Source organism: Lampetra fluviatilis, chromosome 10, assembly GCF_964198595.1.
Source record: "Lampetra fluviatilis chromosome 10, kcLamFluv1.1, whole genome shotgun sequence".
NCBI lineage: Eukaryota > Metazoa > Chordata > Hyperoartia > Petromyzontiformes > Petromyzontidae > Lampetra > Lampetra fluviatilis.
In genome coordinates, this window is record NC_136284.1 from 10,277,191 (window position 1) to 10,421,369 (window position 144,179).

General features: G+C 49.2%; 3 protein-coding genes across 4 annotated transcripts; 2 read left to right on the forward strand and 1 right to left on the reverse strand.

Moving 5' to 3' along the window:
- Positions 1-26,653: 26,653 nt before the first annotated feature.
- Positions 26,654-45,672, reverse strand: LOC144934561 (GTP-binding protein Rheb-like). The gene is made up of 8 exons (XM_078860485.1): positions 45,134-45,672; positions 39,581-39,652; positions 39,302-39,369; positions 37,797-37,879; positions 36,281-36,337; positions 35,152-35,199; positions 34,931-35,012; positions 26,654-33,367 (listed from the first exon to the last, which is right to left on the reverse strand). The coding sequence occupies exons 1-8, from the start codon at positions 45,336-45,338 to the stop codon at positions 33,275-33,277; spliced, it is 708 nt and encodes a 235-aa protein (XP_078716611.1). The 5' UTR covers positions 45,339-45,672; the 3' UTR covers positions 26,654-33,274.
- A 2,006-nt stretch (positions 45,673-47,678) lies between these two features.
- Positions 47,679-85,004, forward strand: LOC144934562 (actin-related protein 3). 2 transcript variants are annotated; one of them, XM_078860487.1, is made up of 13 exons: positions 47,679-47,755; positions 47,996-48,051; positions 56,340-56,395; positions 57,629-57,753; positions 59,232-59,342; positions 62,987-63,082; positions 64,163-64,270; positions 65,465-65,608; positions 66,674-66,847; positions 70,894-70,986; positions 74,872-74,997; positions 79,607-79,690; positions 80,865-85,004. In XM_078860487.1, exons 2-13 carry the CDS (start codon positions 48,008-48,010, stop codon positions 80,958-80,960), a joined length of 1,257 nt encoding a protein of 418 aa, XP_078716613.1. In that variant the 5' UTR covers positions 47,679-47,755; positions 47,996-48,007; the 3' UTR covers positions 80,961-85,004. The 2 variants fall into 2 exon arrangements, with proteins under 2 accessions (XP_078716613.1, XP_078716614.1); XM_078860488.1 differs by having other exon boundaries at positions 47,679-47,744.
- Positions 85,005-111,495: 26,491 nt separating this feature from the next.
- LOC144934563 (5-hydroxytryptamine receptor 5A-like) lies at positions 111,496-125,777 on the forward strand. Its single transcript, XM_078860489.1, has 4 exons — positions 111,496-112,491; positions 113,576-113,740; positions 122,049-122,240; positions 125,600-125,777. The coding sequence occupies exons 1-4, from the start codon at positions 111,757-111,759 to the stop codon at positions 125,762-125,764; spliced, it is 1,257 nt and encodes a 418-aa protein (XP_078716615.1). The 5' UTR covers positions 111,496-111,756; the 3' UTR covers positions 125,765-125,777.
- Positions 125,778-144,179: the final 18,402 nt, after the last annotated feature.

Below are 144,179 nucleotides of genomic sequence, written 5' to 3' on the forward strand. Positions count from 1 at the left end.
CACAGACCTGCGGGCGGGGGGTAGGCGAGGGCGGGCGGGCGGGTCATGGAAGGTCACGGAGGGTCACGGAGAGGGGGTCACCAAGGTGGTGGTTGTTGTTATGGTGGTGGTGGTAGTTGGGAGGTTCGTGGGGGTGGTTGGGGATAGTGGTGGTGGTGGTGATGATGACGGTGGTGGTAGCTGTAGTTGTGAGCGTAGTGGAGGTGTTCATAATTACCCGAGCACAGCTTAGTTTCGCACTGCCACTGCTGGTTTATGCAGACACTGTGGAGACACGGGGCGGGATTGAACAAAAAGACGACAAATAAATGTCACGGACATGGCTAGAGTGGTGACATAGCGCTTCGTGCTACCCGCGCACAACTGGATGTGGTGTGCCGCGCGCGGACAGCGCAGGCGGGACGACGCCCTCACCACAAGTTGCACTCGACCTTCATGCTCTCGCCCTCGCCGTAGCTCATGCCGCCGTGGTAGCAGGGGCACTCCTGGGGCAGCACGCAGGCTCCCGTCGCCGCGTCCCACACCGTCGTGTTGTCGCACTGGCAGCCGCCGGCGCAGCGACCCGCCGAGGGCTGGGGCGTGTTGCGCGTCCGCGGCAGGTGCATGTTGTCGCAGGTGAGCGGCTCGGGGTCCTTGCAGCTCACGTACTCCTGGTGGGGGCCGCACAGGTCCTTGGTGCCGCAGTCGTTGGTGGTGCACAGCCACTTGCCGCGGTAGCACTCGCTGGGGGGTTGGGGTCAAGGAGGGGAGGGGGAGCGGGGGAGGGGGAGCGGGGGGGTTTGGTTGGGAGAGGATTGAGAGAGTCGCAGAGTGATGTATTGCTCAAAGCTCACAGCCACATCTTGCTATGAATTGTTTATTTTGTAACCGTGTATAATTGTTCATATCGATATTTAATGATGCGATGGCACTTTGGGTGGCAGAATTTTTTTAGTGGTGGTGGTATTGATGGGTATTGCTTTGGTATTGTTTGGTTGTATATATGACAATTGGTTGGTATCGGTGCTGGTGGTGGCGGTGATATTGGTGGGCATTGGCTGGCAAAGGTGGCTTTATCGGTGGCTATCACTTCGGAGTAGCCGTGACGGCGAGTCGTGAAGGGCAGCGGCTAGCGGGAGACATCAGTGGCGACAACAACATTCGGTGCCCGGGCATCCCTCGTCGTCCGCGACCGCGCGCACCAGATGTTGCAGTCCTGCATGCGCGCCTCTCCGCTGACGTAGTAGATGCCCTCCCACACGCAGGGGCAGTCCTCGGGCGGCACGCAGCGGCCCTCGTAGTCGAGCACGGAGCCCGGCGGGCAGCTGCAGCCCTGGACGCACTGCTCCGAGCAGTCGACACGAGCCGACAGCTCCAGCGCCAGCGAGCCGCACGACGCGTCGCACGCGCTCCCGCACTCCAGGTACTGCATCCCCATGGGGCACAGCGCCACTGCGCGGCGGGGAGGGCGGTGGGGAGAGGTGTGTGGGGGGGAGGGCAGCCGAGAGGGGCACGGGGTGGGGAGGCCGAGAGGAGTGTGAACCATCGCGCGAACTGCGGTCAACCTCGCGAGCGGCGGCTTTTGGGTGCTGCCCGTCGGTCACAGACGCCGGTCGCCTCATCGCACGCTTTAAGATGCGCTTCCGCGGCCGTCTGGAACGCTCTTCCTTTCGATATTAGGAAGCCTCTGTGCACTTTAAAATCATCTAGATTGAAAACGAATTTCTTTAGAACTGATTTTTGTATGTCGCTTGTTGTCCTTCGCCCTCACTATCCGATTCGCACGGTTGGCTGTGTACGGTGAGAAAAAGGTTCAACATACGAGGGGGGGGGGTAAAGCGAAGGAAGACATGGGGGGGGGCGTATCCAATCGGAGTGTGCATGTGCTTGGTGCGCCGTGTGTGTGTGGTGCGTTGCGTTGCCGTGCGAGCAGAGGGTGTGCTTTCAATCGAGGGTTACGAAAGGGCTCGAGGAGTAGGAGGAGGAGAGGGTCTGTCTCGTACCGCACTCGGGCACCGCGTCTCTCCACCCCGCGATCGCCACCCCGGCGCGCACGCACGCCAGCGAGTAGTCGGCCAGCGAGTCGCACTCGGGCCACGTGAGGTCGGTGGAGCAGAGGGTGTTCATGCACGAGTCGTAGTACGTGTGGTGGCTCACGACCTCGTGACACTCTGCACGCATCACGCATCACACACACAAAGACAAAGATCCCCCGTATAGGATTAATAATATCGGGGCAAGTTTTGTTAGCGAGTAGCACCTATGCAGGCCGGAACAGCACGCGAGGGGGTGGGTGGCCAGGCCCACGCCCGGCTGCATTTTTCTCCCCAGTGGCGATGTTTACACATCGCAACAGTTACTCATTTGAGGCTGAGTCGACCCAGGAGAGGCCCGGAACCGGTTCAGATAATCGTCACCGGTGTGTTGGCCGTGAGCGAGAATCTAATTCGGTTCATAGACGGGCTCGTAGCGCAGCGCGCTAACCGCTACACCACCGCCCCCCTAACACACGCTCACACACACACACACCCCCTCTCACGCTCACACACGCATTCCCACCTCGCGCACACACACACACCCCCTCTCACGCTCACACACGCATTCCCACACTCGCGCACACACACACACAGACACACGTGGGTGTGACTCACGTGAGAAGGGTGCCTGCAGCAGAAGACCGCACACGCTCTGGGCGCGCAGACGCCGGTACTGGTTGATCTCGCACGGGTCGACCACCTCCACGGCGGCGCTGGCGCACGTGGCCAGCGCCTTCCACTTGTTGGCGAAGGCCCCTGGCGCGCTCTCGACGTCTCCGAGCGGCGTGCGGAAGTCGTTGAGCTGGTGGTTGTCGAAGTTGCCGCACAGCCCCTCCATGCTGCCCATGAGCGCCGGGTGAGCGGTCACGTACACGCGGTTGCGGCCGTCGAAGAGCAGTGTGAGGCCGTTTAGAAGGGTCAGCTGCGACAGGGTGGCGACCGGAGGTTAGGGCGCTGCTCGTGGTGCTGGTGGTGGTGAGTGTGTCGAAGGTTCCTCTGGCAGGAGGCCACGGAACAGACCCAGGTGCCGTGGGTTGTCCGACTGAGATGATTGGCAGATGCACCAAAGGCGGCCATGGCTGGGTGCTCGCTAACAGCATTTGCTCCAACATTCTGCTCAGGCTATACGGAGGATATTTGGTGAGTTTGGTGGTGGTGATGGTGGTAGTGGTTATAATCATGTTGATGTGGTCATAGTAATGATGGTAATTGCGGTGGTGGTTGTGGTCTTGATCATGAGCGTGATTGCAGTTGTTGGTGGTGATAATAATAGTGGTTGTGCTGTTTGTCAACCATGATGATGGGGGTAGTGGTGGAAATAATGATGGTGGCGCTGATGTTACGGTGATGGTAATGCTAATGGTGACAAAAATAATGATTCTAATGCTGCTGAATGTGGTTTTGATAATACTGTTGGCATTGGCGTGTCATGATGATGATGCTGATGACCATGTTCATTGTGGTGGTGGTGATAATGATGGTGCTACTAATGCTGCTGTTACTTATTAGGCTCGTCCAGGGGTCGGCAACCAAAATAACAAGAAGATAATTTTTGATTCGAATTCGGTAAAAAAAACTCAATATTTCAATAGCCGCAATGCGAATAACGCCACGAATCAGTCCTTAAACAGCCGCGTTCGCCTCCAAAGCCGCCCCTGGACTGGTCGATGTTGCTGCTGCTGCTACAGGGCTGTGTGCCCGACGACAGCCGCTTGACAATGTGTGGAGGAATACGCGAGGGAGAGAGGGGAGCAGCGGTTCCGCGGGGCGGATAAGCGGAGCGTGCTGTGAGAGCGTGGGGGGGAGGAGGGGGGGGAGGTACACCCACCTTGACGAACTCCTGTGACACCCGCTCCACCTGGAAGCCCTGCCCCGCGTACGGGAGCCTCTCCTCGCTGTTGCTGACAAGCAGCTGCCCTGCCTCACCCAGCCGAGCGCTCTCTCCACTCACGGTCAAGATCACAGCCCTGGATGGGGCGCGGGAGGGAGGGCGGAGGAGGGGGGGTCCATTGCATTCATTTCACCAGAGCCCATGCCAAAGCTTCGCTCTGCCAATTGCAGCATTGGGTGTTGGCTTCGCACTTCCAATTAGCACGTTTGACTACGTACGTTGCGAAAGAAATTCAACATTAAATTTTTAAACTATTATTTTTGTTTGGGTCTTTCGGTAAAGTCACATAGATAGGTTGAAAGAAAATAACAAAAAACTACGACGTTTCGATCACAACAGGAAACGTCTTAGTTTTTTGTTATTTTATTTCAACCTATCTACATGACTTTACCAAAAAACCCGAATAATATGAATTCCTTGAGTCACGAAAGCTTTAAGTCAAGATGCATGTTTCATTTTACCAGATAAGACTCACTGAGCTAGAAAGCTCGTTATTTCAGAAGCGACCTGGCCACATATGACAGCTCGACAAAGAGGCGCATCGTTGAAGTATAAAGCAGCCAAAACATTCTAAACGCGTGTTTCTAAATGTGGAGGGAAAACCTGGAGGACCTGGAGAAAAATCCACGCGACCAGGGGAAGGCGTCACGTTCAAGATCGAATTCACGACATCCTGCGTACCAGGCGAGGTAGGTAACATCTCGCCACCAGTGGCAGCCCAATTCTGTCTCGCGCCTCTCACCTGCTGAAGCCGCCCTGGTTGCAGTCCTTGGTGAGCTGCACGTCAATCTGGTAGGAGAGCGACGTCGAGCAGCTGCTGACGCCACGCACCAGCGTGTACTGGCACTCGCCTTCGAACTCGTACGTGCGCCCGTCGAACGTCGTGTACGACACCTCGCCGATAACGGCGCACGTGGCTGAGAGCGCAAAGACAAAGCATCCCATTGGAACCTCATTTTGCCAGTAAAAAATATGATAATTGTTTTTTTACCCTTCTAGCTGGCAACAAAAAAAAGTGTAAGTTGTGTTGCCAGATAGAAGGGTAAAAACCAATTATCACAAAGCATCCCGTCGTGTCGCCTTTTACAAACTGTTGGGGCAAGTGCCGTTAGCGAGCAACGATATCACACGAGGGGGTGGGTGGCCAGCATCACGCCCGGCTGCCTTTGTCTCCCCAGTGGCGATATTCACACACCGCACTAGTTACTGGGCCTATAGGAGGCCCATGATTGGTTCGAATAAGTGTCACTGGTGTCGACCCTGAGTGGGAATTTAACTGTGGTCGCTGGGTTTGTAACGCAGCGTGCAAACTGCTACTTTACTGCGGAGAGTACACACACACGTGTGCCCACATTTACATACACGTACGTGCACCAACGTGTACACGTATGTGATGTAAATACATTCAGGTTCGCGCGCACATGTACACGTTCACATACAGAGATGCAGACACATACACATACGTATACACACACATCTTTATACGCTACGTGTACACCTCGATATGCACACACGTACTCATACTTACACGACACATACACTTGCAACAACGCGCATGCGTGCACACGCATATGCCCGCACACGTATGCACCGACACGATGGCCTTCCCAACCTACTTTCTGAACTGCATCTTACAGGTTCCATCTCGTTCTCTGTAGGCGGTTGTGGCTCAATCTGTGCGTGAGCCACCTACCCCACCGCTAAGCCACTAGGTTAGTGAGCTAGTTCCAATCACAGTCAGCATGTTGAAGTTCGTGTGGTATTTATGTAAATTATTATAATTGTAGTTATTATTCGGAGGCCAGACTCACCGTCACATTGGTTTTGTGAGCATGTCCATTTCCCGTACTGGCAGATGCTGCAAATACAACAAACAGTCGGGATCAGAGACAACACAGCCGGGCCCTGCGTACGCTGTGCAGTAGCATGTCGTGGAGCTAAGCAATCTGTGCAGAATTTACAGTATATAAGCAGGCATTAATGTGTTTGTCGAACAAAAGTGCGAGCGGGAAATCGTCACTGAGTCTCAAGACTCGTTTTTGCGAGGGTCCCACATTTGGTGAACTTGTACCATTACATCCATGGGTGTTGTTTTGCCCGTGCAAGAATACCGGAGCACCCAGAGAGAGGATAACACAACGAATACCCGCCACAGAAGGGTTCGTGAACCAACTTGCTGCGCTGTCGTCTGCTTCTTGACCACCTCGCAGCTCAGCGGGGTAAGGGAATTCAAATTTTCTACGTGATCGCCCACCGCGCTTCGGTGAGGCTGGAATGGGGGTTTGTAGCAGCCATGCTTGTTTACAAATGCACTGAGCGCTGTCCACGGTACTGATCCCTCCCAGCTCGACACTGCGCTGTCCCTGGTACTGATTCTACTTCATGGCTCCCAATCACCCACTCGGGTCAAACACGCGGCAACGTTGCCTAACCAACAACTGTCGGTCGGACTGAAGATTCTGGCTCTGATACATTGTATCATTAGAAAACAGGAATTCAACGTTTCCGCTTCCGACCTTTAGAGGCAGTAATAGCAGCAGCAGCTGCAGCAGCAGCGTTTCAATGTCAGTGTCTATTGCAATGACAGCTGCGGTGGTAGCGGTATCAGAAATCCGTGGTATTAGCAACGATGGTAGGAACAGCGGCATCAATAATCGCGAGCAACAGGAATAGCAGCCGTGGTGGTATTACGTCCACAATAGAGACGCGATATCATCAGCAGCCATATCAATTATAGCGACCGCAATAGTAGCAGTGGTATGATTACCAATCACTCTGCCAATCAGCAGCGCTAGTAATATCAGCAGTCACATCAAAAATGTATTATAAGTCATCATTGGCCACCATGGTCAATCAGCTGCTCGATGAAGACTTTTCAAAGGTCACTATTATTAGTATCGGTAGCAACAGCAGGAGTGGCATTAATAGCAACAGTCGTATCGATTCAAACATGTGGCAAATAGCGTCAGTGGCTGTGGTAGCAGCCCTGGTACCAGGTGTTGCAGTCCTGCTGGATGCGCGTGCCGGGCGTGAACTCGCGGCGGATGTAGAGGCACGGGCACTCCTCGCGCTTGAGGCAAGTGCCGTTGTGCAGGTAGGTGCCCTCGGGGCAGTGACAGCCGTCGATGCAGAGGTCGTCTTCGCAGTCGTACGTGGCGTCGAAGCAGGTCTTGGGGCACGACGAGCCGCAGCTGTTGTACACCATGCCGCACGGGCACTGGATGGCTGCGTGTGTGGCACGCGCACACGAGGGAGGACGGAGGCTTGATCGAGCGAGAGATTTCAGGTGTGTCTTTGCGCGTGTGTGTGTGTCTTTGTGTGCGCGCGCTGGTGTCGTTGTGTGTGAATGTGTTATTCGTAGGTGCTACTCGCTGACAACGAGAGTCCGTTAAAGTCTCTACCGGGGGGGAGGGAGGGGGGGTATTTGTGAATGTGTTTGTTGCGCGCGCGTGTTTGTGTGCGTGAATGTTTATTTACGTGTACGCGTGCGTGTCAGTGTGTGCCTGTGTATGTGTGTTTGGCAATATGTCTGAACGCGTATTCTCGTGAGTACGCGTGTGTGGGTTTATGTGTGTGTGTCTTTGTACGTGTGTGCTATTGGCCACTCAACCCCCTCGTGTGCTCGCTAACAGCACTTGCTCCTACAATCTGTTGAGGCTATACGGGGGATCTTTGTGTTTGTGGGTGCGTGTGTATGGGGTGAGTAGGATTCTCCCCGGCCCATAGTGGCGCTGTAGTAGGAACCCTGCAGCAATGCAGCCAGGACGCGAACCATGTCCCTAACTCGAACCATGTCCCTAACTCGAACCATGTGCCTAACTCGAACCATATCCCTAACTCGAACCATGTCCCTAACTCGAACCATGTCCCTAACTCGAACCCACCGAGGCGAAATACACCTGCTCAGGAAAACAGTGCTGTGGCCTCACTTAACACCTCACGCCATCGCTCTCATTCTCCTTATCCACGCCCTTTACAGCACACCTCTGGGTCATCCAATGCCTTGATCAATCCACCGCCGGATGAAGGCCTCCCCAAACCGTCACCTTCTGTTACACGACGACGACTCTGCGATGTAACCTATGGATCCAGTAGCGTAACTGGCGTGGGGGCAGGGGATGTCTCGCACACCCCTCACCCCCCCCCCCCCCACCGATGGCCAAAGCTACGAGTTGGGGCCCCTTGACAACCGCCGCGAGATATGTTTTCAACAGCAGTGTAAAAGAACCGATTGCCGTACCCCCTGAGCCGATAATGTGGCCACGACGCGGCTGTATAATGGTTCCCGAACCCGTCAACGGTTGGCGGCAGCGTCGTGTTCCCACTTATGAGGGAGATGATTGGAGCGGCCGCTGTGGGCTCGTTGCGGCGGGCAGATGTGTCGGGGGGGGGGGGGGTGGTGAGGGTGCGGGGAGTAACTCACGGCAGCGCTGAGCGGAGCGCCACTCCACGCTGATCCCGTGCCGCGAGCACTCGCGGAAATACGCGGCCATCGAGTCGCACACGAAGGACGCGTCTCCTCCGGCGCGGCAAATGTCCTCGGCGCACGCGTCGTAGAAGGGGATAGGGTCCACCACCTGCCGGAGGCAAACGGTCCCCGTCATGTAGGCCACGCGTAGAGCCGGCTAAGGGGGGCAAAGTTGTCGAACGCCGAGTCCCGATCGGAGTGCGTCACTTTGACTCGCTGGACACTGTGGCCCCCAAAAAAATGTTGACGTTGCGACTCAGGCGATTGTATCGAGGTGAAATGTTGATAGCGGTTGATGAACCGACGTTCGTGTCGGTGCCGCGTCGATACGAGGTGGGGGGTGGTCAGAACCCATGTCCGGACGATTTTCTCGACCCACACATTTGAATCGGTTGTTTCGGCACTGATGTTAACCGTGGTGGGGAACGGAACTGAGCTGAGACTCATGATAACACAAAGACAAAGATCCCTCAGTATAGCCTTAACAGACTGTTTTGGTAAGTGCTGTTAGCGAGCACCTATGAAAGCCGGAACGATACACGAGGGGGTGGGTGGCCAGCACCACGCCCGACCGCCTTTGTCTCCCCAGTGGTAATGTTAACACACCGCACCAGGTACTCATTTGAGGCTGAGTCGACCTAGGGGAGGCCCAGGAACGGTTCAGATAATCGTTACTGGTGTCGGCCGTGAGCGGGAGTCGAACCCGGGTTGCCGGGTTCACAGCGTAGCACGCTAACCACAACACTACCGCTCCCCACATGATAAAACAACCACGCACACACAACCACGCACACACACGCACACACACACACGCACACACCTCTCGGAGGGCCCTGAGCACGAGCCGCAAGGGTCAATTCTCACCAACTAAACTGTCACCTCCATCTATACCACCACCACCACCACCACCATCAACCACCGCGGTGAGAATGAGTGAGCCTCGTTACGTCTTTGCAGGCCGTGTTGAGCAGATCTTTGCAGGCGAGCAGCGCGGACAGGGACGTAGGGTTGAACCCAGACAGCGTGTGCTGGAAGTCGCAGAAATCTGCCTGGCTCGGGTAAGCGCTCAGGGCTGGTGGGGAGACACAAGCACACGGGTCACCGACTCAGACAATCATTTGTATATAACTATAACAGCACAGGTGTGTACACGTACAGCCCTATTGTCAATTCACTGCTGGGTCAAGGCCTCGCCACACCATATTTGACCACACTTCACTACGCAAGTCGGTGCAGCGACCGTAGACGTTGGTGCATAGTACAGTACAACCATTGAACCTGCTGCACTGCCCTCTGCTCACAATTAACCCCGGCAGCAGCCTCCAACAGCTGTTTCATTCATATTCAGAATATTGGATTTTTACTGGAGGAATCCGATGAGCTATGAAGCGCTTTTTTTCTACAGATGTCCATTAGGGGCGGGGACGGGGAGCGGCGCGTGACCGGGTACGGGTGACGAACCGTTCACGCGGAACGTGGCGGCGAAAGTGATCGCCACGCTGGTGAGCTGCCCGGTTATGGAGGTGAAGTCATTGCTGCAGTCGCGGTCGAAGGTTCCCAGTAACCCGTAGGTCATGCCCAGCATCGTCTCCGAAATCTGAAGGGACACATCAACAGCATCAACAGCAGCACTTTCACCATCAGCAGCATCTTGAACAACAACATCAACAGCAGCAGTTTCACCATTAGCAGCAGCAGCAGCAACATCATGAACAACAGCGTCAGCAAGATCTGAATAATAATCCACATCAGCGCCACGAGTAACGTCTCCAGCAGTGGCAGTAGCAACAGCTCCACTATCGCGCCGCATGCGTGTACGGCTCCTTTTAGGAAGAATCCCCCAGGGATGAATCCCCCCCACCGCCGCCCCCCACTCACGATGGATTTAACAATCTATTATATCGCCCACCCCCCAATACACACACAGTGGCTTAACGTGCGAGGAAGGCACCTGGACGAACACGGAGTCGGCGCCGTCCCAGCGCAAGGTGAATCCCAGGCCGGACTTGAGGAGGATGTAGGAGGCGGACTGCTCGATGACCACGCCGTAGGTGATGACGGGCAGCTTGAGTCGCTCCCCCTGGGCGAAGGCGGCGGGGCCGTCCGAGTCGCGGCGCAGCTCGATGCGCACTTCCTCCATGAGGACGGTGAGGGAGCGCTCGCACGCAGGGGCGCCAGATAGCCCGCACTCCGGGTTCCTGGGCGGGGGGGGGGCGGCGATGATCGTCGTCGGTGAGTGCGTGTTGTTGTTGTTGTTGTCAGCAGTGGGAGTAAAGATTTAGCGGCAGCAGCGGCGGCGGTGGCAGGAGCAGGATGATCGACGGTAACTTCATTGGACAATGCCAAAGCCAACTTCATTTGCAGCGTCGTCGTTAGCAGCAGCAGCCAGCTGACGATATTGATGATGATGATTATCATCATCGAAAGTAGCAGCAGCAAGATCAGCGGCAGCAGTAGCAGGATCATGATAATTATAATAATTTGTACGGCGCATTTTATCTGTAGATCCCAATGCGCCACCGTGTATGGAAAGCAGAGAATAAACCGAACCTGCAGGGGTTAACGGCCAGAACTAGAGAGGAAAGGCTAATTTAAAGAGGTGAGCTTTTCAGCAGCAGCAGTGCCATCGAAGACATGAGCAGCATGATGATGATGATTATCTAAATCGTTATAATAATCGAAATTATCAGCAGCAACGTCATTATCATTGTCGCCTCTTCTACCACCATCGCTATTATCATCATCATCATTACTGTCAAAACAAATCCCTTCAATATAAAGCGCAGATGGCTGCGCAATTGGAATACAAATCACGACTACGATGGTGATGATGATGAAGAAGAGGAAGACTCGGGAGAAGGCCGAGAGGATTTACATGTCGTTGTTGACGTAGATGTGGAAGGTGTGGTCTTGCATGTCTCCCACAAGGAGGTACGAGCCCAGGCCGCGGAATCTGTAGATCTTCCCGTCAAAGGTGCGGTAGTGGGTCTGACCCCACGCCATGCCGTATCCCATCTCCTGCGAGGCCACTTTGCCGACTGGACAACACGTGCGTGCGCACATTAAAATATACAGCAGTGCACGCGCCTTGCTCCCACCCTACATTTACAGCTCTGAAAATCCGCTGCCGGATCAAGGGCTCGTCGTGCCCTGTCGGTCATGCGGCTTGATTGGCCATACTTCACCACGCCGCTCAGTGGGGAGGGGAGGCGTTTGGTGTAGGGGCACCAAGAGGCTGGTTCAGATTGTCACTCACCACTGATGTTAGCCGTGGCTGGAAATCGAACTCAGGTTTGCCGGGCTTTGCAAGTGCAGCGAGATAACCACTGCACCACCGGCTCCTCCTTGAACAACCAATATTGATGGTCGTCATCAACAGTGCCGTGAAAATCCGCCACGCGTCACTCCCACGGAGAGATTCCAACCCAATCGACCATCCGTGAGCCGAACCTGTTGTTTCACGGCCATCTCCTGGCCACCGCGTGTAGGCACATGACGTGCACCACGTACATGACGTGCACCACGTACATGACGTGCACACGTACATGACGTGCACCACGTACATGACGTGCACACGTACATGACGTGCACCACGTACATGACGTGCACCACGTACATGACGTGCACACGTACATGACGTGCAACACGTACATGACGTGCACCACGTACATGACGTGCACACGTACATGACGTGCACCACGTACATGACGTGCACACGTACATGACGTACACACGTACATGACGTGCAACACGTACAGGACGTGCAACACGTACATGACGTGCAACACGTACAGGACGTGCACCACGTACATGACGTGCAACACGTACATGACGTGCACACGTACATGACGTGCACACGTACATGACGTGCACCACGTACATGACGTGCACACGTACATGACGTGCACCACGTACATGACGTGCACACGTACATGACGTGCAACACGTACATGACGTGCAACACGTACATGACGTGCAACACGTACATGACGTGCACACGTACATGACGTGCAACACGTACAGGACGCGCACCACGTACATGACGTGCAACACGTACATGACGTGCAACACGTCCCTTTTGTCTAAGCACTGCTGGGATGAGGCCGTTCCTCGTGCCGTGCGGATCGTGGAGATCATTGTTTTTTTTTATCATACTTCCCCGAGCTCGTCCGTGCGAATTGGCAAAGACGGAGCGCCCCGTGACAGCCTCTTGTTACGCACTGTGGCCGCTCATCCGAGCGCAAGTCCAGGCACAACCCTGTTCATGTGTATTGGGTCGTGGAGATGCACACACACCTGGGCTGAACACGCCGGTCGTGTATCCCAGAATCCCGTCCGTTAGGGGCAGCGACACCTCTGTACTCACACACACGAGGAACAGAAGATGACATTGGTTAGATATGTTATGTGAATGTGTATATATACAATTCATATTCAATCGTTGTCAATCCTCTACTGGATGATGGCGTTCTGCTGCTATTGCTGCTGCCGCTTCTGCTCCTGACGATGATGACACTGCTGCTGGTGGCAATGGTAGTCGTGATGATGATGCCACTGTTGTTGTTTGTGGTGGTGGTGGTGGTGATGATGGTGATGACAGTGTTGTCGCTGCTGCTGCTGTTGCCGTTGCTGCTGCTGATTCTGGTGCTACTAATGCCGCAGATAACGTTGACGCCCTTCCTCTTGCTACCCTTAGGATGGTGGTGATGATGATGATGATTATATTTCTGCGACTGACAGCTACAGCATCAATCGACAACATTCCATAAAAACCACACAAAACAAGCAAACACAAACAACAGCAGCACCAAGCAGCAACAGACTCCCCCCACCCCACAACTCACGCAATGCGTCCCGACCTGAGTTCAACTCCCTTCATCAAACCCCCACCACCACCCCCCACCCAGCGTCCTCACCGCCCAGCCCAGCCACTCACCGACGCACTTGGGCACCGTTTCGGTGGGTGACCACTTCCCATCCAGGCACTTGTACGCGTCTGGCACTGGCTCGACGAACGTGTACCCGTCCGAACAGCTCGCCTGACAGGTCATCAAGCCCTCGTCGCTTTGGCTGCACAGAAGTTCGCCATTGGCCGGCGGGGCGAGGTCTGGGCAGGTGGGCCGACCGGTCACGCAGTCCGGGAAGGCGTTGACCACCGGGCTGGAGGGCAGGCTCGGGAACCAGTGGCCCGTGGACAGCTCGCACACGTAGGCCTGCGGGCCCGCGAGCCGGTAGCCGGCCTGGCAGGCGAGCGAGCACACGCGGAACCCGCCCGCATCGGAACATTGCGCGCTGCCGAAGGCGGGCTGGCTGGTCACCACGCACTTGAGGCTCTCTGCACGGTGGCGGGGAGGGGGGGTGAGAGAGTTGGGTTGGGTGGGGGGGGGGAATTGAACGGGGGGTTATTTTGTGTAGCCATTTGAGAACTCAAGATGTAAGGATGTAAGGATGAGTCTATTTTGCGAGATTGGCCCGGGGAAGCGCGGTGGGGAGGGTGGCATTAGTAGATGGCAACGATCGATGCTCTGAATGATCCCAATTGAGTACATTTTGGGGGGGAGAAATTTTCGAAATTGCCACATTTGGACCATCACCGTGAAGATCGTGACGGTAGCAAATACTTGTCAATAAATCCATGATGATGATGATGATGATTTGTAAACGTCGGTAATTTAGCTGCCCGTCAATAGGCGTCACAACCAAGCCACCGGTTCTGCGCGCTCTCCAAGTCGGGATAAGGAGCTCTCAATAAGCCTCGCATTTTGGGAAATAGACAAGACACGCGGTGCATTGCCTTTACCCCACGTGTTCCACTTTGGGTGTCGAAAATCACGTACGATGACAATCATCTTCACAGCACACAAACCAATAGCTTTTTTTTTGAAGGTGGGGGGGGGGGGGTCGTTGAGGTGGAGGGACCAGAGCCTTGGGGAGTGGTGGTAGTGGTGGTGGTGGGGGGAACTGACGCACCCTCGCAGCGGAGTCCGCTGTAGTAAGGGGGGCACGAGCACGTGTCCGGAGCCACGCACACGCCGCCGTTGAGGCAGCCCGTGCTGTTCGCGAAGCACAGCGCTGCGTGGGCACAGAGAGAGGGGGCGCGGTGAGGCATCGCGGAGGGGTTTCGAGAAATAATAAAATAACAAAAATATAACATAATAAAATAATAATAATTTTTTCATTATGTTTTATTTGTATTATTTTAGAAATAATGAAATAAGAAAAATAAAACATAATATAATAATATATTATTATTTTATTATGTTTTATTTTATTATTTTATCATTTCCCTTCTACGTGACTTTACCGAAAGAACCAAGAAGATGAATCCCTGCAGTCACGGAAGCTTTAAATCGATATTTTGGGTTTCGAGAAGTCAAGGCGAGCAGAGGTGAAAGACGTCTCTCATTTGCCAGAGTGACCTGGGTCACCAACACGAGAGGGGGGGGGGGGGTGATGGGGAGGTACATCGAGGAGGAGGAGGCTGATGGGATATCTAGGAGGGGAAATGCTATGCCATGAATTAAAGCCTTCGTTACGGCAGGAATTCATATTCTACGTCATTTGATGCTTCGATTTCACGCGAACGTCTCTTGTGTTATAAGAATATGTTTGACTCTTTCTGGCAACAAAACAGTTGTGTTAAGATGTTAAAACACCAAACTGAAACCCTTTGGCAAGGAATCACGTCTTCATTAACTACATATACTTGTGGTGGACATGCAAACAAACAAAAAGCATGCTCTGATAGTATTTTGATAGTGGCAAGGGAGGTCCCATGACGTCTCTTGTGTTGAGAGGTTGATTTATTGTGGCAGATGAGCCGGGATTAAGCGCGTTGTCGGCTGTTGTACGACTCATCGTGTGAACAGTTCATCTACATCATTAGACCTCCTTTGCCAGTACCAAAATATAATAATAGGGTTTTCCCCCTTTTTTTTTGGTGGACCAATCAGTTTCAAGAACAATGCATATATATATTATCATAGTGTGTTTTTTTTTGCATTTTGACTGCAAGTAGTGTGGTTAATGCAGACATGAATCCTTCTAAAAATGTTTCAGTTTTGTTGCCAGAAAAAAGGGGAAAACCCTATATTATTATTATTATCGTGTGAGCAGTTCTTTCACCATTTAAGTCAGTAACCCAGACCAATGCGGAGCCCTCTCGGACTACCATCTGTGCGGACATCTGCAAGTATCTCGAGGCCACGGCGAGGGCTGGTGACGGCGGCGAGCAGGGACGGGGGAGGGGGGGGGTGATGTGGGCGGGGGGGGTCATCCAGCAGTGGATAGATCACGGTGACTCACGAAAGCAGTCGGGGACGCTGTCCGTGGGACTCCACAGCCCGAGGGAGTTGGAGCACGCGAAGTTGATCTGCTTGTTGCCTCCCGAGAACGCGAAGCCAGGGTCACAGGAGGCCGTGCACTCGCTACACACAACACGCACACACACGGGAGAGAGAGGTGCTGTTAGCGAGCACCTAGTAAGGACATATATAGCGTATGTACAATGTGTGTGTGTGTTGCGGTAGCGAAACGGTCAGCGCACTGCGCTACGAACGAAAGGCAATGCTGGCCACCCACTCCCTCGTTGTGCCGTTCTGGCCTTCATAGGTGCTCGTTAACAGCACTTGCCCCAAACGTTCGTTAAGGCTATACGGAGGATCTTTGTATTTGTTTTTATACTGAATATCAATGGATCGGAAGTGTGTCGATTAGCCCGCTGCGCTATCAACCCGTCGAACCGAGTTCGATTCCCACTCACGGCCAACACCGGTGACGGTTATCTGAACCCGGGCCTCCCCTAGGTCGACTCAGTGTTAACTGCGCCGTGCGTTATCTGCCCCGTGTATAACGCACGTCCATGTCTGGATGATGTCGCAGTGGATGGAGCCATTCACTGGTGGAGGAAGACGCGAACATTTCGTTGCATCTGCACAAAGACATACACACATGCACAATTACATACCCACATCCACGCACGCACGCATGCATATATACAAACAAGCTATATCTCTGTTTGCTTTAATCAGAAATTGAATTAATTCAAATTAAATTGAAAAGCCAAGTATAACATCATGGCTTTGATGTGCAGTCATTGGTGAGCGGGCTGAGGCCACCAACTAGCCACCCTTGGGAACCCGGTTTAAATTTCGATTTAAAGCTTTCGTGACTGCAGGGATTCATCTTCTTGGTTCTTTCGGTAAAGTCACGTAGAATGGAAATAATAAAATAAAAAATAAAAAACATAATAAAGTAATATGATAATAAAATAATATAATAACCTGCTTTAATCACGCGCTGCTCAAAACTCGGATTCGAACCCAGGTTTTCGTCATTAGCGGCTCAAATTCTCTGTTCCCCCTTAGCCACCCGGCAACCTCGTTTGCCGTATTCCTTGATCGCGCGTGTTTCCTCGTGTGTGTGTACGGTAACTGCGCGCAGTCAAATCTCTCGCGGGTTGTGCGGAACCTATAGATTATTAGTATCCTTCCCCACACCACAGACCGATTATCAGGTTCGGCTACGTACGGTGCGAGAAAGGTTCCACAAACATTCATAATCGGTTCTCACCCAGTATCAGTCCAATGTCGCTCAAGGCTGCGGAGACACAACAAACGACTTTAAACATCGCGTGCATTGATGTTTTTACGAATCGGAGAACTTTACTTAGAAAGCGTAACGAGTTTTCCACCGTGCAATTTTTATTAAATACTTTGTTTTAGATCGTTATCAAAGTAGCGGCCTCTAGCTTCTGAAACACGGGTGTCGCGTGAACGCATGACACACAACATGCCGCAATTAAAACGAATCGATAATATATGCATTATAAGAGTGTGTTTTTGTTTGCATTTTGACCACAAGTTTTGTGGTTAATGCACCACATGATTCCTCGTAAAAAGGTTTCAGTTTTGTTGTTAGAAAAAAGGGGAAACCCCGTATTATTATATTTTTGGTACTGGCAAAGGAGGTCTAATGATGTAGATGCTCACCCCGAGCCCTCATTACTTTGATAGTGCATTGTCTTTGAGCTGTACGCCTTTTGGCGTCCTCTGGTCTAGCACCAATTGAGACGAGGCTCAAAAGAAAGCCGGCTCTGGTGTGGACCAATCAGTTTCAAGTACAATGCATATATTATCAGAGTGTGTTTTTTGTTTGCATTTTGACCACAACTTTTGTGGTTAATGCACCACATGATTCCTCGTAAAAAGGTTTCAGTTTTGTTGCCAGAAAAAAGGGGAAACCCCTATTATTATATTTTGGTACTGACAAAGGAAGTCTAATGATGGTGAGCATGTCTGTTTGCATGTTACACCACAAGCATGTGTGGTTAATGCTGACATATTTCCTTGCAAAAAGGTTTCTATTTGGTGTCTGAACGTCTTAACACCCGCTGTTTTCTTAATAAAAAGGGTAAAACTTATGCTCATCCTTTTTTTAAAGCACTGCTCTGTTGAGTATAATTAATCAGATGCTTACCATTGTTACTTGGCGCGACAACCGACTTGACGGACCTGCAACACAAACCACAACCACCGCCACCACTCCCACATTAGTCGCGTGCGAGGGCAATTCGTCAGCATCGTGACCTATGGCCGACATGTGCGTGTTCACATGGCTCTGGGATGAGGAGGAGGAGGGGATCGGATGATACCTACGGCACAGAACAGGGAGAGAACAAAACAAACTCCACGGAGAAAGGCGCCAGAGTTTGGAATCGAACCCGGGAACTTTCCTGCTGTGAGGTACGAGGGTTACCACTGCGCTACCCTGCCACCAACGGTATTAGCGAGGTATGTAACAACACGAGGTAGACATATATAACAGGTGTGCAAGCGCACAAGCTTTTAGACAGGTACATACAGCGCGTGACGATTTACACAGGGGCTGTAAGGGTGTCAGACAGGCGTGCAAAACACGAGCAGTCTACTCTGGCGTGTAACTGGTGTCTAACTCGTGTCTGTTACTCTGGTGTGTTATTGCATGCGACATTATTGACGGGTGTGTCAGCACGCACAATTAAGCAGGTGGAGCATTTGAACTATTTGGGTCGCATGATTATAGTACGGTGCATGGAAGGTGCATCACAGCGATAGACAGAACAATTGCACAGTTAAAATATGCATTTCAGAAAATGTGATCTCTATATATATAAAAAAAGGAAAATAACGATGACAACGGGAATATGCAGGTCTGCTCTCCTTCATGGAGGCGAAAGCTGTTAGTTTATGGGTCTCTATGTGAGTCTATGTCTCTATATGTGAGTATCTGGGTCTGTGTGAGTCTGCGTGTCTCTATGTTAGTCTATGCTGCTCTATGTGACTGTGTCTGTAGGAGAGCTGGATAATTACAAAGATCCTACAGAGCAAATTAGAATGAACAGAAATGTGGTCTATAAGAAACATGTTAAAAATTGGCGTGGGGAGAAACGATGAGAAACAGAAATGTATTATGAATATCAGTACGGCAACACAAACAATCCCAAGAATAAGAATAATTTGAGAAAACCAAGTAACATCTATTGGACATGTAAAATATAAAAAGAAAATACACTGAATGCTATGTTTCGACTGGGACAATTATAGGTGCCACAGAAGCCAGCGAAGACGGCGAATTAAGTTTCACAAGCCATTCGAGCAATTGGATGCATCTGGAAGGGGCTCTTTAACGCACGGTTCTTGAGTAAATACCATGGACAGCGCTACATGGACGGAATGCCACGATCACCGACGTCGTAGACTGGACATCTGTGAGAAAGATCTTTAGAGCTCATCAGATTCTGCCAATATAAATTCCTATTATGATGTGACAAGAAACCCACGGCTCACAGAGAGAGAGAGAGCGAGCGAGAGAAACTCGCACAGAGTAAGCAGACACGGTAGCAAGCAGGCGGTGTGAACGATACGTCTCGGAATGTCACAGGTGTCTTAACGAGCGCGTGAGCGATGGGACAGGTGGGTCAGTTGTCAAGGTCACCTGCTGCAGAGCAGGACCGCGGCGAGGGCTGCGAGACACGATGCGGGCAGGCCGGGCTGCATGTTGGCTGCGGAGATGAAAATCACTCTCCCTGGGACTCTCACGGACACACTCGGACACCCTGGAACCGACGCACGCGCTCCTCAAACTCCAGCGAAGAAATTCTTGCTGCGAATTCTCAGGAACAATCGGGGAGCTGCAAGTCCCCGTACAAGGACCGTGGCTTCCCTAATCTACCACAGTCACTGCGTGGGCCCCTTTTATTCGCCTCGGCGGCATCGATCCGACAGCCGGATCGGTGCGGCTCCTCTCGCAGTCCTCCAGAGAGTCGAGAGGGGGGCAGTGCTCGTGGTCGAGATGAACAAAGGTTCAAGTTTAAGGCTCATCCTCACCCGCGACGAGAGCTGGCGAGAGAGAGGGTGGAGAGAGGGTGGAGAGAGTGGCTTGTCACCTGACCTCGGACCTCCGTGTTTGCACGGTGACACAAGAGTCTAACTACATCCGTCCATCTTTGTTTGTCTTCGACTCAGCAGCCCAAAGTCATTGCCACGCGAACACTCTGGAGCCGCTGGCAAACAGATCAATGGGGGGCCCAGCCCGCAGCCCCGCCATCGCTGCATCCTGGTGCGCGCGAGGTGATGGCTGATGTGTTGAGAGGAGGAGGTGGTGGTGATGAGGTGGGGCGAGATGAGTGGTGGCACAACAAACACGTCCTACGGGACAAACAATACGCAGCCATGGGGAGGGCAGATGCCGACTGCGAACAGAGAGATCGTGACGTTCGTCAACGGCAAGACGGCTGACGTTTCGGGCAATGGTCCTAATGCAGAGCGTGGTGCGTACACGTGTTGTGTGTGATTATAACGTTCGCCACAGCGGGAGCCTATTACTATGGGCGTTTTCATACAAAGACAAAGATCCCCCATAAAGCCTTTAACAGACTGTTGGGAGAAGGTGGTGTTAGCGAGCACCTATTAAGGCCGGTTTGACACGGGGGGGGGGGGGGGTGGGTAGTGTGGCCAGCAACACGTCCGACCGCGTTTGTCTCCCTCGTGATGACCTTTGTCACACACGCCGTGTCGGAAAGTATGTTTTTGTAAAGGAGGCCCCCGGGACAGCCCCAGGTATCTGAAATTTATTTTGCACTTATCACGATTGTGATGTGCAACTTCGCCTTGGCTTACTGCTTTCTGCTGTTCAGTTTTGTGCTTCTGTTGCTTTGTGTTACGGAACGCGTTTGAACTCAACCTTGTTATTTGACCCGTGACGCCCCGACTAAAAAGGACCACGTGTCAGGCTGCCTTAACGGATTGTTTTCGATCTCTATCACGACGACGAAGTGCCATCGATGTTAGCCGTAGTCGGGAATCGAACTCAGGTGGCCGCGGTTCGGAGCGGAGTGCGCACACGAATCACAGCGCCGTCTATCCGCTTATTGCGAACGCGCACAAGCACACGAAGACAAAGATCCCCCGTGTAGCCTCAACAGACTTTGGGGGGCAAGTGCTGTAAGCGAGCAGCTATGATGGACGGCACGGCACACGAGAGCGCAGGTGGCCAGCTCCACGCCCGGACGCCTTTGTCTCCCTGTTGACGATGTTTACACACCGCACCAGGTACTCATTTGAGGCTGAGTCGACCGAAGGAAGGCCCAGGACCGGTTCAGATAATTAATCGTCGCTGGTTTTGGCCGTCAGCGGAAATCTAACTCGGGTCTCCGGGATCATAGCGCAGCACGCTAGCCGCACAAACACACACACAGGCGCATGCACACACATACACATATACAGACAAAGATCCCCCGTATAGCCTCGAACAGGCTTTTGGGGCAACTTCCATACACACACATACATAACCTAGTTAAATATTTTATGTAGCGAATAGACACAGATAAATTGACAAGTCAGTCTGCACGTGCGATACGGCCTTCTTGAGTCACGTACTACTGTGCATACACATCGTCACAATTGTAATAACGCTACGCACTCGTTGGGCGGGGAGTGCCTATTCTCCCATCTTACACTCATCAGCTGGATTTACATTGATAAGGGGTATAGGGAATTCCCGCCCACCAATATTTTGTCAGTTATGCCACCTAATCACGTACTATATGCCCATTATTCTTTCTTACTTTCCTGGGGAGTAATAAATCATGCTTATTAGAGGTTTTAATTGTAACGTAATGTGATGCCATATTTTTGTTATATATATACACAGATTGCATTTAATTATATTTCATATGCAGATAACCATTGTGATGCATAGACTATCGTAAAATGAGCGATAAATCTCGATTGGCAATGATGATGTTGATGTTGATGAAGCTGCTGCTGCTGTGATGGTAGTGGGTCCACAAGCACAAGTGACAACACCAAACTTAACAGGTTCGTCAATAACACTGTGGCCTTACATTATATATATATCGTAGGCGACGCTTAGGGAAATAAATCAGGCCCATTGCCTAAAACGTCGCCTCTGATATATATTTTTTCATTTCAAAGTTCACTGTGTTATTGACGAATGTGTTGCGTTCTTGTATTAAATTGTAATGCTATTTTAGAAGGGTTAACGTATGGCACAATTGTAATCCTCACTTTGCTTACTTGATTTACCACGACAACAAACATAACGATGGCCACAATTATCCAATCTGGCCCCGAGAAATTACGAAGCGGAGGTTTTATTCAAACCACGGTGCGATGTCAGCGTCGAGTCCTGGCATTGTTATACACACCGAGACATCCGTGATCACGCCCAAGTGCGTTTCCTTCCGTCGTGTGTCACGCAAAGGGCGAGAGTGAACGCAGCGCCGCTTCGTGTTACCCGTGATCTGCGTACACGATGCTCCTGCAATGCGCTTCATTAAACTGTAGTATGAACCCAGCGTGGTGAAGTATGGTCAAACAAACCCCACCGCGTGGCGATGGTTTTTTTCCGCAGCAGTTGATTAATCATGGGCTGCAAGTAACTACAACATCAACGATAATGACAATTCCAATAATTATTACATCCAGCAGTCAATTGTATTAACTAACTATTGGATGCGGGCCTTCCCACGCCGTGTCGTGAATGAGGGGATATTCGACCATACTTCACCACGCTGGTCAGTGCGGGTTGAGCGAAAGCAGGCGGAGAGTAACACGTGGACGTGCGCTGTCGCCTCAGCGGGGGCAACACAAACACTCGAGGATGTATTTTTCGATTTAAAGCTTTCGTGACTGCAGGGATTCACCTTTTTGGTTCTTTCGGTAAAGTCACGTAGAAGGGAAGTAATAAAATAATAAAAATAAAACATAATAAAATAATTCTCACGACGTTTCGGCCACAACGCAAGCAGCCGTCCTCAAGTGAAGAATGAAATGAATGCATTTCTTCACCTGAGGACGGCTGCTTGCGTTGTGGCCGAAACGTCGTGAGAATTATTTTATTATGTTTAATTTTTTTTTAATTGTATTACTTCCCTTCTACGTGACTTTACCGAAAGAACCAAGAACTCGAGAATGTGTTAGCCCCAAATCCAGAGTCCACGAGAGGCAAGGATCCAATCCCACAGTCTCATCAGTCCGTCCTTCACTCGACAACGGCAGCCGATTTGCTTGTGTCGGCCATGTAAAAGATTACGGACACACGGAACACACATTACACGTCTTTATGATTATTATATTAGTACAGTTGGAATACTATGATTGCTGCTGTGTTCGCCTATTGAGCTCCGCGTTTTGTATGCACGAGGTAGACTGTATAAATGTGTGTATTTATAATTGCCTCGAACTAAGACAATTCTTCCGTCTATTTGATTCAAGCAAGCTTGACGCCGCCGATGAGACACTGAAGGTCGAAACCCGTCTATAGAGTGCGCTGGTATGGAGCCAGTGCTGCTGATAGGATGCACTTCCAGAAGGCCGTGTGCGGCAAATGTGTAGTATGAAAAAATAACATTTTATTTGTTTCATGTAAAGAGATAACATTTGGGCAGGAAGCGTTGTGTGTTTGTTCTCCCGGAGCGAAGCGTTGTAAGCGATTGAAGAAGCAGTTGTCAGTGATGCTGGTTTAGAGATACCAATCTAATATCTTTCGATTTATTCAGACGCTGTCTTTCCGACAGACCTGTTCTTCACCTGAGGACGGCTGCTTGCGTTGTGGCCGAAACGTCGTGAGAATTGTATTTTATTATGTGTTATATTTATTATTGTATTATTTCCCTTCTACGTGACTTTACCGAAAGAACCAAGCAGATTAATCTAATGTGTCGAACAGCTCCGTTTCTGCTCTATCGCCCTGCACCGCGCGTCCGTCTACACTGGGAGCATCAATGAGTGGCGCTTTGCCAATCACCGTGCGCTTTATCGCCCATCGCGTAGCGTTACTAACTTTGTATTTCTACGTCTCCAGCCATTCGTCCAATCCACTGCTGGATGGAGGCCTTCCCGCGCCGTGTCGGTCGGTCATGCGGGTTGCCAGAGGCGTGGACTCGAGTCATGTGACTTGGACTCGAGTCAGACTCGAGTCATGAATTTGATGACTTGCGACTCGACTTGGACTTGCATAACAATGACTTTGTCCCACCTATGAGATGTGGACTCGAGTCATGTGACTTGGACTCGAGTCAGACTCGAGTCATGAATTTGATGACTTGCGACTCGACTTGGACTTGCATAACAATGACTTTGTCCCACCTCTGCGGGTTGCAAAGCCATACTTCACCCAGCTGGTCAGTGCCGGTTAGTGAAGGACCGGTCGAGAAGAAGTCACTCGCCACTGTTGTTAGCCGTGGCCGGGGGTAGAACTCAGGGAACCGGGGTCTAAAGCGCAGTGCGCTATGAATGATTGCCCTATTAGGCTCCCAGGCACTAAAACTCGTCTCCCAATTAATAACACCTAATTTGTAAAACTATATTTGAAGTACATTTTAGTCTACGTATAGTGTGGGTGGACGTGTGGGGAGCGGTAGTGTAGCGGTTAGCGCGCTGCGCTACGAACCTGGCGACCCGAATTCGATTCCCGCTCACGGCCACCACCAGTGACGATCTACTGAACCGGTCATGGGCCTCCTCTAGGTCGACTCAGTCTCAAATGAGTACCTGCTGCGGTGCGTAACAACATCGCCACTGGGGAGACAAAGGCGGTGCTGGCCACCCACCCCCTCGTTGTGCCGTTCTGGCCTTCATAGGTGCTCGCTAACAGCACTTGCCCCAAAAGTCTGTTAAGGCTATACGGGGGATCTTTGTATTTGTTTTTATACTGCATATCAATGGAGCGGCAATGTGTCGATTAGCGCGCTGCGCTACGAACCCGTCGAGCCGAGATCGATTCCCGCTCACAGCCAACACCAGTGACAATTATCTGAACCTGTCCCGGGCCTCCCCTAGGTCAACTCAGCCCCAAATGAGTACTGCACATGGTGTGGTGTGTGAAACATCGCCACTGGGGAGACGACAGCGGTCGGGCGTTGTTGCTCGCCACTCACCCCCTCGTGCACCGTTCGGGCTTTCTTCATAGGTGGTGTTTCCTAACAGCACTTGTCCCAAAAAGTCTGTGAAGGCTACACGGGGGATCTGTATCTTTGTATTTCAGTCACCCCGTGGCGGGACTTTCTATTGGGTTTAGCGTCACACTCCACGGTGAATCGCTCGGTTCAATGCAGAACTCTGTCGGCTCACCCCTTCCCCTCCGAGTGAAACCAATGGACTTAATGAGACAATTTATTTCCACGAATGTTTATCGTAAACGAAAAACAAAATAATAATCATGATTACATTTATATAGCGCTTTTCATCAAGGATTTCAAAGCGCTGTACAGGACACAGCAGCAGCAGACAATCGGCAAAAATCCAATAGTATAAATACATTTTAAACAATAATTTACTAAATTAACTAAAAATGTAATTAAGCGGAAGCGTATAATATACTATACGGATTCCATTGTACTACAACGAAATGATAACTTCCTCGTGCTTCTCGAACATCTTCTAAATGTTACACATCGACCACTCGCGATCACCTTCGGTGTGTATCGATGTGTCTGTGTGTGTGCCAGTCACAGACATTGCCTGTTTGACTATCGCTTATCGTTAGGTGACGCGTGATCACTCAGAATAGTTCGTTAAAATATACAGCACGAAGTTGTTGTATGTATATTCGTCATGTGTGTACCGTGTCAAACGTGTAGTTTCATTACTGTTATATTCACTATGTTAAAGTTTGATGAATAAATTCACATGTGTTTGCCGAGAGAGGGAACATCGTATGTTTGAACCAACAACACAGCTCTTGGATTAAATTATCTTGATTCGTACACTATTATTCGATATGTACGTGTATGTTCATCTTCTTTCTACGTAGCGAACACAGCTAAACGGAGGTGCAGGGGAAGGACAACAAACTAAATACGAAAAGCAGATATAATTAACAATGTAAAAAATACCGCATATAATTGTCACGGATATAAATCTCGTCTATCGAGTTCAAACTTTCCTTTTGATTCAACTGTCGTAGATTCTACTATACACATGGCATGCAAAACACAACCTAAGTCATTTAGTGACACTGCTGTGATGGCAGTGGTGCACAAATAACAACAATCACAACACATTGTCAATACCAGTGGACTGATAAATAAAAATAAAATACTAGACGACGTTTCGGGCAATGACCCTTCTTCGTCGTCGCGCGCACAGGCCAGAGACACAAATTTGATAAGAGTTGGAGACTGCACTTTTACACCATGGGACTTTCTGAGAATAGAAATTCAAATTTGCATTTTTTTGTAATTAGCATATGAAGTTACCTATTTAGTAGTTACCGAGTAACAGATAAACTATAGCATGTTTGGCGAGTATCAATACGGAATCCACAGTGTGTGTGTCTTCAGTTTCCGTGATGCACGTGCAGTCATCCCCATTCCACCAATAGATGAGTCTCCCCACGCCACGTCGGTCATGGGGATTTTGTAACCATACTTCACCACGTTGGTCAATGCGGTTTGTTAGGGGGGAGCAGGACCGATTCTGATATCGGCGTTAGCCGTGGGTCTAACTCGGTGTGCCGGGTTCATGGCGCAGCGCGTTTACCACAACACCACGTCCTCCCACCACTCGATGCACGTGTGTATCGGAAGTGAGTACCTGTTGCGGTGTGTTAACATCGCCACGAGGGAGACAAAGGCGGCCGGGCGTGGTGCTGGCCACCCCACCCCCTTGTGTTCCTTCATAGGTACTCGGCAATAGCACTTGTCGAGGCTATACGGGTGGTCTTTGTCTTTGTATGTATATAACAAAAAATGGCGCGACACTTTTATTTGTGACTACTTTTATTTAGAGGTACAGTACAACAACAATACAACATACGGCACCACACACCTCTTCCCCTTCACACGTGGAAACAAAACGTAGCTGAACAGTAATTCAAGGGATAATTCGAGACGGAATCATCGACAGGTAAACCACCCAAATGGTGTGGTGAGCTCACACTCAGCACCAGAGGCTTACAAAATAGAATTTGTTGCGAGAAGAAAAAACCCAAAACCCGCACGGAACACAAACATCGAGTAAACCCGTTCTCTGCATGAGATAAACAAGTATTTAAGGCGTTGCATTGTTAAGGACACAGTTTCAGTTAAAAGGCTTACGCATTGTTCGTGTTTAGTATGCGTGTGCAAGGTAAAAGCGCAGCCCTGCAAATGTTCGCTTGCGCCCATGCTTACCGGAAGGGCCTCCAATTAATTTCGGAAGTGAGAGGACTTACACTTTACCCCCCACCCCCACCTCCCGATGACCCAGTTACTGGACGCTGCTTGACAACAAAAAGTCCACGTTGTTGCAACTCCATCGCATGGAAATGTAATCGGCTGACTTCTGGATTGCAACTCCAGTGGGCAGTTAACACCGTAAAGGTTGTGCCGACATCGCCGTGATCTCAAAGAACATAACTATTTTTACAGACTGCTTTTTTGTTCAGCAGCGGGCAATTGTTCCAGAACAGCCAGTCGACAGATGCGTGCGAGGTAACAGCAGCGCGCCCTATTGCACACACACAGCAGGTCCCTCGGCACTGCTGCCATAGCGTTACGGTTCAAAAACGACAAGTTACAGCCACTACACCATATCATGCATCAGTGTTCGTCATTGCAAGGCCCGCACGCCACTGGCGGCCCCAACACACGAATGTGACAGCAGCATCATCATCGTGCTGTTGCTGCTGTCAAACCACAATGGTTTCAAATGTGGGGGCCCTCGCACTGATGATGTCTTATCGGCGAAAGGGCCTCCACCGCCTCCGTCCTCTGAAAATTAGCGAAAAACACCGGCATACACAAAACACACACACTTCAGTGCAACCGTTTTGACAACACGCTTTATTACTATCACATGTATATTATACCACATCCTCCCGATTATAAGACGCACCCGTTCCCTCTGTATTTTAAAAGGCAAAATTAGAAGAGAGGTGGCCACACATCTTAGAATACTATTTGGCGTGTGCCCGTGATCAAGATTTGTGATGCCCTTCATGACATCGGGGTGGGGAGGGGGGGGCGTTGCGGGCACGTCTTAATTTCCGGAGCTTTTTACAATTCGGAGAATGTGGTATATATATAGCTTTAAAAAAGATTGATGAAAATGGTTTTAGAAGTGACATTTCCAAATTACTACCTTCCCTTTGGGCGAGCTGTAACTTGCACACTTAGAAATTAATGAGTTTGAACCCGATATAGGATGCAGCCTTGAAACACTTGACAGTGTTCAAGTCCGTGGACAGGTTTTTGAAGACACGTGCAAGTAAGAATGTTACTCGACTCACAAAATATAACTTGTGAAACCATTATCATCATTAGCAGCCATGCCCGACCCACTGCTGGGTGAAGGGATCAACATTTCTTGTACATCATCATGTTACACGTGTGTCTCCGAAGACATCAATCGTCATGCAACCATGTCGCTTGAATTCAAGGATGCATCATACGTTCGGTTAACATTGGGCTTAACATGCACGGCTTGGTCATTTCGGTTTCACTAAACCCCTTCATCTTCACTCGTAACACGCTTCACCCCTGTTGAGACGAGAAAGCATTACGAGTGTTGATCAAGATTCACTTCGAGACCCTGGACAGAACGGGACAGGTGCATTTCTTTGGCGGACCCTAGATTACACACACACACGTGCAGTTTTTTCCTTCTTTCAAATTATTCATTTCACCATCGTCCACGCACGACGCGAGAGAAGCGAAATGTCCGAGACGGAGACACGAATGCGCATTGGTAGCAAGAACCCTGCGCCAGCCCGAACACCGACGCGTCTCGTCTCTACCCCCCCCACCTCAATTGTATGGGGGGGGTTGGAGGACTCTATAGGCTGGGTTATAGTGTTAGACCGCACGGATTCAAACAACACCAAGGCATAACAGCCACGTGCGGTGTCGTCACAGGAAGTAGTGACACATTCACGTTTGGACGAAACGGCCAAAAAAAGAACAAACGGGACGAGTCAGCCCTGGCGATGTACACTCGTTGGTGGTAAACGACGTCAACGATGGGTCACGTTGCCGGCGGGAATCGTGACAAAACACGACATTCAGCAACCACGCGAGAATCGGACCCCTCCCCACCCGCGCCGCCAAAAAAAAATCCGAGACGACCAAATTTCACCAACGAAATGAGGAAGTGTGCGGACGTTCGGTCACGGATTACGCATCGGATCCAATTTAAATTCAATCGGTTTTAGGGCACAGTGGCGCCTTGCGAATAATTTCTCTTTTCCGCGCGTCACCGTGCGATCCGGTTTCATGCAAACCGTTTTGACAAAACAGTTTTGTGAAATACCCACAGCGCTGGTTGCGAGACACAGACTGGTTTCAGTCAAATCGGTTGCACGATACCGGTTGCATTTCTGCGGCGTCTCATAGAATTTGAAGCGTTCTGCGAAATGAATTGAACTCTAAAAGAGCAGTCAAATCCACTACACTGGAACTTTTTTTTTATAGGCGACTAAATCACGCATACGTCTTTCATCTGAAATGTATGCAAATAATACGGTAACATAAAAACGTATCCCGCAACAAGCATTGCTTTAAAAGGAAAAGTATACAGGCAACGTTTCGGGCAATGGCCCTTCTTCATAGCACGTTGGCTAATATAAGGCGGCGTTAGACGAATGTTAAGTTGTTTTGTTGTGCGCTTGTGCCAGCAGTGTTAACTAATAATTTGGTCATACGAGTTGCGAAACTGGTTAACTTTTAAAATCGCTTACAATTTTAAAAGATCGAAGAGAAACTGATTTACCCTGTTTTTTTTTTTACAGTTTAGTCACATTGGTTGCACCCAAGGCGGTTTATTTCCATCGCGTAAACCAGGGTCCTAAGAACCAAACCCACGTCTCTCCACAGAAGACGTATCCCGGGCAAACCTTCACGCTAAATCCTTTAAATACAAAACCAAAGACACAGAAAAAATATATAAAATAAACCACATTTGTGCTTTGATAGGCTGCTTGTTTTTCCCCTTTCTTCTATAGAATAAGGAAATAAGGCAAGTCCTTACCAAGGGTTGTCATCGACTAACAGTTAAATTCAAGCATTTATTGTCATACGAATTGCACTGCGTGCAGAGGCGCAACTATTCATCGAGGAAATGACAGCGGCCACTGGTGTCTGCGGGGAGGTCACGTCAGTTTCATGCACAACGCACAGGGTAAAAAATATAAGATTATTACGCGCACGACAAGGCCAAGGATCGATACCCAAGCGATGCATGGTTACGCCTCTCCGTGCGTTGGCGATTTAAATGACATTCCACGCAACACGTGACTTAAGAGATGCCCTCTAGGGGGCATATTTCAAGCACTAGAGGTACAAAACTCACCTCCGTTATCCTCTGCTCCCTCATCTACGAGCGACCCTCATAACTTACCAGTGTCCCATGCACATGCTAACGGACACTCACTGCACAGTCCCATCGTGAAAATACTCCGGGTTTTTTGAGATATGCGTAAACCAAGTAATAATTTTTTAGTTTTTTTCACCATTTCTTTACAAAAAAAAATGTGTACCTCTGCAAGGTTGTGTTTTATTTTAATACATAAAGCTTAACGTTCTCACATTACGTAAACTAATCCATGCAAATTATAACATAATACCACACGTGTTTGCACAGATCAAAGAATGGCAGATGGCCAAGAATGCATTTTTTTTGTCTTAAATCTTTTGTATTTCCCAGCCAATCAAAATGTGCACTTAAAAAAAAATGGTCACAGGTGACTTTGGGAGACCTTTCATCCCCGTTTAGTCCTGGACAAGTCAAGTCGGCAATCAGAGGGTCCTTCAAGTTGCGAACGGACGTCATTAATCAAACAAACGGAGGCAACTAACGCTACGCATTGTAACAAAAAACAAACGTGAAACTATTCTAAAACTACACTGTCAAACCCTTCACAATTTGGCCCCCCAAACACAAACAAAAAAATACACGCGCAAAAAAAACGAACCTTAACTAATACGTCAAAATACACGTAATAACATTCGGTGGCAAGCAGCAATTATTATAAGTCTCTGGGTTCATGGTCCCATCCCCAAATCCACACAGGTTAAATCACATGCCTCCCAGCCCACCTTGCGCGCGCTCCGTCAAACGTGGAACGTCGCATTTTCCCCAAACCTGTCCTCGCGGGCCACCACAAAACGCACCGTGCCCACCCCGTTCCCCCTTGAAATTCAGCGCTGTACACGCACCTGACGTTCACCAAACATGTTGCACGCACGACCCCGGCATCGGTTCACCCCTACGGCAACAGCGCCAATACCAGGGACTCGTGTGCGCGCACACATACACACGCGCTGGACAGCGATGTCAAATTTCCATCGCGTCACGTGCGGCTTGTTTTGCAATCGCCAGGCGCGTGCAGTCGACGACTTTATCTGCGCTTAACCGAAGGACTGGTGCACACGTGGACAATGCACGCCGTCGTGGGTCGCGGGACAAAGTTTGCGAAACCCTGGGAGGGGAGGGGGAGGGGAGGGGGAGGGGATGGCAAGGGAAAGCCAAAGTGATCCCTGCACCGTCCCGTCGCCAGGGGGGGGCATGTGGATTCTCCTGGCGTGGCCCTGCTGGGAAAGGAGACCGCAGAGTCTTATTTACCTCGTTTCAGCTGCAGGGGAGCAGCAACCCGAACTACCGAACTACCGTCTACAAGGGAGCGACCCGTACAGGCACCACCACACAACGCAGGGCGGGGGGTCCTAACTAACAAACGGTGGGGGCGCGAGTCAAGGAGAAACGGTACTTCAACCGAAGTGTAAACTTTGATTCTTAGAGGACGTGTCCATCGCCTTGTTCCTGAAGGTCCACGTGACATGGGGATTTTATGACAAACTTTGCCACACCGTTTCCTGTTGTTACAAACATGTAGTTGCCAAAACAATGGCAAAAACTGACTACCGAAATCTTGCGGGAAACTGGAAAAGAAAGTTCCAGTCCGTTTGCAGAGGATGCACTCGATTACGCAAGGGTGTGTTACTCGGTAGAATAATCATAGTGAATACACTTTAATTAACAAAAGGGTGTTTTCATTGGCTAGACATAATTGCGACTTGGAACCTTTCCTGTGCCGCCACCACCACCAATCCAAGTTACCAGTGCCCCGTGGAAAATGGGCTGCAGGTGACACATCATGGCGACATTCGCACAAAAATTCATGGTGGCAATTGCTGCCCTTAAAGCGTCCTCGGTGTCATCACGACCTTCAAGCAGTGACGCTGTGGGCACCAGTGGGAATGAATCTACTTAAACTCAAGATTCAATCACATTGATTCAATTAGTCTGCTGAACAGTTTTGAGAGGCAGCACTTGTGCCTGGAGAAATGAAATGTATTTTGACGTGAACCACAGAATAGATCAAGTAGCAGCTTGCAGTTGTGGTTGCATGGGGTTAAAATCTCGAAACATCCCCCCCCCCAACAAGGTATTTCAGATGTAGCCAGGTTTCTCCTTAACTGGTTTCCCAAACAAACATTCAAAAAAGAAAAATGAGGTCACAAGTTGTGGAGATATAAAGGCAGGTGGAGGGCTGGAGGCTGTTGGTGAGATGTCTTACAAACAGGAGGGGGGCGGCGGGGGGTGCGAGAGTAACAGTCTCTGCCCAATCATAACACATCAGCTGTGCGAGACCAACTAGGACATCACTGCCCATCCTATGTAAGAGTCCTCACCAAGAGCCGTTACACCCAGAGCCATCCTGAACGTTCATGGCAACAGACACGCTGCTGCTGTGCGCGTGTAGAATAACACGCGAGTGTTGATCCAGCATCACGACTGGTAAACCAGCGGTTTTTGTCTTAGTGTACGCCGACATCCAGCACACACGCACACACCACACACTCGCGCGTGCACGCACACACGGACCCAGTCGGCTGGTTTTGATTCAGTCTCACACACACACACACACAGACCGCGTGTGCGGTTTTGACCTGCCATACGAGGTGGCAATGGTCAAGGAACTTGTCTGTAAAACGCAACGCCTGTATAACAGTGTTCACTGCGAGCAGTGAAAGTAGGCCTTCCATAGAGGAGCAGAGCCACCGGCTAAGCAATCCATGACCGATTGATGATCCTTGTAATGTGAAACTGGGGTGGCGGGGGGAGTAGAAGTGGGGGGGTGGGGGGGGAGACAAAAGGTGAGCATGGGGAAGTTCGCAATTGCCTCTGCAATTCAAGCGAACCCAATTGTGAGTGGATAGTCGTGAGCCAGTGGTCAAGTGGTGGTTGGAGTGTGCGGCCGGGTGGATGTGCGACCGGGTGAATTGGCGGCCGGGTTGATGTGCGACCGGGTGAATTGGCGGCCAGATGAATGGGCGGTCGGGTGGATGAACAGCCGGGCGGAGGGACGGCCGGGCGGAGGGACGGCCGGGCGGGCATCCACGCGCAAACCTGCGCCTAACTACATCACGCAGCAAGAGAACTTGGAGCGCATGCAGTTTTTGTCTATTCTCTCCATCTCCAGTACGATCTGGCGGAACACCTCTTGCACGGCCTGAAAACACACGCACAGCACAACACAGGTTTCTCCAGTTAATTCTCTGTTCCAGCCATGGTTAACATCAGTGGAAAATGATGCAGCATCACCTGGTCCTGCCCAACCCTGCCCAGCTCACCCAGCTAACCGGCACTTCTCAGACCCTGCTTTGACAATCCTGGCGAAGTAAGGTCAAACAACTCCCCCCTCAAGCCACTCCATGTTAAACTGTGGGGAGACCATACAGCAGCAGATTGACGAAGGGACTGTGAATAAGCCAAGTGTTCAGTTAAAATTGATTGGAAATATCAATACGATAGAGATAGGTGTGTACGCCCTTCACACAAAATACATTGCCCGATAATTGCATTTAGGATGCGGTTAAATAAAGCCGAGGTGGGGAAAAAGCCACGTGATCAATTTCAGCCAAACGCAGACAGCAAAACGCGTGTGAAAAGTGGTCAACTTGCAGCACAAGACATCGTTTGCGGCCACGCGAAAACGAACAAACCCACACAACGGGGGAAGCTTCTCAACATTTGGATTCGAGTTGTACCTCCTAGTTCTTCAGTAGAAAGATACCGACGCATGGTAACTCGTGTTGACCATTACTGCCTCAGTGGTTAATGGTTATTAATCATTCTGCACACTGCTCGTCGAACCCAGGTGGGGTGTGCATAGGTTGGGGGGGGGCACTCCATGTGCCCTCTTGCAAATGAGGGGAATGTTTACAAAGCTTATTTTGCTGGGAGCCCTTCCTCTCGACCCCCTGCCGAGCGTAAATTCCTGCATACTCCCTGCTGCTTAGTCAAGAAGTGTCCACACACATCCCCCATGACCACACACATCCCCCCCTCCCCCATCAGCACCAAATCCCCCCCCATCACGACACACACCCCCTCCCCTCCATCACGACACCCACCCCGTTCCCCCCCATCACGACATCCACCCCCTCCCTCCCATCACGACATCCACCCCCCCCTTCTCCCCCATCACGACATCCATCTTGACCATCCACCCCCTCCCACGTAACCAGCCTCAGGAGACTAAAACATAACCACAATCACCCCCCCCCCCCCACTAAAACGAGGGACAAGACACTTCCCCCACCCACGCAAAACTGCCAGAAGGAAATCCCTACCAAGGGAAGAAACAGCTGTGTGTGTGTATATGTATGTAGAACTTCTTTCGCACTGCACGTAGCCAACCGTGCTCATCGGAGGTGTGGTTCACGTCGTCTCTCTGGGGAGATTGCAAAAACAAATACGTGGACTAGAAGGTGGTTTAACGACGAATGTGGTGATGGCCCTGGAGGGTGGTGGACGTATGCCGAAAGCGTGGAGGAGTTTGGAGAATGCGGAGGCGTGGGAAGGGATTAGGACGTATGGGGGAGAAGGTAGAGCGAGTTTGGAGGGGTGGTGGTGGTGGGGGGAAGGGAGAGTTGTAGGGTATTCGTGGTGGTGGGGGGTGAAGGGAGAGTTGTAGGGGGGGGTGGTGGGGGGACGAGAGAGTTGTAGGTGGATGGTGGAGGCGGAGAGCGAGGTGCTGGAGGAGATGAAGGCAAGCGGTGGGTGAACAGACCTCATTCTCCTTGGCGGTGGACTCGATGAAAGCCGCATGCCAGGAGTTGGCCAGCTTCTTCCCTTCCTCGTAGCTTATCACTCTGTTGGCAGGAAGGTGACAAAACAGGCACGCCTCTGTAAAATCCACTCACGCCCGCAACAACATTTCCAGCAATGCGCACATTGTATCCATGAGCACCGAAGACAAACAAACACACACACACGAGGGGTATTCCTCACCGGTCCATGCTCAAGTCTTTCTTATTTCCAACCAGGAGCATTGGAACGCTGTAAAACAATAAGACAGATGTGTAACAAAGCAAAGCATGACTCTCGTGCAACTTTCCATCGGCATTTTCATCGAGTAATGCTTTCGTGAACGATCATCTTACGAGTAATACTGCACGAGAAAGTTGATTACACAAGAATGTGAACACCGGATCAGTCCTCCCAACATACCCCTGAATGTCACGTGACATCACCATACCACACGTATAAGCAAATAATGGAAAAATCTATTAAATGGTCACAATGACATATTTTGCCATCTATAAAAAAAAATCGCCTGTTGTGCGTAATATTGTTACTAACTCGATTTGTTTCCACACTGCACGCATTTTTCTGTCCCGAGCTTCACGTATTTTAAGGAAACCGTTGGGGTGAGTTAACTCCTCTTCTTACGTGGTTGGCCATTAAAATGTTTATTTACGGCAGAACCCAAATCACCCAGAACACGAGAGCTTGTGACAACAGCGAAATTCGAGGCTTGTTTTTACAAAACACGGTTCAATCAAACATCTCGTTGGGTGTGCTTCCCGGTGACAGTTACAAGCAAGTCAACAGGCTGGGTGTCTCATCGCTGCGCATATATGGCTGTTGACCAAGAACATTTAGATTATTGTAATATGAAGACAAACTATTTGCCCTAGACAAATTGGGAGAGGAAAGCTAATTTGATGGCGATTAAAATAAAAATGCTGATAAGTTAGGCTAATCCCTGAACATCACAAAAGGATAACAGTTACCCTAAAGAGACAATTCACTAATAATTTGGAATCACAAACAATATTTAGCAGAAGGGGGTAACGCGGTCGAGAGTACACAACAAATATTTAAATGCACCACTTAAGACAAAAAGTGGACGTATTACATGAAGCATAGACTACGTTAATCACAATTCTTAGGAGACATCAGCGGGCAGCGTGCGACTGAACTGTGTGACCACATCCTGTACCATCACCAAGTATTCGTGTGGGGGTCAGTGGTGGAGGTTAAGGGGGGAACCCTGTGATAATTCCCCATGCGTGACAGAGCGCACCGTGAGTGTGGGGGGAGGGGACGGGGCGACTGGCAATTTCGTACGACTTACCGCACTCTCCCAATAATGTCCTTCAGCTTGTCATGGATCGATTGGATCACCTGAAAGCTGTGGATAGAGGACAGAGTTGGCGTTACCTCGCGAGAGGTGCAACAACAAGTGCTGCATCCGCCCGCATGACGACGATGATGAAACGGCTCCTGGAAACCCTCTCTCGTGCTATGGCGCGCGAGAGGGTTTGGAATAAACGGAGCACGCCGCTGGCATCTTTACCAATGGTCACGCAGAGTCGACTTGTTAATTATTATTTTCTGTTCAAGGCACTATGAATTAAAAAAAAGAATGCCCTTCCTTCCGCGGGATCCCACAAGTGCTGGAAGTCACCGACTGACCCCAAAAGATGGCTTTCTCATGGTGTCACCCCAAAATGTTTCATTTTAAAGCCTTCGACTTTATATCGGGTAGAATGGAATCCCTTAAAGTGAAGTGTACCTGGACTGACGAACATTACTAATCGTTATTCACCACACTCGTTCCTTTAAACATATTGTACAATTTTTCATCGCTCAGCTGATATGCGATAAACTAAAAATAAATATTAAACCTGCGAGACTTATTGTTGCCCACTAGAATTTATAATCGTGTAAATACGATTCCGTGCTAATGATTGCATGCCTACCAAAAGCCTGGCATCGTCTCAACGCAGCTGCATCTCAAGACGCTCATGACCAAAGCAAAAATGGCCTTGGGCTGGAGAGGGGCAGCAACAACAACACGGATTTTTTAATGTGCAAAAATGTGTTTTCGTTCAGAGCAAGGTCACTCTGTCTGGTATCTTTCGTCCTATGTTTACCGGCATAGGATGGTGAGCAATGTGTTTGTAATCCCCTGCAAAGTTCCACTATGAGCTCACAAGGCCACTTTTGTTTAGCTCCCTTACATGCAACATTATTGTCACCACCCCTTTCCCCTGCCTGCTCCCCCTTTACAATGTTTTGTGTTTATGTGCAGAGGTCTGAGCAAATAGGACCATTATCTTCAAACGTCTGCACGAGCCGCACCACAGTGTTTTGCTTAGGGAGATAAACAAACGGAAACCAACTATGTTAGATAAACCAAAGGAAACCAGACACTCAAACCACCAGTGACTCAAATTAGAGCCAATCGAAAAGGAGGATCGCACACACTGGGCCGGTGCTAAAAACAAAGCCTTGTTTTTTTTTCTAAATCAGGCTCAACAGGATCTTAATATAAAAAAACAAGTTGTGAAATCTATTATGTCTATTTTAGGCAAAATAGGGCCTTGGGTAAAATAAAATGTTGTGAAATGTTAGTTCTGGCTACAGTACAAGAACCCAACTAATAGCTTAACTCATTCCAACATTTTTCTTATAAAACATTGGCATCTCTTGACCAATACAGGGACCCATGTCCAAACTTTAATATAGCCGCCCTTAGCAGTAATACTTCAAAATGAACCGGTCAAGCGGTAAAAGCCTGCCAAAAAAACACTGGCGACTCGTTGAGGATATCCTGGGTAAAATGAGGAAGTTTAATTTTAAATCACCTCCTGTTGGACGTGACGGAGTAGACCAGCACGTAGCCATGCACATCCAAGGAGTAGAACTGCTGGAACGGAGAGTACTCATCCTAGAGGCACGCGGGCAGGTACAGGCAGCACACGCACACAGACGTCAAGAGCAGCAAGTTGGGGAATAAAATCATGCCCACGCGATGATCGTAGGGAACGCGTTCCAAACAAGCGTTCGGCAGCATTTAGTTGGCAGCACAGAACCCCGGCAGGTAGCCATCGGGGCAAAAATGTGTTTGCGTATATTCAAAGTCATATTTTGTTCTAGTTGGGAGCTTCCCAAGTTTTGTGGAAGTCTTCAACCAATTTGACCAGTGTATTATATATACGCCAAGTAACGTATTAGCATCACAACATCATCCAACAGGCTCGTTTATATTAAATCGTCCTTACGAGTTACCGTGCTATATTATTTTAGTAAACACAGCTGGCTATATATGCCAAGTGATGAAATTAATTTCATCGTACATTTTGTGGAGTCATTTGCCTGTGACCAACCCAATTCAAAACATAACCACGGGTCCTTTGAAACAGGAATTGAAACCCAGGATTGCGAGAGTTGCCGACTCATCGCTCCTGGTGGTAAATTCTGAGCCGCCTGGCCACTCTCCCACCGACGTCAACATGGCAAGACATCCAGAACACGCTCAAAAATAATCATGCACTCCCACAGCAGATTGTGGGTGCGATATTTTTGGAACCTGCACTACTAGCGGACGGCCGTTGTCCATAACAAAACGAAACTATTTTATTTTACTAGAAAAGGCCCACTGAGCTATACATCTCTATTTCAGAAGAGACCTGGCCACAAATGATAGCCCAAATAAGTGGCTTATCTTGTGGACATTCACATCAGCCAAATACTCTTAAATTAATGTTTCTAAATGTGGAGGGAAAAACCGGAGGACCCGGAGAAAAAGCCACGAGACCAATAGAAAATAAAAATTATTTAGTTTTCGACGCCGAAACAATCTAACCTGCCCCTTTCAGAAACGTTGCGATTTTATGAGGCTGAGACAATATGGACACGCTCCACCGAAGCCAAACAAACTAGAAGTTGTTTTTTCCATTTCCCACATCGATCTGAGCAATAAAAACACGCGGCCCACCGCTGTCCAAGTGTGCGTGCGCACCTGTACGCACGCAGGAGCATAAACACACAACTCTGGCCAATTTATTTTATTTGCTAAACAACTGTCGACAGGAGCATTTCCTACTGTGAAATTTCAGTTGCCATAGTTCCAGCCCTCAACTGTACAGGTCACAGCTGCGACTATCAACCTGCACACACGATCAGCGATGAGTGACGTCTACACCAATACTGGGGGGTTCACTTTCACCAACCACCACCGGGCAGCTTGGCGAAGTATGGCCAAACAACCCCCAAGACTTACCCAGCACAAGACAGGCCTTCATCCAGCAGTGGATTGATAAAGAGCAGACCATATTTTTTGTATTCCTTACTATTATTACATTCTTACCTGGCCGGCCGTGTCAACCAGCTTCAGGTGGAATTCTTGTCCATCCACAGTCAGCATCTTGTTAAAGGCTGCACAGCACGCGGACAAACATGGAGATGAGCACATGCAAGGCAAAGTTGCAGCAATATATATGCTGTACATAAGCACATATAATGAGCATCGGTACGATAAAGCAACACTGACATAAGCACACGTGGACGAGTTCCCAAGCCCCACTGATTGTATCCAATTTCTGCTGTGATGCAGCAACGTAGGGAGGGATAAATAAAAAATACTTACTGTTTTCAATGGTTGGATCGTACGAGTTCAGAAACTCATCTTGGGCAAACTGGACAGTCAGAGAAGATTTCCCTGAAAAGACAATCAACAAAAAAACGAATTACAAAAAAATCACTTTTTGCACTTTGTCAACATTCATTTTCTCTTACGAAGTAATTCACTAGCGACACGGAAGCAAGCGAGTAGCGGTAAAACAGGCCGCTGCCAAAAAGCGTTGGCATATTTGAAAAGTAAAATTGTCCACGTCTCTCTGGTTTGGGTCGCCCAAGGTTTGGGCAACCCTTTGTCCGATTTGGTCTGTTTGCATTTAAAAGGACAGATCCCTAAAGACTCAACTTACACTACAGATTAATTCATAGAGGTAATCAGGTGCCCCCTCGCAACCCTGTTTCGGGACAAACAGAGGTAATGCATACACCCTTTCAGGCATTATTTTAACTCGAAGGCGTTTACCTATCGCCTCTTGTCCATTGTGTCTGTGTGGTCCTGCTTGAGTATGAATAATGCACTTAAGCAGTAAAACAAAGACGAGAAACTCTACGAATAATTGCATTTCCGGATTTCATCACAAAAAAGCACAATAAAACTGTACAAGTATTTAAATGCGGAGTAAATGCAAATGATACCCCACCCCCACCCCCTACTTCCTCTACACGGGAACACAGAGGGGGGTTGAAAATAATCCCATTTGGGTACCCTTCATCAGGGAAAACAAAGGCCAAGCCTAAACCAAGCCCCCTCGCTGGGCAAAGTGGCCCTGGAATTCATTTGAAATGCGCACACTTCTGGACAGCCACCAACACTAGAATTCCCACAGGGAGACCTTGCCTCTGCATTCCAGAGCAATTATTTCACTGGTAAATGAGAAAGATATGCATCTGTTATCACAGACACATGTGAGGCTGTTTTCTGAGTCAACATTTTTTTTATTCCCTCCCCCGCAACAAGTTACAGGAATTCAGATATTGCTGAAGTAGCAAAAAATGAACGCCCACGAGCTGATGAGTAATTTCGCATTTACGATTTGTTGACGCAATAAAAACCGAACCATTAATTTTAAACATGATCATTGTGGGTTAAGCAGTGTTTCTGACCCTGATTTTAACTCGGAGACCGACTACCACCATCTACTATTTTTTAGTTTACCAGATCAGGCCCACTGAGCTATATAGCTCTTTTTCCGAAGCGACCTGGCCACACATGGATAGCTCAACGAAGTGGCCTATTACGTGTAAATGTATAGCAGCCAAATGCTCTTAAAAGTATGTTGATTCTAAACTTGGAGGGAACAATCGGAGGACCCAAAGGAAATCCACACGACAATGGGGAGAGAGACATGCAAACTCCAAATATACTCACGTCAGGGTTGGGATTGAACCCACAACCTCCTGCGTACCAGGTGAGGGAGTTAACATCTCGCCACTGCAGCGCCGAGTGCAATTCCCAGCCATGGATAATATTTCATGAACCTAGAGTCCCCCTCTTAACCAATCCGCACTGGCCATGCTGATACAAGTATATTACTGTGTAGGAAGTTGTGGGATGTGCTGTTTGAACTCCTGTCTCCTTACATCCCCTTCGTTAAAAATAATGAGACCAAACAATTACAAAACTGAGGCTCATTCATTGTCCATTTTTAACTCAAGGCTGAAGCCATTGTTCGAAATTACTTTTAGTGGCACAACTTATCAGCAAATTATTAGCCGTGTATTATTTTAGTGGATTACAATCTCTTGTGTTTTACAGTGACAATGGATTACAGTGGACTGGCAAAGTTCCTCGTGAGATCTTGATCCTGAGAGGCGTGCTGCGAGTAAATGCAGTGTTATTGTTGCTGCTACTACCGGTATAAATCATTCACATTTAGAAGAAATACTGATCACAGGTCAGTAGTTGGCCTTTATTGGGCTTTTGGGTGAGAAAAATAAACAAAAAACAATACGGTCTGCCCCAGGGCCACGTGTCGACCACACTGCGACCTTCAGCTAAGTCACGCCAAAAATGCACCGCGTCACTCCCTGGCCTCTGCCCCGATTACACGGCCTGACCCTGGGAAGAAAAAGCCCTGCCCCCAGGGGTTCACGACCCGGGAGTAGGCATTCGCAGACCCTGCCACGTGTTCCATAAATAGTCTGTGGCTGCACCCGTGGCAACGTTCACACGCCTAAGTGTTATGGGCTCATGGACATTGCAATATGGACAAAAAAAATGGGACAGTTTGGAATTTTTATGGCAAAACTAGGATGGACATCATGTGATTGCTTGGAATTGTTCAAGGAATCTGGCTGGAATTATCAAATGCTTCCATCTTTTTAGATGGATTTTCAACACGAGACTATAATTTTGCCTCAAGTACTGCACATTATACTTTAGGGTTGTGATGGTTGTCCACCCCCACTATCACTTACAATGGCGATATGACTATTCAAGGATCTGTTTTAATGTTGCATTGAAGAGCGGCCTCTATAGCTTAAAGGGTGACGACCAAAATTCCACTCCATATAAAATGTTTAAAAACAGGTCAACTGACCTTTGAGCTCCACGGAACTATAAATTGAACATGTCTATTCTGTAACTCGCGCGAAATGTCCGTGGAAAATGTTAAGGGACGCCACACAATCTGCATATGTACCAATGAATAAATAATAAAGGGACAGGAAGTCCTTTTTCTGTCTCCACTTAAACATAACATTGATTTTTTTTTTTAGGCCATCACCTATGAGCCTCTCCGGAACAATTTGTTGAAGCAGAAACACCAAGACTCTGGACCAGTTTTTATCTTCGGGCGTTTCCTCGGCAGTTCGGTACTAGTAAAATACTGCTCTAATTAAGGTTGCCAAATGTCATAGAAGGCTCTCTCCATCGATGTGATTGGGCATAAAAGTTAAAAACTACCTCATCAGTGGGTACGAGTATATATCCCAATAATTTTCACAATTAGTACTGTGCAAGGCCATGGGCTATATATCATATGGAGTACTGCACAGTAATTTGAAAGCACATGTGAATTAATATATGTTGTTATATGGTCGCTTTTAATGAATACAAATTGTTGCATTTAAACATGTATTATACTGCACTATCTCTTTGCATCGTCCCAAGTACTAAAGATGAACGTGATTATTATATTTGTTTGTCCGTAGTCTACACAGTATTTTACAAACAACATTTAAGCATGTTAGTCAACTTATAGAAGACACTTTAAGAGTACGATGTGTCAATGCGCTTCCGCAGCAATTTTCATTTTTAAAAATCCATATAACCATGGAATGTACTTTTGTATGAATTTTTTAAAAATATAAATTTCAATTAGATATTTTGTTGCTCCTGGCTCTCATTGATTCTTGGCTCACTGCCCAAGGCAATTGTGAAGAACATGTTTACTATACACACACATCATCATCATCCATGACCAATCCACTCCTGGAGGAAGACTTCCCAAAGGTCAAAGTCTAGACAACGTGCATGCATACGTGTGCGAGACTATATATGTACTGGTGAAAATACACACATCCGCCGAACATTCGTTTCACATTACCAAAGGCCAAACAAAGGACCAAAAGTGGGTGGCGGGGGTGGTGATGGGGGTTATTCTGCCCACACATCCACCCAACAACCACCCACCTATAGACCCCAACCATGCCTTGCTGTTTTTTTTTCCACGGACAAAGGAAAACAAATGGGGTAAAAAAAACGAGGGAAAACCAGAAACACACTAACTGTGGGGGGCTGGGCACCGCCCAAAAGACATCCCCTGGAATTATATCTGTTACAGAGGGCCCACAGCTACGGCTGGTGTTGGGAGGTGCTCATCAGCAAGTCGCTGGTTAACAATGAGTGCAGGGCGTTGTACCCAAACCCGCCCCCCATAAAGACAAAGACGCGCATAAGCCACGTGGTGAACACGCTCCTAGTGTTGTAGTCGTTACAACTTTTTTGGGGAATGTGGACTCCTGAGATTTAAAACCCTGCTTTTACAGATGTTTTTTTAAAAATGTTTTCATATTCACGGACAAAGAAACACCGCTGGCTATTAAGAGTAAAATTGGCACATTGGGCTGGGCTCGAATAAATACTCGGTAAATTTGAGGTCAAACTTTTTCTAAGAAGTAATCAAGCGCCAGCTTGTTTTTTAAAAAGATAAACAGAAAACTGGGTTAAAGGGTAGCTCCAAGAATTTAAGTTAGGCGCCAAGTACGATTACCACCCCTAACCACTCCTCCACTCCGTCACCGACTTCTACTTTACTACAAAAGTTTCCAGCGCTTCTGTTATATGTATGGACACTCCACAAAAATAGTATTAACTTAGAAACCCCACTTACTTTAAAGCCCCTACACATCTCCCTCCAATGTAAATACCCTGACCAAATGTTTTAAGCGCTAAAAAAGGTAAACCTGGTCCCAAAAAACTCTTTGTGAAGATCTGGAGCCATCCCAATCACAATGCTATCACTTATGTATTGAGAATGGGGGTAAATTAGAAAGGAGTGGGTTATGTAGAGAGCATCTTCTCTTGGCAAACTAACCATGCTGGGATGAACACACTGACAACAGTGAAGCGACAAGGCGCGCGCACACACACTTGGGGTTCCGTTTAAATAACTTAAACTGCATATGCAGTTTATATAGGGACCCCTGGCGTTCATACCCATAAAAACAAAGCAATTATTAGAGAGCAACCTGCCTTTATAACTTCCCTAGGCAACATCACAGCGGAGCCACATGCGCTCCGTACACACGCCGCACATAAGCCCACATGGGCGTCCAAATGAAGCTTTGCCAAGTGGACCACACAGCTGTATATATTGCAGTCACGACAGGAAGTTTATATTCACAAGTAAATGTAACAATATATCTATTTTTTACAACTTGCAGAGAGTATGTTAGATTGTGTATGGTAGTGTATTGTTAAGTGGGGAGCGGTAGTGTAGCGGTTAGCGCTTCGCTGCGCTACGAACCCGGCGACCCGAGTTCGATTTCCGCTCACGGCCAACACCACCAGTGACGATTATCCGAACCGGTCCTGGGCCTCCCCTAGGTCGACTCAGCCTTAAAACGAGTACCTGGTGCGGTGTAAACATCGCTACTGGGGATACAAAGGCGACCGGGAAGTGGTGCTAGCCACGCACCGATGATGATGTTGATGCATTACTACAGCGCACACACACAACACACTATAGACTGCACGTGCCGAACACGCGAGTGTTAACGAGACACGTGTGCATGTGCGATTAGGCGTATGTGCCATTACAGAAGTGTATACAGCATGCTATTACACAGCTCGTCATGCTTATACACGGGCTGAACACGTCTGTTACACACGTGTACGCTGAAATAGTAGTACAGTACACGTGCGGTGCTTACTACACCACTCTCTCTCAAACACGCGCGTGTGATCCATCGCTCGTCAAGCAACTCATATCCCATGAGCCGACAAACATAAACACGCGCACGTGGTCTTTGTATTGACACGCAGAGATATTGCAGAGCCGTGGATCTCGGCGTTACAACTCTCACAGCTTCCCCGGCACACACAGCCCCCCGTCCTTACCAACAGAGGGGAATCCCAGCACGGCGATCTTGCGGAACTTGGGCGGGATCGGAGGCTTCTCGTACTTCTTTTCTTCCTGCTTCTCCTCCTGCTGCTGCTGCTGCTGCAGCATTCCTGGCTTCTGCTCCTTCGGCTTCTGGTCTTGCGGCATAGCCGATGCACTGGAGCAGCAAGCCTGGGCCGCGGTTCCAGCAGTCGCGTCCATGATTGCGATGGATTTCAGTGTTTGTGTTTTAAAAAGAGAGATAAATTAGGTGGCAGCAGCAGCAGCAGAACTGAAACGGACAACGCGAGGCAACGGTTCACCCCCCACGTGGCTGGGAACGGCAGCGCGCAAATGGGTGCCCCGTGCTTCTGCGGTTGCTGCTGCTCGCGTGAATGAAACAAAAGAAGCCGCCGGAGAGGGAGAGGCAGAAGAGGAGGAGGCAAAGGAGGAGTAGCGGGAGAGGAGCTGCGTCTCAGGGCGCGGCGAGACGCGAGTGAAGAAGAGCCCCGCGTGAGCTCGCCGCGAACATGGCCGCATTCCCCACCTCCACACGCGCCGCGACGCTTTACGGCACAGCGTGCTTTGTGTACAAAACTGTCGTAAAGATAATTGGTCGGTGGTGTGTGAGATTTTTTTTTTAAGACGTTTTTTTTTTGTCGTACACATTCACCGCGGTCTGTTGTGTATTTTGAATAAAGCTTCGCGTGCTCATCGACGTTTAGATTTTTCGAGGGAAGAAAGTTAATTGTTTTGGATTGGACATGCCGTAAAGGTTCGACGCTTTACGACATTCCGAGAATTCCTGGGACTGGAGCCCGCCCTAGGCAGTGACGTAATTTTCGCGCGGTGAGGTCGAGATTTATTTTGATCACGTGGCAGCCTCGGTAGCCAATAGCCGGCCGTCGTCTGTAGGCCGCGCCCATGCCCGTATATGGATCGTGGCTGCATCGCGCGTCCGATTGGCTGCCGCCGATTTGGACTGATCCAAGATTGTAAAATATGTAGGGGGGGAAACAGCTACATTTGTACATTCTGTTAAAACGAATTCTATCAAAGTATTCCACTTGAATCGACAATGGTTTGTCCCAAAGGTGGGAGTGGAAATGATGGGGGGGGGGGCAGCGGGCAGTCCCTGCCTGGGTGTGATCGATTCAAAACAAAATCTAATCAAGAATCTATAGAATTGATTCTCGAATCGCAATTTAAATATATCTACAGAGTTAACAACTGTATAGTATATTCATTTCCAATGCACAATATGGACTCGCATCGAAATGATTATTTGTGTGTGCATTTAAAAACAAACGTACACCGGAGACAGTGCCTTTAACATTTCGATTCCGATGATTAGCAATTCACAGATTATCGGAATCGACAACAATTTATGATAACCCCTTCAAGACGTATGTTGAACTTACTCTTAGGTTTTTTCGGTAAAGTCACGTAGGTAAAAAAATAGTAATAGAAATAATGTAAATAATAATAGAAATACAATTATTTATATTATTATTTCTATTATTTGTATGACTCCTTGCAGTCACGAAAGCTTCAAATCTAGAATTATGTTGAACTTCTTTCCCACCGTACGTTCAACTATTTAGATTATTGTGCTGCTGTGAATGGCTAAATGATGGGCCACTTTGTGGCCAGACCGCTTTTGAAAAATAAGTTAATACTTCAAGTGGGCTTTGTCTGTAGCATTGGGGATGGTTTAGTTGGATTTTTATGGGTGTTGGATGATTTGTTTAACTTTCTTGTACTTTTCACCCCTATGCTGCTTTTTGTATTGTTGTAACGTGCTAAAATAAGAGCTGTATAGCTCATCGGATTTCTCCAGTATAAATAAATATTCTGATTCAACCACGCTAATTTGAGGTTAGCGGTTCTAAATAAATTAGTTTTCAATGTATCACCAAATCTCTGTTGGTGGTAAGTGGTTGTTTTTATTAAAGGCTTTTATTTAACTCTGTTGTATACTCAAATCTTGTAACTCAATTTAACCCACTTCCCAATGTGGTATCGACTGCAAACTTGGTTTACTGATGTCTTCCTGATGACAATACTATATTCTATCATAAAAAGTAAAAAAACATATTTAAAAACATTTTTTTTATATGTTATGTTTCGGCTTGGGACTAATTGTCCATGGTAAACTGACGTTGGCTGTAATGGCAAGCCTCGGTGCCACTTCCAGGAGTCGTGGAGTTCTTCCATTAATAGCACGGTACATTTAATGACGCCTTTTGGCGTCGTCTGGTCCAACACCATGTGAGACTAGGCTCTAAGAAAAGCTGTCTCAGGTATGGACCAATCAACTTCAAGGACAGTGCATACATTATCAGAGTTATGTTTTTTGTTTGCATTACGACTGCAGGTATTGCGGTCTATGCAAACATGACTCCTTGTAAAAAAAAAGTTCAGTTTTGTTGCCAGATAAAAGGGTAAAAAAAACAATCATCATATTTTTCTACTGCCAAATGAGGTTCCAATGGTGTAAGTTCAGTTTCATCCACGACCACCTCCGATTCCGAATTCAATGGAATCGACGTGCGCGGTAACTGGAATCGCGATTCTGGGAATCGAGAGTCGCCGCCATTTCGCCGACGCCCGGAAGTGTGAGCGCAGGTCTGGTCCCGGTGCGTGTGGCGCTGCCTTTTTCCTTGCTGCTCATCCTCCTCTCGCTCTCTGTCTCTCGCTCGCTCGCGTCCACCCACGCCTCACCCTCGTCCACTTTGCTCCACCTTCACAGCAACTCCACCTTTTGCCCGCGATGCAATCAATTGCGTGGCTGTTGTAAAATTCGCTGCCTTCATATATGCGCGTGTCCTGTGCTTTTGCCGCTGTTGCTGCTGCTGCCACCGCCGCCGCTGTTTTAGGACGAAGCTGACATGGCTGGGCGTCTGCCCGCTTGTGTGGTCGACTGCGGCACGGGGTGAGTGGCCGACCGGTGTGACGCGAGGGTGACTGGGTCGCACATGCGGGTTGTGTGGGTGTGGGATTGGGCGACCAGGTCGGTCGCCGTAGTGAAAGGGCGTGAGTGGTTTTACTGGGGTGGGTGCTTCGGGTGAATGGGTGCGTTGGTGGTTGACTCCGTGGGTGGTTGTTTCTATGGGTGGGTGAGTGATTGTGTGTTGGTGAGCGACTGGGTGTTTGAGTGGTTGTCGGTGATCGGGTGGGTGACTTCGAATGTGGCTATTTGGGCGTGTAGATGTCTGACAGATAGGTGGTTGAGTGTGTGAACAGGTGAGTTGGTGGCTCGGTGAGTGGGGTGTGTAGCTGTGTGAATAGGTTGGTTACTCGAGTGGGTTGCACAGTGAATGTCTAGTTGGTCATGGTTGCATGGTAACTTGGTGGCTGGATGAATGTGCAGCTGCCAGGTGAATGATTGGGTGCCGAGTGGGTACTTGGGTCAGGGTGATGGGCAGTGCCAGTTGATTGACAGGGTGGAAGATTGGCTGGGTGGGTGTGTCGTTGGTGAGGTTGCTGAGTGAATGACTGGCTGGGTGGCTGGACAGGTGCCTAAATGCGTGGTGAATTGGGTGGCTGAGTAGACTGCTGGATATGTAGAGCCAGGTGGCTGTGTGTGTGGTCAAGTGGGTGACATGATGATGGGTGGGTGAGAGTGTGGGTGGGTGAGAGTGTGGGTGGGTGAGAGTGTGGGTGGGTGAGAGTGTGGGTGGGTGAGAGTGGGTGGGTGGATGAGAGTGTGTGTGGGTGGGTGAGAGTGTGGGTGGGTGGGTGAGAGTGTGTGTGGGTGAGAGTGTGTGTGGGTGGATGAGAGTGTGTGTGGGTGGGTGAGAGTGTGTGTGGGTGAGAGGGTGGGTGAGTGTGTGGGTGGGTGAGAGCGTGTGTGGGTGAGAGTGTGGGTGGGTGGATGAGAGTGTGGGTGGGTGAGAGTGTGGGTGGGTGAGAGTGTGGGTGGGTGGGTGAGAGTGTGGGTGGGTGAGAGTGTGTGTGGGTGGGTGAGAGTGTGTGTGGGTGGGTGAGAGTGTGTGTGGGTGGGTGAGAGTGTGGGTGGGTGGGTGAGAGTGTGGGTGGGTGGGTGAGAGTGTGGGTGGGTGGGTGAGAGTGTGGGTGGGTGGGTGGGTGAGAGTGTGGGTGGGTGGGTGAGAGTGTGGGTGGGTGGGTGAGAGTGTGGGTGGGTGGGTGAGAGTGTGGGTGGGTGGGTGAGTGTGTGGGTGGGTGGGTGGGTGAGAGTGTGGGTGGGTGGGTGGGTGAGAGTGTGGGTGGGTGGGTGGGTGAGAGTGTGGGTGGGTGGGTGAGAGTGTGGGTGGGTGGGTGGGTGAGTGGGTGAGAGTGTGGGTGGGTGGGTGGGTGGGTGAGAGTGTGGGTGGGTGGGTGGGTGAGAGTGTGGGTGGGTGGGTGGGTGAGAGTGTGGGTGGGTGGGTGGGTGAGAGTGTGGGTGGGTGGGTGGGTGAGAGTGTGGGTGGGTGGGTGAGAGTGTGGGTGGGTGGGTGAGAGTGTGGGTGGGTGGGTGAGAGTGTGGGTGGGTGGGTGAGAGTGTGGGTGGGTGGGTGAGAGTGTGGGTGGGTGGGTGGGTGAGAGTGTGGGTGGGTGGGTGAGAGTGTGGGTGGGTGGGTAAGAGTGTGGGTGGGTGGGTGAGAGTGTGGGTGGGTGGGTGAGAGTGTGGGTGGGTGGGTGAGAGTGTGGGTGGGTGGGTGAGAGTGTGGGTGGGTGGGTGAGAGTGTGGGTGGGTGGGTGAGAGTGTGGGTGGGTGGGTGAGAGTGTGTTTGGGTGGGTGAGAGTGTGGGTGGGTGAGAGTGTGGGTGGTCAGGTGGGTGATCGGGTAAGGGTTTTTTTATGTTTCGAGTATATTTTTTATGTGTGACGAGGAAATGGGTGGGTCGCAGTGTCAGTAAGGAGTCCACAGAACTTGTGTGTGCATTTTAGTGTGGGCAGGGTATGTGCTGATGTGTGCTCAGTGCAAGGAAACGCTATCTGGACGCAATTTCCATGAGTATGGTAACGTAGGGTAATAGTTTATATGGGTTTGTAAATGTGAATTACGTTTTATTTATATATTTGAGTTGTGTAAATGACAAGAGTGGTTGCATACGAGCGAGAAAGAGTTTGTTGTTATATCTGTGTGTCTATTTTTAAGTTTGTGAATGTATGTAATGTGTGTGAGTGGTGGAGTAGCCTAGTTATCTCATGCTTCAACATTTACAGAACATTTTGATGACCAGAAATGTACCCGTTTGCTGTTAAATGAACACTAAAGACTGACATTGCTTATGAGAGAATGTGATTTCCAACCAGTGTCTTTGATGAGATTGGATAATTGCTGCCAAATACATTTGGTGATGTAATTACCAACAGTTTCTCCCTTGGGTGTTATCAAGTTTTGCTGGCACAAACATGTACCACAGTATATTTTGACTTGTTAAATCATCTGCACGTTTCTTTAATAACCCATCTTGTTTCAGTCATTATTGCAAATAAATAAAAAATAAATAAATACACCATAATTAACACTTCCTTAAAGCAGAAAAATATATAGTAGGCTAGCAATCTGGATTATGGCTGTTCCTAACATTTCAACGCAGGCAGACACGCCCTGGCATCAGGTAACCCGATGCTGCAATGGCAATTGGGCGAGCACTCGGTTGTGAGACTGTGTGGGAGTTTTAATTGACTTCAGGGTGTGTTGCATTGCCAAAGCAAACACCCTTTATCAGTCTGCCCTCATCTCCCCCACCTCTCTCCTCACACCCCTCCCCGAGGCATTCTTGTGAAACAAGTGTCAACCCAGCAGAAGTTGCAAGCATAGTTAATGCCTCTTATTTTTTTCCAGGAAGGGCTCAATCAGCTTTAATACTTTTTTTAGGAGGGTCCTGCTTTGGGATGTTTGGCCAATTATATTAATTAGCGTTTGGCATGTGGGAGGAAAACGAAGAACCCTGAGAAAACCCACCGTGAGTGCAAGGGGAGTAACATCTGCACGCATTCATTCCATTGCTGTACAGTACTTTAATGACATGGCCACCATACAGCCCACGCCTGCAACACTTGGCATTCCCAGACAGTCACTCGGTCCAAGTGACAACCAGCTTTAATACTGCTGAGCTTACGAGATCTAATTATTAAACGGGTTTGGGCGATTTGGTTATAATAGGCTTCATTCAGCAAGCATCATCCTCAGGTGCCCTTGGCATAAAGCGCTCTGGATCCCCATGGCGTCTACTCCTGCTCAAAGCCTCTAGGTGAGCAGGTTCCACATTCTTTATTGCCAGCTAGGTGTGTCCAGGGTGAAGGAATGTGAGGTGTGTTTAGACTGAAGTATTCCCGCAATATCCAGCCAGTTTGTGCGTGCGTTTAGCTATGTGTGCGGAGAGCTGTGGCTTAGTGGTTTCCGCCCTCCCCAGCAACCTGAGTTTGATTCCCGAACACAGCTAAATATGAGTGGCGAGTCATACCTAAACGAGTCCTGGGCATCCCCTAGGTCGACTCAGCCTTAAACGAGTACACGCTGTGATGTATAAACATCAGCAATGTGGAGACGAACACAGCCGGGCGTGGTAATGGCCACACCACCCTCTAGTGCAGTGGTGCTTAACCTTTACTGCCGCCAGTGCCGGCCCGAGCCTCTTGGGGGCCCTAAGCAGAATTTGATTTGGGGGCCCCCCTCCCACCATCATTTATTCATTCATTCATTAATTCATTTATATCACTTGTTTAAGTTATTTAATTGTAAAAAAAAAACGATTCGGGGGCCCCCTGGTGGCCAGGGGGCCCCAAGCAGCCGCTTAGTTCGCTTATGCCTCGGGCCGGCCCTGACTGCCGCCTGCACACCTTCGCTTCTCAGAGAGGTCATCTCACACCCGCAGAGGGTGCGTGCACCAGAGGTCGCAAACGGGTTTTGATTCCTTACCCGTACCCGGCCGCACCAGGGTCGCAAATCGGTACCCGTACCCGGCCTGGTACAGGTAGCCGTATCCTACCCATACCCGTACCCTACCCGAAATGAGTGACAAACGGTTACTCACCAGTGACTCACGGGCTACCCGTACCCGGCCGCACCAGGGTCGCAAACGGCTACCCGTACCCAGCCGGGTACGGGTAGCCGGGTATCGGGTAGGGTACGGGTATCGGGTACCCGATTGCGACCTCTGGCGTGCACCCCAGGTTAAGAACCACACTGCTCTCGTGCATCGTGTCAGCCTTAATAAGTGGTCGCCAACAGCATTTGCGTCAACTGTCTTTGAAGGCTATAAATATGGATCGTTGGTTGTGTCTGTGTGCGCGACCTGTGTGTTGTGCTGGCACACCCTTACACCTGAAGTGGCTAAAGGTTTCTCATTTCATTTTGGTGGGCACTGCGCACACAGTCACGCCACATCATTGGTAGCATGCGCAGATGTACTGATTGAAATGAATTCTGATGCTCCTGCCATACGCATCAAATTGAGTGTGGGAAGAAATTGTTTTACCTTTCCTGCAAATTATGATTCGCGAATGTTAACACTCAGGCGAATGGAGCGAACAAAACTGGACTAACAAGTTCGAACAAACAAGTTGGTATCACGATACCAAAATAACTGTTTGTAAACTCCGAATCATCACAATTGTATATCTGATAATTATAGACTTATTTGTGTTGGTGTATGCACAATCTTGTACACTGTATGTAGTATTTACTACTATAATGAGCCAAGCATGTTTGTGTGTCCTGTACGGGACGTCACTCCACGTCGACCAGCCCCCATCATTAATACTCATGAACAGGTTACGTCCTCAAATTTTGACTTTCTATCTACGTGACTTTAACGAAAGAACCATCAAATAGGTTACGTCCTCCACATGGACCCCCCCCACTCATTAATAATCCTGAGTGGGTGACGTCACTCCGCATGGAGACCCTCCATTAATAATCATGAACAGGTGACGTCCTCCAAATGAACACCCCCATGCCATTAATATTAATTAGCGGGTGACGTCACTCCACATGGGGGGGGCGAGGCGCCTCCTCCCCCCTCCTCAGCGTTAACTTACAACCCTCACTACAAAGGCAGAACCCTCACGTCACGTGATCTCCGTCACGCTGTTGAGACATCGAAGTAAAAAGGACGTCGTGATGAACAAGGGATTAGAACCTTAAAATGAAATAAGTCTGTGTCACAAATTGCACACGAATGTATACAATGGCTATCACGTGGCGGTCTGCTTTTTGCTTGCAAGTTTAAGATTTACTGCAATACACCCGTCCTTGGACGGGCAAAAGGCTCGTTTGTAATAATGTCTCACCGCGGTTACTTTTTTGCACCTGCTGTCCACTCAAGACAACCGTTGACGTGACCTTTGTAGGAGACTGTAATGTCTCTCCGTGAAGTGAATGTTATCTTGGCTGCTTGGGCAAATGTTTACATACGGACTGTACACATTAGTTGTGTAATGATTTGCCCTACTCCTCGACACAGTGCAATTCCATTGAAGAATCAAATATCGTATTTCCTTGCTGGTGGTGCATGTTGCACCTTTGGTGGCTGCAGAGTTTACATTGAGCAGTTGCATGAAAATATGCATTAACATTACATGGTCGTTTACATCCCTTTGTCAATGCACTGCTGGATGAAGACCTCCTTGTGCCATGTCAGCCATGTGGGATGTTTGACCATACTACACCACACTGGTCAGTCTCGATTGGTGAATGGAGGGGTACCAGTTCAGTTGATGTTTGCTTTGGCCAGGAATCAAACTAAGCTGTCTGGGTTCGTAGCACAGTGAGCCATCCACTGCGTCATCTATCCCGCCTTGTAAAACATTAAGGAATTGAAAATAATTAATTATTGCATGCACAATTCAACGCATCCATCCCAAGTGTAAGAATCAATTTTTTATTGATGTATCATTCACATGCTTAACACACACGTGACCTTATAACCATCGACACCAACTTCATCTAACATTGTCAATATACAATCGGCAGTAATGAGAATAAGGGCCATACTCTAATAGTATGGCCTGTATTCTGGCCCTTATTAAGCTGGCCCATAGTAATAAGGGCCAGTTTTCACTGAGCAGCATACTGTGCATCTCAGCCAATGGACCATCCTCACCTTCAGAATCATGTTACCTGGCAGCTCGTGATACAGCCGAACACTAACTCGTGCCTCTCTGTGCCAACAACTCCTGTCCCATTGTATGGCTGCTTTGGGTTAAAAGTACGTGTCGTCTCATAGAATCATGTAAAATTTGCTTTAAAAATGTAAAAAAAGCTATCTGTAAGTTATTCATGGATTATTAGTCACTTTTCAGACCATACCATTATTTTTTTGGCCAATTTACAGCCCTTCTTTCAACTCACTGCTGTTTAAGTGGGGTGGGGATGCAGGACTACATATCAGTCGTCACTCACGTTAGTCATGGCTGGGTTCACAATGCAGTTGTGCTAACCACTGTGCCATCACTTTACCTATTTTTGAGCCATTACCCCCACTTTAATTTGTATCTTGACTTTCATTTGTATTATAGGTTGTACTTCATTGTTCTTTGAATTGCTTTTATTGCGTATAGTTTTTTTTCTCCCGATACTATTCCGTATTTACCCAGGTCTCTTAAAAAACTGGGCTATTACTACCTGCTTGCGGATAAAGTTCACTTATGGCTGTATGACGCGCCTGTCGCTGACACACTTGAGGACTTTTGTTCCGAACAGTTCCCTGAACTTATCACCCAACCACACACTGTATCTGTAGCCCCAGTATGTATTTCCTGTATAGGGGCTTCAGATTTAGAAAACTAAGGCAACCCTGCTTGGCAGATTAAAATTTGAGATTATGAAGGAACGCATGAGTACAGTTCTGGTACAGTACTCCATGCACAATTATACTCGACATGTATGGGGTAATGCTTGGGTATCTTTGTATTTTTTAAAATATATGTTGTGATTTTACGCTGCAATTTGACTGCCTTTGTAAACTATACTTTTTAACACTAGCTAAATATTTTATGACATTTTCCGGCTGTTGATTTCCATTGCCGTGCATTAAGATAAATACCAGCCCCCGTCCTGCTGTGCCTGGGTTAGGTGTACTCAATCACCTACATTTTTAATTGCTGATAATTGCCAAAGCAGTTCACGTTTACCGAATTGGCCATATTTTTGTGGTCCCCCTGCTGTCTTTGTCTTCCTAACGGTACAGTGTTTTGTTGTATACAAGCATTGTAATTGTTGGAAGTCGGCTACCAACTTAGGTTGAGCGGGTGAATTTTTACAGCATTCACCAGACTCCACAGGATCTAATCCCAGTTATGGACATTTGATTCTGTGCACAATCAGAGGTGCGTTACCATTCCTCTTGGCCATGTCAACACCGTGTCTGCAAAACCACTTGTCGGCACAGCTGGGTACAGCTGCGTAGGGCGCGTGGCATGGAGAGCTCATGACTCAGCCAGCCCAGCTGCCACCACCAAACGTTCCATCTTGCTCAGTCTCCCTCCATGGCCCACCGGGAGGGAATTGCATGCCGTTGACTTCAGGGAACTCAATTCTGCTGGGAAAATTGCTGAAACTGTGGGAAGCTGCTGGGAATTTGTCAACTCCACTGTGGAGCATTGGTTATGCGGGACAGCGAAATGATTGTCCTTATTTGCCTGAGTCTGTTGCTGTTGGTTGGTGGGGGGGGGATCCACTCTGCAGATATTTAACACAGATCACATAATGGGGAAGCTGAAGGCATGTTGAAATTTGGCCTGGAGGTTCCACACCGTGCGGTTATGAAGCTGCAGGTTCTCCTTGTGTCTTCCGAGTTTGTGTGGCTAACATTATACACGCAGCTTTGCGAACAGCGCGGGAAATGAAAGTGTGCTGCCAACATCGCATGCAAATGCTTTACTCTTATTAAATGTAAAAAAAATGTCAGACATAACAAAGCTTGAGACTGTCTGCTGCTGTGAAACAAGAAGCCCTTGTCTTCCCTTTCCCTGTGCTTATAACGTTACAACTTAAGTGTAATCCAAACACACGCACTATATTTGTATTCAGTTATATTTAACCATTTTGTGTTGTATACAGGCGTGTCACATTTAAAGGGTGAAACTCTAGTCAATTGGTGCTTTTTTATTGACACCGATTCCCATGGTGGCGTGAGATTCGTTTGTATTTAGACTGTATGCATTTAAATTGAATTGTGAATTGTGTTGTACTGTGAGAAATCCTAAGAATTGTGAGGAATATGTGTTGTGACGTGCTGTGTTTTAATATGCACTCTTGTGTTTCAGGTACACAAAACTGGGTTATGCCGGCAACACGGAGCCACAGTTTATCATCCCATCATGTGAGGACGTTGGTGTATTTCACATTTACTGCCTTCATATTCAATATTTCAGGAGCAACAATGCAATGTGAATACGACATGGTCCTTAATAAATAACGTCACAAAGCAGTCCTTAAAAAGCCAAAGGTTGCCTACCCCTGCGCATGGTAAACTGGACTTCCATGGTGTACTGGACTTCCATGGTGTACTGGACTTCCCAGGGTAAACTGGACTTCCATGGTAAAGTGGACTTCCATGGTAAAGTGGACTTCCATGGTCAACTGGGCTCCCATGGTAAACTGGGCTTAAAGAGCCGCATGCGGCTCCGCAGCCACAGTTTGTTGACCCTAGGTAATGGACACAACACAGTCCTTCGAACATAATTTTTAATTGGACTGAGTGCAAAGCTTCCTGGGAGGATCTGTTCCAAACATGTGGAGAACCGACGGCAAGTGTCGTTCCCTCTGCTCATGAGAGATTTCTTTAAACCTTAAAAGTTAAAAGTTTAGGGAACCAAATGGTTTAGGTCATACTGTGTTTTAACGTCGGGAGACACAAGACATTGTTAGACTGCAAAGAGTTTGGCGATGTGTATATTCATTTGAAATTAGGTTCAGAGGACTCAATATAATGTAGTAGGCCGTTAATAATTCACATTTCTGTCGGGTTTCAGTATCACACGTCAAGAATTGATTATTTTTCATCCTATTTTACAGTTTGAATCATACACCCTAATTTGATGCACACATCATGCATGTAGGCAAATTGTCACATGCCTGTAGATTGAGAGCCATGCAGTTGACACCTGAGTAAGATGCATTTTCTCACCAGAGCTTCCTCTAATATGAGCACTGTCGCAAACTCACATCTCGGCACATGCTGGGTGTTCTCATCATGAATGCTGGCTGTTCTTGTCGGGTCTCAAGCTCGGCAGGGTTGAGTCCGATTAGTCCTTAGATGGGAGATTGTCTGGGAATACTGGGTGTTATTGGCTTGAGTTGTGAGGAAGCCAGGAGGTGGCAGTACTACCATTTTTTTAAAATATATCTCTGCGGAGTGCTGATGTGGAGATGGCCTAAGACAGGAAGAAGTGGAGGAGGAGGAGGACCAGGAAGATAAATGTCCTACGTGAGCGAGGAAAATGTCAAGAAGAAGATGAACTACGTGTGTGCGTGTGCATCATGAGCGAGGAAAATGTCAAGAAGAAGATGATACTACGTGTGTGTGTGTGCGTGCGTGTGCATCTACGTGTAGGCATTGCCATCAAGGAGTCGGCAAAGGTGGGCGACCAGTCCCAGAGGAGGGTGATGAAGGGCGTGGATGACCTGGACTTCTTCATCGGAGACGAGGCCATCGAGAAGCCGAACTACGCCACCAAGGCACGCGCACGCCCGTCTAGCAGATATTACATACACACTCGGTCGTTTTTTATTACTGGAGTTCACTGGCTTCTTTGTTTTTGTGCATTAACACTGAACCATAAGGGTTATAAACATGTCTTATTGTAGCCCTATGAGCCTTATTCATTAATATTGAACCCTAAGGATCCTGAAGGTATATTAGTGTTGCCTTATTAGGTTTGGACCTTTTAGCCAAACCATAACAATCCTGAGGGCGGCACCGTATTGTGGTTTCATGGGCCTTTGGTGTTAATACTGAACCATGTGATTCCTAAACGTGGAATAGTCTGGTAGTCTTGGTCTGTGTTATTGACTGTCTATGAATGTACTGTGCCTGCTAATTTTTACCACCTCGTTATTGGAGTGTACATACGTAGGAGACATTTCTGAAAATGTAATATTATCTACCATCTAATATCTACCGGATGTTGACATCTCGTGAGTGCTTGACTTACGGGTGACCGACGTAACTTATTGCTCTTTGAGATATAAGCAGTGTATATCACTACTACTATTCTATTATTATTATATTATCACTACTACAGTTAGGTGTGATGCATATATCTTTCCATATGTAACAATATTAACATTCAAGTCAAGACACGTGTTGTCATTGTACGCAAACGAGTGTGTGCTTGGAATTAGTCTTGAATTATATATTGTTTAAACTAAAGCTATACCTGCTGACTTAAGTGTGCAAGCTACTTAAGCCCAGTTAAAGTGGATATTGAGTTAAATAGTTGTCAGAAGTCAGAATGTATTCAGGCGATCTTTTTAAAATGCAATCACATATGCAACTATTTAAAAAAAAACACATTTAAACATGACTCCATTTCTTGGAATATATGTGGGGCCATTTGAGTTCAGTTGAGACTTGCATAAACACTTCTGGAAAACTGGCAGCCGGTACTGTGTGGGCAGTTTTACGAAGTCGACACTTCTGCAGCCAGAGAAGGAATGTTAAATGTGTCTTTCCTTCGTCTGGCTCTCTGTTATGACCATTCTCAGATGTTGCATGTGGAAAACCATCTCATATTTAAGGAGCACATAATCACTCACCTCCCTGTTACTTTTTTTTATAGTTATCTACCACAATCATTGTTCCCACGGACTGCACAACTTGATACGTTCGCCATTATCAAGGACCCAAGGACCTTTTCTACCTGATGAACTGTCATCACATCCATACTGCATTCAGTGATTGCACTGTAGACTATAATACTTTTATTTCTTTATTCACTTGACTTTTGAACTGCTCCACTTTGTAACTTTCTCCCAAATCTTCTATTCCCGAATTCCCATAACGTCTTTCATCTTGAAAAACATGCTTATTCTTATCTGCTGTACTCGCAATACTGCTGTCTCTTGCTAGCTACATTGCTGTTCCAGGGCTTTTGGTCGATGTTGAACAGCTTTGATTAAAAACAACACTGAATGCGTTTGTCTGTTTATAACAGTGGCCCATCCGACATGGCATGGTCGAGGACTGGGACCTGATGGAGAGGTTTATGGAGCAGATCATCTTCAAGTACCTCCGAGCCGAGCCTGAGGACCACTACTTCCTCCTGGTGAGCGGTTCGGGGTGACTGCCGAATCGCACTCTCACTCCCGCGGCCGACAATTTATACACACAGATTTTTAAATAGCGCTAGCACGGGTTTATTTATGTAAACTGTTCCCTGCTGTATATTTCCTGTATTGAATTTTTATTTTTCTGCAGCCAGATTTCAAGTTTGGTAAACACGGAACTTTTTAATATTAAACCATTTACTGTGTTCACAAATGTCAGCGCTTTTATTAACATCCCAAAAAAACACATTCTTAGCTTGCTTTCAGTTGAGGACTCAGCCTCAGTTTTTGTTCCAGCAATCGCTTTGTTTTTTGCAGGCCACATGACAGGGCAAGACAATGACCTGTTTACGTAACTTGTTTTCTTTTCTTCCGAAAAGAAACAAAGCAAATTTGCAAGATTTAATCTTTAATCTGGACATTCCCTGGTCAGCACACTTCACCACAGATGAGTCATACTTATCTCCTCAGCAACATGTTTGGACCCACACAAAGAGGGTTTTCTGCGTGGAATTGTGTGTTTTAAAAAAAAATTACAACTCCCAAGAATTTTTTTTTATTTTGAAAATGTCACTTCTGCACAGTGACTGCATGAGGGCGTTTCCCAGCGCAAGCAGGCCACAGCTAGTCAACATGGGCAGGTTGAGGCCTGCTGCAATTTTGTAACTTCAACCTCCTGGCCTGAAGGCTTACCCAACGATATTTCTCGTGGAAACAGTGCCCCTGGGTTGCCGGCAATGTTGTCTTGCCGTTAATCGAGGCGTTGGTATTTACAGTTGCCTGCCCATAGCCCGTTTGCGAGCGTGAGCTTGCGTCGCCCCAAACTTGTTTTCAGCACCTGCTGCTTCTCGCTGCGTCCCCCCCCCCCAAACCCATGGACACCGCCCATGCAAAGCCCTTACTTACAATGGGTATCGTAAAATCCCTCTTGTTTTGGTGTCCTGTATTTTGTAAACAAATGCTTAACGTGCCCTATGATTACAAATGTTAAATAGGTTGTAATATTTATGTTTTTCTTTTTGTTTTGTCAAGCAGCCAGCACTTATTTATTGCACTCCTTGATGGTGAAAATAGGTGTCACATGACCAATTTGCATTCAACAAGACAGAATATAACCACGTATTAATGAGTCTAATTAATTAATATATGCATCTTTTCACGACTACCAGGAGCGTGATTATGTCGAAAAGTGAAACAAATCATCGTGGATGGTTCACAAATTTGGTATTTTTTTGCCCTGACATATGTACCCAACAGGTGACCTACTATTAGGAATAATGATATCATGGGTTTTTTTGTACCTTTACAGCACATGAGTGCGTTGGTAATTCCCCAGAGAAATCATTGGGTGACTGCAGGAACTATGTTATCGACTCTGTTAAAAGTGACTCATGGGCGTATGTGTTAGTTAACAGCATAGCCATCTCTCACATGTGTACATACAATTAAAGAATAATCAAATAGTGGACGAGGGTGTTATTCACTATGTAAAAATCTGATAACATTTTGACCCATTGGGGCATAATATTCTTGGCCAATGTTTTCCAGCAGCAGCATTTGTTTAAGTAGGCAAACTGGTCCGTATTTCCTGTCCAAGTCTCAATGCTTTTGCCGTTATGACTAATTACCCATAAGTTGTCACAACACCATAACGAATATTGCACAATTGCAGACTCTACCGTATATTTAATGAAAGCAATTTGAACTACTGAAATCCACATGTACAGTCAAACAGGATATAACAAGGTGTTAGTGACGCACGATGTCAAAAGTCGACACGCTTCCACCTTTGTTCACGTAGCGCAGATTAATCTCTCCCATCTCAAGTCACTGTTGGCGGAAATCACGATTTTTCCTAGAGCCCATAGTTTACAGAGAGTATTATAATTATGTATTTTTGCCCTTAGCCACTGCCAAACTGTCCACACAGTGATTAGGGAGGCCTTGTTCATTAAAAGCACCCGAGGCACAGGACAGTAATAGGCTGTGATGGTCATACTGTTATACTGTACTGATGGCTCCTAACAAAAATACAATTTTTATTTAATTATCTCATTGACCTGCTGCGGTCTAAAATAATGGCCTAAATTTTGACTCTTTTGAGTTGGTATGCATTATACACGTGATAAGGTGATGTCACTTGACATGCAAAGCATGATGGTAGGAACGATCCAATGATCAACGTGGCGCCTAGAAGCCGCCTTTTGTGTGTGTATTACTGTACTCGAATTGCATCTTGCATACACTTCTCCGTTGCAGCTCGCGCGCGCAGAGAGAATTGTAACTGGTTCACTGTTGGTTTGTTCTGAGAGGGCGGTGGTGGTTGGCGTCTGCTACACTGTTGAGGCAGGAGGTAGCAGGGTGGGACCGGTTAAGCTGCAGCGCCAGCAGACGCCGTCCACCTGTGCCATAGTTTGGGGTGTGTTGCTTAGCTGCCGGGGGCTGGCACGCTGGCCCAGTGCGGTTTCGTGACTGTGCCGAACCAGCGGTGGCAGGGCCGACGCAGGAAGGCAGAAAACCACACACGATGCCGTTTCTGTAAAGGCCCCAGATTAACAGAGCTTCCCCCTGCCAGGATCGGTAATTTCCACTATTTGCCATTTCCTTATGAATTCCCGTAAAAAAAATGTCTAATTTGCCTTATGTAGTGCACATTTATGTACCGGGTGTATTTCTACAATGCCCTGTTACCCTGTCTTATCAGTAACATGCAATTTAGTGGAAATAAAAGTCACGTTCCATTAATTCATTTAATTGCATGTTAATGTAAAACACAAATGAAGATGATAGGTCGCTGGTCCAAATCTCACACCATCATGGCATTTAGAGTTTTAATTTTATGCTATTGGCGAGAGGATCAGTGTTTAAACCAAAACATTGATTAAAATTGATTTTAACGCTTGAGATGCGTAAATTAAATGTCGCTTGTAAAAATTTCATAAGAGGATTTTTTTGTTAGATCGCGTATGTGTATATATATATAAATGTGTCATTAAAACCAGCCACCACCCAACGCAGCCAACTAGTAAGGGTTGTCACGTAAACAGAACATGTCAATTCGTCACTAGTGCAGCACACCGGTGTGTTGGAGAGACATTTTTGTTGCCATGACATCTGCAGCCACCAGAGGCGCTACATTCCTTCTAGAGGATAACGTCGACCGAACGTGGTGGTGATGTTTCTGCTATGCGCAGTTTGTACACTCATTGTGATGAGAAGTGCTGATTATATTATGCTTCTCGGAAGGGTGAGGTGTCTGTATCTGCCATTATATTAAGTGGCTCACGTTCAATTCTCAGCCAAAACTAACAGCAATGTCAATAACCGAAGTAACTCACACCTTCCAAGAACTTGCCACCTTATGCTGACCTGCGTGGTGAAGTATGGTCAAATAACCTCCATGTCTGACATGGTGTGCGAAGGCCTTCATCCAGCAGTTAATTGATAAAGGTCTGTTAATTATATTATTATTATCATTGAAAAAATAAGTTACCAAGGCATTAAAGGACAGTTGAGATCCCCTATGCAGTGATAGCGGAATCAGTTGGTGTTCATATGTGAACAAAAATTACCCTTAATTACCACGAACTGACGTGTAATTTCATGTCACTGTTAATTATGCATGGTTGCCTGTGTAATACAGACGGAACCACCACTCAACACCCCAGAGAACAGAGAGTACACGGCAGAGATCATGTTCGAGTCCTTCAACGTGCCGGGCCTCTACATTGCCGTGCAGGTAAGTGTCCCTCTGCTGCACCGCCGATTAGCACGTTTGGCTATGTACAGTGCGGAAGAAGTTAAACATACATACAAGCAGACGCGACAGGAGTGTCATCTTCCTGTTAATTTGCTTTAATTTCCGCTCCCCACAGCTGCTCGACTGCAATCCTGACACAACGACCCCTCTGAGACCCCACATCGAATTTCTCTGCTTCTGTCTTCTGCCAACACCTTTTTTATTTGGTTTGGACATTAACGTAAATTCAGCCCAATTTTCTCATTCCCTCGGGTATTTTCTTTCTAGCAAGTGGATGGACGTACGAGTGATTGCACGTGTTATCATGTCGGCATTTTGGTAGGCCTTCCCCTTTTATTTTTATCATTGCTATAGCAAATTAAAAAAACTCACTGCAGGAAATAATACAGTTGTTGGTTTAAGGGGAAGTGTTGCGTTTCACTCGATGGAACCAGTGGTCGAGATTAACAATGGAATGGCAGCCAAAGGGGTAACACACCCAAGAGGTAATTCACCGCCGAGATGAAGCGATGCAATCGGCTCGTGTGCAGGAGCTGGATGGATTGTTGCCTCTCGAGACGGTGAGGAATGACAATGGTATAGGGAGGCTCTCATCCAGCAGTGGGTAGATCATGGCTGATGATGACATTCGCTGACTGGTATTTTTTTTCTAGGTGTGGTTGTGTGCATGGGTGTGGTTTGCACCAAACGTAGTTGAGTAAATTGGTGCGGCTCTGTTAAGTGTGGCTGTGCGGGTGTGCCATAGTGGGTGGGTACGGCTCCAGTGCATTGTTGTCATATAGGAAGGAGCCTGTGGGACAATGCGGTATTGCATTGTTCGTTTGCGTGGTATGTAACTGTTGGGTGGATGCTGCTTTGCATGATCAAATTCATCTTTCCGAAAGAACTCCAGTCTACCCTTGTCCACCTCTTTATTTCATCATTTAGATATTGAGACCACCTTTAATAACCATCCTAGGCACACATGCTCCTAGGTGCGTCTGTGTCATGATGCGCAACTATGTGAATGGGTTCGGTTGCCCCCTCTTACCTGCCATCCCAACGCGTCGCGTGTTTCAGGCAGTGCTGGCGCTGGCTGCGTCGTGGACGTCAAGGCAAGTGGGCGAGCGCACGCTCACGGGGACTGTGATCGACAGCGGAGACGGCGTCACCCACGTCATCCCCGTCGTGAGTAGCGCCATGATTGAGTCGCGGGCTCAGTCGGACACAGTCACTCGGCGAAATACATTTTCTTTACAGCAGGAATTGAGAACCTCTGGCTCACAGCCTGGAAACGGCCCGCGAATTATTTTTATTGTGACCCGCGGCCACATGCATCTTAGCTGGCTATGAGAGTGAAATATTTTTAACCTGGCAACAACATATTGTTTCCGATTTTAGTGAACTCAGTCGCCTCTGCCACTGCAATAGGCCTCTTGCGGTAACATCAGTGAATGAGGTATGCATGTGTTATTGTGTGTAGGATCACCAATTAATAATATTTTGAAATTCTTTTCAGCCCATCCTGTGGCTTGTTTAGAAGCTATTTGGATACCACTAGCTATGAGTGGAAATTGTAAAATGCATAATCAGAAAGACACTAAGTGTATGCATGAGTTTTTAAAATTGTGTTTTTAGTGCCACGTTTGTGTACACACATTCAGTACACTGCATATAAATACGTGTGCGTGTATATTAATATACAGTATATTAAATCTATACATTTTAACACGTAGGCTTTCGCGACCAGTATTATTCATTGTATTGTGTATTACTTAATAATCCGCTTCCAGGTTGCAATAAGCCTGGAAGCGTGTTATTAAGAAGTACATATTTCAATTCCTAATGGAGGAATCACATACCAATTAACTGATTACGAATCTATTATATAATTACAATACCCCCGCCCACCTCCGCCTCTTATCTCGAAACCTGATGGGGTTCAATGATGACGTCGTCCTGCACTGTGAAGGCCGGAAACAGGTGGATGGCTTCACTATTTTGGCAAATGGCCGGAAGATGCTGGATGTAATTTCCAGCAAAACGTCGTACAACTCAAATTGTAAATGTTGTGGACTCACTCTTCAAACACACCGGTGGGCTGAAGAAGTAACTAATTGGCGTTTTGTTAACGTGACACATTTTTTACTGATTGTCCGTGTCGGGTGGTGGAGGATTGCGACACATTTATACTTACGCGATCTAACACAAAAACCTTTATTATGAATAAATCTATACATACTTGATATGAATATGGAAGAGTTTTGCATGTAATTAGTTAAGGATATTACCCCTTCTTCGAGCTTTTTTTATGCCGTGGTCATCCCTAAATTCTCGGGCGGTAGTGAAGTGACGAGAATCTGTGCGCGTGTGGCGAGCCAGGCGGAGGGGTATGTCATCGGGAGCTGCATCAAGCACATCCCCATCGCCGGCCGCGACATCACCTACTTCATCCAGCAGCTGCTGCGCGAGCGGGAGGTGGGGATTCCGCCAGAGCAATCGCTGGAGACCGCCAAGGTCATCAAGGTACTTGGTCTCACGCAGGACGATGCGCACCTGGGTACGGCACGTGCCACGGAGCAAACCCACCTCTCGTGTTATAAGAATGCGTAACCCAAGAGCACGACCACCGTTATCTCTTTTTAACCTGGGTATGTGACGGTTAAATGTATTTTTATGTTCACGTTGGGGTGTGCCGGTGATGCAATGGTTGGCACACTGAGCTATGCACCTGGTGACCCGAGTTTGAATTCCGGACATGGCAAACTTCAACCGTTCCTGGTTCTCCCACTTCATTCACCAACCGGCACTGACCAGCGTGGTGAAGTATGGCATGTTACATTCACCATTGTGGCGTGAAAGACGTTCATCTAGCAGTGGATTTACAGAGCTGTGAATTCTATACTGTTGATATATCATCCATTGAACCGTTCATTTAAGAATTGGTCAAATTCAATTTTTTAAATTGTGTGCAAATTTATCCTTTAAGAAAATATTCTGAACAAATGAGACAACACGTTTAGCATGGCAGTAATTCCAAAGTAATATTACTCAAAACATTTGCTTGTTAACGCAGCTCAAAACTTATTTTAGCGCAGCTTAAAATAATTTTGTATACAGCCTGGGGTACGTGTGTACAAAACTATAACAGTTCTTTTACTGGCTTGTGTCTATTAAAAGGCACATGGAGAGCTTTAATAGTGGCCAATATAGGAGGTGCATTATTGGACACCGACGTGTGGATTGATGTCGAATAATTTATTGGCTGTTGATTGAAGCTTGATATTTTTTCTTGTGGTTGACATTGAACCCATTGGTTGAAGATGGGATAGTCACTGCATGGCAATGAAAATCATATTTACATACACTGATAGTGGCTTACCAGCTTTACTATCTCTTGAAGATCATCATCTTGTAGACCTGCATGCGATTGGGCTGGGTGTCTCTCAAATGATGTATGGATGATATGCCTAATCAGCATGCATCTGCCAATGGAACGCCACTGCTAAATGTTATGACCGCTCTTATATTTATTGGTGTTATCATCTCAGTAGTTTTTATTTCTAATACCGATGTTGCTCCCTTCACCAGGAGCGCTTCTCCTACATCTGCCCGGACATTGTCAAAGAGTTCAGCAAGTTTGACTCGGACCCTGGCAAGTGGATGAAGCAGTACACTGGTGTCAACGCCATCACCAAGAAGGAGTTCACCATCGACGTGGGTTACGAGCGCTTCCTGGGGCCCGAGATCTTCTTTCACCCGGAGGTTGGTGGGAGACGGGGTTTGGGGGGACATGAGAAACACACTCTCTATTCGTGTCATCCTCTTTCTCGAGGGTTGTCGATGAGCATCACATGTCTACGCCTCTCCCTCTTCTCCGTCGTTAATCTGCATTTGCGCTACACCGCTTTCTTTGGGTAAATATCACGGTGGTTCCCCTTGTTCCTCCGGTTTCGGAGTAAGGAAGCCATGCATCAGATGCTCTGGATAATTACCTCCTAGATATACACCTCACCTCAGAAATCCCTCTATATGATCTTTCAATGTAAAATGGATACCAAAGACATTTTGCCATCTGTCTTGGACCAAGGGCTGCGCCCTTGTGTTAAACTATCTTTCAGTTGAATATGAATAGTTAAATGTGATTATAATGGATTATAAAGTGTATTGATCCATAATAGAGGTTTTTTTGGGTTAGATCACGTAAAGATTAATGTATCGTTAAACCCGCCACCACGCGACACAGCCAATCAGTAAGGTTTGTCACGTAAACAAAACATGCCAATTCGTTACCAGTTGAGCACACCGGTGTGTGTTAGAGAGTAAACCCACAACATTCAGAATTCGAGTACAACGTTTCGCTGGTAATTGCAACCATCCTCATCAGGTGACTGCCAGAATTACGAAATCTCACCCAAAAAAAGCTGTTGTGGATAATATTGGTTGCGTAAGCCTGCTACGTGTTCAAGTGTAATGAGTTATTGGTCTCGGCCCAGTCACCACTGGCTACAAAAAAAAACACGTACATTTTTTCCATCTACTCTGGCTGCATTCCAACTTCAAGAGTGTGACAAACATTTCCCTGTAGCAGAAGGCGTCCCCAAAGAATTTCTTAAAGAAGTGATGATTACGCGGGGCCCTTCTCTAACGCATGGAGTGGTGCCCTGCTCTGCGAGAGTTCCAAGTCTCAAGGCTTGATGCTGATAACGGGACTGGAACAATATTTGTAAAAACAGACAAAAACCTGAATAAACAGCCATGCAGGTCAGCTGTTTTACAAACAGGCTGTACAAACGGCATTGTTACAATACGTCGTCGCTGTAGCCTTGTTCACTGCTATGTCAAACACATTCATCACTGCCCCCTTTTCACGTCCCATCTTGTGTGCACACGCATTCATGATCAATCATTCAGTGGCAATGAAACGAGTAATAACTGGTGCGTGGGTAATGAGGTAAGAAGCACATTTGTCACACAAAGTGCCTTCTGAATGTGAATTGCCTCGTTAAGTAGACCTTAATCTGTTTGGTGGATATTTTGTGCATTAGTCTCTAATAGAATTGTTATGTTTCACTGCAAAAAGGTCAAAATATACCCCAATAGGTTTCCACCTGTCTAAATAAAGGACCTTGCATTGAACTATATAAATGCATTCAATCGGCTGCTCAGAAAGCACCAGCACCAGGAGACTGCATTTACGAGCTGCAGCAGTGGATAGAGCAAGGACACATCCGAGCGCTGTGTGGCCTCTCGCGCTCCCGCGATGAAACGATCCACCCAGCACTTGCACACGAGCCGATTTCATGGCTCCGTCTTCCCTTCTTTAGCTGCCCATCCGTAGTTAGTCTCGACCGCCAGCCATCAACAATCCCTTCTGGCGATGTCTTCCTACCAATCCCCACTTGATGGACTATTGTCAAGAAATCTTATCTTATCTTGAACAAATTTATATAGCGCTTTATCCAAGGCGCATTACACAGAATTAACAATAGTGCATATGAATGTAATGGTGGAGATGAAGTGAATTCAATAGATGAGAGGAAGCAATGGGCAAATCTGTGATGCTTTTATTCAGTGAAAGTGAAATTGATGGCAGTAAATGATGATGAATGGATAGAATTATGGGAAATGAGTGAAAACCATATGAGGGGGAGATTAAGGGGTCGTGGGGTGAGCTGGGGATAATAAGTGATTTTTGAGTGCAGAGCGGAAACGAGTGAGCGAATGTTTAATGTGGAGGGGAAGTTTGTTCCAGTGAAGGGGGGGGGGACAAGAAGGGAAAAAGAGCAAAAGCGTGGATTGAACGCAACGAGAAGGAGGAATAGAGATTGATTATCGTGTACAGTCTGTGCTTGGCTGTTGGCTAGGAATGCTCCTTGGTGGTACCCGCGCACTGCATTTTGATGCGAGTCCGTGGGAGCTGTCGCGTTGTGTGCTGTGCACGTGGTTGGAACAGCAGGTGGAGCTGTAGCCGCGCGGCTCAATCGGCTGTGCCCGCAGGGCCACTGTTGAGCCCCGCACCAATTATCACATCAAACGGGCGCCAATCAATAAGCAACAAAGAAAACGACACGGACAAATTAATTTATATTTGCAACGTTTATTTATTTCTTTTTTTTATTGACGTTCATATATAATCTCAGAATGGTCTAAGCGGTTTCCCATTACATTAGCTTTGGATGACGATCGTCTTCCCCTTTGTGGAAGCTCCACATTCCTATGGGAGGGATGTGTGTGTGTTTGTAAGGGAGCGACTATATCTCAATATGGTGGGTTTTTTATATCTAAATTTTTTTTTGGAGCATAGACACACGTACATCCAACATCTCAACCAATGATTTGCATTTTCAAAGTGACATTTGAAATGTCAATATTTACGGTGCAGCTTCAAATGATTCACAAATAAAAAAAAACATGCGAGGACTGAAATGAAGGGAGGGAAATGGAATATGTTGCATTTAGCAATCATTACACTGATCTGCATTGAGCCATTTAAAAACCACTAATCACTGACATTATACCTTAACTTTTGTTTAGATTTGGGCACCCACAGTTGTTTAGTTCTAGATTTGAAGCTTTCGTGACTGCAAGGATTCATACTCTTAGTTCTTTCGGTAAAGTCACGTAGGTAAAAAATGAAATGAAAATTATTTTTTATTAATTTTAATTTCATTTTTTACCTACGTGACTTTACCGAAAGAACTAAGAGTATGAACCCACAGTTGTGTTCAGCCTTGCATCTGGTTGGTCATTGTTAAACCGCTTGTCGACGATTTCTACAGATGTACACATGAATACGTGTGCTGCAGCCTGTGTTCAGCAGTGCAGTTTGTGTGTTCACGGCTCAGTAAATTATGGTCCCTTTATAATCCTCTTTAACCAAGCTTTCTCACACCCCAGTCCTTGCTACCCCGCACGGTGTAGCTTTCCTTGATTACCAATATTTTCCATTCACATGCAAATCACCTGGAACGTGCCCGATCGTATCAGATATCAGGGTGACTGCTGTGGATTAAACACAGGATTTCACAGACTGTTGTGGGGCTACCTTGCCAGCGGAGGTTGGTGCAGAAATATCCCTGCTCTAAAGTCTGTGCTCCCCACTTTCACCAACCCACACTGACCAGCGGAGTGAAGCATGGTCAAATTACCTGGGGCGGTGACACGGTGACACAGTCTCGTGGTAGCATGCTCGCCGCTTGTTGCAGAGCTTCCACGATTCGTTCTGGCGGCTGCCCTAATTAATAGTGCAGTTCTAGCAGCCACGTTAATACTTTGTGCCGTCTGATTTTTTTCAGTGCACGTTAAAGATTCCCTGACCTCATTCGCAAGAATGGGCCATTGTGTGCTGGCATCACGGTCTAAATTACCAAAATTCGAATTGTTGGGATTATACATAGCAATAATCACTTCCTACTGGCAGACGAATGCCCCAGGTCACTCTTACAATTGAGACTCATCCTAGTCTCTTGCATTCTCACCTGGTTAACCAAAATTAATTATGCAATGCAAGCGGCTGCATGCACCTGATAGTCAGTAATCACGGAAAACCTGCGATTACTCCAGCAGTCTTACGCGCTTCGCTTGTTGCACACAGTAGTCGTAGGCGGGGCGGGTGTTTACATCATGAGCTACGTTTCCTGAATATCAAAACATACTGCATAACAACAAAGGGGTATGCCGAATTGCTTGCTTGTAAAAAAGGCAGCGGGTCTAGATGTGTGTTGACCCTGGCGTACGGATTATCCAGGGTTGAATGACGCTATCGCCGGTCGCTGACCCCCCTACCCTTCCCCCTCCTCTCCCCACAGTTCTGCAACCCCGACTTCACGCAGCCCATCTCTGAGGTTGTGGACGATGTCATCCAGAACTGCCCCATCGACGTGCGCCGGCCTCTGTACAAGGTTCGTGCTTCCACACGGCCCCTGTGAGCGATTTGGCTGCGGCGCAGCGGGGAACCACCCCGGAGAATGGGTGCCACAGTGGCGAGATGTTAACTACATCGCCTGGTGTACCGGAGGTCATGGGTTCGATCCAAACCCTGACGCCTGTATATTTGGAGTTTGCATATTCTCTGCATGGTTGCGTAGATATTTATCTGGGTCCTCCGGTTTTTCCCTGCACATTTAGAATCGACATGCCTCCAGAGTATTTGGCTGCTGTAAATGTAATTTGTGACCAGGTCGTGTCTGAAAAAGAGCAAATAGCTGAGTGCGCCTTTCCTAGTAAAATATAAGTATTATAGTTCTTATATTCTTTGGGTGTTTCGGTAAAGCAATGTAGATAGATCAAATATTGCCATACATAGCAGGGGTCACCAAATAGATTTCTAACAATCATGACCAAACAAGATCCAGGTACAATTCAACACAGTACATAAAATTCGTGATTTGATCCCATTTATGAAGGATGTGATCCCTGACATGCAATTCCCCGGTGTCTACAAACTAAGCTGTGTCTGCGGCAACTGTTACATTGGGGAACTAAGCGACATGTCTCTGAGCGGGTTCGTGAACATAAGGCAGGTCTGAAACACGACTGGACTAATACCTCAGCCGTGGCTGATCATTATTTTAACACTGTGGGCACACACGAAATTGATTTTGCCAAGACGAGGGTACTTTGCAAGCCCACTGGCTATCAGCAAAGATTCGTTCATGAAGCCATCCAGATATAAAAACACAGACACAATTTCAACCGAGAAGATGGGTACAAACTGAGCAATCATTGTGTAATGAAGGTCGTTGAGGCGACTTCTGGAATCCGTATTTTATTCAACTTGTATTACAGCTTTCCTTCACGCAGCTGACAGGCAGCGTGAGAGGGATAGATAGAGAGAGACGCACCGCCACGTGGCAACCCGGAGCCCCGCTCCCGCGTGGCCCCCTTCCTCTGTTCGTTCCCGTTCAGACCACGTGTCATTTGTCTCCACCCCTATTTAATACCCGGGTCACGTGGTACGTTTCCACCAATCCTGGTTAGCCTCCATGGAATATTCCAGGCTCCCTTGTAAGCTCCCGGGACCACGCCCTTGACTCATCTCCTCATTGACTGTGGCCAAAGCCAGCAGAACCAATCCTCTACTTACAGCTGTCACCTTTCCATTACGTCAGGGCCACGCCCCTAGGCTTCCCCCCATTGGCTATAGACCAGGACCGGCAGAGCCAATCATCATGACGAGTTGCAATACGTCAGTGAGCCGGATTTATCCTCACATTACAATTGGAAGTACGTTATTAACCAATTTAGATCATAACTGGCTGTGATGTTCCCTCCCTACCTACCTATGTTAGCAGTTATTTTCGACTCTGAGTTACATTTACTAACACAGCCACCGTTAGCTGTATTAGCAAATGGCTAATACAGCTAACGGTTTTTTTTAATTCCTGAAAGAAAGAAAACCTCTCGGCACACGGAGCGAAACGTTGAACATGAACAGTGCGCGTTACAACCCAAAAACAGGGATAGCCATGCAGTGGGAACCTCGCCATATCTCCCACATGCTCCCGATTCTCCAGATCTGTGTGTGCCGTACACGCGCCCTCCTGCCTGATATATTCCATGCATTCAAAGTTTTCCCGCTGCATTTAAACTCCTGCAAGGTTAAATGAGGGCCCGGCGTTGCCGTATGCGCGCGAGGTGTTTTATTTGGGTCATTTGGTTCAGCTGAAATGCGCAAGGAAATTCAACCCCAACCCCACCACCTGCAAGCCCTGGAAGACCGCCTAAAATAGTGCGGCGCTTTAAACATTACTCTGTCCCATGCACACGCCTTGGCCGATGCATCTACACATTAATATTTCTGGCGACCCAGGTTAATTTCTGTCCAATTAAAAATGTCCCATGGGCCTCCAATTGACTGCTTTTCTTGGCGAGGGCTCGACAAATCCCCTGTCCTGATTCGGGTTCACCGGCAGCCGTGTGCTCCTGACATCAGCTCTCTTTCCAATTACACCCCCCCCCCTTAAGTGACTCCACAGTAACCGGTGAGAGCGTGTGTGTGTGTGTGTATGCGTGTGTGGGGAGTGGTGGTGCAGTGCACCACAAACTCGGCGACATGAGTTCGATTTCCACTCGCAGCAAACATCGGTGACGAATATATGAAACTGTCTTTAAGCCTCCTCGCTAGGTCAACTCAGCCGCAAATGAGTACCTGGTTTAGTGTGTAAACATCACCACTGGTGAGAGTCAACTGCCAGGCATTGCGCTCGCCACCGATGCCCTCATGTGGCATTTCGGCCTTTGCAAGTACTCGCTTAACAGCATTTGCCCGAGCAGCCTGTCTCGACTACATGGTCAGGGCTTTTCCTGGGTCGACTCGGTCCTAGACGCGTCCTTGTGTGGTGCGTGGACAAAATGCTGGGGGGGGGTGGGGGAAGGTGACCACCGGGTTTGGTACTGGCCAAATCACCACCTCCTGCACCTTGCAAGCCTTAATAGGAGCTCGCAAACAGCACCTGCCCGATGATACTTTATATGGGGGTTCTTTGTCTTTTGTATGTGTCGCACGGTTGTTTTTGTATTGTGTTCATTCGCAAGTGGAGAATTATGTTTATGAACATAACTAGGCTAAGGGTTTGTTTAATTGCTGAAGGATAGCAATACATATTTATCTGCCTATGGTCCTTCCGAATTGGTGTTTTTCAGGAGTGTTTGTGTCAATTAAGGTCACTGTGAACCTATTTTGACCTGTACCAGGTCATCTCAGAACGTTGTGGACTCATTAAACCGTTGTTGAGTCCTACCCTAATATTATCAATAAATCAACGGCGTATGTCAATAGACCATTCGAAGGTATCTTTAAATATTAAACGCATGCATTCCTGAACATTGTTCACAATGTGCTATATACAGTATGTTACAGGCAATGATTTCTAACAATGTGGGGCCCAGGCACTACGTTTATTACACACAGGCTTGTCTTTCAGTCACCCCTGCTAGTTAACCCATAACGCTTGAAACACTTACCGAACCTCTTGCAAGCATGTCTTCAGCACTCCACGTGGCTGAAAATTCCGCCTAGCCTGGTACAAGCAACTTGGTGATGTATTCTCCACTTGCTGGTAAACGGCAGCAGTTGCTGCTGCTGCTGTTGTGTGTGTGAATGTGTGGTTGCACCCGCCTTCATAGGTGCTTCTGCTAACAGCACTTGCCCCAACAGTTAAGGTGAAACGCGTGGGGGGGCGGAATATTTGTCTTTGTGGTTGCACATAATGAGAAACTGTGACTGTGGCTGTTGTACGACAGCAGGGTTTTTCAGTCGGAGGCCCTCAGGCCACATCTGACCCATGAAGGCCTTTGGAGTGGCCTGCCAAGCTATGGCCCACACAGGGATATGGCTCACCGGGACTTGAAGAGAAACAGATTAGTGAGGTGAAATCAAGATAAACATGAGAGAGAGAGATGAGAGACCTCGAGGCAAGAGATACAGAGTAGTAGTTACATGAGATATTATGTCACGTCACCCACCGGCAAATGATAAGTTTATTCTGTGGCCCACTGGAACGCATATCTCAAGAACCCTGCACTATGCTGTGGACCTTTTACGTTCGACTGTCGACGATGAATAAAATCGGTGGAAAGTCGTACCTGAACTTATCCTCGACCGCCATTTGGTCGACTCATTCTGAAATGAGTGCCGGGTACGGGTGCAAAAGTATTAGAAGTGGGGAGACGCACAGGTGGCTGGGTGTGGTGCCGACCACACCCACCTCATGCAACCGTACCAGCGCCTATCGTCGCCTGCTAACAGCACTTCTCCCAATCTTTGTGCATGTGGTTGCATGCAGAATGTGGTCTTGTCCGGAGGCTCCACCATGTTCCGTGACTTTGGACGGCGACTGCAGCGTGACCTCAAGCGCACGGTCGACAGCCGGCTCCGGATCAGCGAGGAACTCAGTGGCGGTCGCATCAAGGTACCGCCGCTCACACAAACACAGCAACAACAACAGCCGCTTGTGCCAGGATTGGTGTACCTTGAGGCCATGTGAAGTGTCGAAAGTTACTCTGGCAGGAAGTGACGTTTTGACTGGCCGGCAAATCCATTCATTGCTGTGAGCATCGCTCTTTCGCGATGCTCTTGAAGGATGATACTGCCCAGTAGCATCCACCACGGAGGTCGATCTTAACAATGCTTGTACCAGTCATCCGCAAGTCAAATCACCTCCACACACACATGCTCACACAGGCAAGTACAAACACACACACCTGCTGAGGTAGCTGGATGGTTCAAGTGGCTAATCGCTGTAAGAGCATTGAGCGAGCACCACTGAGAATCCTGGGTTTGAATTTAGGTTTCAGCCACCCGTGATTCAAATGGATTCCTTATTATTTTTGGACGTTTTCACCAATTGTATTCCAATTGTGTTATCGGCGTCTTGTCACATGGGTGAAGTGTCCGTTTAGAATTCTTAAAGAGTATCACATCACCTTGTGGTGGAGAATGGCCCATGGAAGAATATATTTCAGGGCTACTTCTGAGATGCCAATAGATACTAAGAAACATTGTAACTGGTATTGGCCTAACATCCCAATGCAAATTACTAAGGTGGGGTTACTCATAACAACGTCGCCTACAGCTGCAAAACAATTGGCAGGACCGTCCTGAAAAAGAGTTGCAAGTTTGGCTTTCCTGGGCGAACAAGTGTAATAACAATAACAATCCACATTTGTTGTGTTGCCCTTTTCCACACACTCCGCTATGTAGTTTTGTACATTGCATGGCATTCAAACCAAAATCTTAGTTTTCAACTTTCAGAGATTAAACATTTGCCAAATTAAGTGAAGCACTAAATTGAACATGGAATGTGTTCCCTAGTTATTGGTAATTGGGATGAGTCGGTCAGCTCACTTGAGATCTTTGTTCCATCATGGATGGCAATCTGGATTCGAACCCAGGTTCTCAGCATTGCCGTCTCAGTGTTCTCTGACCCCAGGGTCATCATCTGGCCTTTTTTTAGCAAGTTGGTAGTCTCAGCCAGTTCACTGCACAGAAACAAACCCATGATAATAAGGTGGGTGTTTTTGCATAATTCGGTATGTTCCAGCTGAGAGGATTAAAGGAGATTTGGTTTTTCATGCGATGAACATTCCGTGCAGCACATAAAACAGGTGTGTCCCTGGTGTGCGTAAAGAGTCCGATTGATATTACTTTCAAAGTAGTTCTGTGATTTCCTTCTTCCATTGTTGCTCTGTAAATCAGCGTGGAGCATTTCCTCAATTTAAAGTTCTTTGTCTCTTTATATGCCACCAATATTGCATTTGCAATATCATTTGGGGGGAGGCAGACATACCACAGTAATAATGTTTTGTATTATATTGGATCTTACATTTTTCGATTGAATTTAATTGGCTGAGAAACCACAGACAAGGCAGCCAAGGGGGTGAGCCAGCGCTACCAACAATTGCCAAAGCGCTGTGGTCCTCTATATATTCAGATGTTTTCATCAAATTAATGATTGTTAATACATGTGGGGAGACCCCGAAGCTCCCAGAGAGATTTCACGCTTGTGAAGGGGGCAGTACACTATCCCATACAAAAAAGGGACAGATTATATAAGTTGCACTCTCCTGTACTGCCTTCTGGAAGCCAGGGTATGGCACCTTCTCAACGTCCACAGGAAGATAGTTTCAGAACATTTGTGCGGTCCACCAACCATCGACTGCATAGCGCTTGATTACAGGCGTGCGTGCATCGCCTCCACCGCCCCTGTCACTTGAGGGGCATTCTTGAAACACTTTACAATACTACTTTTCATTATTTTTATTTTATCGTCTCCCCATAGACCACACATGAAACATAACAATTCACTCCATCCACTTATTGGACCCATTCTCAACATATCCACACGTTTTGGACATTGAGCCTTTTGTGGGTTATAAAGTTTTCAAAGATACCCTTCATTTATTCATTCAGGAAAGCCCCTCCGATACTTGAGCACCGTCTTCCATTTCGACGTTTGGCCATTTGCTTTACAACAAGTATCTTGTATGTGCAAGATTATTGTAGTATCTATGGAAAGTGCAGGCGTACGATTAGATATCACGCCACGGTTCGTACAAATGCATTAACTAATGCATTTGGTTCACTGTCATTTGGCCACATGGTGGCCCAGCTGATTTGGAAGTTTCACAAGTCTGCACGATCCACCAACCCTTGCCTATAAAAGCCCTGGATGTCACAGGCTTACGCTGCTGTGCCCAGTGTGTATCTATTATCCACCACAGCTTGGGCAAAATTAAATAAAAAGGCAGAGGACTGCCACACCAGCAATTAATTTTGTAGATGGCTGGGTATTATTTCACTATCGGATTATTGCATTACAAAGAAAGGAATAATTCGCCTCATTTAAACACATGTAAAGTAATTCATTCAGTCCGCTATTAGCATTCTGCGGCCATACACGAAGCAGGAAATCGGCACTGGCTACTAACACGAGCAGTTAGCATTTCGTTGTAATGGAAAAAGTGGTTATTTTTGTAAAGCTTTCCTTGGCACAGAGAGTATTGGGTGTGCATTTGCACGGGAGGGCAGTCCACCCTAATGCATCTTCCCACACGGACAAACAGTAATAACACTTAGATTTAAACTGACTTCGCTGCCTGAAAAATAGAGATGAGTCTCTGTGCTGGCATAAAATAAACAAGGGACAAAATCTATATTTAGAGATGCCTTTATATAGCAGGCCATTTTGTAAGGTGGCTTGTTGTTTGCGCGTGCGCATATGTGTGTGTGTGTGGGAAGCGGTAGTGTCGCGGTGAGCTTGCTGCGCTATGAAACCCTGTGGGCCGAGTTTGATTCCCGCTCACGGCCAGCACAAGTGACGATTATCTGGGCCTCCCCTAGGGTGACTCGGTCTCAAATGAGTACCTGGTGCGGTGTGTAAACATCGCCACTTGGGAGACAAAGGCGGCCAGGCGTGGTGCTGGCCACCCACCCCCTCGTGTGCCGTGGTGCTCGCTAACAGCACTTGCCCCAACAGTCTGTTCAGGCTATACGGGGGATCTTTGTGTGCGTGTGTATATATATGAAATTGCTCTGCGGTCGGTCCCCAAGTGAACGAATGTGTGATAAATCTTAATGTTTCCAAGCTTACTGCAAAAATTTGATGCATTGTTTGCTCAATTTTTATTATAATGTAATATTGACTTTTCAATGAAGCCAATATATTGAGCTAATAGCCACATGATTGTTTTCCAGCTTGTTGCCATTCTTTCCCAGCTCCGTCACCATGATTTTGCTGTCAGCATTATGACGCACTAGAATTACATTTCATTAGCGTTGCTGCGTTCACGACGAACAATGCGGGTTTTGTTCTTCTCAGGCACCAAAATAATAAATATAATCGACCTTCCAGAAATCTATTTCAAATTTCTCAGACAAACAGAAATCTTATTCTTAAATTTGTAAGTCGGTGTCAAGTCATTGGGCTTTTATCGGTGTTTTGTGTCTTTCAGGACATCTAAATCAAAAGGGTTTTTGGATCAGGCACTGTGCAATAACTCGCCCACCTATTATCAGGCTTCATTGAAAGTACCATCTAATCGCACGTTGTGACGGGTGTATGTATGCTGATTTTTTTCAAACTGTAGTAGCTAACCTTGCTAATCGGATGTACGGGGGAATTATAACAAACTAAAGACAAAAAGACGTTCTAAAGAAATGTGTTTTCAACCTCTATTTAAAAGTGCATAGCTCCAGTGGCTTTCTAATATTGCAAGGAAGAGCCGCAGAAGTGCATCTAAAAGCACGCGTAGCAGTGTCCGTCTTTGGTGTTAAACTATTTAGTGGTATACTGATGCATCAATTCATAGATTAAAATCGGTTACGGTTGAAGCAAATTAATCGGATTGTGCTGCTGAGAATCCGTTATTTTTCTATACGGATATGTTGCATGCAATGAGTTCCCGTGACCCCCCCACCCCGTTCCCCAGCAGACACGAGAGTCGCAACATTGGACTGCAATTTAAAAAAATATATCTTCTTGAATCGTATCACAACTCCGAATGGTTACATTTTGAGGGGGGTAAATAGTTATACACTAAGATGTAAAACTACAAGTTTGCAATTTTTTTATTCTATTCCTAAATATGTGAACTACCGCCCCGTGTGTGTGTGTCTGCGTGTATGCGCATGCATGTGCATTCATATGCAGTACACAGCACGGTAAGCAGAGCGATGTCCTTGTTTGCAATATTAAATTACACTTAAGATGTCCATTTAAAATAAATTAATTCTGAGCGGCTTCTGTAAAGACCACTGCAGTAAGTGAGTCTGTCACCGAGAAGCACGACATTGATTTCATTTCATAATAAATAAATATACCCTCCAATGGAAGAACAAAGAAGGGGTGGGGGGGGGTTAAAAATAGAAACGGAGCAAGCTAATTAAAAAGCCATTTTGGGGGTTAGCCGCGGCTCGTAATGCCGGCCCGCGGGTGGCACTGGGCGGTGTTTTGGCGTATACCTTAGCTGTGCGTGCCGTGGTTTGTCTATGTATAAAATATTAATGCATTTCTCCCGCAGCCAAAACCGATCGATGTGCAAGTAGTTACCCATCACATGCAGCGCTACGCCGTGTGGTTCGGAGGTTCGATGCTGGCTTCCACCGTAAGTGCCTTGCCAATCCGCACACACTGTTGATATTGTTGCATACACAGCACCCTGGGGCAAAATATCAGTTCATTTTCACTCTTTAACTCATGTTTTTTTGTGACTTTTCAATTTTTATTGTCGAAATGTGGGGTCATGGTGGCGCCGTCGTTAGCGCACTGCGGTATGAACTCTGATTACCTGAGTTTCATTCTTGGCCACGGTTAACGTCAATGGAGAGAGTGGTCTGTCCTGGATGCCCCTTCACCAAACTACACTGAGCGGCCTGGTGAGATGTGGCCAGACAACCCCCGATGATACACACCGTTTGTGGAGGCCTTCATCCAGCAGTAGATTGACAAAACGCTGTAAATGATTGTGTAACTCTTGGAATGTTTGCCCTCGTCTGTTTCGCCCATTGGTTTTGTTTGTCTCTCGGTGCTGAGAATGTACAGAGCAAATTAAACTATTTGTTCTTTCATGATGATTTGTATTCATGGAAAGTCTGTTCGAATAGCAACTTAAAAAAGCAATGAGCTATGCTTTTTGCAAGATCCTTGTCAGGATTTTTTTAAGGCTCTGTGTAATATTAATTAATTTATGGCGAGCATGCAGGACGTATCGGTTACAGTCCCTTCCCATCTGCTGAGCTCTATTAGCAACCCATTCATTACAGCAGCCTGCGAATAATGCGGTGCAAAATGTATTTCACATAAAGCAACATCTGCCCATTGATTCGTCTTTCTCACTGCCCTTTGTGCTGCGGTATTCCTGACTCGTTTCCCTCTTGGGTTTCTCTGTCCTCTGCTGTCCTGCCCAACCACGCATCCCACGCCGTGGTAGTGAGATGTTATCTCCCTCACCTGGTATGCAGGAGGGCATGGGTTCCACCATGACCCCAACGCCGTATATTTAGAGTTGGCATGTTCTTGCGTGGATTTTTCCTCCCGTGTCCTCCGGTTTTTCCCTCCGCATTTAGAAACATTCGTTTTAAATTATTTGGCTTCTCAAAATTTGCACGTGATAAGCCACTTCATTGAGCTATCATTTGTGGCCAAGTTGCGTTTGAAAAAGAGCGATTATAGCTCAGTGGGCCTTACCTGGTAAAATAAAAAAAAATGTGTTTAGTAACCTCCCAAACACTTCCCCCCCCCCCCACCCTGCTGTCTCTGCATCTCCCCTCCTCCTCCAGCCCGAGTTTTACCAGGTCTGCCACACCAAGAAGGACTATGAGGAGTACGGGCCCAGCATCTGTCGCCACAACCCGGTTTTTGGCGTCATGTCCTAACGGGTGGCATCAGAGCTCCACTCACGCACTCACGCTCTCACGCACGCACGCTTGCTCGCTCGCTCGCACATACTCGCACATCTGGGGCTCTGCAAGCTGCCTTGCAAGTGCACACGGGGACAGGAATGCATCTTTGGCAGACGCTCCATGAAAAATAAAAACAGCAATGCACTGTCCAGTTCATATATATACAGTTTATATATATATCTTTTGTTGCCGTCAGCAAACACATGCCATTGCATTTGGTTATGTTTGATCCGAGTCCTTTTTTTTTTACTTGTTAGGATCAGGTTCGATTTGAATCACATCACGCAATAAAAACGTGTTTGAAATAAACATAATACTGTCCCATTAAAATTTTTGCATATGCTTACGTTTTTACAAAAATAATTATTATTCGTATTTTCTAAATGTTGTTTTTTTGATTCATTAAAAAGGTTGACGCAAAATGAGTTTTATTTCTCCCCATTTTCCTCTCATCGCAAGTTCTTTGATGGCTCTCCTAGCCGTTTGAGCTGTGCTCGATAGACTCGTGAGTTTGAGCTCTCACACTAACCCAGGGTTTCGATCATGTGCGCTCACGGTTACGGCGCTGGGCCGGCAGATGCTACGTGCAAATGGGAATGCCGAGAATGTGTTTTGGCAGTCCGCATGAACTGTGCCCATTGTGGACCAGTATTCAAGAATAATGATGATGAATTGGTGGCTGGAATGTACAGAAACCACAATAGCCTACATCAAATTATGGTGCTGCAAGCCTTTGCCACAGAGTCTGGGATTGAAAACCTATCGCAAGCGTTTGAAATAGAAATATCCCAAAAAGTTTGAATATTGGATTTCCTTCAAATTGTTATGCCCGCTGCACACACAATTCGTTGTTGTATTCTGAAAATTCTGAATTTGCGAAGGAATTAAACAATATATATATCAAGGCCCTCTCTTGCCATTGGTTTTCAGTGCCCAAGTGTATCATTGTTGAACGTCTATACATTGTGAAATAATTTCCCCTTCTATTCTGCCTGACAGTGACGTGGAATGTGCACATTTTTTTGTGGCAAACTTTGAAACCTCGTCATCCGTTATTTTCGTATGTATAAAAAAAATGTATGCAATATGTGTCTTGGGTGTGGCGGTCTTGGAATGAGAGTAAACTTTTAGAGTGTCGTGTTGCGTTAACATTTTAAAGATGAACATGAACTTGATGCTCCGGATTTCATTTGTCTTCTCTCCGCCGTCCCAAGCGCTAAACGAACCGGCTAACCATGCCGCGCCACCAGCACCACCACCAAGCTGTACGTCTTGGTGGGTTGCAGGTTGACAGGTTGGTTTTATAGTGGATTGAGCGGGGATAGTCATTGAGTTATGATGAGTGATAATACAATACACATCATCGCGAATTTGACCAGAGCAACCTTTGGAAATGAAGGGGAAAAAATCTATCGAAAGCTGGGGTTTTTCGGGCATGAATGAAATTATCTTCTGCAAACAATCCAGATTATCTTGTGAATTTGCAAAAAAAAAAAAGCTCCAGGGCGCCTGAAATTGTACACGGTTTTTTTTGGCAAAAAATGAATAAATAAATGTGTTTTAATCAGTGTTCATTGAGCCATATCAGTCTAATATTGCTGGAGGAATGGATGGGTGTGCAATGCCATTTCCTCGGCTCGTGTTGGGGCTGAGGGAGTAGTGGCGATGTGGTCTCGCAGACAAATGGCTTTAGATGGGCTGTTGTAAGAAAGTTTTCACCGGATTATACAAGAGGCAAACACGCTGACCTAGTTCCCAACCACTCGCGAGCCCTACGGGGCTGCGGAGAGATAGCTGGACATTAACATGTCTGTGCTGCGTTCGATAATGAGAAAAATGCAGCGCGGGTAGGTGTGGCGGTTCCGTGTTGCCAGCCAAGCCCTCGGCGTTCTCATCAGCACTTGGCTGCGCGCCCCTTCACCGATGCAGTTCGGTCGCCGCAGTCCGCTGAACTTGACCGCTGCGACTTGGCTCGCGTGTAAACTTGACGCTCCGGCGCGCAACGACGCATCGATTCGTGGACTTGGACCGATTGATCGTTTTGCGACGTGCGCAACGAACCGTACGTGTCGGCATGGATTATTGTCATTTCGTATGTGTTGTATGTAATTGGTTTTGTGTGACTCCTGCAGCCATGGTAGAGCTGCTCTCACTTTATATACATACAAACAATTGACACTTGAATCAAATCGTGACCCCCGGATCGTGGCAATGTGTTGCATCTGAGATGCGAATCGTTACATGCCTCCCCTACATACGAGCTGCAGCTTATGAGCATTTAGTCAACATTCGCTTATGTCAACATTGCAAATTACGTATCCAGGAAAAGCCCCCGTTGAGTCTCCAGATATTTTTTTTTCAGGAGTGACCTGCATTGATTGCCGTGTTTGGTCAATTCCATTCCTGTTTGGCATTGTACCATGTTGCAATGGTGATGTACTTCGTTATACTCAGCAGAGGGTGTTTTCTTGCTGTTTTGTAGGGTTGAAGTCATTTCGTAGAGTTGATCCAAACCTAATGAGCCGAACTAAGGCACCCTAAATGAGGCATGATCAGAACATCACGTGGTTAACCACGTGCTGGCACTATTTAGATGTCACTTGCACTCATTATGTCAAACTGCAGAATGCCGATTTTACTGTTTATGGCAAGGTTAACAAACCGACAACTTGTTGCAGTTTTTATCTACGTATGTGTCCTGCAGTTCAAAGCAATTCAATGCTGTTACCATGCTAAACATGGTAATAACGAAAACTAAATCTATTAATCAAACCCCTTGCATGTTAATTCGGTATTAAAACTGGAGCTTACTGTCAGTGGCGTTAAAATTCTTGCTGACATTTTCTAAACCTCATTAATACTTTACAGCTGAATTATTAAATAGTTTCTTAACAAATGCCGTTTCCCGAAAAAACCTCATTAAGTGTGGAGATGTTTTTTTTTTATATCAAGAAACATTGCTTGCTTACGATGTTTAGCATTTGTTTTATGTATGGATATCAAAGCCAATGCAAGAGTTCCCCGAGAAATCCCACTGCACACACTTGCGTCCAGATTAAGATTGTTTCAGTTGTAATGCAAAGAGTTAGCGCCTTGCACAGCGGCAAAGTAATGTTGTCTTTTCCATCCGATGATGGCCGTGGCTGTTCATGACTTCACTAGGACGCTGCTGTGGTCAGCCACCTCATGCCGGGTTGCTGGTATACGACGGGCAGAGCACTTCTTCTCCTACGACTCTTTGGTTCTTTCGGTAAAGTCACGTAGGTGAAAATAATAATAATAATAACACCTCTTCAACTTCCTTTTTCAATGAAGCGATTGGGATTCGCCGGCTTATGACGGCCCCGTTTCTCCGACTGACTGCAGATGGTTCGTGTTGCTGTTTGCCCCGCAGCAGAAACAGCAGCAGCAGGATAACTACGTTTATTTTTTATCGCAACTGCTACTGCCCAATGGCAATAAAAACATACAACTGTGCGCTGATTGCATTTGCATGTAAATATTTATATTACAATCACTGATGTTGATTTTTTTGCATAAATACATCTTGGTGGAGGGGGCCGGTGGGGGGGGGAGTTTCTTTAAAAGGCTGCTTTGGTGGATACGAAGATAATTGTATTTTTTCCCCACCCAATGCTTTATGGGGAAAATGCGAACAGCACAAAAAGTGTAATCTTGCAACAACAAAAAATAAAAGGCTTAATTAATGTGGTAAAAAATATAATGTTGCAGAATGTAACAATCATTGAGTTGGTGAATTAGTCTAGAATTTGATTGCAACTTTAAAATATTACTGTTACACGTGCTGCCCTTTTGGGAGGGGGATGGATTGCTAAACTAATGTGCTTTTTTTTACTATTTCACTGTGATGCGATATATGTGTGATTAATCATTGCAGTGTATATATGTCTTCTGTGTCCTGCGTCTCTATACATATGTATAACAATTCTAATAAACATCTTTCCAGGTTTCCATCATTGTTGGTGTCATCTCACAATAAAAAAACGATAATTTACAGCACTTTGTTATGGCCTGGAATCGAACTCGAGCCGCCGGTTCCACAGCAGAGAGTGTGCCAACCACATGGCCACCACTCCACCCTATGTCTATATACATGGTGGTCCGAACGTCTGGACACGCAGGGTTATTGTATTTATTTAAACAAATGTTCAAACTGACTGCCATTAACGTTAATGCACACATGAATTCTATTTTGAGCTGAATTTAGGACTTTTTAAAGTTTACAATGGTGTAATCTTTGAACATTCACCACTTATGTTTCGTCTCAATTCACTCGGGGTTCTTGCTAGAGTTTTGTAAACAACGGATTTGAGGTGACCCCACATGAAGAACAACAAACATAACCGATAGGTAAAATATTCACTTAAAAAAATAAGCAATGACAATGGTTTAATGCAAGTGTTAAAATAAACAACGTGGCCATACGTGTGTTGCCTTGTCCATCCTGTATAACAACCAGAATTACCACTCGATAATGCATCCAACTCCAGCTGGGAAGCTGTATCAACATTCGCCTCGGGTTAACCACACGTGATATGGTTGGTTGTAATTCCTACGAAGGGTAATCGAATAGTCTGTGGTCTAACCTAGAAGTTGTGGTTTTGCAATGAAGGGTGAATTTTAAGTTGAAAGTACATTTTATGAAGAACTACCACATAGCATAGCAAAGGATTAAGTCGCATTTTTGTCAAATGTTCCAAGTAATATTGTTTGTGTTAAGTTATAAACTGTGTATGAAGCGTTTAGATAAACCTGGTGAAAGCCTGCAGAAATCTCAGATAAATCTCGAGAAAAAAAAAATCTGAAACTAGGAAAATATGGCAGAAAAAAAATCAGAGACAGTGTTGGAAAAAAAATCTGAAGAAAACCCAAGTCACCTGCAAAAAATCTGAAGAAAACCCAAGTCACCTGCCATAGCCGCTCCACACAGTTCACTGAGTACTTGCGCGGAAGCGATTTTCGAGTGACAATGAAGAAATGTGAGCTGCGGTGAGGAGCGAGACAGAGTTATCCCGTGCAGGGATCACATCCTTTGGACATTGATGATGATGACGCCAATTACGATGGTAATTGACCAAATGCATTGCACTTCAAGGGGCACATGAAGATAACTAAGACGGCTTCATAAAGGTTGCGCGTTGCTCTCTGTACGGGAGGTCTAATTTGTTCCTAAATCAACGCTGTGATTATATCAACATTAACTAAGCTATCGGTCGCCGGTGCTAATTTTGTTTGTACAGATCATGGCTGCACGCTGATCTACGGGTGTGAAGGCGCTGGATTCCTCGTGAAGATGTCGCTCCTCGCTCCATCACGGTTACCACTCTTGTCGGCTCGAATGTAAAATAGGGGAATGATGCATTGCACGGACCGATTGATTTGAGTTCCCTCGTAACACAACACTCGGTATGCACCGCCATGGGAGAATATGGGCAATACATTGATCAGCAATACAGACAGGCAGCGGCTTACTGGCGAGTGGCGAGACTCATCAAGTCGAAACCGCTTGATTAAACGCTTAGGCGTTTGCCTGATTACATGTGTCCGAAACGCTCATCGACTGATGGACCTGTACGATGACATGTATAATTACATATATGATGACATGTATGACGACATGTAGGATGCACCTACCGGATGTTCAAATCACGCGTGATGCAACTAATTTTGTCAAATCTCTGAAGCTAAGCGGCCTTGAGCCTAGCTCGTGCATGGATGGGCGAACACTTTGCATACCAGGTGCTACAGGCTGTTGCGGGACTACGTCGTGGGCGAGGCAGAGGGCAGTGAAGCAACATGCATTGTTGCACTGCACTTCTATGCTCCCCGAGTTCAGGGCCCCCTTTAAAAACAATCTTTGAGGCTCAATGAGTCTTTTCTGGGCCTACGAAGGGGGGGGGGGGGGGATTGTGGTCGTTAAAAGCTACGAATGTACAGCCAAACCCGTGCTGGTCCTGCGCAGACAACGCACAGATTCCTGTTGGGGCAAGTGCTGTTAGCGAGCACCTATGAACGCCTTCACGGCACACGAGGGGGTGGGCGGGCCCAGCACTACGTTCGGCCGCCTTTGTCTCCCGAGTAGCGATATTTGCACACCGCACCGGTTACTCATTTGACCGGTTTAGATCATCATCGCCGGTGTTGGCCGTGAGCTTGGAATCGAACTCGGGCGGCTGGGGGTCGTGGCGCAGTGCGCTAACCGCTGCCCCACCACTCGCACGTCCGCACGCAACAATTTGTCACATCACCTCGCGGCCAATTGCTTCGCGAGGATGGCGCGTCGCTATTCTTGGGTCTCGATATTTGTTTTTTGCGGTTCCCCGCTGGCTCCGGAGAAACACGGAGGAAATAGAGGGCTCCTTATGGATGTTGTGTGTGTGTGTGCCCGATGTGACCGGGAGAGCCGTGGTGCTGTGGTTAACGCACTGCGCTACGAAGCTGATGGCCTTAATCTAAGTTGTCTTGTGGTTGTTGTTGTTTGACTTGCGTCCCACTGGGATTTTTGCACACAGCGTTGGTGTACGGTGCTTTTTCTGCAATATTTTGCTGTCTTTTCTTGGATTTTCTGTTTGCACATAGTCACTATAAGATGTTTTCTTGTTCATGTTTTTGTTTTTTTGTTTGTTGCGGTTGCACCCGATTCAAGAGCCGAATAGCTCACAGGGCCATACTTAATAAATGAACTTGAACTTAAAGCCGGTTACCTGTGTTTGAATTCCTGCCAAGGCGAACATTACTTTGGAGAGGGATTTCCGAACCGCGGATCTGGGCCTCCCCGAGGTCGACTCAACCTTATCTAGGATTTTATATAGCGCTTTTATGAAAGAGCTTTACAAGAATTATCAACGGTATATTGCTTATTGACCGATGGGGAAAAGGGATGGGGTTTGAGTGTTGGGGAGGGGAAGGGATGGCAAGGAATGATTATGATGGAGAAAAGGGTGGGGCGACGTTACGGGGAGTATCTGTTCAGTGCTCAGAAGACAAGGGCGGTGGAGCGTGGAGGTTGCCACATCAGTCTGAATAAACCTGTGCTCGCTATAGCAGAATTTGGCTCAACAGTCTGGGGCTTCGGGTGTTCGTGGCCGTGAGTCACAGCCATTTCCTGTGTGACAGGAATGCCCTCTGGCTCCAACACTATTCAACATCTTTATGACCACGTAACTCGAAAAGACTTCCATTGACCGTATCAGTGAACTATCCATCTTGTACTGATACCGATACTGCTGTTGAATGATGGCTCCTTAACGATAAACAATGGCATGCATGTTGATGTCCTGGTAATTGCTCAGTTGCGGACTCTGCTGTTAAACCAACCTACAGCTTGCCACTGGAAGGTGTAAACCCCACCAAAAATAAAAGACCCCCACCTGCGTTCGATTCCGGGCCACTGCTAATATCAGTGGCACGTGGAATCTGAATCTTTTATTTAACGTGAAGCCTTTCACGACCAATGCTATTACCCACATCGCTTGGTTTTCACGGACTGTGTTGGCTGTGACTTCGGGCGAAAAGTCGGAACCTCATTGTTAAATGGTGCGGATGGCCCACCAACATCACCGGTGTGTTGAAGAAATACAATTCGGCGCAAAAGCATTCTCTATTTGGCTGTGTCGGGTGGAGGAGAGTGCACGACACAAGTTGACGTTGTACTCGATTAATATAAATTACGACACCTGAACCTGTTTTGTCCCTCCTGTAGGTTGACTCAGCGTTCAGTTAACATATCGGTAGGTGCCTGCAGCACCCACGACGTGCGCTAATGTGAGAACGTGTGTGTATCATGAGTGGCAATACGTGGAGGAGGTTATCGCAAGTGCGTCGAACCCTTAGGTCGACTCAGCCTCAGATGCGTACCTGGTGCTGTGTGCAAACATGAACACTGGGTGAGTATAAGAGGGCAGGCCTTAATAGGTGCTTGCTAACAGCACTCGCCTCAACCATTGTACATACGTTGTTAATATAGTGCATCTAACACCGGGGCAGTTCACCAGCATCGATTCGAGCGAGCCTGACTTTTCCAATGTGACACCGAATGTCGAAACAGGTCTCGAGTTTTGCTGGTACTGAATGAATCCTGATGAAATGATGCACTCCCAGAAGGCCGTGGACGCAGATGGAATGTGTAAACATGAAGCACACGCGCACACATTTGTATGAAGAGTATATCTTGTGGAGGAGACAATGTCTGCTTATCTCTTTTGTTATTTATGTCTCGCGCAACGAGGCGGAGGGTTACTGTGAGTCACGCGGTCAAATGTTAATCTGCACAGGGGGGCTGGGAGGGGGGTCTTTGTGACGTGTGGTGTGTGTGACGTGTGTGTGTGTAACGTGTGGGGTGTGTGTGACACGTGTGGGGTGTGTGACGTGTGGTGTGTGTGACGTGTGGTGTGTGTGTGGTGTGTGTGACGCGTGGTGTGTGTGGTGTGTGTATGACGTGTGGTGTGTGTGACGTGTGGTGTGTGTGTGACGTGGTGTGTGTGTGACGTGGTGTGTGTGACGTGGTGTGTGTGTGACGTGTTTGGTGTGTGTGACGTGTGGTGTGTGTGTGACGTGTGGTGTGTGTGACGTGGTGTGTGACGTGGTGTGTGTGACGTGGTGTGTGTGACGTGGTGTGTGTGACGTGGTGTGTGTGTGACGTGTGGTGTGTGACTTGTGCCGTGGTGTGTGTGACGTGTGGTGGAGGAATCCGTCACTGGGAACGTCTCTCACCTTGGCTGCGTGTGCAGCTCGCGCGCTGCGTCCCTCGTGCCGGCGCCTTCCCGGCCGAGACGATCCACCCGCTTGAACTCTCGCCCACGTCTTTGTCGTCGCACCTTGAAAATCTCCCCCGTATCGCCTCTAACAGACTGCCAATTCCTGTTAGCGAGCACCTTGTACAGGCCGGCACGCCACACTCGGGCGTGGGTCACCAGCACTACTCCCTGCCGCATTTGTCTCCCCAGTGGCGATGTTTACACAACGCACAAGGTATTCATTTTGCGGTTGAGTCGACCTAGGGGGAGGCCCAGGACCCGTGGAGATAATCGCCAATGATATTGGCCGAATCCGGCTGGGTCGACGGATTCGTAGCGCAACGCGCAAACGCGCTACAAACCCACACACTAACACACACAAAGACAAAGATCCCCCCGAAAGCATTAACAGACTGTAGAGGCAAGTGCTGTTAGCGAGCACCTATGAAGGCCAGAACGGTACACGAGGGGGTGGGTGGCCAACACCACGCCCGACCGCCTTTGTCTCCCCAGTGGCGATGTTTACACACCGCACCAGGTACTCATTTGAGGCTGAGTTGACCTAGGGGAGGCAGAAGACCGGTTGGCATAATCGTCACTGGTTTTGGCCGTGAGCGGGAATCGAACTCGGGTCGCCGGTTTACTAGGACAGCGCGCTAACCGCTGCGCCACCGCTCCCCACACATACTAACACAGACGCGCACACGCAAGCTTACAGGGTTATTGAGCGTTACCACAATGAGCACCTCAATGTAAAGATTTGTTCTAAGTCAACTAACAAAGCCACTGGACGTCTGCGTTGTTCTTGCGGGGGTTTGATTGCTTCGCAGAGAGCGCGCCGTGGTCTCGATTGCCGGTATTGATTGACATGGTTTGAAAAAAAACCCTCTGACATTCATTGTTTTGCTGTTCTTCATTGGCCGCGCGGGCCATTCGAGCTGCACCACTGTGTGTGCTCTGCATGGTGCTACTGAAGATGGCGATGATGATGATAAAGCTCCTAATGCTGATGATGGCGATGAAGTTTTTTGCTGCTGCTGATGATGATGATAACGCTGATGGTGCTATGACAATGATAATGAAATTACTACTGCTGATGATGATGATACAACTGCTGTTGTAACTGATGATGATAACGCTGCTACTGCTGCTGATGATACAACTGATGTTGTAACTGATGATGATAACGCTGCTACAGCTGCTGATGATGATACAACTGCTGTTGTAACTGATGATAAAGCTGCTACTGCTGATGATGATGGTGATACAACTGTTGTTGTTACTGATGATGATAAAGCTGCTGCTGATGATGATACAACTGCTGTTGTAACTGATGATGATAAAGCTGTTACTGCTGATGATGATGACGATGATGCGATAATAATGATCCTGCTGATAATGACAATACTGCGACTGTTATTAACGGATTCTTCTGCTGCTACCCACGATGATGATGATAACGTTGATACGAATGCGTTTGCTACTGCTCGTGCTCCTATTGCTGCTGATGGTTGTGTTGCTACTGTTGCTACCCTGCCTGTATTTGAACCACTGCAACCATGCACGTCTTGATCATGACAGCGCGTGTAACACGAGGGCTATAACACGTGTATACACACGTGTTGATTTGCGACATCTGGGAGTCAGGTGACAACGCTTGAACACATTTCGCCCAACGTCTCTTTATAATTGCTTCTGAAATTACCTCTGGGTTATAATTATACGTCTGGGGAATCTCCCCCCACCCCCCTCCTCCGCCTCGTATACAACTCCGACCCCCCAAAAATCATGAAATCCAACTTCTCAGACGTCAAATCTGGCCTTGTGAACTCAGCAGCCGATTGATGGAGCGCGGTGGAAGCAGCAGCAGCTGCAGGAAAAGAGAAGGGGAGAGCGCAGGGGGAGAGATAGAGGAGAGAGAGAGAGGGAAGAGAGAGGGGGGGAGAGATAAGGAGTGGAGATTTAGGGAATAAAGAGTAGATAGGGGAGTTAAGGGGGAGATCTGATGGGTGGGGAGTTAGGTGAGAGTGAAGAGGGAGAGAGGGGGGAGCGCGGAAGGGGAGAGAGGGAAGAGTGATGGGAGAGTGCAGAGGGAGAAAGAGGGGGGGGGTCAAAGGGAAGATAGGGGGGGGGAGTAAAGGGGGAGAGATATAGAGGAGAGATAAGGGGTGGATTTGTAGGGGAGAGTATTGAGAGAGTGAAGGGGGAGAGATGGGAGGGACAGGGAGATGGGAGAGAGGAGAGAAGGAGGGGAGAGAGGGAGGGAGTGAAGGGAACGACAGAGGAGAGTGATGGGAGAGTGGAAGGGGAGTGAAGGAACGGAGAGAGGCAAGAGAGAGGGGGAGGGAGCGGTGTGATTTTACAGAAAACTCTTCCTTTTAGTCAGCAGCGTATATTACAAATGATCTGTATGTCAGTGAGTACAGACAGTGACGGTGGTGGCTGTGCACATGGCCTGTAAGCCAGCACTGTGAGAGCGAGGGGTTGGTTGATCACTGCACAACTATTACGAAACACCCTTGCCGTGGGCGTCGATGTACACTGTGCACTCCGCCACCTGAGTTCAATTTTTCGGTAAAGTCACGTCGGTTAAAAATAAATTAAAAAAGAAAACAACTCAAATAAATCACGACGTTTCGGGGCAACACAAGCGTCCGTCTTCAGGTGGGGACAACGTAGCGAAAGCAACAACCGCTTAAGTGGTTGAGCTTTCGCTACGTTGTCTCCACCTGAAGACGGACGCTTGTGTTGCGCCCTAAACGTCGTGATTTATTTGAGTTGTTTTCATTTTTAATTTATTTTTTACCTACGTGGCTTTACCGAAAAAAACAAAGGGTATGGATCATTGCAGTCACGAAAATTTCAAATCTAGAACTGAGTTCGATTCTCGACCAAGGCCATGGGCGATGACGCGGCCTGGAGGTAGCGCGTTCGTCGCTTGTAGCAGAGGTGCACGGTTCGATTGCAGCAGAAGCCCGGATTAATATCGCGAGTTTGTTAGTTTCAAAAATAAAAAACTACGCTGCTTCGCAGCGGACGTTTAAGATCCCATGACGTAATTCGCAGCGTCACGGTCCAACGTTCTTAACCATTTTAAACATCAGATGCGCTTCTACGGCCGTCTGGAACGCTCTTCAATTCCGATATTAATAATCCACTGGTGCTGTGTGCTTTTAAATCATCTATATATAAAACTCATTTCTTTGAAACTGCTTTTTTAGTTTTCTCTGTCGTCCTTACCCCGCACAAAACACTCAATTGAGACATACAGATAGCAATCATCGCGCCCAGGACTGCGAATAACTTGGATAGGACCTTATAGAAAGAAAAAAAAGAATCATGAGACTCAGTGAGTTCCTTCCTGGGTGCATTCACAACAAGCGTGACGAATCCGACTTTAGGCGCGAGCACGACTTCCTGGAAATACTATCTCTCTCTCTCTCCCCGTGCTCGTGTTTGATTTTTCTCCGGGTCCTCCGAGTTCATAACCTCCCACGTTTCGAATGAACATCGCGCGTTTAGAGGACTTGTCTGCTTTACATTTCCACGTGATGATACGCCACTGCGTTGAGCAATCATTTGTGGCCAGGTCGCTTTGTGAAAAGGAGCTGTATAGCGCAGTGGGCATTACCTGCTTAAATTAAACGTTTTAGTTTAGTTTAAATGCACTCACAGGCGAGAATAGGGGTTGAGAGCGAGAAAGAGAAGAGAGAACTGGCCTCCAAGCGCTTCCGCAGAGATCTGGCTGGGAGTAGTATTGACGTTGAGGACTTTCCTCGGGCTCCGAGATGGGCATATCGGTGAGCGCTCACCTGAGACTTTTCAATGGAGTAGAGAGAGAGAGACGGGCAAAGAATGGCCCCACGCAAGCCACTTCGTTGAGCAATAATTTGCGATCGTTTATGACCAGGCCGCTTCGTGGGAAATAGAGCTATACAGCTCAGTTGGCCTTACCTGGTTAAAATAAAATAAAAACTGTTTTAGTTTAGTTTAAATGCACTCGGAGGAGAGGATATGGGTGTCTGTGTGAGAGAGAGAGGGACGGATTGTTGACGTTGAAGACTTTCCTCGGTCTCCGAGATGGGCATATCGGTGAGCGCTCACCTGAGACTTTTCAATCGAGCACAGAGAGAGAGAGAGGTGGGGGGGATAGCCCCACGCAAGCCGGCGTGACGGCTGCTAGAAACTATCGCCCATTACCATATAAAGTGAACGGCTTCTCCTGGCCAGCCCCGTTGCCCCGCGCAGCGCTGAGCTCCACTGCTACATTAATGGGATGTCGATCGCATGGCCGTCCCGTGTCTTATTTGAGACGCGTGTCACTGGGCCACGCGGGGATGATGATGATGATGGGTCTGTGTTGGGCGTGTGGCCTAAGCGCGCTGCGCTACGAAGCCGAGTTCAAATCCCGCTCATGGCAAACGCCAGCGACGATTGTCTGAACCGGTCCTGGTTCAGATAATCCTGGTGCGATGTGGAAAACATCGCCACTGGGGATACAAAGGCGGCCGGGCGAGATGCTGGCCATCCCCACTACCCCCCCCCCCCCCCCGTGTACCCTGCCGGCCTTCATAGGTACAACTCACTAACAGCACTTGCCCCAACAGTCTGTTCAGGCTATACGTGATATCTTTGTCTCTGTCACTTTAAGATGTTATTTTGTTCATGTTTTTGTTTTTTGTTTGTTGCGGTTGCACCCGAGTCAAGAGCCGAATGTCTCACAGGGCTATACCTAATAAATAAACTTTGACCTTTAAAACTGTGCACGCGGTGTGTGAATGCGTGTGTGTGGTTGTCGCGGCGATCATTCGTGCAGTGGAACGAACACGGCGACCCAAGTTCGATTGTCCTCCCGCCACGGCTCCTTCCCCGCCCGTGCAGGTCGTGCGCCCGGCCGCGCGAGGAGCGTGGTGCTGCCAAGCTTCGTCAAGGCGAGGTGCACTCTGGATGCTGCGATCTCCCGGTTCGGCAGTTGAAACAATGGGCAAGTTCGTTCAATCCTCACCCCCCTCCACCCACCACTCACCCACCGTCGCCCCCCCCCCCTCCCAGCCCTGCCTCCACTGCCGCTGTCCACCCAGTAGTAGAACAATGCGCAACACCGCAGTTCGGCGCTCTTCATTGCAAGGTCCGCGGGCTACTGACGGCCCCTGGTGGCCTTTAGTGCGGCCCCGACAGTTAGACAACAACAACAACAACAACACGTGACAACACCCCCCATCATCATCATCATCGTGCTGCTGTCAAACCCAACAATGGTTTAAAATGTGTTGACGACCCTCGCACTGATGATGTCTCATCGGCGAAAGTGCCCCACCCCCCCCGAGAATGAGTGAGGAACACTGCCACGGTTGGTCGACCTGCATGCAGGCTGCAGTGCGGCGGGCTGCAGTGCGGGCACTCCCACCTCGTGGAAGAGTAGACCAAAATACCGCCCAGAGGGGGGGGGGGGTCTCGCGAGCTTCGTGTCGTCGGAGGTTCCCTTCCGTCAGCAAGGGGCGTGATCAAGACGTGGGGGGAGATGGGGGGGGGTGTTAATTGTGGTGGGAGGAAGAGTGGGGGGGAGATGGTTGGTGGGGGGTGGGAAGAGTGGGGGAGTCGGGGGGGGGGGAGATGTGGGGGGGTAATGGGGAGTGGGCGGTGTGAGAAGAATGGGGGAGCGGGGAGATGGGGGGGGGGGAGATGGGGGGGGGGGTAATGGGGAGTGGGGGGTGTGAGAAGAGTGGGGGAACGGGGAGATGGGGGGGGGGAGATGGGGGGGGGGGGGTAATGGGGAGTGGGGGTGTGAGAAGAATGGGGGAGCGGGGAGATGGGGGGGAGATGGGGGGGGGGGGGTAATGGGGAGTGGGGGTGTGAGAAAAGTGGGGGAGATGGGGCGGGAGAGATGGGGGGGGGGAGATGGGGGGGGTAATGGGGAGTGGGGGGTGTGAGAAGAATGGGGGAGCGGAGAGATGGGGGGGGGGATGGGGAGGGGAAATGGGGAGTGGGGGGTGTGAGAAGAGTGGGGGAGATGGGGGGGGTAATGGGGGGAGGGGCTAATGTTTTAATGATCAGAGTCGTGCCCCCTATTATGCACTGTGATGAACGAGGGCTCTCTCGCGCGCGTGTAAATGGAGCCAATGTTTTATTGCATCCACTCATTAACGTCGCATAAAGAGGAAACGCGGCGGAGGCGGTAACAACGACATCGTAATTCGTTTTTGAACACCGTGGCATTTTGCGAGCTAAACTAATACGAAGCTATTTTCATTTCAGCAGGTGAAGCTCCACTGAGCTAGATAAATTTATTTTTCATAAGCAACCTGGTTATCGCAAACGATAGCTCAACGAAGTAGTTTATCATTACGTGTACATTTATAGCAGCAGCAGCAGCAGCCAAATACTGTAAACGCGTGATGTTGATTCGAAATGCGGAGGGAAAAACCGGAGGACCCAGAAAAAAATCCACACAAATACGAGAAGAACACGCAAACTCCAAATATGCAAGCGTCGGGGTCGAGATTGAACCCACGACCCCCTGTATACCAGGCGAGGTAGTTAACATCTCCTAGCCATCGTGATGATGATGAGAGAGACACGCAAACTCCATACCGCAGGACGTCAACAGGGTCGGGATGGAACCCACGACCTCCTGTATACCAGGCGAGGTAGTTAACATCTCCTAGCCATCGTGATGATGATGATGATGAGAGAGAGACACGCAAACTCCAAATATACCGCAGGACGTCAACAGGGTCGGGATTGAACCCACGACCTCCTGTATACCAGACGAGGAAGTTAACATCTCCTAGCCATCGTGATGATGATGATGAGAGAGAGAGACATGCAAACTCCAAATATACCGCAGGACGTCAACAGGGTCGGGATGGAACCCACGACCTCCTGTATACAAGGCGAGGTAGTTAACATCTCCTAGCCACCGTGATGATGATGAGAGAGAGAGAGACACGCAAACTCCATACCGCAGCACATCAACAGGGTCGGGATGAATCCCACGACCTCCTGTATACCAGGCGAGGTAGTTAACATCTCCTAGCCACCGTGATGATGATGCTGATGAGAGAGAGACACGCAAACTCCAAATATACCACAGGACATCAACAGGGTCGGGATGGAACCCACGACCTCCTGTATACCAGGCGAGGTAGTTAACATCTCCTAGCCATCGTGATGATGATGAGAGAGAGAGAGACACGCAAACTCCATACCGCAGGACGTCAACAGGGTCGGGATGGAACCCACGACCTCCTGTATACCAGGCGAGGTAGTTAACATCTCGCGTCCGCGGCGCCTGTTTAACGCGCGCGACTAACGGCAGGTGGCACCCGCCGCCAACGTTTCACCTCCATCTCGCCAAGCCTCGGAGGCTCAGCAGGTTGTGAGCCTGGCTCGTGCAGTACTTGTACGGGCATCGAGCGCGGGATTTGCCGGATGATACAGTGCAAGAACTTGGAGGAAGTCGCCGTGGCTATGAATGCGTGGCAGAACAGCAACGGATTCTGGAATCTATGCGCGCGTGTGGTGCTTCGAGTGTGTATCCCCTCTTATGGTTTGGTGGGTTTTTCTCCGGGTGCACCGGTTCCCTCGAAACGTGAAGGGAGGCACTCGTTGATTCAGGAATCCTGAACTAATTTTCTTAAGGGTAACTAAAGAACGTTTCTGGGTCTGCTCGCTTAAGCGTTGTCGGAAAAGCATCATTTACGAAAGCATTGACGTGCACGCGCTTTTGAAATTGGTGTCACGCATAGGCATAGTTCAGAATCGGAATCTTTTTTTTTTATCCTGGAGAAATCCGATGAGCTATGAAGCTCTTTTCCCCCCACAGATGTCTCACCTTAGAAGCAGGGCTGGGGAACATAGAGCCCGTGGGTGTTAACTTCACTCCATCCGACTCACGGCTTCACGAGTCATCACCACTACGAAACGGTCAGCAAACGATGTCATCAATTGAACGGCGACAGCGAGCGTCTTCACCGCTTTCATTTTGGTACAAAGCGGGGAACCGTTTTTTTTTATTTTTCCCACCGACCAACAAACACTAGTCAGTCACTAATCGGGTATACCAGAGGGCAAGATTTGAACGTGGCAGACAAACACCTCGTTTCTGAGCAGCGTGACTGCCTCCGAAACGTCGTGATTTTTATTTTATTTTTATTTTACTTTTATGAATTTTAATTTTTTACCTACGTGACTTTACAAAAAAAACCTAAGAATATGAAACCTTGCAGTCACGAAAGCTTCAAATCTAGAATTAAAAGGTAACGGAAAGTGCCATGCACTGCGCGTCTTTGATCTTCGCTTGGGGAGCGGTGTGTCCCCCCCCCCCCCCCAGCCATGAGCCGCGCCTGGATGCTGCGTCACGTGCACGCTCTTACATGCATCGTGCGGCCAGATCTGATGGCCAGGCGCTACACACTTCTATTGATTGGATCTCGTCGAGAGCTTGAAGTGCCCCATTACTGTGTGTTAATTGAGACTAATTGGTTTTCCCACGCCGCGATGTTAACTCGCTAATTAATACGGCGCGGAGTGGGTGTTCAATTCGTGCTGTACGGATGCTTCAGCATCATCATCAGCAGCAGCTGCAGCATCAGCAGCAGCAGCAAAACACGTTTCATAACCACAATGAGCGACAGCAGTTGTGATCATCAGCAGCGGCAACTCCGTCATCATGATCATATTTGATCAATCACAGTAACTACAGTTCTATTGTAGAAATAAGAGTAATGTCATTTATTTCTACAACAAAGCATCGCTGAGTCTCAAGATTCTGTTCTGCAGGAGTGTCCTGCCCCGTTCGCATTGGGATGTTTGTCCGCATACATTCACGATAGTGGGGCTTCATGTGGGATGAGAAGAGACAAAGCGTGCTGCCGATGATGAGGACTGACACGGGAGACGTTGACAGTCGCCTTCATCGCTCCACTGCTGGAAGAAGGCCTCCCCCGCAAGCCGCTGTGCCAGTGATGGGCTTTGTTTGACCATACTTCACCACGCAGTGCGGGTCGGTGAAGGTATCACTCGGGAAGAGTTCAGATCTCAACCGGTCACCAATGTTAGCCGTAGCCGGGCACTCGAACTCAAGTCGCCGGGCGCATACACTCTGTGCGCTAACCACTGCGCCACCGCTCCACACCGTTGCAATTACGGATAATGCTTTGATGTAGTCGCCCTTGTAAAAAAAAAATCGCTTTTTTATCCGCTCAATGGGCTTTACCTCTGATTTTGTACATTACTTGCAAATAACGTTGTTCCTGAGCATCATCTCGGAGCCCCAAGACAAGGGGCGGCATGGCCAGCGAGTGATGAACTCATCGTGTGCACCACAGCCACATGGGAGGCGCAGTGTGCGCCTCGAGACGTCCCTTCGGCAACAATTACACGGCGCGTCTGTCACCGTAACGGACGCAGCGGCAGCGCGCCTCCATTGTGTGAGATCACTGCTCGCTAAACACTCCGACTCGATCTCGCTCGCACGGACAATGAAAAACAAAGATCACCCACGTGTCGCCTGAAACAGACTGTAGGATCACGCGCTGTTCGCGAGCACCTGCGGAGGCCTGGAACGGCACGCGCCCGCCTTTGTCTCCCCAGTGGCGATGTTTACGACACACCGCACCAGGTACGTACTCATTTGAGGCTGAGTCGACCTAGGGGAGGCCCAGTACCGGTTCGAATAATCGTCACTGGGTATTGGCCCGTGAGCGTGAATCGAACTCAAGAGTGCCGACTGTTGCTTTAGTGGGATTACACGTAGCAATCATCGCTCCCCTTACTGACAGACGAATGCCCCCGTAGGGACAGATGCTACTGGGGGTGCTCCTTCAAAATGCGCTGAGGTGTGAAACGCTCCGAGACGCGCCGGGGGCGATGGAACAGCGCTCTGTTGAACGCAGATCCTGATCATTATCAACCACCGGTGCGCCAGCACTCCATCACTCGACGTAGACGATGCCACGAGGAGAGGGCATATTCTTGGTTCATCTTCTTGGATCTTTCGGTAAAGTCACGTAGAAGGGAAATAATAAAACAATAAAAATAAAACATAATAAAATAATTCTCACGACGTTTCGGCCACAACGCAAGCAGCCGTCCTCAGGTGAAGAACAGGTCTGTCGGATAGACAGCGTCTGAATGGGCACCACCATGCTTGGCAGCATATATTTAAGCTGAGTTGGAGGGGGGAAGGGGCGCCTTGACAAAGGAATTTGCATATCAAGAGGAATTTTGCATATCGATGGAAAATGCTTGCGTTGTGGCCGAAACGTCGTGATAATTGTTTGATTATTTTTATTATTTTATTATTTCCCTTTTACGTGACTTTACCGAAAGAACCAAGAAGATGAATCCCTGCAGTCACGAAAGCTTTAAATCGAAAAAGGAAAGGGCAATCTTGTCGTGGAAGGATTATTGAAAGCCACAAATGGCGTTGATTCGTCTCAGTCAATAGAGGGCGTGATTATTATTGCGACTTGAGATACAGCGATTGATTAATGACGTTCCTGGTAAAATTGCTGCTGGTGACGATACTGTTGGTTGCACTTGATGATCAAGCTGCTGCTGTAGATGTATGTATGTTGAACGTAGCCAACCAAATGTAAAGTGACTCCCCTGTAAAATATTCTCGAGACTCACTGAGCCTCCCTTGGCTAAATTAGCAAATACAATTTTTCGATTTAAAGCTTTCGTGACTGCAGGGATTCATCTTCTTGGTTCTTTCGGTAAAGTCACGCAGAAGGGAAGTAATAAAATAATAAAAAAAATAATAAAAACAAAACGTAATAAAATAATATATAATATATATTTTATATATATTTTATTACTTTTTTTAAAATTATTTTATTACTTCCCTTCTACGTGACTTTACCGAAAGAACCAAGATGAAGCAAACACAAATGACATTTCATTCGACGTGTACACGGCACTCGTTTATTACAAATGGCATGCGACCTGCCACTTGGCACGCAGCAGCTACTCAAACACAAACAACACATCCGCTCCGAGCTCCGTGCACAGGGGGGGGGGGGGGGGGAGACGCGGCTGCGATGGTGCGGTGCTGGTGGTGCTGATCACAGTGGTAGTAATCGTCGTCGTCGTGGTGGTGGTGGTGTCGGTGCTGGTGTTATTGGTGGAGGTGGTTCTGGTGTTGTTCACGGTAGGAGTGGTGGTGGTGTCGGTGCTGGCGGTATTGGTGGACGAGATGCTGGTGATGTTCACGGTAGGAGTGGTGGTGGTGCTGGTGGTATTGGTGGAGGAGGTGCTGGTGGTGGTGGTGGTGTCGGTGCTGGTGGTATTGGTGGACGAGGTGCTCGTGTTGTTCACGGTAGGAGTGGTGGTGGTGGTGGCGGTGTTGGTGGTTTTGGTGGACGAGGTGCTGGTGTTGTTCACGGTAGGAGTGGTGGTGGTGGTGTCGGTGCTGGTGGTATTGGTGGACGAGGTGCTGGTGTTGTTCACGGTGATGTTGCTGGCATAGGAAGAGGTGCGCAGCTCCCGCTGCTTCCGAGATGTATCTGAGCAGCCTCGCGCTCTGTGGGGGGGGGGGGGGGTATTGATCGAGTAGAGAGAATCGCGCGCACACGGCCCAAGCCGGCGCCTCCAGCTGATTCCGTTGTCGCTGTCTTGCTCGCGTTGTCCAAACGCAACCGCATGCGGCTTTGGCACGTGCGGCGTGCGTGGGTCACGTGTGTCACTGCGAATCAGTCGAGCGGCATTATCTTTTCATCAGCTGCGTAATGCTGGCTCCAGGCGAGCCTCCGGGTCATATCGGCCACAATTGTGCCCTCCCTTCCCTATGCTTGCGAAACGTGCAATCATTCAAAGGGACATATGCGCTCGTTTTAAACATTCAGGCTGGCCTGCCTACGATCCATCCTGTGTTTTAACCAAGCTGGATTGTGTGAGGAGCTCGCAGATCCAGACCCATTGGTGAGCTCCTCCGGCAGGCGAGGCTGCGTTGGCTGGGTCATGGAGCCCGCATGCCCAGCCACCGCATGCCCAAGCATCTTCTGTTTGGTCGGATAGAGGGGGCTGAACGGGTGCGGCACGAGCTAGAGAAGGGATTGACTGATGCGGTACGGAAGTATGTGGAGATGATTAGGCTTGCCGATGACTGGTCCTCAAACTTTAAAGAATACTGCATCTCTGAGTCTCAACGGACCCTCATCATCATCATCACCATCATCAGCCATGATCAATCCACTTCTGCATGAAGGCCTGTCCCCACGCCGCCACCACCCCCACGATCCTGCGATAAAAAAAAAATCCGTCCACCAGCTGCACGCGAGCTGATTTCATAGCTCCATCTCCCCGTTTGACGTTCTCTCGAACGAGGTCCATTCCTTGGCTGCCACACCAACGAATTCTCACCGGCTTCTAAATGAAGTCGATGATTAGGATGTTGTGAAGAGGAGGGGTATGATGATGATGATGGTGATGGTTATAATCATGATGAGAAGATGACGATGATCATCATTGATCGTGATGACAATGAGGAACAGGGTGACGTGATGATGCTGATGCTAATCAAGGAAGAGTAGGGAGGACGGCGTGATGAGGATGACGATCAGGAGGAAGTTTAAAGAAGATGAGGTGGTTACATTTCGATTTAAAGCTTTCGTGACTGCAGGGATTCATCTTCTTAGTTCTTTCGGTAAAGTCACGTAGAAGAGAAATAATAAAATAATTAAAATAAATATAAATATTGTTAATTATTTTTATTATTTTATTATTTCCCTTCTACGTGACTTTAGCGAAACAACCAAGAAGATGAGCTGATGGAGTTGTTTAAGAAAATTGTTGTTCCTTCTGATGCGCTTGGACCAGGCCGACACTTTTTTGTTCCGTGGCGATGGCGGTGGGCGGAGAGCGACATTTGAGATGTAATATTTCCAGGAAAAGGCTCATGGTTTATTCACAGTAGATGTATTTGCTGAAAGTTAAAGCAAAAATTTACCTTTCTGTCGACGGGGTTTGTTTTAAGGTCGCTGTATTCCAGTGGTAACGGCGGCGCATTAATAATGTAGAAGTATCTTAGAAAATATCGCTTGGCATATGAAAGGACAATTGGAAAACTTTTACTTGTTTCGTGTTAACTCGGGTTTATACCTCCACTGCTATGTATGTTGAACTTCTTTCGCACCGTACGTAACCAACCGTGCTAATGGTGGTGATGATGGTGGTGGTAATGATGGTGGTGATGATGATAGTGGTGGTGACGATGATGGAGGTAATGATGATGGTGGTGGTGATGATGATAATGAAGGTGGTCGTTGTGATGATGATGATGATCATAATGGTGTTGATGATGATGGCGATCATCATCTGCTTGCCACAAAGGTAAAAGCCTAGGGGTCATCAAGGAAAATTCCGCCACTGCCACCTCACCGCCTTCTGCTGGACCATTGTTGTTGCAAAGTCGACACTCGACTACTTCCGAGTGCTGCTCTTTAACAGTCTCATCGCCCCCACCTTAAATCTTCATCTCGTCATGGAGTTGACATACGTCAAACTCGGCTGTTTTTACAACGAAATGTCTCCATCACCGCTTAAGCGTCATGAAAGGCGCTTCGAGGCCCTGTGCAAATTGTGCGATAGAGTGACGAGATCATCATCCTCATCATCGCAACGCAACGTTCGTTTCGCAACTGTCAAGTCGCTCACTGTATCCTCGCCCATCTTGTACGCATGTCCCACCCGTTAGCACCTCCTCCCCTTTTGTATCTGTACTCAACAACACTCGATTGGCACGTTCTAGCCGAACGTTCAAGTTTCTCGCGCCATCTATCCGAGTGATGTTGGTGACCCAGCTGAGAACCAGCTGAGGACCAGCTGAGAACCAGCTGAGAACCAGCTGAGAATCAGCTGAGAACCAGCTGAGAACCAGCTGAGAACCAGCTGAAAACCAGCTGAGAACCACGTGAGTTGTTGGGTCACTTGTTTGATGACCCAGGACACGTTTGCAAATGCAACTGTCCTGGTTTCTTGAGTTCTTGCCTGGTTAAATAAAACAACAACAAGAACAAACTTGAAGCTTGAAAGCCCAGATGTTTCAGTTGCAATTCCACTGTAAAAGTCCAACTCACTCAACCCGTTCAGCAAAACAGACACTGATCCTGCCCCAAACACCCGTTTATTATAACTCTAACACAGCACACTCAACAATGAAAATGATTCTTCTGACGTAGCGAGGTCATTTTCTGGGTAAATAAAAAAACAGCCGGGCGGCTCAGCGGCAGAGCGAGCGGCTCGCAATTTAATTCAAATCCTGATCGGGAGTTGATTCAGTCCATCATCCCTCCGGGGTCGGTAAAATTAGTACTTTGTTGGGGAGTCAACAGTGGTGGTCCTTCATGGAGACTCGTCCCCCACCATATGAGTGTGGAATTTTCATATTTTGCTGTCTAACCTAAAAACTGTCTAACCTAAACTGTTCAAGTTATTTAACATTCTGACATTTGTTTATGTCACTTGTTGCTTCAAATGCAGTTCGTATTTGCTCCGTATCTCAGCTCTCCCTTGCAAGAAACACGTCGAGTCTCAACGAACTCTCTCGCCTGTAATGCCTCGAAACCAAGTTGACGAATGTGATGATTAGCCACACCATGATGATGATGGCAAGGCAGCAGATGAATGGTAGTATGGTGATGATGGTGAGGATAATGAGGAGGTGGATGGTGTGATGGTGATGATAATGGCAATAATGGTGATGATGGGCTCACAGTACCGCCTCCATGCTCATCGTGCAAAATATCACATTGACATTATATTAATAAAATCAGATGTGTCTGTCTCTTAGTACTGATTTTTTTTTTAAAATCCATCCTTTGAAATACAATTTCTGAGGGTGTCTGGTGATGCCTGGGACAGTTACCTTTTTTTTTTTTGCCAAGAGAGCGCGCACTCACAACCACGCGGCCCACGTGGGCGCTTGAATTCGCCGCTTCGGCGCCATCAACAACAATGGGCCATGCGCGCGCGTGCCCGCTCACAAACTGGGACATTTAAAAGTACAACGCGTCCTAGCTGATGGCAGTGGAATCCATAACGGTAGCTGTGGTAACACGGGGGTCATGGAGGGAGCTCCTGTTAGTTACGTTTGTATTGCCTGCGGGAGGGGAGCCGGGTGGAGGTGGGTGACTGGGTGCAGGGGCGGGGGGGCGTCAAGGCAACACGATCTGCTCCCATAACCAGAGTTTAATTTTAGCCAGAAATGATGATGCTGTTCCACTTCACATCCATCTCGCTGCCTTACGTTGTCCCCGTGGTGCTTGCTGCGTGCGATGAGCACACGGCGTGCGTGACGAGTGCTTCGGGATGGCATAAAACACGTGGCACAATAAATAATGTCGGATTATTGTGTGTTGATAGGCATGCCTTGTACTCCAGTGGTAGTGCCTTACGCCGGTAATCTCTGCTCCAAGAGAGATTAGGCCCTGCCCCTAAGCCGTGACTCGTGCACAGAATTCCTCCATCGCCGACCAACCCCCCACCTCGCCCCCCCACCCCAAACACACAACATGTAACTCACTGCATCATCACCCTTGCGTCGTGATGATCGTGATGACTGGGGGACGTGAATCACTGGGCCACGGCGACCCGCATTGTCGACTTTTTGCATTGACGTCGTCACCTTTCAGGGTCACACTGAGAATCAACAAATCGATTCGCGTTCGTTTGAATCACCTCGTTCGGTTTTTTTTTTACCGTCTCGTTTCGATAGTTTCACGTTCCTTTTTTGTTGGTGTTTTTATCGTTTGCTTTGTTTTCGTCGTCTCGTCGGTACCGGCTCTGGCCGCACCGCACCGCTTGCCGAACTCTAAGCGGAGCGTTCCAATTCCTGGCGTCTCATTTATGAAAGATTCGAATCGGGTGCCGGATTGGTGATTCAGCTGCACATTTCTCGAGCGCGAGAACTGAATTGAATGCGTCGATTGATGTACTGGTATGCCGAATGATGATGATGATGTATATACGTCCCTTGGCAAAGACATCGATACTCAAGCACATTGCGTAAATAGCTGATGCGAGTGTCTAAGATTTGGCACAGGATGTGATGATGATCTCATTCGTTTCAATTGCACAGCAACGGCTGTCAAAGAGAGGTTTGTGTTGTTGTTGTTGTTGCACTGGCTTTGGATTTCGACGCAATTGGCATTGACTTGTACCGAGCCACACGCGTCCAGAGAGACACTCACACAAAAATGTGACATCACATTTATCCCTCTATTCAAGACCCACACATGAGGGTGTCTCCACAAATCTGGCTGTCGCCTGATGATGCTAGTTGTAATTACTGCCGAAACGTCGTACTCAGATTGTAAATATTGTGGGTTTCCTCTCCAACACAACGGTGCGCTGAACTAGTAACGAATTGGCATGGTTTTGTTTTACGTGACAAACCTTACTCATTGGCCGTGTCGGGTGGTGGTGGGTTTAACGACACATTTATATTTACGCGATCTAACCCGAAAGAAACTCTATTATGGATTATATTGGTCGCGAAAGCCTCTACGTGTTTAACTGACAGAGAGAGAGACACACACACAGAGACACCCAGAACACCAAAGTGGCACGTAATGCCCGGAGCGCCCTCCTCCCCGTCACCCACTCCCTCTCCCTCTCGCTCCCTCCTCCAAATCGACCCCTGGATTCGCCCCCATCTCGTCACGATCACGGAAACTAAGCAGGGTTGACTCTGGCTAACACTTGGATGGGAGACTGACCGTGAATACCAAGTGCTGTGAGCCGGAGCTGCGCGGTGTGGCTGTTCACCGACGGATTCTTGAATGCGTCTGTGCGGAGTGCGCACCCCGGATGAGTTTTCCGTGCTAGGGACTCCGCTTTCCTCACACTCCTCGGTGGAAAAAATCAGTTTCTAAACTCGGCGAAGCTCTTGCAGTTCATTAAATGGCATCATTATTATTACAACAGTGCTCTAGATACCGCTACTGTGATTGATTAATGGTGATTGTGATTAAGCTGCAGCTGGTGCTGCTACTGCTGCTGCTTATGATGACGGAGGTGCTGCTGCTATTACTGATGATGATGAAGGTGCTGATGATGATGATGACGCTGCTTACTGCTGCTCCTCCTCCCGTCCATCTCATAATTCTCATCATAATCATCCACCACCACCATCACCTCTTCACCATCATCGTCGGCATCGCCTCCTCCTCTCTATCTCCTCTCCCCAGCTGATAATCTTATCGCTCTCTGCCTCTACCCCCCCTCTCCTCCCTTCTCGCCTCACCCCCCTCCGCCTCCCCCACCCCTTGCCCTTCGTGACCCCTGCTCCTCTGAAGGTGGGGTGGGGGGGGGTAACGACCTCCAAATCATCCTGCGCCTCGTCATTTCGCAATTTTCGCGGAGGGCGTCAGCAGGAGGTTCCCACAGTTGTGGCGGGCAGGCGGGGGGGAGAAGGGGACATCCAGGAAAGATCGAATCCCGTGGGAAATCTCCGGACTGATTAATGCGGTGGCGCGGTGCACGGAGGGAGGGGGGGGGGGAAGCGTCGCGTATTTGAGACGACAACGTATGCGCGCTCCCGTTGAGCAATAACGGCGGAATGGTGGCCCACGTCTCGTTCACAGGAGCTGGTAGGAGGTGGTGGGGAGGGTGGGTGGGTGGGTGGGGAGGACGAAGATTGCCAACGTCCACTGCAAAGCAGATGGCGCGTCGTAATTAACGGTTAAGACGCTCGCAGTATTAACCAGGGCCGCCTGCCGGATACGCACTGCGATCATCCGCAACACAAAAAAACTATCGAACGCGCCACTGCTGGGACGTGTCGACCCCCCGGGTGTACGCGGCTACGTGTTTGTTTATGTGTGTGTGCGTGTGTGTGTTCATGTGTGATGTGTGTGTTTGTGTGTGTGGGCGTGTGTGTGTGTTCATGTGTGGTGTGTGTGTTTGTGTATGTGTGCGTGTGTGTGTGTGTTTGTGTCTGTGTGCGTGTGTGTGTTCATTTGTGGTGTGTGTGTTTGTGTCTGTGTGCGTGTGTGTGTTCATTTGTGGTGTGTGTGTTTGTGTCTGTGTGCGTGTGTGTTTGTGTGTGTGTGCGTGTGTTCATGTATGGTGTGTGTGTTTGTGTCTGTGTGCGTGTGTGTTTGTGTGTGTGTGCGTGTGTTCATGTATGGTGTGTGTGTTTGTGTATGTGTGCGTGTGTGTATGTGTTTGTGTCTGTGTGCGTGTGTGTGTTCATTTGTGGTGTGTGTGTTTGTGTCTGTGTGCGTGTGTGTGTTCATTTGTGGTGTGTGTGTTTGTGTATGTGTGCGTGTGTGTGTGTGTTTATGTGTGTGCGTGTGTGTGTGTGTTCATGTGTGGTGTGTGTGTTCATGTGTGGTGTGTGTGTTTGTGTTTGTGTGCGTGTGTGTGTTCATTTGTGGTGTGTGTGTTTGTGTATGTGTGCGTGTGTGTGTGTGTTTATGTGTGTGCGTGTGTGTGTGTGTTCATGTGTGGTGTGTGTGTTCATGTGTGGTGTGTGTGTTTGTGTCTGTGTGCGTGTGTGTGTTCATTTGTGGTGTGTGTGTTTGTGTCTGTGTGCGTGTGTGTGTGTGTGTGTTTGTGTGTGTGCGTGTGTGTGTGTGTTCATGTGTGGTGTGTGTGTTCATGTGTGGTGTGTGTGTTTGTGTCTGTGTGCGCGCGCTAGCGCAGCGGTTATCGCGCTGCGCTACGAACCCGACAGAGAGCCGAGTCACGGCCAGCAGCAGTGACGATCATCTCAATCAGTCTTGGGCCTCCCCTGGGTCGACTCAGCCTCAAATTAGTACCCAGTGCAGTTTGCAAACGTCGTCACTAAGGAGACAAAGGCGGCCGGGGGTGGTGCCGGCCACCCACTTCCTCGTGTGCCATGCCGGCCATCATAGGTGCTCGCAAACAGCACTTGCCCCAGCAGTTTGTTAAGGCTGTGTGTATGTGTGTGTGTATGTGTTGACTTGGCACAGTGGGGAGCATAGCTTGTGCATCTGCCAGTCATCTCAGTCAATCAACCCATGACACCTGGGTCTGTCCCGTTACGCCCTTGACGTGGCCTCAAAGTGCACCTAGCCTGGCACAACCGCAGTGATGACCTCACCGCCACTCATTGGCGAATGGCGCCTGTTGTTTTTTTCATTTGTTTCTGTGTGCCCGTGTGTGTGACTTGTGTTTGTGTGTGCTGTGGACGCGAGCGCGTGTCTGTGTGTGCGTTCTGTGAGCACGTGTACCGTGTGGGTTGCCACCTCCGATGTGCACAAAACCGGGACGTGTCGTGATGAGACAACAAATATATATCTCACAACAGCGGAAGAGGGGATAACTGCATGTGAAGGGATTGTGTTGATGACGCAACATACAATAAGGTGGACCCTTTTCATGTCCCGGGAAAACTTAGAGATTCACCAGGACAAGCAGCCAATCGACAGGGTGACCTCCTCGGAAAACCAGGACGGGTGTCAACCGACGTGCGTCCGGGCGCGTTGTGCTGCGTGTGTGTGCGTGCGTGTGTGTGTGTACGCGTTGTTCTGCGTGTGTGTGCGTGTGTGCGTGTGTGTGTGTGTACGTGTGTGTGTGTACATGTGTGTGTACGTGTGTGTACGTGTGTGTGTGCGTGTGTGTGTGTGTGCGTGTATGTGTGCGTGTGTGTGCGCGTTGTGCTGCGTGTGTATGCATATGTGCGTATGTGTGCGTGTGTGTGTGTGATGCGTGTGTGTGTGAGTGTGGGGAGCGGTAGTGTAGTGGTTAGCGTGCTGCACTACGAACCTGGCGACCCGGGTTCGATTCCCGCTCACGGCAAACACCAGTGACGATTATCTGAACCGGTCCTGGGCCTCCCCTAGGTCGACTCAGCCTCAAATGAGTACCTGGTGCGGTGTGTAAACATCGCCGCTAGGGAGACAAAGGCGGTCGGGCGTGGTGCTAGCCACCCACCCCCTCGTGTACCGTTCCGGCCTTCATAGGTGCTCGCTAACAGCACTTGCCCCTCCAGTCTGTTAAGGCTATACGGGGATCTTTGTCTTTGTTTGTGATGCGTGTGTGCGTGTGACTGGTTCGAGACTGTGTGGGCGGCACGCGGCGCGATGCTGATGTTCTAATGCATAACGATGTAATGCGACTCGATGAAGAGCATATACAGTAGACAATAGAGCGCTCACAATTCTAAGTTGTTGTTACTGGAGAGATCTATTGGATTGGAAATCGGTTGTGACGGCAAATATTCGCATTACCTCTGCAGCCACTAGTGGCCGCTACATCACCAACAAGAAACGGATGGTTTTTATTGCATTAATTTATCCATGAAAGCGTCACAGAGCCCCAATGGGCTGTTTGGCACATTCATGCGAAATGCAAGGCAATGCATTTGTTTACTTGTCACAGCGACTTACGTAATCGCGTGGTTATTTGTTATTCTCGCCGTGACCAATTAATGGCAATGTACCATGCATCTATTCTTCAACATCGGATATTCACGTCGCTTTGGATGCTTGGAATCACGCGCGTAAGACGCTATGTGTTTTTTTTAAATTTATCATTCGTATACGTTGCACGTTATGGACTCACACAAATGTCAGCAAGTAATCGCTTAATGCATTTAATCGCGGCAATACATCGAATCGCCGGATCATTCAACCTTTGCTAAAGTCACAGCAAAATAAATGTATTAATAAATAAATACAAATCGCTTCGCACATTTGTCATAGTTCTGTGCCTGACCTTGTTATCCAAGTTTTCCCGTGAAAAGCAGTTCATTAGGGTCAACGGGCTCCCAAGTGGTTCGGCAATGGATGGTCTGTCTGCGTGCGTGTCAACATATTAGCCAGTCGAGAGACAAACAGCGAGAGAGGTGAGAGGACGAGAGCGGAGGGAGGTGAGCGATAGGATACCGAGAAGAGAGAGAGGGGGGGGAGTTCGAGAAATCATAGAGATGAGTGAGAGAGATCGCAGAGAGAGAGAGAGAGGTGTGAGAAGGAGAGGGGAGATATGGGGAGCGATATAAAGAGTCTGGAGATATAGGAGAGCGAGCCGAGAGACGAGAGAGAGGAAAGAATAGCTACCGTACAGGAGACGGGAGGCATAGGAGAAAGTGGAGAGAGAAGGGAAAGAAATAGCAAAGAGAGGATTGAAATTGGAACGAGGGGAGAGAGAGAGAGTGGAAGAAAGGAGTGAGAGGAAAGACGAAAGAGGGGAAGAGGGAAGAGACGCGAGAGAGTGAGCGAGAGAGTGAGCGAGAGGTGGGGGTTTACATAAAGCAAAGTTATAAAAAAAAAATTACGAAATGATGAACGAAGCAAAGTACCGACTACACCGAGCATCTTCTTGTTTCCACTCATCGTAAAAAAAGAGAGAGAGAGGAGCGACAGAGGAGAGCGAGGGAGAGAGAGATACGGACCAAGAAAGTGTACTGGGTGGTGTTGAGTGTGGGTGTGAGGAGGCGGGGTTCTGTGGGAGGAGGAGGAGTACGTGGGGGGGTGGGGTGAGGGGGGATCGCGCGCCTGCAGAGACACAAACTTGGAGCTCGCCTCGCGCGGTGTCGCGCGCGCGCCCGGCTCGGCTGGCGCACGAGCGGCGCGCGGAGGCACGCACGCGCGCGCGCGCTCGCGCTCCTGACAATCAAGGGGACACACAGGGGTCGGACACGCGCGGAGCCAGAAGAACCCATCGCGAGCGAAGGGTGTGAAGTTGAGTTGCTTTAAGCGTTACAAAAATCACAAACCGTAGACCGTTGATTCCCCCGTAACCCCCCCCCACCCCCTCGCCTTCAATGTGTCACCTAAACGGTGGGAAGGTGTAGGAGGACGTGCCTCGGTCGGGTGGGTGCCGAAGGCGTCCGCACGGGATACTCAATGTGGTCACACGCGCGTGCGTAATTGCACGCGAACGGAGAATGCCGTGGGTCGCGGGACAGAGTTAGGGCTCTCCATCTCACCTCGCAGCAAGCGACCAAAGCCAATCGCGCTCGTCCGTGTCTGCTCTCCGCAGTTGCATCTCAGCGACATCTGCGCACGGGCGCGAGCGAGCAGAGATCATCGCGGGAACTAATGCTGCTACTACTGCTACTACTGCTGCTGCTGCTGCTCCACACTCGCGCCACCATGGCGGATGGCACCACCGCCACCGCCAGCAGCAGCAGCAGCATCGCATCGAGCGCGTCCGCCAACGTCTCACAGTGGGAACCGAGCGCAAGTCCAGCCAACACCGCCGTCACCTTCACCACCACCACCACCACCGCCGCCGCAGCCGCAGCCGCCACCTTCGCCTCCACCATCGCCAGCACCGCGGCCTCACCGCACTCCTCCCTCCTGGCCGTGCTCACCCTCACCCTCCTCGCGGCGCTCACCTTGGCCACGCTGGCGTGGAACTCGCTCGTGCTCGCAGCCATCCTGCGCGTTCGCAGCTTCCACCGCGCGCCGCACACCCTGGTGGCCTCGCTCGCCGTCTCCGACCTCCTGGTCGCGGCCCTCGTCATGCCCCTGGGCTTCGTGCGGGAGCTGCACGGGCGCAGGTGGCGCCTCGGGCGCACGCTGTGCCACGTGTGGACCTCGTGCGACGTGCTGTGCTGCACGGCGAGCATCTGGAACGTGACGGCCATCGCGCTCGACCGCTACTGGTCCATGGCGAGCCACCTGGAGTACACGCTGCGCTCGCGGAGGCGTTTGTGCGCGGCGATGGTCGCGCTCGCCTGGTTCATGTCGGCGCTCATCGCCGTGGCGCCGCTCGCCTCCGGGCGGGAGCAGGACGGCCGCGGGTACTCGGAGGAGACGCTGAGATGCCAGGTGAGGGTTTCATCGACACCCGGGCGAGGGTGGCGGTGGTGCGCTCTGCGTGTCTTGCTTAATAGAGGTGGATGGGCGTGGGGGGGGTTAATAACCGCGTGGTGACGGCGGTGGTGTGGGTGCGTGGGGGAGAGTTGCGGTGTGTGACAAAAGAGCTTCATTGCTGATCGGATCCCTCCAGGATAAATGAATACTTCTGATTCCGCGTGACGCGGTGGGGGTGTGCGTGGAACCGACAGCTCGGGTGAGTGCGGGAACTCATGTTGAGTTGTTGGTGCCGAGTAGAATGCGCAGCTCAGCAGAGTGTGCTGTGATTTGGATGCACACGGCGGCGGTGTCTGAATGATGCCGTCGCTTGCGCACGACGCTGTGCGGAATCAGCGCACGCGCATTTATTGCACAGAGAGAGAGACGGACGCAGGCAGTCCTCACGGGCAGAGAGAAAAGAGAAGAGTCTTTGAGCCTGGACTTTAAGAGGGGACAGGGGTTTGGTAGCACGAAGGACTGGGGGCGGGGGGGCATTCCATGCATTGGGGGCAGCAGAGGAGAATGAGACGATTGAGCGACCTCACGGGTCCACCGAGTGAATGACTCACGTGGCCGAATTGGGGCTGCCGGTGAGTCGGTTCTCCTGGGGCGTGTGCGCCTTTATTCAGGAGGCCCTGCGAGTGAGTAGCGCCAGGGTGAGCAGGTCCTGCGAATGAGTGGATCCTCCTGGGGAAGGATAAGCTCACGTTGCGCCGGTGCCCCTGTTGATAGGTGAGTGGTTCCTCCCGTCGAATAGCTCGACCGGATGAGTAAGTTCCCCTCGGGAGAAATGAACCTGCAGGTGAAAGGTTCCTCCTCCTAACGAGTGGACAGCAGCTGCTCACTGCAGGGACGTGGTGCTGGCCACCCACCCCCTGATGTGCCGTGCCGCCCTTCGTAAGTCCAACTCGCAAACAGCATTCGCCCCAACAGTCTGTTCAAGGCTACACGGGGGGTCTTTATCCTCGTAATGCGTAGCCGCCGCCGCTGACGCCACCTCCTCCGCTCAACCACCCGCCCAGGTGATGAGGCCCCCCTCCCCGTGCTGTCTCACCAGGTGAGCCAGGACCCGCCCCTCGCCGTGTGCTCCACCGTGGGCGCCTTCTACCTGCCGCTCGGCGTGGTGCTCTTCGTCTACTGGAAGATCTACCGCGCGGCCAGGCTACGCTTCGGCAGGCGATGCCGACAGAACGCGGTCACCCCCATCTGCAACCCCGTGCAGGTGATTGACCCACCACCCCCCCCACCAACACCATCCACCCCCACCACCACCCACCACCACCACCACCCACCACCACCCACCCCCACCACCACCGCCTCCCCCCCCGCCACCACCCACCCCCACCAACACCCACCCTTACCACCACCACCCCGCCACCACCACCCACCGCCCCCCCGCCACCACCCACCACCCCACCATCACCCCCGCCTCCCCCGCCACCGCCGGCCGGCGTTCGTCCGTCAAGGCTTACACGGCCCCGGTCGTGCTGCAGGCGCTAGGGGTCTCCAGGTCGCCCGAGCTCAAGTCGATGTCGTCTCACTGAGCTGCGAGAGACCAGGATGACGGCGTCGTTTGCAAGAGAGTTTTTGTTTTGTTGCGAGCCGCTTTGATCTGAGCCGGAACAGTCCGGGAACGATGTCCCTGCCGATCGTTCTGGTCTCGCCACATCCATTGCCCCCCTTGTTTGGCAGAGTCCATGCTGCCGAGATGTTTTATGGACCCGTTCATATGATTTTTACGAACAATAATAACGAGTCATTGTGGAGAGACGTAACTTTACACTCTAGTGGTAGTGCCTTACGCCAATAATCTTGACACCGCGCCAGACAAACACCGGAAGATACCGAGTGAGATACACGTCCTGGCTGTTAGCGTCTGTTGCTCAGGGGAGTGTCCGATGTTTTCGCTGCACGTGCCGGGGAGCTTCTTGGGCTACTCGTTCAAAGGCGTGAAGTTCGACGTTTTACTCTCCACGTGCTGGCAGCTTGTTCAGGACATGGTTATTCCTCACATCAAGCTGGGCGCACCCAACTAAAAGAAAGACCGAAAAAAAACTGATTCGGATGGCCGCCAAATTGTTTCCACTGTAGAGTAATAGAATGTCACTCACAGTGGGAAACGCATCCCATTGCATATATATATGCGGTTGTCGAGAATCTATCAATGTGGAGACGAGGATTAGTGGATCGCACAAATGTTGTGAAACTCCCTTCCCGTGGGCGTCGAGGAGGTGCCGCATACCCTGGCTCGGCCAGGAGAAGGCAGTACAGCAAGTAGTCGAACCCTGTTGGCATCTGCACGCGGGATAGAGCGTTGCTCCCTCGCGCGCGTGGCTTCTCTCTAGAGCGCTCCGGTTTCGTCCCACGTGTACAAAGACTCATTTATAATTGGCCGCAAACATCTTAAATAAATAAAATGTCCCAGAAGCCTCCTGAAAACAATTTCCTGCGACTGAGTGTGGTTTTCCTGGAAGAATTGTATTAATTACTATAATTTATTATAATCATATATATACTACACAGTATACATCAATTAAATATAATGTACTTGCCCTTGGGCACATTTTCTTTTTCAAAAATGAGGGTGCGTCGGTGTGAAATTGCCCCCCATCCGCTGGCTTGGAGAAGCCTACGTCCGTCAGTGGATTGACCGTGGCTGCTGTTGATGATCTGCACTGAGCGACAGCGACCAGCGGGGTCGGCACCACGGCCGCGATTATAGAAGCGTTCCCCCAACAGCGGGGAGGAGGAGGAGGAAGTCGAGGAGGCGAATTAACCGCTTCTCATTGAACTCAAAGTTCGATTCACTTCAGGACGAAGCTGTTCCTACGGCGCGCCGAGACGTAAGCCCGGCCTGCCACCCCCCTCCCCAGAGCCCCCCTCCCGCCCCCCTAGAGCTCCCCTCCCACCCCCTTCCCAGAGCCCCCTCCCAAAGCCCCCCTCCCAGAGCCCCCCACCCCCTCTCCCAGAGCCCCTTCTCTCTCAGAACCTCCCCCCCTCCCAGAGCCCTCCCACCACCATCCCCTCCTCCCAGAGCCCCCCAGAGCCCCCCCCCCCTCCCAGAGCACCCAACTCTCACCCCCCCTCCCAGAGCCCCCCCCCCTCCCAGAGCCCTCCCACCACCATCCCCTCCTCCCAGAGCCCCCCAGAGCCCCCCCCCCTCCCAGAGCACCCAACTCTCACCCCCCCTCCCAGAGCCCCCCCCCCCCTCCCAGAGCCCTCCCACAACTCTCCCCTCCTCCCAGAGCCCCCCCAGAGCCCCCCCCTCCCAGAGCCCCCCCCCTCCCACCCCCCTCCCAGAGCCCCCCCCATTCCACCCCCCTCCCAGAGCCCCCCCCCCTCCCACCGCCCTCCACCCCCACCGGGTACGAAGCCTGTACGAGGAGCCCGTTCCGACCGCACAGCAGCAGCAGCAGCACAGCGCGACTCGCATCGCTGCTGCGCGTGTGCGACGGTGTGGTCGGTGTGCGTGTGTGGACGTCAAGAGCCCTGTGTCTGTGTGGATGTGTGCGTGTGTGTGGACGTGTGTGTGTGTGTGTGGACGTGTGTGTGTGTGGACGTGTGTGTGTGTGGACGTGTGTGTGTGTGGACGTGTGTGTGTGTGGACACGTGCGTGCGTGTGTGTGGACGTGTGTGTGTGGACGTGTGTGTCTGTGTGGATGTGTGCGTGTGTGTGGACGTGTGTGTGTGTGTATGTGTACGTGTGTGGACGTGTGTGTGTGGACGTGTGTGTGTGTGGAGGTGTGTGGTGTGGACACGTGCGTGCGTGTGTGTGTGGACGTGTGTGTGGATGTGTACGTGTGTGAGTGTGGACATGTGTGTGTGTGTGGACATGTGTGTGTGTGTGTGGACGTGTGTGTGTGTGTGGACGTGTGTGTGTGTGTGTGGATGTGTGTGTGTGTACGTGTGTGTGTGTGGACGCGTGCGTGTGTGTGTGGACGTGTGCGTGTGTGGGGAGCGGTAGTGTAGCGGTTAGCACGCTGCGCTACGAATCCAGCGACCCAGGTTCGATTCCCGCTCACGGCCAACACCAGTGACGATAATCTGATGTGGTCCTGGGCCTCCCCTAGGTCGACTCAGCCTCAAATGAGTACCCGGTGCGGTGTGTAAACATCGCCACTGGGGAGACAAATACGGTCGGGCGTGGTGCTGGGCCACCCACCCCCTCGTGTACCGTTCTGGCCTTAATAGGTGCTCGCTAACAGCACTTGCCCCTACAGTCTGTTAAGGCTATGCGGGGGATCTTTGTGTGTGTGGGGGGGGGGGCAGCGGTAGTGTTGCGGTTAGCGTGCTGCAGCCGATTCCCGCTCACGGTCACCAACAGTGACGATTAACTGAATGGATCCTGGGCCCTCCCCTAGGTCGACTCGGCCTTAAACGAGTATATGGAGCCGTGCGTTCAACATCGCCCGCTCGCGAGACGAAGCCGTCGTGGGCGCCAGGCGCCGTTCCTGCTGCAGGGGCGTTTGGGGGCGCCCGCCCCACCAAGCTACCGGAGATGAGAAATTATTTTTAGAACAAAAAGATAATAATCTTTTCTAAAAATAGTTCTGTTGTGTTTCAACGCGAATTGGCTCGTGAAGAGAACGTTTTAATCCTCTTCGTTTTTTCGGTAAAGTCACGTAGGTAAAAAAAGAAATTTAAATTAATAAAAATAATTTTTTATTACTATTTTATTTTTATTAATCTTAATTAATTTTTTTACCTACGTGACTTTACTGAAAAAACTAAGAGTATGAATCCTTGCAGTCACGAAAGCTTCAAATCTAGAAATAACGTTTTAAGTTGTTCGTATTAGAAACCACCACCGCTGCAACACCACGGTCTGATTTGTGCCTCGGGGAGGTCTCGGGGCGTCGGTGAGGTGTCCGAGTGAGAGATTCACCCCCTTCGATCGTTGCGATGAGCAGCTTCGCATTGTCGCCACGCCCGTTTGAGACCCGTTCAGGGCGATGGGAAAGGCGACCATGGCTGTAGTGACGATGTCACACCGCGAGGTGGCACTGTGCAAACATAGCAAGGTCCACAGCCGACACACTTTGTTTGTTACATTGCACTTAATCGTGTAGGTGGGTATGTGGTTTACTTTTATTAATTTTATTTTTTTACCTACGTGACTTTACCGAAAAAAACTAAGAATATGTGGTTGTTGTTATTGGACAGTATGCGGTGTCTTGGTTGCATTGGCTCATTTGTTGAGTCGTGTCGACAGATCTTTAATTGTTCTTGAGGCTTTTGGCAGTGGCACAGCGATTGTGTAGTGGAGACTTCAGGGTCATGGGGACAGCATTGGAGTGCTTTGTTTTGTTTGCAGATGCCTCCCGTTGGGTAGATAAGAGAGTTTTGTCGCTTTCACGGGAAGGCCAATAAGTTGGCGAGGTTTTCCTTCACGAGAACACCATCCTTAGCCGAGGTCACGACCCGTCACCGCCGCACGTGGCGCTGAGCTCCTGGCCACCCACCCCCTCGTGTGCCGTGCCGGCCTTCATCGTTGCTCGCATTGTGTGTGTCTGTAATGTGCACAGGTAAGTACACGGCGCGTAGAAGATAAGCTCGATGAGTGAGGATGAGGTCAGGTTTTGTTGAGGCTCAAATATGTACCCAGTGAGATTAATCCGACGTAAAAATCAATGGCAGTTTCCTTTGGGGAATGCTCCTTCTGTTCATGGTAATTGTCACCAGATGTAATTTGATTCCCCAATGCGTATAGATACACACGCGTATGAGCACACACACCACACCAGGTACTAAGGTAAAGCTGAGTCGTCCTGGGAGAGGCTCAGTACCGGTTCACTCCATACACAGACACATTCCACACACAGACACACTCCACACACAGACACACTCCACACACACACACTCCACACACACAGACACTCCACACACTCCACACACAGACACACTCCACACACACACACTCCACACACACACTCCACACACACACACTCCACACACACACACTCCACACACACACACACTCCACACACACACTCCACACACACACACACTCCACACACACACACTCCACACACACACACACTCCACACACACACTCCACACACAGACACACTCCACACACAGACACACTTCACACACACACACTCCACACACATACACACTCCACACACACACTCCACACACACACTCCACACACACACACACACCACACACACCACACACACACACACACTCCACACACACACACACTCCACACACACACACACACACACTCCACACACACACACATTCCACACACACACACTCCACACACAGACACACTCCACACACAGACACACTCCACACACACACACACTCCACACACACATTCCACGCACACACTCCACACACACACACCACACACACCACACACACACACACTCCACACACACACACATTCCACACACACACACTCCACACACAGACACACTCCACACACAGACACACTCCACACACACACACACTCCACACACACACTCCACACACAGACACACACACAGACACGCTCCACACACAGGCACACACACACTCCACCCCCAAAGAGAAGCGTTACCCCCAAAGAGAAGCGTTACCCCCCAAAGAGAAGCGTTACCCACCAAAGAGAAGGGTTATCCCCCAAAGAGAAGGGTTACCCCCAAAAGAGAAGGGTTATCCCCCAAAAAGAAGGGTTATCCCCCAACGAGAAGCGTTACCCCCCAAAGAGAAGCGTTACCCCCCAAAGAGAAGCGTTACCCCCAAAAGAGAAGGGTTATCCCCCAAAGAGAAGCGTTACCCCCAAAGAGAAGGGTTACCCCCCAAAGAGAAGGGTTACCCCCCAAAGAGAAGCGTTACCCCCCAAAGAGAAGCGTTACCCCCCAAAGAGAAGCGTTACCCCCCAAAGAGAAGCGTTACCCCCAAAGAGAAGGGTTACCCCCCAAAGAGAAGCGTTACCCCCCAAAGAGAAGGGTTATCCCCCAAAGAGAAGGGTTACCCCCAAAAGAGAAGGGTTATCCCCCAAAGAGAAGCGTTACCCCCAAAGAGAAGGGTTACCCCCCAAAGAGAAGGGTTACCCCCCAAAGAGAAGCGTTACCCCCCAAAGAGAAGCGTTACCCCCAAAAGAGAAGGGTTATCCCCCAAAGAGAAGCGTTACCCCCAAAGAGAAGGGTTACCCCCCAAAGAGAAGGGTTACCCCCCAAAGAGAAGCGTTACCCCCCAAAGAGAAGCGTTACCCCCAAAAGAGAAGGGTTATCCCCCAAAGAGAAGCGTTACCCCCAAGAGAAGGGTTACCCCCCAAAGAGAAGGGTTACCCCCCAAAGAGAAGCGTTACCCCCAAAAGAGAAGGGTTACCCCCCAAAGAGAAGCGTTACCCCCCAAAAAGAAGGGTTACCCCCCAAAGAGAAGGGTTACCCCCCAAAGAGAAGCGTTACCCCCAAAAGAGAAGGGTTACCCCCCAAAGAGAAGGGTTACCCCCAAAAGAGAAGGGTTACCACCCAAAGAGAAGGGTTACCCCCCAAAGAGAAGCGTTATCCCCTGAAGCCCCGCACTCATTTACCGAAGACTGAGCGGATATCGCGCGCGGCTTTGAGACTCCATCAGGTGAGTGTGGGGCCAAGGGGGTGGGGAGAGGGGGCGGCGGGACGAGAGGAACACCACGTGTCAAGGGAGATCGATGAGTGATGCGACACACTCGCGGAGAGACAGCGGAACGAGAGACGATGTCGAGCGGAGGGAGGGAGGGAGGGACGAGCGAGGGAGTAAGACCGACTTCATGAAAAATTCGCTTCCCATTGTATAGCGAGCGGGGAGGAGGAGGAGGGGTTATTTATTTTCAAAGGAGAGCTTCGATTGATTCTAAAGGTGGGCGGTCTGATCGGCACGTGCGGTCAGCTTGTTGAGCATGTTGCCGAGGGTTCACGTGGAAGTCGCAGTTTGTGTTGGCAACGGGATCGGGACTTGACCCGCTTGGCATCGCCTTGCCCGTGGTGTCTTTTTCGACGGGAGACCAATTGCTTCGCCAGAGTGTTGTGCTCAGCACGAGACTTGGACACGCTCATCGAGTGAAACCAATCTTCAGCAGTGTGGTGTGCAGTAGGGTGGTTAGACGCATTTCACAAGTAGTACTAGTCGCATATCTGCATTTTCCATAAATATGCTAAAATTCGTAGTTGTATGGTGAATATGCAGCAGTGTGGTGTACAATAGAGTGGGTAGAATAATACATATTGTAATATTACATAAATATGCTAAAAAAATTCTCTTGATATGCAAATTATTTTGTCAAGGCGCTCTCCCTCCTCCCTCCCAGCTTAAATAGACGCTCCAAGCCCAGGACGTGTCATTCAGACTCTGTCTTATCGACAGACCTTGTCTTCACCTGAGGACGGCTGCTTGCGTTGTGGCCGAAACGTCGTGAGCATTATTTTATTATGTTTTATTTTTATTATTTTATTATTTCCATAATAAAAATAAAACATAATTAAATCAAATGCTCGCGACGTTTCGGCCACAACGCAAGCAGCCGTCCTCAGGTGAAGAAACAGAGCTGTCGGAAAGACAGCGTCCCAATGAACACTGCCAAGCTTGGCAGCGTATATTTAAGCTGGGTTAGAGGAGGAGAGCGCCTTGACAAAGGAGTTTACATATCAACAGAAGAATTTAGCATATTTATGGGAAATGCAGATATGGGATTAGTCACTCCTTGTGGAATGTGTAAGTGGTGGTGGGGGGTGGGGTCTCAAAGTTACATTATGCTCCTGTATTAAAAGGGAGGTAAATTTCAATAGTAAGGAGCTGCAGCAGCCAAACCCTTCTACGTGACTTTACCGAAAGAACCAAGAAGATGAATCCCTGCAGTCACGAAAGCTTTAAATCGAAATTTGCGGAGCATCGTTAAGAATTGTCAGACCGCCGCGGCCGTCCGTGGACAATGAACGTCAGTCCCGTATTTCGTCATTTGTTTGCAACTGTTGTGGCTCTGGTATACAGCACGCAAGGCGACATTGGGACGCACAGCATACACGCCCGTTCACCATGGGAGTCCAGTTCACCACGGGAGTCCATCTTCTTGGTTCTTTCGGTAAAGTCACGTAGAAGGGAAATAATAAAATAAGAAAAATAAAACATAATAAAATAATTGTCACGACGTTTCGGCCACAACGCAAGCAGCCGTCCTCAGGTGAAGAACAGGTCTGTCGGGAAGACAGCGTCTGAATGAAACACCCCAGGTTTGGAGCGTATATTTAAGCTGGAGTCCAGTTCACTATGGGAGTCTACTTTACCATAGAAGTCCAGTTTACCATAAAAATCCAGTTTACCATTGCTCGGTGTGGCTGGGTGTGGTTGAGCGTACCTGTGTGTGTGTGTGGTTACGTACGGTCGGCTATTCGCGTGGCTGACTCTACTCACTTGAACAACAACAACAACAGCAGCAGCAGCTGTACAACAAACAAACAAAACAAACCGGAGCAAAACTTGACGCCGCTCTGATCCGGCGCGTGGCCTCGATCCGCCGTCTCGCCGTGATCCAGGCCGCGTTTGTGTTGCTCTTGATGCAGGACGATCACCAGGAGTCGGCCAGCTCCCGCAAGCCCGAGGCCGTCTTCTCGGCTCGCCATGCCGCCGTCACCTTCCAGGTGGCCGAGGGGGAGTCGTGGAGGGAGCGCAAGGAACGAAGGGCGGCGCTCATGGTCGGACTTCTCATCGGCGTCTTTGCGCTCTGCTGGATTCCGTTCTTCGCCGCCGAGTTGGTGAGGGCGGCTGCTACGCCGAGACTTTAGAGCGATGCTCTTCATTGGAAGGCCCGCGGGTCACTGGCGGCCCCAAGTGGCCTTTAGTACAACCCCTGACGTGCGGTCCCCGACAGTACACAACATAGTGAAAAGACCCCTTGGAGGCGGTGTGGTGGCCCCTCACACTGATGATGTCTTATCGACGAAAGATGCCCCCCTCTCTCTCTGAAAGACAGTGAAGAACACTGCTTTAGAGGATGGCGATCATCATCGCCAGTAGCAGCAATAACAGCAACAGCAGTAGCAGCTACAGAAACAACTGCAGCCACATTCGCACAAGCATCGTCATCAGCATCATCATCATCAACATGTTGATGCTTTTTTCACAAATTTGAAAGCGCTGCTTGTTGCTGGCCGTGTTGTGCCAGTGCTCAGCATTCACATTAAAATAATCATATTTATTTATTATCAGCCGCAGCTGCAAAAATAAATTGCAGCGGAAATAAGAGAAACAGTTTCAGCAGCAGCAGTATAATCATTAGAGACAGCAGTAACAGAAGCAGTAGCATCATTATCATCAGCAGCAGCGTAATAAATATTCAGCAGCAGCAACAACAGTATCAACACAATGGACCGTATCAGTAGCATCAACAAGGTTGTCACGCAACTTACTACAAAAGGCGTCCGAAACAAGCAGCAGCATGATCTCAAGTAGTTGTTCACGTAGCCCAGTTCGGGGCTCTGGTGGACGGGGCTGCAGAGCCCCACCCGCACTGGGGCTCTGCGGTGACCTCTGATGTTCTCAGGGTCGAGTGCTCTCTGGCAAGGTCGAGGAGGTCAGGCATGCAAGACCTATCTCATGAATGAATATATATTTCATCAGTTAAGTTAAAGGAGTTACCGAGAAAGTAACTGCTTGGTGTTATGGTGAGAGACAGAATTACGAACACGTGGATAATTATTCACCATACACGGGTTCATGACCTCTTCCAAACTGCTTGGAAAAGTAAAGATGCGGTGATGGCTGAATAATAATGACATCGTGGCAGGCAACGAACGGTCCGCGTTGGAGAGAACGTCGAATGAGGAGCATGAGCTATGGAACTAGCCAGTGTGCAGGTTCTAGGATCTTGAGAAGTGGCAGTGGCTTGGGGAGAGGCATTCGTCCAGCAGTGGATTGACTATGGATGATGATGATGATGATATTGGTGAAGAAAATCATCAAAAGTCATTGGACAATAATTAATAGTTCACAAGATATTGCTGAGTAGGAATACATATGGGGTGTTACTTGCTGGACATCGCTCATATAATGTATTCGTTAAAGCCCCTCTTGAGTACGTAGATTTTAATTTGATCCATCCCGTTTTAGATATTTTCCCAGTCCAACGTAAGTCTTGTATGAGATGTCCCCTTACTGGAGATGATGCAAATTCAAGTTTCTTCACCTTGTTAAACACAGGACATTAATTTAAAGTGATATTTAGGGAAAACAGGAGTGACAGTTCAGGCAATTGGCTTTTCGTCGAAGCCAATTCCTTGTCTGCAGCAATAAATCTCTCTTGCCCAAGAGTGATGTCCTGAAAAAAAATAGCCTCGGTGCTATTTTTCTTAATATACGTATTGACATTTCAAACGACATATTACATCGATATTCACATTTTCTAATCCACACGTCTGTTGCCAGAACGTTATGCAGGACGAAAATTTTATAAAAACGATGTCAGGAAGTCGAATGAAAATGCAAACAGTTGTAAACAGACGTTTGTCGAATGTTGATCAATCTGCCCAGATGGGGGTGCAGATTCAGGCAAATCTGTGCGGCAATGTCAGAGAGGGCCTTGATTCAGTTACTGCGGTATTATTAATTTAGTCAGTGTGTCTTTTAAAATTCTATTAGGCTTAGTCTCGCCAAAAAACACTTCAGAAATTTTAGCCAGGGGGTTACAGTCTGTGCATTTTATTTGGTTGCTTTTTGCCGGCTCAACCACAGCAGATTTCCTCGACTTTCCAGGCAGCCTTGCACGGATGGGTATTGACTTGAAGCACCTCAAGTGAATAGTTTGGAAGTTTGTGAAGTGCGTTCCGTAATTGGGAAAGGGCTCACAACCACGTCTCATTACGTTCAACCAATCAAGAGACGACACTCACTGCGCTATTCGATCTGATGTGTGTGAACCAGGGGTTAATTTCTCACGGAATAAGTTGCCGAGTCACTGGCAGACCGGGAGGTGTGGCACGTGACGGGAATTGAAGCCCCCAGCGGGTGACGTCCTGTGACCCTTTATTTGAAAAGAGAGAGAGAGAGGGAATTTGCACAGAGTTGAATCTTCCACCCATTCGTTATCCGGATTTTCTCCAATGTAGCCTCGGTTGATACGGCCTTCCACCAGCAGTAGATTATTGTCAGCATTTATCTTCACCGGCTCTTTTTATTTAAATGCAAATGGCAGCGAGTCTGTTTGAAAAATGAGCTAAAATTTACCAAACCCTTATAATACAGTACTCAGCTTAAATGTGTCTCCCTCTGGATGTAAACCTCACAAGACAGTACTTTTCACGATGGCTATAGTTATCCGTCTGCTGATGATCATGATGAACCTGCTGCTGATACCCATTGCGGTAATTGCTGCTGCCACTACTGCGGCTGATGATAACTCCGTTGCTGTTGGCGTTGCTGTGGACGCTGGTAACATTGCTTCAGTGCTACTGCTGATGATTCCACAGTTGCCGCTGACTATGATTCTGCATCTGTTATCTCTGCTGCTGCTACTGATGATGATTCCACAGTTGCCGCTGACTACGATTGTGCATCTGTTATCTCTGCTGCTGATACTGCTGATGATTACACAGTTGCCGCTGACTATGATTCTGCATCTGTTATCTCTGCTGCTGCTACTGATGATGATTCCACAGTTGCCGCTGACTATGATTCTGCATCTGTTATCTCTGCTGCTGCTACTGCTGATGATTCCACAGTTGCCGCTGACTATGATTGTGCATCTGTTATCTCTGCTACTGCTGATGATTCCGCAATTGCCGCTGACCATGATTCTGCATTTGTTATCTCTGCTGCTGATACTGCTGCAGTTGCTGCTGTTGACGACGACGATAATGATGGTACTTCTGCCGCTGCTGACGCAGATGCGGCTGCTGCTGATAGTTGTGACCCTGCTGTTGATCATTTATCCTACGCTACTGCTGCTGCTTGTTCGTGACGATGCGGTGATACTGACTCTGCTGCTACTTCTGACGATAACCATTCGTCGGCCGCTGTTGCTGCTGCTGCTACTGCTGCGAATGGTTTTGCTGCTGATGTGGCGGCTGCCGCTGCTGATGATGCTACGACGATGATGACGACGTCTTTTTCTGCGCAGGTGAGTCCTCTGTGCGGACCAGCGTGTGACGTGTCGCTGGAGTGGAAGAGCGTGTTCCTTTGGCTCGGCTACTCCAACTCGTTCTTCAATCCGCTCATATACACCGCCTTCAACCGCAACTACAACAGCGCTTTCCGCAGCCTGTGCGCCTGCAGCCAGCGGTGACGCCTCCGTTCGCCGAGGCGACAAACAAGCCGGCACCGAACCAAAACGCGTCGGTCTTAGCCGAATAAGTCCCCGGGGGAGGGGGGGCTGGCTCTCTCCCGTTCATTCTCACCGCCACCGAGGCGTTCGCGTTATTTAGAGGGAATCGTGTCCCGGTTTTAAAAATAAAATGTAAGATCTGGCCTCTGGCGAGACTGCGGCAGGGGAGATTTGAACGGCCGCGGTGAGATGTGATGTGATCCGCAGCTTTTCTTTGGGTTGCCGAGGGATTTGATCGAGCGCCATGGACCGTCCAGCACTTGCAAATTGTGTCACTGTTGTGCGTGCTCGACTGGCGATGCGGACAAGAGGGGCGTGACCTTAGTAGTGGGAGGGGCAACCTTGGTGGTGGGCGGAGCTACCTTAAATAGTGGGAGGGGCGACCTTGGTGGTGGGCGGAGCTACCTTAAGTAGTGGGAGGGGCGACCTTGGTAGTGGGCGGAGCTACCTTAAGTAGTGGGAGGGGCGACCTTGGTGGTGTGCGGAGCTACCTTAAGTAGTGGGAGGGGCGACCTTGGTAGTGGGCGGAGCTACCTTAAGTAGTGAGGAGCTACCTTGGTAGTGGGCGGAGCAACCTTAAGTAGTGGGAGGGGCGACCTTGGTAGTGGGCGGAGCTACCTTAAGTAGTGGGAGGGGCTACCTTGGCAGTGGGCGGAGCTACCTTAGTAGTGGGAGGGACTTACTTGGTAGTGGGCGGAGCTACCTTAAGTAGTGAGGGGCTACCTTGGTAGTGGGCGGAGCAACCTTAAGTAGTAGGAGGGGCGACCTTGGTAGTGGGCGGAGCTACCTTAAGTAGTGGGAGGGGCTACCTTGGGAGTGGAAGGGGCTAGCTTGATCATGGGCGGGGCTAGCTTAGTAGTGGGCGGGGCTTCCAGAGGAGGAGGTGTGGCCTACGAGTCATGGATGGGCCACACGTCAAGTGTGTGTGGGGGGGGAGATAGTAGTTTTGTGGGCGTGGCTATGTAGAAGTGGGCCGGGCTTTCCGCATCACCGTGTGTCCAAGGTTGAGCCTCCCAGACATGGCGTCGCTTCACCGACCCAACTCGCCAAACGCGGACGTGTCAAATGGCCACGTCAGCCACCACCGCGGGCGGCTTGAGAAGGAAGCCACTTGCACTGACTAAAGAATCGGACAGCAGTGTATTGATTGTTGTTGTATGCGTGGCTTAACGCCGATTGCTGGATGCGTTGGAGCGATCAGGCGTGGTGGTAGCGGTGATGGCGGCACGCGCAATGTGATTCAGTGCTCTGGAGGCGAGTGTTGGTGGATCGCCAAGCGGTTATAAAAAAAATTAGTTGGCTGCGAGGTGGTGACCACGAGATGGATGTGCAGTGATGAGCTCTTGAAGCCATCTGTGCGGAGTTTCGAACGTTGTCTCCTCGCTTGCGTGGTGGAGTTTTTGTTGTTGTTGTTTTTCCCCAGTTCCTCTGGTTTCCTCCCACGTGTGAAATTTCTCATTTGTAAAAAAGGGAATCGGCCAAACTTCCCAAACCGAGCCCCGTTGGACGACAGCGGACAGACACTCGCGACGGCTTTAACGAATAAACAACATGGACACACACGTGTCTGGATGGCGTGGCTGGCTGTAGCCTACGGAGTTTTCTCGTTTCTACATAGAGGTGGCAGTACAGCAAGTGGGATCGTGACCTTCCCCCGCCCCCCCATATATGTGAGAACCGTGCATTTTATGTGTGTTAGGGGGAAGGGATTGGGTGCAGGGCAGCTCTCGGCGTCTGCTGATTTCCTTATATTTGCAAAACGCACGTGAGTGGAATCGGCCCGAACATCACGGTGCATCGACCCAGCTGAAAAAAAAGCGTTGAGACACACTCGGTGATGCTTCTGGGGACACACGGTACGATTAGCCGCATGACAATGCGATTGGGAGCAGGGTGATCGCAAGGAGAGACCGTCCGTTGTACGCTTTGACCTCAACGCTGTGTGATTGGAGCCGCGTCTAAGGAGAACGATCGGTGTGAATGTTTGACTATTGGGTGGAGATGAGGTGATAGGTGAGTGGCAGGTGAGGGTCAGGTGAGGGTCAGGTGATAGGTGAGGGTCAGGTGATAGGTGATAGGTGAGTGTCCGTGAGGGCCAGCGATCTCCGTGTGCCAGGCGTTGTGACGTCGTGATGAAGAAGGGCTCTCTGCCACGCGGTGCCATCGTTCAACAGTCACGTGGCGCATGCAGCGTGCCATGGCCATTGACCCGACCTGTATTTGAACGGAGGAAGGCTAGCTACTTAATTATATTATTATTACGCTCGTGGGCCAAGGAAAGCCTCAATGAGTCTCACGACTCGTTTACATGAGGGCCCTGCCAAAGTGTTGTGCAGTGGGGTGAGTGGTTACTGCTCGTGTATATTAATTGATAATTATTATAATGCGCGTTCCATTCTAGGATCCAAATGCGCAATGCATGAACATCTGGAAACAAAAACATAATGAGGGCCAACCGACCAAACTCGAGAGGGGAGGCTCAGTTTAAAGAGACTTGAATATACAAACTCGCCTCTTGCCCGTCCAAGAACGGGTGTATTGCAGTAAATCTGAAACTTGCAAGCGAAAAGCAGACCGCGACGTGATATCCATTGCATCAATTCGTGTGCAATTTGTCAGGGCGCGGTGACACAGACTTATTTCATTTTAAGGTTATAATCCCTTGTTCGTCATGAAGTCCTTTTTACTTCGATGTCTCAACAGCGTTACGGAGATCGCGTGACGTGAGGGTTCTGCCTTTGTAGTGAGGGTTGTGAGTTGACGCCGAGGAGGGGGGAGGAGGCGCCTCGCCCCCCCCCCCATGTGGAGTGACGTCACCCGCTAATTATTATTAATGGCGGGGGGGTGTCTATTTGGAGGACGTCACCTGTTCATGATTATTATTGAGGGGGGCTGTTCGACGTGGAGTGACGTCACCTGCTCATGATTATTAATGAGGGGGGCTGGTCGACGTGGAGTGACGTCACGCGCGTTACACACTGACATTCTTGGGTAAATATAGCGGTCAACAATGTCTGCCGACTCCGATTTGCCCGATCGAGTGAATATCCCAACTGAGTAATTCGCAGGGTCCTGTTCCACGTCCATCGCGGATCGCGGGCGATGTGCGCGGCCTGCCGTGCCCCCCCACCCACCCCCCGCGTAAGTTGTCGTGGTGAGGCTGCGGTGTTCGCAAGCCGCGTCGGGGGGCATCTGCAGCAAGCGCTCCGGCGGCAATGTTGATGGTGCATGAGCGACCCGTTGTGAGTTATTGCCCATTAAAAGCGGGTTCACCTCTCTTACAACGTCGTCTTGTTCTGTGGTCCTTATATGTCATTTAAAAAAATATATATATTGCTCTGATTAAAGCACGTTTCTCTTTTTAAGCACAAGGCCAAAGGGCCCCCCAAAAACGCCAAACGGCCAGCAACAATCTGCACCTCATTGCTCAATTGTGACCGGTCAACGAGGGCGATTGTGCCTTGCGCGCAGAGTAATCGATGTGCGCCGACTCTGTCGGCTCACGGTGCACGCTTGGATTCGTGTCAGAGTAGACACGTCTCGCTGTGCGTCGTTGCTTGGGCAGGAGACGCGGGATCAGCGGTGACGATGTATTGCGTGCAACAATGTCGTCATCTTGTAACGCTTACTCTCCGATGGAGACAGAGAGAGAAAGAACGACTCAGAGGCGTGTGGAGGAGCCATGGACAAGCGGGAAGGAAACCAGCAGCAGCCAGGCGGCGAGCCGGCGCCAAATCCTCGCTCCCTCCAAGCTCTGCGGTCCTCTATATATCAAGGTGTTATCGTCCAACGAATGCGCGTGCACAAGATTCCCGCTCACGGCCACCAACACCAGTGACGAATGTCTGAACCAGTCCTGGGCCTCCCCGAGGTCGACTCAACCTTAAATGAGTACCTGGCGAGGCGTGTAAACATCGCACCAGGTACTCGTCGAGACAAAGGCGGCCGGGCGTGGTGCTGGCCACCCACACCCCTGGTGCGCAGTGCCGTCCTTCGTAGGTGGTCGCGAACAGCACTTGCCCCAAAAGTATGTTCGAGGCTGTCAGCGGTGATCTATGTATTGTCGTTGTAATGCTTAACAGCCCTCAACGATAGTGTTACGATTGAATTATTTATCCCGATTCATTTCGCGCGGGGTTATCCATCTCTATAAATAGATCGCCGTGTGTGGCATCGTGTATCGGAACGAATGGGTTGACTGTTCGTCTCTTCCGGTGGTTCTTAACATAGGTGGGACAAAGTCATTGTTATGCAAGTCCAAGTCGAGTCGCAAGTCATCAAATTCATGACTCGAGTCTGACTCGAGTCCAAGTCACATGACTCGAGTCCACATCTCATAGGTGGGACAAAGTCATTGTTATGCAAGTCCAAGTCGAGTCGCAAGTCATCAAATTCATGACTCGAGTCTGACTCGAGTCCAAGTCACATGACTCGAGTCCACACCTCTGGTTCTTAACCTTGACTGCAGCCTTGCACCCCCCCCCCCCCTTCGCTTCTCAATCGGTAACACAATATATAATGTTAATAAATACAAAGTTCGTTGTACGTACGTGCACGTGCTTAATGTGTGTGTTTAGGCAATTTAGCTTCTTAAAAAAAACAATATCTGCCGATGTCTCGCACCCCCAGAAAGGGACATCTCGCACGAGGTTAAGAAGAACCCGCGGCTCTACTCGCTCGGGATGGCGCTACGGGCAGTCTCTCGCCCGGCACGAACCCTTGCCACGATTTTCGTTCACGCGGCTCAGCCGGCGACTTGTGGCGGCCGTTTGCTCCACGTCGACATTCGAATGGGGGAAGCGCGCGGCCAGAGCAGTCGGTCGCCACGCCGTGCCGCGGGAGGGCCTGCGGATGATTGCGAGGCGTTGAGTGCAATCGGCATTGGTTCACGGCACCAAATCGTGATTTCTTGGTGCTGATGTACGGACTATATTGAGCTTTTTTTCGCACCGTACGTAGCCAACCCGTGCTAATCGGAGGTGCGGGGGAAGGACAACGACGGGCGGCCCGTTGGGCCGATGCGTTGCTGGATGAGGGTTAATAACATGACGATGCTCTACCACGGTTTGGTGTCGGCCAGGGGCACTGGTGGAGCGAGAAGCATGGACGCCCGGCCCCTTGGTCCCCCTCCCACCCTTGCCCGCCCCTCCCCAATGCTGATGTTTACACACCACACCAGGCACTCATTTGAAGCTGAGTCGGCCTAGGGGCGGCCCGGTGTTATTGCACGTGGGCGGGAATTGAACTCGGATGGCCTGGTTCGTAGCGCAGTGCGATAACCACATTGCACTACCGCTCCCATTAACACACACACATACACACACATACAACATCACAGACACTCTAACACGGAGACAAAGGTCCTCCCGGCTAGCCTTTAACAGACTGTTGGAGCAAGTGTTGTTAGCGAGCACCTATTAAGGCTGGCACGGTACACGTGTAGTGATGGGTGGTCAGCACCACGCCCGACCTCCTTGTTCTCCACAGTGGCGATGTTTACACACCTTGCCAGGTACTCATTTTAGGCAGAGTCAACCTAGGGGCAGACCCAGAACCGGGTCAAATAATCGTCCGTGGTGTTGGTGGCCGTGAGCGGGAATCGAACTCGGCTCTCCGCTGGGTTCGTTGCGTAGCGCGTTAACGACCTCACCACCGCCTCCCCCCCCCCCCGTACTCAAATCCCGAAGCTCGCTCCACTGTAGCCGAGAGGTCATCAACACGAGAGCCCAGAGGGCCCCGGCGCTGAGCTGAAGACGGGATTCGCACGTCGCCTGTTCCACGCGAAGTATTCATTTCGCAAAGTCGCGCGCGCCGGGGAGCAAGAGGCCTCGAGATTTCGGGCGACGCGCAGCATGGAGTCAATTACCGCGCGTTAATTGAATAGGAAATGATGATGATGATAATGGTTGCAACCGGGCTTTATTTATTATTATAAATTAATGCGTAATGCTTTCCATAATGTAATTGTGACAGCTCCCTCCTCCCCACACCCTCCTTCCCCCCGCCCCTCCCCTACTCGGGCCCCCACGACCCCCCTACTGTGATTAAATCTAAAGGGCGGTGGTGGAGGCTGTTACGGTGGGGTGGAGGAATTGGATGTGGCCGTGGACGGGCTGCAGAGTGAACCAGGGCTCTGTTTCCTTCCTGGAAATGTGAAGTCGCACTGAGACACGCGGTCCCAGTTGGTAGAGGAGGAGGGGCGGGGGGGGGGCAGGGGGGGGGGGTGACCGGCTCTGTGTGGTGGGCGGTGAGTGTGGATGCAAGAATGAACAACACCCGGTGAGTTTGTGGATTTTCCTTGTTGATATTGATCGTCTTCCCCCGCACCCCGCGCGCAATGGCAATGTGACTGCGCTACGAGCGGCGAGCTGGCACGGGGCGACGTGCAGAAATGCGGTGCCGTCGTTTCGGAGCCGCCACACAGAGTTGGCCTTCGGATCGGCCCCCGCGGACGCGAAATTTCGCAGCAGCCGCTTCTGCGCGAGATGCCTTCAAAGTGACCTTCATCCCCCGCCACGAGTACCGTGAAGAAGGGCCCATTCCTAGAAGCGGCATCGATTGTGTATCAATGTTTCTACTAAGGCCATGGTGTTTGTTGACGAGTGCGCTGGGGTTCATGGGGAGGAGGGGGGAGGTAATTGTGATTACCAACGCAGCAGCAGCAGCACCACCGAGCAGCGTACGCGTGTATCCACACTAAGTGGATGTTCCCGCACGCTGGAAATATCGTTTTTTTGTATTCGTCGCTTTGTAGTCAAATCGATATATATATATTTCCGTACCTCCAATTAGAACGTTTGGCTACGTACGGTGCGAAAGAAGTTCAAAATACATATACACCTATGTAGCTCTCTCTTCCTCTTGCTCTCTGTGGTCAATATCGCGTTCGATCTGTCTCCCTCCACGCACCCGAACGCTGCGATCAACTTCCCCTGTACATGAAGCAGCCCCCCTTCGTTGCCACCTCAACGTTCCTCTCTCAAAGCCTCACCTCTCCATCGCCCATTCCCTTCCTCTTCCCTCCCCTCGCCCCTCCACTCTTTCCCGTCCCTCCCCTGTAGCCCTCTCGTGATCCCCGTGTACCCTCTGTTACGGTCACTCATTCATCGGCCCTGGCACGCCCCTTGCCATCGAAATCACCCAATATTTGTTACCGCTTTTGAACGAGGCAAAGCGCCTTGGGCTAAGGCGCTCTATAAATATAACATAAATATTAGATTGCAGAATCTTAATGAACGTGAGCATGGCTCACGATGGTGAGGGTTACGGCTCAGGTGAAGCTGGCTCTTCGTTTACGCTCGTTGGGTGATTGGGCATTGGGCTCGTCGTATCTGTGAAACATGAGCACGTGTTGATTTGAAGCTTTCGTGGCTGCAGGAATCCATAATCTTTGGGGGTTTTTCGGGAAAGTCGCGTAGGTAGAAAAATAAAATAAAACAAAAAATAGCATATCAAGACGTTTCGATCGCAACACAAGCGGTCGTCCTCAGGCGGAAAAAAATATTGACTTTACCGAAAGAACCAAAGACTATGAGCACGTGTGCTCGCCTCAATAGCAGGTTTAAAGTGCAGCTGCGTTATTTAGTTTTTTGGGCAGAGTACGTCTCCTGCATGCGATTCATAATTCCGCTCATCACCCCCCTACCCCCTCCACGGCATCCAAACCCAGTCCCGCTCGGCTCCGGGCTCCCCGCGGTCTTCACCCCGCCCTTCACCGCGCTTACGAATAATATCTTTTAATTGCTTCGAGTTTAAAGCAGCGGTGTTCGGCAGCACTGCGCGCGCACCTTCTGATTGCATAATTGCAACGACACTCGCGCGCAAGACGAGAAGGCAGAGAGCCGAAGAGAGTGTGGATTAAAAAACAAACCCCGAGGCTCCACGCTCTGAACTGATTCCCTCAACCCCCCTTCAAACGAAAGGATTGCGAAGTGAAACACCATAGAGGGGGTGGGTGGTGGTTTAGAGGGTATAAATAGTCGCCCGCTAAGCTATCTCTCACCAAAGCCACTGCGTGGTAATTGTTTATATCTGTGCGATTTCATCAGCAGCATTATCGCCGATATCATCATTATTGTCATAGCCACCAACTTTATCGTTAACCTCATCACTGCCGTAATAGTATCGTCATCATCGCTACCATAAATCAGCAATCGTCACCATCATCATCAAAAATAATTACTACAATTGCTATTGTCAACCTGATCCGAATCGTTATCAGCACGCACCCGACTGTCAACCATCCTCACCATCATCAAAACCAATCATCAACCAACATCGATCAATCATCTCCATCTCGTCGAAATAATATTATTATTGATTATCATTATTATTACTACGCTTGATTACCCAGGAAAAAGCCTCACCGAGGGTCCTTCCCAGAGAGGGAGGGAGGGGATGAGGGGGGACGAGGGGTGATGGGTGGGGGGGGGAATTTGTCAAGTAGGGAGCGGTAGTGGAGCGATTAGCGTGCTGCGCTACGAACTTGGCTCACGGCCAACACCAGTGACGATTATTTGAACCGGTACCTGGGCCTCCCCTAGGTCGACTCAGCCTCAAATGAGTACCCGGTGCAGTGTGTAAACATTGCCACTGGGGGAGACAAAGGCGGCCGGGCGTGGTGCTGGCCACCCACACCCTCGTGTGCCGTGCCGGCCTTCGTAGGTGCTGCTCGCTAACACCACTTGCCCCTACAGTCTGTTGCAGGCGAAACGGGGGATCTTTTTTTGTTGGGTGGGTGGGTGGGGGTGGGTGGGTGGGGGGGATCTGTCAAGTTGGCCAGCTGAGCCTCTGTTCTGTGACGAGGCGTCTATTTATTTGGCATCCACGGAGCAGCAACTGCCCACGGGTAACGTGACCGAAGCGTTTGCTTCTAAATTCCCAGATTCACGTCGCGCGTCGGAGAACACCCGGCTTCAACGATCAAAAAGACAAAGGATCCCCAATGTAGCCTTAACAGACTGTAGGGGCAAGTGCTGTTAGCGATCACCTATGAAGGCCAGCACGGCACACGAGGGTGTGGATGGCCAACACCACGCCCGGCCGCCTTTGTCTCCCCAGTGGCGATGTTTACACGTCGCACCAGGTACTCGTTGAGGTTGAGCCGACCTAGGGGAGGCCCAGGACCTGTTCAGATAATCGTCACTGGTGTTGGCTGTGAGCGATAATCGAACCCGGGTCGCCAGGTTCGAAGCGCAGCGCACTAACCGCTACACTACCGCCGGTGTACACACACAAACGTGCACCGCATGCACAAAAGCTGTCGGCCTCGTGTATTTTACACCAACCACCAGTTCCCGAGGAACTGCATTGTGGTCGTCACGTGTTAAGTGGCCATCAATGAAATTGCGCAAACCGTCACGAACCGACAGGTAGCAGCGAGACAGAGACGAAACTGTGCGGCCGTTCCCGTCCTTATTAGGACTCACCAGTACAGCAGCCGCCAATGCTCGGTGGTTGCCAAGTCCGCCTCTGGAAATCTCACATCTGCAGAGACGCCACTTCTACGCGACGTGGACCCATTAGCCTGCCCCAATGGCAACAATAAATTAACAGATATTTAATTAACCTGAAAAGCTTCCCGTGCCGCAGGGTTGCTGTTGTGTGACGGGCCCATCCGTGCAGATACGCATCACTGGGAAGAGCAGTACCGTGCGGTTTTTTTTAATGAGACCGATGCTCACTATTTTTTTTTGGCCGGATTTAATTCGCCACAAGATCAGTCCACTTTATGGTCAACACTATGTTTCATTGGCCACGGGGACGGAACCATTTTACCCTTCATTTAATTGGCCCCATGGCACGTAAGTGGCCACAATTTGGGCAATTTATGGACCACTTGCCGGGCCACAAGTGACTTATTTGTGGCGGCACTGTGGACCACTTAATAATATTCCATACACGCTTTGCGGTAACTAATTCAGACCCGACAAAATACAGAAAGGAGGGTTCGCGAGTGGATAAAACATTTTTTCGATTTAAAGCTTTCGTGACTGCAGGGGTTCATATTCTTGGTTCTTTCGGTAAAGTCACGTAGAAGGGAAATAATAAAATAATAAAAATAAAACATAATAAAATAATTCTCACGACATTTCGGCCACAACGCAAGCAGCCATCCTTAGGTGAAGGACGGCTGCTTGCGTTGTGGCCGAAACGTCGTGAGAATTATTTTATTATGTTTTATTTTTATTATTTTATTACTTCCCTTCTACGTGACTTTACCGAAAGAACCAAGAAGATGGATAACACAAATTCTGATTTCCACTCCCCCCCCCCCCGGCCGTGATCTATGAATGTGAAGAGAAAGCTCAGCTTAAGGGTGATAGAGAGCGAGACGAAAGTAGAAGGGGGCGAGTGAGCGGTGTGGGGCGAGAGGTTCCCTTGGTGGAGGCGAAGGGAATCAAGTCGAGGGATAAGGATCCGCGAGAACATCATCGCGTGCAAGGTGGGCCACTCGAAAGCCCCACCTCGTGTCGATTAACTGGTCACAACGTAAATAAGCAGACAATGCGTAGCATTAATTTATCTGTCACTCCGATATTTTTTTGTTTAAAATTACGTAACTTTAATCACAATGGGGTGTGTAAACCCCGTATTTTTTCGTGCGCACATCCCATCATCATTTGATTCGTCACGGCGTGCAGCACTTCAAGCTAATTCAAGAACAGTTGCTGTGCGCGTGGTCGTTATCGAGATGTCTGCCATCCCCTGTCCTAACTCTCTCTCTCTCCTCGCTTCTCTCTTGCCCGCCCACAGCCCCCTCCGCCACCGCCGCAAGTCTCAAACCCAACCCGGGGGAATGGATTTGTGGCCTTGCAGTTAATGGGAATTTGCCTGTCGTTAGGAGCCGCGGTAATCTGTTTTGTCGCGTGGGATAAAAACTATAATACCGTTTAGATGGATGTGGCGCGCGAGTGGCCAGGCTTGGCAACGCGATGGTATGGGTGGTGGGTGGGGGGTGGTGGTGGGTGGTGGTGGTGGGTGGTGGTGGTGGTGGGTGGTGGTGGTGGTGGGTGGTGGTGGGTGGTGGTGGGTGGTGGTGAGTGTGTAGACGATGTGGCGGTAGCCGCCTGTCCCGTGTTAACGTAATGGTACGGTGACCAGACCACGGTTCGTTTATCTCTTTTTTATTACATAAAAAAACAACTCCTGCAGCTCAATGTAATTAAATTATTGAAACGCTCGTATATACTGGGTGCTTCAAAAAAATGCAACAATAATACGAGAAATATGCAGCCTCCGGGCTCTGGAGACCACCTGGGGAATATTCCAGACCACGCGTTGACAACGATGGCGAACACGTGGAGACTCTTTGACTTTTTGAAGTAATTAACATGACATTTGTCATCATGTTGAAGTGTATATTATCCGTTCTTTTTCCATTGAAAACGATAGTACCATATAAGAGTAAAAAAATGATTTGAGCACCCTGTATATAAAACTAGGTTCGAAGCTTTCGTGACTGCAGGAATTACTCTTTGGTTCTTTCAGTAAAGTCACGTAGAAAATAACAAAATAATACTAGAATACGACGTTTCGGTTGCAACACAAGCAACCATCATCAGGTAAGAATGAATGATAAAACACAGACACGGGAACAGCATAGGTAGACACACATGCAGAGAGAGAGAGACACACACCAAGAGACACTTTATGTGTCTCTCTCTGCACTTTGTGTGTGTCCGACCGAAACGCCGTATTCTATTATTATTTTATTTTCTACGTGACTTTACCGAACGAACCAAAGAGTGTACCCTGCATATGGCATTGATAGTATGCCAATTTCGTTGTTACTTATTGCAAAGCCGTGGCGTAGTTGAGAGCGATATAAACCGAACGTGATCAGAGTTAGATTCCCGGCCACTCAGTGTCGAGTGACGTCGGAACAGTTCCTGGACGCCAACGCACCCCATCCCTCTCTCCACCCCTCACCAATCTGCTCTGACTACCGGGGTGGAGAATGGCCACTGTAATCCCCATCAATGACTCGGAGTGGGGAGTCTTCATACAGTGACGAAGGCTGTGCATTGGTTATTCATAGCAGTGGGATTAATTTAATGTTCACTTTCATGATTGATTTTATTCATTACTTTGACCAAATTTTGTTCAAACTTGTGCAATGTCGTTCTCTTGTCATACCACGGATACATTTGCATTTAGAGCTTCACAGCCAGAGAACCGCCCGTGATGATGACTTCGCAGAGATACGACTGAGGTGTCTTTATGCACACGTGGAGGGCACATCTTTCGTATTCTCTGCCATGAGTTGGAATTTAGCCAAAACGTGTTTAAAATTGTTTTAAGGTATCCAGTCAATAGTGACCGTACTAAGATGATACATTCGCGAGAGAACACGGCTGCTTGATGAAACCTATAGATTGGATCCCAGGATTTAATTGTCTGACCCTCTGAGCCACCAGGCCACCTTTTATCAATCTTTTAACTCCTAAAGCCACCAAAGCCACAGCTCGCTTCTACGCCACTCTTAGCGAACGCTAATCTTCACCGACTTCCAACCCCGACTCGCATCTCGCCCGTCCGTCACCTCCACGAAGAGCTCACCTGGCCGTCACGAACTCGCCCTTCAACCCACGCTCACTCACCGCCTCCCCAGGTGTAACCTCGCCACTTTTCTCCACACATTCCTCACCCCTTAGCATCATCCGAACCTCCCCGCACACACACACACACACCGCCCACACCTCCTTGGCCATCTGAGTCTATATTGATTGGTCCGTCATTGTGCCGCAACTGCACAAAAACGTGACCTGGATGCAGATGCAGAACTATGTGGGCTGAGTTAGTGTGTGTGTGATGTGTGATGTGTGCATTAGCTTAATATCACTATTCACCAACAGTCTCTATATGGGAGATCTTTGCCCTATGTGTGTGTGAGTCTGCGTATGTGAATGTGTGTCTGTGTCACGGCCAACACCAGTACCGATTATCTCAACCGGTACTGGTCCTCCCCTAGGTCTACTCGGTCTCAAATGAGTACCTGGTGCTGTGTGTAAAAATCCCCACTGGGGAGACAAAGGCAGTCGGGCGTGGTGCTGGCCACCCACCCCCTCCTGTACCGTTCCGGCCTTCATTTGGTGCTCCCGAACAGCACTCGCCTCAAAAGTCTGCTAAGGCTATACGGGGGGTCTTTATCTATGTACTCAGCGTAGTGCTGGCCATATCTGAACCTGGTGCACCACGAACCCTATCGGCCTTAATGTGTTTTAAATAACAGCGCTTCCCCTCAAGGTTTGCGTGGGCTACACGGGGGATATTTGTTCTTGTACTATGCATGTACTCTCAAAGTGCACCTAGCCTGGCACAAGCGTTATGGTGACACAAACACATATGCAGGTGATATGTGTTTGTGTCTGCTTATTAGGTGGGGAGCGGTGGCGCAGTGGTTAGCGCGCTGCGCTACGATCCCAGCGACAAGAGTTCGATTCCCGCTCGCGGCCAACACCAGTGACGATTACCTGAACCGGTCCTGGGCTTCCCCTAGGTCGACTCAGCCTCAAATTAGTACCTGGTGCGGTGCGAAGCGTGGCCCTTAATAGGTGCTCGCTAACAGCGTTTCTCTCAAAGGTCTGCATCGTCTACATCGGTATCCTTGAGCTCGTGTCTCCATGGACGCGGTGGCGAGATGTTAACTACCTCGCCTGATGTACATGATGTCGTGTGCTCGATCCCGACCCTGACGCCTGCTGCTGTATATTTGGAGTTTGCGGTGTCTTTCTCCCCGTGGTCGCGTGGATTTTTTTCCGGGATCCTCCGGTTTTTCTCGCCACAATCAGAATAATCATCACGCGTTCAGAGAATTTGTCCGCTATACATCTCCACGTGATGATAATCTCCCGCTTCGATCGCGCTGTCATCTGTGGCCAGGTCGCTTCCGAAAAAGAACGACGTAGTTCAGTGGGCCTGACCTGGTAAAATAAATAAAAATAAACTGTTTAATTTGAATTACCAGCGCGCACTCGCCGCGCGTATCAGGAATGGCTGAGGTCACTGGACCGTCAAACTTCTCTTATTATTTGGGTCGTTTGAAGGCGCCCAAACCCATCACCGCCGCCTGCCGCTACTGCTGCTGCAGACGCGTTGATGAGAATTGACAGCCGGGAAGAAATAATAACAACTCGACTCGAGCGCGCGCGTGAATGATTTATCATGCGGCATGCGGCGCGGATGGCAACACACTCAGAGAGGAGCGAACGGAGAGGATGATGATGATGACGGTGATGATGCGAATGTTTTGGCGTCTGAATTAGTAGTCCCCCCGTGTGAGAGTGAGCGAGGATTGTGGGTTTACCCGTCGTGGCTTGAGCCATCGTTATGAATCTCCCTCAGCATCGTGACGTTTGACTGTCACGGATGACGTAGGTTTGGCTCATTTTTAATCGATACCATTGAACTGTTCCCTGGGTCCGCCGGTCAGAAAAAGCCAAAACTAAACTCGGTACGAAGAGAGCGACTCGTGGGCTCACTCGCAGACTGGCGCGCGGGGTCACTGCACGTGTGTTTGTATACGCTCATGCGTGTTCGTGCAGACGTGTGGCGTAGCCTCCGCTAGGTCGGCTCAACCTTAAACGAGTGCTTTTGTGCGGCGAGTAAACATCAGCGCTGGGGAGACAAAGGCGTCCGGGAGTTGTGTTGGCCACCCACCCCCTCGTGCGCTGTGTCGGCCTTCATAGGTGCTCGCGAACAGTACGTGCCCCAACAGCCCGTTGAGGCTATACGGGGGATATGCGTCTTTGCGTTTGTGTAGTTGGAGAGGAAGGGGGGTTACGGTGTCCTTGCCGGCCCGCACGCACTGACCCTAAGCATCCTCGCCAAGCTGCGGGGTTCACGCAGACCGAGGGGGGCGGGCAGGGCTCGCTGTCGACGGGAGGCAGCGAGCGCGCGTGAAGTGCCAGGGGCCGGGGGGGGGGGGGCTGGGACGAGGTCGGGGAATCGATTGGAGGGCGCGGAGAGCGAGCAGCGAGCAACCCAAGGGGGTCTCTCATGGAGTCGGTGTTGTGTATATGCGTGCGCGTGTGTGTGTCTACATCTGGGTATGGGTGTGTGTGTGTATGGCCGTGGATGTCTTGGGGAACAGTAGTGTAGCGGTTAGCGCGCTGCGCTATGAACCTCGCGACCCGGATTCGATTCCCGCTCACGGCCAACACCAGTGACGAATATCTGAACCGGTCTTGGGCCTCCCCTAGGTCGACTCAGCCTGAAATGAGTACCTGGTGTGGTGTGTAAACATCGCCACTGGGGAGACAAAGGCGGTCGGGCGTGTGGCTGGCCACCCACACCCTCGTGTACCGTTCCGGCCTTCATAGGTGCTCGCTAACAGCACTTGCCCCAACAGTCTGTTAAGGCTATACGGGGGATCTTTGTATGTCTTGGGGAGCGGTAATGTCTCAGCCTCAAACGAGTACCCGGTGTGGTGTGTAAAATATCAGCACTGGGGAGACAAAAGCGGCCGGGCGTGGTGCTGGCCACCCACCCCCTCGTGTGCTGTGTCGGCCTTCATAGGTGCTCGCTAACAGCACTTGCCCCTACAGTCTGTAAGGTGAAACAGGCGGGGGAGGTTTGGGGGGTGGTGGTCTTTGTCTTTGTGCATTCTCCCCCCTTAAGCAGCGCAGCATGAAGATAACGTCCGTTGCTTCCTCGTGTCCGTTGTTTATGGACAGGTGAGATGGGACTCTGATGATACATTCCCCAGCCGTGACGGCGAGGATGCGAGCGCTTGACGGGTGATTTGCTGGAGTCCCGTTTCTCTCTCTCTTCCTCTCTCTCCTCCTCCTCCTCTCTCTCTCTCGAGACTCCACGAGTGCGTCTCCGCACGGCAGCCGACGTCACCACCCGTGTCCTTCCCTGAACTCGTTTCCACGTTCGTCAGGTGTTCCTCGAGCTGTTGCTCAAGAGAGAACACGCGTGCCCCTGTTTCACAAATACACGGGCACGCTCGTTGAAACCGTCACCCTGTACGAGCTGTCACGATGGTGTCGTTAAACCCGCCACCACCCGACACAGCCAACTAGTAGGGGTTGTCACGTAAACAGAACGTGCCAATTCGTCACTAGCAGAGCACCACGCCCGACCGCCTTTGTCTCCCTAGTGGCGATGTTTACACACGACGCCAGGTACTCATTTTAGGCTGAGTCGACCTAGGGAGTCCCATGGCCGGTTCTGATAATCGTCACTGTGGTGTTTGCCGTGAGCGGGAATCGAACTCAGGTCACCGGGTTCGCAGCCGCAGCGCCCTACCCGTAACACCACCAAAAGACAAAGATCCCCGTTATAGCCTGAACAGAATGTTGGGGCAAGTGCTGTTAGTGAGCACCTACGAAGGGCGGCACTGTGGCGCACGAAGGAGTGGGTGGCCAGCACCACGCCCGGTCGCCTTTGTCTCCCTCGTGGCGATGTTTACACATAGAACGAGGCACTCATTTGAGGCTGAGTCTACCTAGGAGGTGGGTGGGCAGGACCGGTTCAGATAATTATCGTCACTCGTGTGACGAACTGGGGTCGCTGGGTTCGTAGCTCAGCGTAGCGCTAACCGCGACACTGCCGTGCGCGCACACGCGAGGGTTGCATGGGGCCATGCTGCTGCTGGTGGTGCTGATGATGATGGTGCTGATGATGATGATGATGGTGGTGATGATAATGATGATGGTGGTGGTGCTGATGATGATGGTGGTGGTGCTGATGATGATGGTGGTGGTGCTGATAATGATGGTGGTGCGGATGATGATGATGGTGCTGATGATGGTGGTGGAGGTGGTGGTGCTGCTGATGATGGTGGTGGTGCTGATAATGATGGTGGTGGTGATGATGATGGTCGTGGTGCTGATGATGGTGGTGGTGGTGCTGATGATGATGGTGGTGGTGCTGATGATGATGGTGATGATGATGATGGTGGTGCTGATGATGATGGTGGTGCTGCTGATGATGATGGTGGTGGTGGTGGTGCTGCTGATGATGATAGTGGTGGTGCTGCTGCTATTAATCGCGTTCCCCACGCGCGTTCCAAGTGCCGCGTGGACACAGCTCACAGGGCTAATTACTGCTGCTCCGTCGGCCGTGGCTAGCTCAGCCCCCCCTCCGCCCCCGTGTGGGAGTAATGGATAAGGGTAAATATGAGCAGACCTCCATCCTTTCCGTGTCTCCACGGCGTAAAATAAATAAGTGAACGAATGTGTTTTGTCCATCAGCAACAGCCCATTGGCTTTTTGCCGACAAATGGAAGTTAATATCAGGCTGTGAATTGCATTCTGGACCCGTTTCGAATACTCTATAGGATTCGTGTTTATTTTTGCGCAGCCACAGGATGGAGTTTCGGATTAAATTTGCTTTTTTTTTTTGCCCATAACGCCCCACGGCTCCAGCAGTGAAGCGAGCGACTTAACGCGCGGAGCCGCGACGGTTCGATTCCTGTTACGGCCGATGTAATGTTTTCATAAATATATGCCGTCGAGTTCTCGTTAGGCTTATACCAAAGTCGCGCAGTCGCCTGCGAAATTAGACGCTGTATACGCGGTCAACCGAGAATAGTAATAACTAAGAGCCCGCAAGACCCTGGAGACGTGACCGTCCTTCCCTCCCTCGTTTCCCTCCAGCCAGCCACGATAGTATGATAATACCGCACGATCGTGTTTAATTTGTATTTCGTTGTACAGTATTTATATGCTCCCACTTTGACCTTTGCCAACCCGTGGTGACGCAAAGTACAATAATTAATGGCCGTGAGCGGGAATCGAACTCGGATCGCCGGGTTCGTAGCGCAGCGCGCTAATCGCTTCCAATTCTGGAAGGATTCACATTTCTGAACGTGGCTTAGCGAGATCGATGCAGCACTCCTCACGCAGTACCGTATCACAAACATGCGTGCAATGGATGAGGCGTGGGGGGGGGTGATTGAGCAGTGGATGTGACCAATATTTTGGTCCAATTTGGCCAATTTCAAACGGATATTTCTGCAGCCCAGGCCAATCCTGGAAGGAGTCCCATCTCTGAGCGTGGCTTTGGGTGATTGGTGATTACGAATGCATAAGCAATGGTGAATGTTAAGGGCGCGCGTGGCGCCTCGACCACGCGACCAGAGATGAACGGGAGAGCGAATGAACTTGGCTCTGGGAGGGAATTAAGGGGCGGCAATTAACGGAGCCATAATGGGCCCGCTTTGCTATTGATTGTGTTGGCGCAATTAATTAAAAGCCACTGCCCGATAATGATTCTCACTGCCCAATATCCGGAGAAATGTGTGTGTGTGTGTGTGCGTGCGCACGCGTGTGTGTGTATGTGTATGTAGTTATTATGGGAATAAATCAGAAGCCTTCAAGTCGCCTTTCTAAAGATTAAGTTATAGCGGTGAGGCATGCAGCTTGTG

What these genes read in the sequence shown, in the direction of transcription:
- LOC144934561 (XM_078860485.1), bottom strand. Translation starts at nt 45,338, where the DNA reads ATGGACGCGACTGCTGGAACCGCGGCCCAGGCTTGCTGCTCCAGTGCA. An exon ending in GACATTATTGGGAGAGTGCG is followed by an intron (nt 35,200 to 36,280) that starts GTAAGTCGTACG and finishes ATTGTTTTACAG; the next exon opens with CGTTCCAATGCTCCTGGTTG. An exon ending in AAAGACTTGAGCATGGACCG is followed by an intron (nt 35,013 to 35,151) that starts GTGAGGAATACC and finishes TCCTGCCAACAG; the next exon opens with AGTGATAAGCTACGAGGAAG.
- LOC144934562 (XM_078860487.1), top strand. Translation starts at nt 48,008, where the DNA reads ATGGCTGGGCGTCTGCCCGCTTGTGTGGTCGACTGCGGCACGGG. An exon ending in GCCTCTACATTGCCGTGCAG is followed by an intron (nt 63,083 to 64,162) that starts GTAAGTGTCCCT and finishes CGCGTGTTTCAG; the next exon opens with GCAGTGCTGGCGCTGGCTGC. An exon ending in AGACCGCCAAGGTCATCAAG is followed by an intron (nt 65,609 to 66,673) that starts GTACTTGGTCTC and finishes TCCCTTCACCAG; the next exon opens with GAGCGCTTCTCCTACATCTG.
- LOC144934563 (XM_078860489.1), top strand. Translation starts at nt 111,757, where the DNA reads ATGCTGCTACTACTGCTACTACTGCTGCTGCTGCTGCTCCACACTCGC. An exon ending in CCATCTGCAACCCCGTGCAG is followed by an intron (nt 113,741 to 122,048) that starts GTGATTGACCCA and finishes CTCTTGATGCAG; the next exon opens with GACGATCACCAGGAGTCGGC. An exon ending in CGTTCTTCGCCGCCGAGTTG is followed by an intron (nt 122,241 to 125,599) that starts GTGAGGGCGGCT and finishes TTTTCTGCGCAG; the next exon opens with GTGAGTCCTCTGTGCGGACC.